The following is a 120,387-nucleotide window of genomic DNA, read 5'->3' on the forward strand; positions in this document are numbered from 1 at the left end:
TCTCTCTCTCTCTCTCTCTCTCTCTCTCTCTCTCTCTCTCTCTCTCTCTCTCTCTCTCTCTCTCTCTCTCTCTCTCACACAACTTTCCAAAATATCTGACACATTATTGTGGTTACTTAATTAGTTTAAATTAAAGCCTTGTGAACCAAGACCACTGCAGCAGGTGCGTGTCTGTTTGAGGGTTTGTGTGTTTTTATGCGTTTACTGTATATGTGTGCATAGGTTTGTATGTGGTGTGTTTACTGTGTGTTCTGTTCTTCCCCAGTAAGTGGACTGAGTGGATGAGAGATGTGGCTGTGGTCAGACAAGTCCATTCAGAGCGGGTTTTGGTTCCTCTGGGTGTGTACGAGGCCTGGTGTCTGATGGGCCTGCTCTATGACTGGATGCCTGAGGGCTCTCTACACTCTCTACTATACCAGGTCAGTGTTATATATGCGCGCTCAGTCTAACTCAAATATGAATATGCATGTATAGTGTGTGGCAGTAGGCTAATTGATTCATCTAAGTTGGTTCTACAGCTTCCCTGTGTTGCAGCATACAGTAGACACAGAGTACACCAAACATTAAAAAAAACGTCCTAATATTGAGTCGCTCTTTGCCCTCAGAACAGCCTCAATTTGTCAGGGCATGGACTCTACAAGGTGTCGAAAACGTTCCACAGGGATGCTGGCTCATGTTGACTTCAATGCTTCTCACAGTTGTGTCAAGTTGGCTGGATGTCCTTTGGGTGGTGGACCATTCTTGATGATCACGGGAAACTGTTGAGCATGAAAAACCAGCAGTGTTACAGTTCTTGACACAAACCGGTGCGCCTGGCACCTACTACCATAGCCCGTTCAAAGGCACTGAAATATTTTCTCTTGCCCATTCACCCTCTGAATGGCACACACACAATCCATGTATCAATTGCCTCAAAAAAAGAGAATCCTAAAAATCCTTCGTTAACCTGTCTCCTCCCCTTCATCCACACTGATTGAAGTGGATTTAACAAGTGACATCAATACGGGATCATACCTTTCACCTGGATTCACCTGGTCTGTCTGTCATGGAAAGAGCAGGTGTTCTTAAAGTTTTATACACTCAGTGTATCAACAAACTGGTGGTCGATAGATGCACATAAAGTTAGTCAAGTAATGTCCTTCTTTTGATTGCTTTATTTACAATTCCTGTGTCTTCATGGAGACCAGTGCTGTGCTTGTCATCCACATGCTGTGTCTGGAAAGCCCCTGGCTGCTGCAAAAAGAGATCTATCTTTCATCAGCACTGTCACTGCCTTATTTACACAAAGAGCTCTTCCTGTTTCAGGAGAAAGTTCAGACAGTAGACGTGACACTGCACATGATTTAGTCTATCTGTGGTTAAACTGTATTTACACACAGTAAGTTGTGTTGTGGTCATGTTGAATTCTATAGTATTTTCAGTTCACAATTTCAACTTCGTGTTGTCATGTGCTTTTCAGTTCCCTTTTATTTATTATCCATTATAATGAAGTGAATAGATTTGATACTGCATCTTTTGAATGATTGTAACATGTGTTATCCCTGTCAGACCCAGCTGTATCCAGGTCTACCCATGAGTTTCAGGCTAGGCATCCTATTAGATGTGGCAGAGGGGTTGTGCCACCTCCACTGCATACCACTCCCCCACCAGGCCCTGAAACCCACCAATGTTCTCCTGGACCAGCAGTACCGGGCCAAGGTAGAGAACAGTGACTGATAACTGACCCAGTCCTGTACTACAGAGACTCAAGTCTTCTCTCTGAGTGGTGAAACTAATGTGAGAAAGAACTCCCTTTGATTGATGGTATATTTTCCATGGGATATGGTGTATTGTGAACAGTTGCAGGTGTAAGCGTTACAGTGTACGTACGTGGGTTTGAGTCTGTTAGAGCAGGTGTTTTTTGTCGGTTTGTGTGTGGGTGTTAATGTTCATCTGTGGGGGGTGTTTATGTTTGTGTGTGTTGTCGTTTATGTTCATCTGTCTGGGTGTTCATGTTCCTACCTCCAGGTGAGTGACTGGGGCCTGCCCAGGGAGTGGAGGGTTGGCTCCTCTCTCTCTGCTGGAGGGGGGCCCTGCTTCAGGGACTTGGTGTACCTGTCTCCTGAGGCCCTGACTGGCACCACACCCACTGTGGAGGCAGACATGTACAGGTGAGGTCACCTTTCATGATCCTGCCACTTCAAACAGTCATATTCACCAATTCAATTTACCAGGTGGGGGAAGGATATGTTTACCACTTTTCTACAGATGCCTTTACTAATGAACATGCAGTTACCCAATGAGCATCTTCTCTCTTTAGCTTTGGTGTGCTGCTGTGGGAGACGTTGAACAGAAGACCACCATGTGAAGGTGTTTCTATTTCTTTCTGTCTATTCAAAGCACAACTCTGTTTCTATCAGCAGAGACTAGGTTATACCTGGCCGAATATCATACAGTCTCAATATTTTATTACATGTGTCATTTGTAACACATCATTGTCATTGTCCATGCCCAAGCAGATTTGCTCCAGCTGCTTTCAGGTGATGATGGGATTGGTTCAGGCCTGAAGGATGAGCTGCTACCCAAGCATGTACCCCACTGCCATACCCTCTCTCAGCTGATGACCAACTGCTGGAGCACTAACCCACACAGCCGTCCAACAGCAGAGGGTAAGTCTGTCTGTGAGGGTGAATCAGAGTGTAGATAGACAATGGTGAAGAGAGCAGCTGTGCCTGGTCTTTGTGATCTCTCCCTACAAGTCCCCCTTCCTTGACTGCTTACCTACCTGCCTGTTGAGGACGAGTGACAAGCAGAACCACTTGCAGGACCCACTTCCTCTCTGTTCCACACGCCGAGACTGAGAGATACAATCCCATACCCTACTTCTGCCAGTTAATCAATAAGACTCTTTGAGTCTTCTCATCTAAATTGTGTTCAATTGTTTATTTTCTGATGTTAGTTCATATCCATGTATTTCCTTGCCTATGACTGCCATGGGCGGCAGGGTAGCCTAGTGGTTAGAGCGTTGGACTAGTAACCGGAAGGTTGCGAGTTCAAACCCCCGAGCTGACATGGTACAAATCTGTCGTTCTGCCCCTGAACAGGCAGTTAACCCACTGTTCCCAGGCCGTCATTGAAAATAAGAATTTGTTCTTAACTGACTTGCCTGGTTAAATAAAGGTAAAAAAAAAAAAAAAAAAAAAAAAAATGTGGGTATATAAAAAACGGAAACTTTTGGTGCGTTTATGTTCAATGTGATGTTTACTTGGCAGGACATCTTTCTCATGTCCTCTTCTTTCTCTGGCTCTCTGTCCACAGACTGTGCACTGGAACTGAGGAGCGTCATAGCAACCTTTGATCCCGATGCCATGACAAGGGCTACCCTCAGGGTGAGGGAAAGCAAGGTACGGATCATCCTCATTTAATAAGTTCTATTACACTCTGAAGTCCGATATTCTCTGTTTCCACAAGCCTGATCTGCTATCAGTTTGTTTTGACTGAGGAAATCAGGATATGTTTCATGTGCTTTTAATCTCTCAACAGTTATTACTGAAAACAGTAAATAGACCCGTCACTAATCATGAGCAAACATGCGTATGTGTTTTCTGTCCCTTTACCAGGAGAGGGCGCTACATGACTCTAAAATACATCCTGTGAAGGACATTCCCATTGAGATAAACAATCTAGAAGTGAGCTTGGTTCACATTTTTTTGTGATATACTGATTGTATTTAATGCTTGTGATGTCTTACATTGAAAACAATATTTACTTATCTCATTACTAGGCCTGCGCTGGTTCCAGAGACACTAAATGTGTGGGCAACAAGACACTGCCCTTTCCACAGACTTCCTGTCCTAGTGAAACACTCCCTAGTCCCCCTACAGCCATATATACAGGGGAAGCATCCCAGAGGAGGCACTGTCAGGGTAAGAACTTCAAACTGATTGATAATGAGAGCAGTTTGTGAATATGCTCAGTTTGTTGTCAGTGAAACCACCCTGTTGTTTATCTTCTTTATTAAATAATAATTAATTGATATTGTATCTTGGAACAGTCTAACAGCAACGTGTCTCTCCCCAGACTGTGTGTCTGGCTCTGTGGTGTCTTCCACCAGTCCCAGATGTCCCAGCAGTGGACCGGGTCCTGAGCATTCCAGAGGGACAGGAGGCGTCTCCCAGGGACAGAGACTCAGCCCACCACCCCCACTCTCCTCCAGTCCCTCCAAAGCCCTCAGACAGAGCCCTCTCAACCAGCCCACTGCCAGCTCCCATGGTAGAAAATGTGTTTAAGCTTAGACATCCCACCTATTACCCAGTTTTGTCTGCAAACGTATGTACAGTGCCAGACTGTAGCTATCTAGAATTGACTTATCTTTCTCTAGCGTGTCTAAAATGTTGCTGAAAAAGGTGAAGACAAAGTAAAGCAATATGAAAATGAGTAGACGTTACAAACAGTGCCTCCATTTGTGTGTTTGTATGTGCACAGTAAGCAGTTTGGGGGATTGCTGGTTTCCTGCATGGCCATCCTTTCTTATCAGTGTCCAATGCGTTTCCTCCCTTGAGGATCTTTGTTTCTCTCTACAAGTTGTCTGTTGTCCCAGTAAATGCTCTGAGTCAAAAACATTTTGTCTTTTTAAAAAGCAATACATGGCTACTAGACATTTATGATTGTGACCAGTGTGTTGATTAAGAGGGTAACTTGTCTAGTAGGGCTATGAATCTACGGTACGTATTACTGTCTTTCATATCAGATAGCTACTGCTTGTCTCTTGTCCTCTTTCTCTGAGTTGTCCAGGTATTTTTCTCAAAGTCCTCTCTACACGATTTGTGTCTTATGAGTGTTTGAGAGAGATGTGATATTATAGTTCTTGTGTCATCCTTGAAACTTCACCCTACCTTCTTTGTCCGCAGCTGCCCGGTGTGTGTCTGCGACTCCGGTGGCGGTGAGCTATTGTCGTATGCTGCGCGAGAGACGTGAAGGCATCATTCGAGGCATGACGGAGGGACGACTCAACAACCTGCTGGATGTGCTCATCTCACGGCGAGCCCTTCCCCCGGAGGCCTTTGAGGTCATCTCTGCCTCTCTGACACTGACCTCTCGCATACGCTCCCTACTGGACACCTGTGCCTGTCAGGGGGAACATGCAGCTTCCCTGGTAGCTACCACCCTCGGTCTGATGTCCATTGCCACCAATCGTGGCCCTCCACACATGCCTCACTGAAGGTGGATGGATGGTTATTAGAATGGGGGGTTGTGTAGTGAAGGGCCCCTAACCAAATGTATCTGTTCACGGTTTATCATGTCATACTGTATCTCAGAGAGTGTCAATTGAGACTGGAGCCTTGGAATGAAGAGCTGAGGAACCCTAACCAAATCTATTCTATACTCACTCAGGTCTAATACAGACCACGGTCAGTCAGAGTGAATATCAATTGGAGAACCTGAGATTCCTAATTTCATCAGAACAGCTGCAATGACTCATCTATATCCATAGAGATCCATGTTGGGGACACACCTGTCCATGCCTTTGATAAGTCTGAGTATTCAATCAGAGTGGTGCTACCTCTGAAGTTGATGTCAATCAAACGTTTGATTAGAGGAAGCTTCTGTGACAGTCAAATGATAGAAACAATCGTGTTGGAGAGAAACCAATGAAAGTGAATAGCTGTGTGGATGATTCATCTGCTTTGATCATGTTTATGACCCATCACTAGCGATAATGAGTGTTAACTATGTGTTGAGGGACTACTGAGCTAGCACACAAAACACAGTTTGTTCTATATTATATGCTACATTTTCTGTGTTGTGTTGTGACTTTTGACCCTCTCTCTGCTCTGTGGGTTATTGTGTGGTGCCACAATGTTGCTCGTCTTTTGACAGCCTGTTTGTAAAGTACATATTGTACGAAACTATATGTTCAAAATAGTTTGGATTGTCCTGTTCAGCACTTTCTGACTTGGTATCTTGAAACAAGATTATTATTTGTTGGTTTATCAGATAAAATAACTGAACTTGAGTCTCATTTTATGCCACTTTTGTTGGTTATTTGTGTTTGTAAACCTGTTAAATCCTTGAACCTATAGGTCATTGTCACATTCCCCTCAGGGTACCCTTTGATTTTGTTGCCCATCTCGCGCAACACACCTTTTAACAGTACATGTCTAATTGCATGTCTGGTGTTCACACTGCACCACTGGCTTCACACAGTACCAATTGTCACACAAGTAGAGTCTAAAGACGTTTATGTACTAAAAGGGTAAAAAGGGGTCTTGTCAAATGAGAGGCCCAGTGAAGTATTGGCCATAGTGTACAGATTTTTGTGTTGTTGGCCTGTTTAACATCATGCTGAGAACAGAAGACAGTAATTTCCCCAAGCACTGTCTGTGTGAATAGCCTAGTGATTGGAATATTTGGAGTTGTATAATAAAGTAAATTAATATATAACGAAATGATTAGATCAAGACTCCTCCTTGACACTCAAGCAGCTCTTTTCTTGTTGGTTTTTGAGTTCATGCACTCAGAAACAAAGGCAGATGTTTAATAAAGGCTGTAATTTTCATCCAGTGGCTTAAAGTAGGTCTACTTCTAGAATTGTTGCCTATTACTGTTGCGCTCAAATATATAGCCCACTGGGCACACACTTGTTGTATCAATGTTTCCTCGTCATTTCAATGAAATTACGTTGAACCAATGTGGAATAGACGACTAATTGTCATCTGTGCCCAGTGGGTTTTTTCTTGCTTCAAAAGTGGTTGAATGGCTTTTTTTTCACCCCGAAAGCACCTGCAAATTTCCACAGATGAGAAATTACACAGTAAACGAGAATCACTTCACTTACCTCCAACCAAATTCATTTGATTTTAATTCTGAATAATTGATTCCAGGTAATTATTTTACTTTGAAGTGAAAAATCGGTTTCAATTTTGTTTCTTGGTCCAGTGCAGTTGTAAATCAAACAAATACACTGTGAACACAAAGTATATATATATATATATATATATAAGTAAATAGTGAATAAAGTAAATAGTGAATCATACAAGTGTTCCAATATACTGTATTTGAGAGACCGTATCCATTCGTGTGATCGTTTATTGCCGCTGTTACGTGACTATGATAATTGATCTCTGCTGTGTGCTCAGTGGGCATGCCGCAGCCACACATATTGGCAGGTCGTCAAGAGCGATAAACAGAAAACAAGAACAAGGTAAGACAAATAGCCGATACAAAATGTAGCGGTTACTACTAATTTCACTAGTTGGTGTAAATGCCTGATTCACAGCCTACCTGCCATGTAGGATAAAGGACGTTGTTATTTCCTGGAAAGAAGATGGAAAAAATGACTGGTCCCTTGCGTTTGCAAAGGGGTTTACTGTATGTTTTACTGAACATTACAGTAAACATAATGTCAATATTGTTTTAGAAACAGACCAAAATCAATCTAATTTAGGCTAAAAATTCAAATCCTCGATTTCCCTGTAGGGGAGAACGGGGTTGGTTGTCACAGTGCCTACTCAAAATCCATTGGGGGTTGTGTAATAATTTGCTGCTACTGTAGGCTGAATGATAGAACAGCTATTTCCATGTTAAAATGTTATGGGGTGCATTTTTCTCTATTGTTTTTGGTGGTTGGATGGTTGGTAGGCCTACGTTATGAACAAATAGCCACAGCAGTCTACTGTTAAAACTAACTTAAAGTGGATACATCCTCAGTGTTAACAGTAAATGCGCGGCAGAAGTTGCACTAAATTTTCACAATGTTCAAGTTTGTGCTCAGCAGACCAGAAATTTGCTCAGGTGCTAATTTCTTTTGAGGGAACATTGGTCAGATGCATGATTTATGTCTACGTGGTTTGAGAGATTTTGATAAGCCATACCCCAGAATGATCCTTTTACTGAAAACGAAAGGCTGGTAATTGAAAAGATTCATAGTCATAAGTCATTACTTTCCTTTGTGTAGAGACCTTGTGAGTATGGTGGTAAGGCTGGGCAATGTATAGTATTTTAATGTATACTGCTATGGATCCACGTACCGTTGTTAAAAAAAAAAATACAGTCTATGATACAGTGCTAAATAAATGAAAAGTTGGACAAATTGGACTACTTTACTGTCAGTTTTGTCCTAGTTTGGGGTTGAGTATAAAACAATCAGAATGGAGAAAGCCCATTTAAACCACTTAGAATTAATTGGTTGTCATCTAGGGATGCACGATATATCAGTGAACATATCGGAATCAGCCGATATTAGCTAAAAATGCAAACATCGGTATTGGTATCGGTGTCGATGTCTAGTTTAAAGCCGATGTTAAAAAACGATGTCAAAGGTACCGTGCATTCCTATGTGTAAAGTTTTGCGCTACACATAACCTCCATCGATAAGAGACATTACTGTGCAGCCGTATTCATCGACCTGGCTAAGGCTTTCTACTCTGTCAATTACAACATTCTTATTGGCAGACTCAACAGCCTTGGTTTCTCAAATGATTGCCTCGCTTGGTTCACCAACTACTTCTCCGATAGAGTTCAGTATGTCAAATCGGAGGGCCTGTTGTCCGGACCTCTGGCAGTCTCTATAGGGGTGCCACAGGGTTCAATTCTCTGGCCGACTCTTCTTCTCTGTATACATCAGTGATGTCGCTCTTGCTGCTGGTGATTCTTTGATCCACCTCTACTCAGACGACACCATTCTGTATACCTCTGGCCCTTCTTTGGACACTGTGTTAACTAACCTCCAGACAAGCTTCAATGCCATACAACTCTCCTTCCGTGGCCTCCAACTGCTCTTAAATGCAAGTAAAACTAAATGCATGCTCTTCAACCGATGGCTGCCCGCATCTGCCCGCCCGTCCAGCATCACTACTTTGGATGGTTCTGACTTAGAATATGTGGACGACTACAAATAACTAGGTGTCTGGTTAGACTGTAAACTCTCCTTCCAGACTCACATTAACTCACATTAAACATCTCCAATCCAAAATTACATCTAGAATCGGCTTCCTATTTCGCAACAAAGCATCCTTCCCTCGTAAAACTGACCATCCTACCGATCCTTGACTTCGGTGACGTAATTTACAAAATAGCCTCCAACACTCTACTCAACAAATTGGATGCAGTCTATCACAGTGCCATCCGTTTTCTCACCAAAGCCCCATATACTACCCACCACTGTGACCTGTACGCTCTCGCTTCATACTCGTCGCCAACCCCCAGGCCCCAGGTCATCTACAAGTCTCTGCTAGGTGAAGCCATACCTTATCTCAGCTCACTGGTCACCATAGCAGCACCCACCATAGCACGCGTTCCAGCAGGTATATCTCACTGGTTACCCCCAAAGCCAATTCTTCCTTTGGTCGCCTCTCCTTCCAGTTCTCTGCTGCCAATGACTGGAACGAACTGCAAAAATCTCTGAAGCTGGAGACTCTTACCTCCCTCACTAGCTTTAAGCACCAGCTGTCAGAGCAGCTCACACATCACTGCACCTGTACATAGCTCATCTGTAAATAGCCCATCCAATCTACCTCATCCCCATACTGTATTTATTTATTTATCTTGCTACTTTGCACCCCAGTATCTCTACTTGCACATGCATCTTCTGCACATCCTACCATTCCAGTATTTAATTGCTATATTGTAATTACTTCGCCACCATGGCCTATTTATTGCCTTACCTCTCTTATCCTACCTCATTTGTACATGCTGTATATAGATATTTCTACTGTATTATTGATTGTATGTTTGTTTATTCCATGTGTAACATCCATGTGTTGTATGTGTCGAACTGCTTTGCTGTATCTTGGCCAGGTCGCAGTTGCAAATGAGAACTTGTTCTCAACTAGCCTACATGGTTAAATAAAGGTGAAAAAAAACACAAAAAAATAGGGATTGTTTCATTATACAGACTATGCAGTCTAGCCCACTAGCTTATCTATAGCTACAGTCCCTTGCAAAAGTATTCACCCCCTTGGCATTTTTCCTATTTTGTTGCATTACAACCTGTAATTTAAATTGATTTTTATTTGGATTTCATTTAATGGACATACACAAAATAGTCCAAATTGGTGAAGTGAAATTAAAAAAATAACTTGTTTCAAACAATTCAAAACAAAATTCAAAATGGAAAATGTGGTGCGTGCATATGTATTCCCCCCCTTTGCTATGAAGACCCTAAATAAGATCTGGTGCAACCTATTACCTTCAGAAGTCACAGAATTTGTTAGATTGCACACAGGTAGACTTTATTTAAGTGTCACATGATCTCAGTATATACAACTGTTCAGAAAGGCCCCAGAGTCTGCAACACCACTAAGCAAGGGGCACCACCAAGCAAGCGGCACCATGAAGACCAAGGAGCTCTCCAAACAGGTCAGGGACAAAGTTGTGGAGAAGTACAGATCAGGGTTGGGTTATAAAATAATATCCAAAACTTTGAACATCCCACAGAGCACCATTCAATCCATTATTAAAGAATTGAAAGAATATGGCACCGCAACAAACCTGCCAAGAGAGGGCCGCCCACCAAAACTCACGGACCAGGCAAAGAGAGGAAACAAAGCGACCAAAGATAACCCTGAAGGAGCTGCAAAGCTCCACAGCGGAGATTGGAGTATCTGTCCATAGGACCACTTTAAGCCGTATACTCCAGAGCTGGGCTTTACGGAAGAGTGGTCAGAAAAAAAGCTATTGCTTAAAGTAGAAATACAAGCAAACACGTTTGGTGTTCGCCAAAAGGCATGTGGGAGACTCCCCAAACATATGGAAGAAGGTACTCTGGTCAGACTAAATACCATCCACAGTGAAGCATGGTGTTTGTAGCATCATGCTGCGGGTATGTTTTTCATTGGCAGGGACTGGGGAACCGGTCAGAATTGAAGGAATGATGGATGGTGCCAAATACAGGGAAATTCTTGAGGGAAACCTGTTTCAGTCTTCAAGAGATTTGAGACTGGAATGGAGGTTCACCTTCCAGCCGGACAGTGCATCTTCAAAGTGGTAGGTATGTTGTGTAAATCAAATTATAGAAACACCCCAAAAATAATTTTTATTTCCAATTTGTAAGGCTACCAAATAGGAAAAATGCCAATGGGGTGAATACTTTCGCAAGCCACTGGACATACAGTATTTAGCTGGTAGCCTATTTACATTACATATTGGAACTCGGACTTCACACTGTTGGGGCAATCCATCTCATCACTCGTAGGCTTATCAGTGTTCACAGAATACTCCTCCTGCTCTCATGAGCGCCACTGGGAGCCAGCTTGGTTTCCTGGGAGAGGAGGAGAAGGAGGGTCGGCACTCTCACTAGAGGAACTGTCACTATAGTAAAAGCCTTAAAGTATTTGGTTTTAAATATATTTAAGTATCAAAAGTAAATGTTATTGCTAATATATACTTAAGTATCAAAAGCATAAATAATTTCAAATTCTTTATATTAAGCAAACCAGCCGCCACAATTTTCTTATTGTTTTTAAATTGACGGATCGCTAGGGGCACACTCCAACACTCAGACTGTCACACCCTGATCTGTTTCACCTGTCTTTGTGCTTGTCTCCACCCCCCTCCAGGTGTCACCCATCTTCCCCATTATCCCCAGTGTATTTGTACCTGTGTTCTCTGTTTGTCTGTTGCCAGTTTGTTTTGTTTGTCAAGCCTACGACCGGTTCTCCCCTTGCTCCTGTCTTTTTCTTGTTCCTGTTTTCTAGTTTTCCCAGAAAGTTTTTTTGGGGGTGTTTTTGTGCACCACTTGGTCTTGCCTTTTGTTTGTCCATCTTCATAACCAATTAGGTGAGGAGGCCGAGGCCAGTCGCTGGTGCGGCTGAGAAATAGGCTAATTAGATGCATGAAAACTATATTGCAGGGTTCGCCCCAAAGAATGTACTTTATTTGTTATCATTTAAGGCAATTTTTTTGCTATAGATTGTAGATATATCAAGGACTCATTGCTAGGTCTAAACAGTGTTACACCTAGTTATTTTTTATCTAGTCTAGGCCGCATGACTTTCACATTGGTAGGGCTTAGTTTCTCTTGTCTTTAAAAGTACTCATATAAGCATAGCTGCAGGAAGGGGGTGGTGAGGGTGCTGAAGCACCAGATATAGTTTTGAACTAGGCCTTTATTACTCCTGTATGAAAAATACTCAAGAGCACAGTATTTACAAGTTCATCATCCTGCTGAGTTCGCCACTGGGTGAACATGCTGGTGTTCCATGCCAGAAACTTTTTATGCGGCCTAAGACATGGTAAAAAACAACTCAACCTAATGGTTCCTCATTGCACTTTTTTATTACATTTTAAATGTAGCCTATATTCAAATCCAGGTTCATCCTAATCGAGAGACATAGACCTTGAAAGACTTATTTGCACAGTTTTTTTGCACTAATTGAGTTTTTTTTCGTACTTATTTTGTTTAGGCTACTTTATTTATTTTGAAACTTGTAGCCCTATAGGATTTGTAGAGTTCGATAGGCAAAAGCCATATCCTAATAGGCTTATTCGTTTTTAGCATAAGCCAATGTTTTTAAAGGTTATAAGCCATTCGTTTTTAAAGGTTATAAATCACTTGTTTTATCTCATTGTATATTTATGATTTTTACAGTTCGATGGGCAAAAATAATAATAGGCCTATTTAGTTTGTAGCCTAAATCAATGTTCATTCAAGTGTTATAAAGATTGTTATAGGCTAAATAATAATTTATTTAATCTGATTGTTGTTGACTTTTATACAAATGCACAATTTGTAAGCCATATAAAACAGACATCATTCATTCATGCACTGACTCATCATTCATTTAGCCAATTTTTTTTTGTTTCTGCTTATTGAAAGTGTTGCTGCGAGAGCTTCTACCCCGATTTGCCGGTTGTGCAATTTAAGGGCATTAAAAGGCTTAACGCTTCAACAATATTATACATGTTGTCCGGTCCTCTGGCAGTCTCTATGGGGGTGCCACAGGGTTCAATTCTCGGGCAGACTCTTTTCTCTGAATATATCAATGATGTTGCTCTTGCTGCGGGCGATTCCCTGATCCACCTCTACGCAGACGACACCATTCTGTATACTTCCGGCCCTTCCTTGGACACTGTGCTATCTAACCTCCAAACGAGCTTCAATGCCATACAACACTCCTTCCGTGGCCTCCAACTGCTCTTAAACGCTAGTAAAACCAAATGCATGCTTTTCAACCGTTCGCTGCCTGCACCCGCACGCCCGACTAGCATCACCACCCTGGATGGTTCCGACCTAGAATATGTGGACATCTATAAGTACCTAGGTGTCTGGCTAGACTGCAAACTCTCCTTCCAGACTCATATCAAACATCTCCAATCTAAAATCAAATCTAGAGTCGGCTTTCTATTCCGCAACAACGCCTCCTTCACTCACGCCGCCAAACTTACCCTCGTAAAACTAACTATCATACCGATCCTCGACTTCGGCGATGTCATCTACAAAATAGCTTCCAATACTCTACTCAGCAAACTGGATGCAGTTTATCACAGTGCCATCCGTTTTGTTACTAAAGCACCTTATACCACCCACCACTGCGACCTGTATGCTCTAGTCTAGTATGCTCTAGTCGGCTGTATGCTCTAGTCGGCTGACATATTCGTCGCCAGACCCACTGGCTCCAGGTCATCTACAAGTCCATGCTAGGTAAAGCTCCGCCTTATCTCAGTTCACTGGTCACGATGGCAACACCCACCCGTAGCACGCGCTCCAGCAGGTGTATCTCACTGATCATCCCTAAAGCCAACACCTCATTTGGCCGCCTTTCATTCCAGTTCTCTGCGGCCTCTGACTGGAACGAATTGCAAAAATCGCTGAAGTTGGAGACTTTTATCTCCCTCACCAACTTCAAACATCTGCTATCTGAGCAGCTAACCGATCGCTGCAGCTGTACATAGTCTATCGGTAAATAGCCCACCCAATTTTACCTACCTCATCCCCATACTGTTTATATTTATTTACTTTTCTGCTCTTTTGCACACCAGTATCTCTACCTGTACATGACCATCTGATAATTTATCATTCCAGTGTTAATCTGCAAAATTGTAATTATTCGCCTACCTCCTCATGCCTTTTGCACACAATGTATATAGACTCTCTTTTTTTCTACTGTGTTATTGACTTGTTAATTGTTTACTCCATGTGTAACTCTGTGTTGTCTGTTCACACTGCTATGCTTTTATCTTGGCCAGGTCACAGTTGTAAATGAGAACTTGTTCTCAACTAGCCTACCTGGTTAAATAAAGGTGAAATAAATAAAAAACACATTTGTTTAAAAGTTTAACTTGTGAAAGTAACGTTTACTGCCATTTGTATTCACAGTAGCCTATGTGTAGGTCCCTTTTTCCCAAGCAACCAATGATATAGGCCTATCTGACATTTCGGGCTGTGGTGGTGCTCTCTGCTCTTTCTACAATCTACGTTGTTCTCTTGCATGATGTTATAGTCTAACTACCACATATGCATTGAAATGTATTAGGCCTATGGCAAATAGGGAACAGGCCATTTGGCATGTCGCCCTGCAGTCAAATTCAAATATACTACACCATTGTTTGTGACATCACAATGTCGTCACCGTCGACGATAGCTGTCAAACATTGTCATTAGACGATGCAACTGTAAAATTGCTTGCTACATGTGGAAATTAAAAAGGAGGGTTATTGTCAATTATTTCATTAAAACGTTCATACAGTTTAGACATGGGTGTGAGATGATGGGCAATGATGGGGCCTCCCAGAGCTACAGAGGTTTCCGCTGCACCGGTGAGTGGGCTTGAAGGAGAGGAGAGGGATTTGCTTCAGAGGCATTAGCCATGCTAGTTTTCTTTCTCTCTTTCAAATCTCTAATTCTCTGTCTTCTCCTTTCTTGTCTCTAGTCTTTTAGGGCAGATAGCACCTAGTCAGAGGGGACCCTTTTCCCAGAAGTAGCCAGCCAGCTAGGACCCCAGACAGACAATCCCAGCATGGGGAACCAGGATGAGACCAGGAAGCTGAACGGCAGCTCCTCGCACCCCGACGGCACATCAGCCGTGGCCCCCGAGCAGGCTAAAGAGAGCATGCAGATGAAGAAGGAGATCTCCCTGCTCAACGGAGTCAGCCTCATCGTGGGCAACATGATTGGCTCGGGCATCTTCGTGTCTCCCAAGGGCGTGCTCATCTACAGCGCCTCCTACGGCCTGTCGCTGGTCATCTGGGCCATCGGTGGAATATTCTCAGTGGTCGGCGCTCTGTGTTACTCAGAGCTGGGCACCACCATCACCAAGTCCGGGGCCAGCTATGCCTATATCCTGGAGTCCTTTGGTCCATTCATTGCCTTTATTCGCTTGTGGACATCACTGCTCATCATTGAGCCCACCAGTCAGGCGGTCATCGCCATAACGTTCGCTAACTACCTGGTGCAGCCACTGTTCCCCACGTGTGAGCCACCCTACTCAGCCTCGCGCCTCATCGCAGCCACCTGCATATGTGAGTAAACACTTATGACGCGCTTACGCCCTCTCTGCCTCACTTTTTCCTTTATCCTTCTCTCACAAGTGGCAAACAAAGTGTCAAAGGACACTCTCTGAAATGCAGACACTGTAAAAATAGAATATTAGCAGACTGTTTAATTTAAGTTGAGTCACTAAAAATGCTCTCAAATTGCTCTTAGTAGGACTTGCTCTCTAGGTTTTCCAGTACCTTCCTACCTCATACCCATTTTTAGTAACCCTTCGCTACTTCAGCAGAACGGTGTGCTAACATTTGGGCCAAGAAATAGTACATACTGTTCCTGCATTACAGGGTGTACATTTTAACTGATTCCAAATCTGTTTTCATGCATGTGTGTGCGTGCACTCACTGGACTGTGCATCTGTACAGACAGAAGCCCAATAGAGCAGGCAGAACTACTCTCAAAGTTAAGAAGCTTTGAGTCCTCTCATCATGTGACCTGTGAATTGTAACACATAACATGTAACGAATTGAAAGAGTACTGTGTGATTGAAAGTCTCACAGCACAGTAAAACAATTTGGCTCTGATCTTTGATCTTTACCAGTCTTCTGCTAAGTACTCGTCTGCTGATGTTGTGTGAACACTGTCTTCGGTTGGCCTAGGTTTGCTGACGTTCATCAACTCGGCCTACGTGAAGTGGGGCACCAGGGTGCAGGATGTCTTCACTTATGCCAAAGTTCTCGCCCTCGTCGTCATCATCATCACAGGCATAGTGAAACTATGCCAAGGTCAGTGACACTAACACTGCTGCCAACACACTATTGTTGATTCATTTTCATATCAGATTTTTATCCCATTTGCATGAGAGGTTGTATAGTAATTATTGTAATTAGTAATTATCCTCTCAGGATACACCGTGAACTTTGAGGCGTCGTTCCAGGGCTCTTCTACAGACCCAGGAGACATTGCCTTGGCCCTGTACTCTGCCCTGTTCTCCTACTCGGGCTGGGACACACTCAACTTTGTTACCGAGGAGATCAAGGACCCAGAGAGGTACTCATGACACCCTGACAAACACATACCAAACATACCGTTATTGACCTGTTTGATTTCCGCCTCTATAGTCAGTCATTAACTAGCCTGGCCACAGATCTGCTTGTGCTTTAGCCAACTCCTTTTGTCGTACATGACAGTTTGGCATGACAACGAATCCAACAGAGCGGTCGGCTGAAGCACAAACTGCTCCGCTCCCGTGCTAGAACAGTAACTGGGTTCTGTTACTAATTGGAGGAAGCTTTGGTAACAAGGATGTGTGAATGCAGTGGTAGATAATGGAGTGCCATAGTGATCGCTGGCTGCTGGCTGTTATTCCAAAGTAGAACCTACCGTATGTACGTTCACACATTAATGCCATTGACATGTAACCTTACCACCATGTTGCACTGTAGGTTAAAACAAGTAAACTCTGGTAAGAGTATATGCCAAGCAGAGAGAGAGAGAGACGTATACTGTATGAATGATAATGTTTGACCTCTTACCCTGTTTCCATAGGAACCTGCCCCTGTCCATTGCCATCTCCATGCCCATTGTCACGATCATATATATCATGACTAACGTGGCTTACTACGCCGTGCTGGACATGAGTGCCATCCTCGCCAGTGATGCCGTGGCTGTGGTGAGTTCAGAATTAAGAGCTCTCACTTTTATATCATGGAATAGAGCTGTTGAGGAGCAGATTATTGCTCTGATATCCGGGAATGTAGTTTGAGAGGTAAATTGCATGCAGCGCCGACCCACATGCCACATGTTGAAGTTATTACCAGGCGATTTAATGCCCTTGCTTTTTATTTATGTATACATTGAGTTGATGTTCTGTTTGTCTTTTGATTCTATAAGCGTCTGCTCACCCTCAGGCAACGCTGTCGGCTGGCCCGGCCCAGTGAGAGTCTGGATGTTTAATTGCAGTCCAACAGACTCCCATTTAGATATGGATCTTTCTTTATAAATGTGTAAAAGTGCCCCCTGGAAAAGTGTGTTTTTGAGATTCTGTGTTAAAATTCAAATAAAATAAAATCTTCTCTGTAGATGTTTGCCGACCACACTCTGGGAGTGATGAGCTGGACCATCCCCATCGCTGTGGCTCTGTCCTGTTACGGAGGGCTAAACGCATCTATTATCGCTGCATCCAGGTAAACCCTGTGACACACACATATACTCCCATACAATGCCCTAAACTTTATAGTCTTGCTGTACAGTCTAAGGCCTTGATTTCCATGTTCCATCTGGTTATGTTGAGCTATAGAGCTTTATAGTGATGTTCTATAATAAAACCCATCTGGAGTTACTTTCTGGTAATGGCTACGGAGGTGCACTAAATTGCCAAAAGTATGTGGACACCTGCTCGTCGAACGTGTCATTCCAAAATCATGGGCATTAATATGGAGTTTGTACCCCCTTTGCTGCTATAACAGCCTCCCCTCTTCTGGGAAGGCTTTCCACTAGATGTTGGAACATTGCTGCGGGGACTCGTACCCATTCAGCCACGAGCATTAGTGAGGTTGGGCACTGATGTTGGTCGATTATCCCTGGCTCGCAGTCAGTGTTTTAATTTGTCCCAAAGGTGTTGGGTGAGGTTGAGGTCAGAGCTCTGTGCAGGCCAGTCAAGTTCTTCAACACCGATCTCGACAAACCATTTCTGTATGGACCTCGCTTTGTGCACGGGGGCATTGTCATGCTGAAACAGGAAAGGGCCTTCCCCAAACTGTTGCCACAAAATTGGAAGCACAGAATCGTCTAGAATGTCATTGTATGCTGTAGCGTTAATATTTTCCTTCACTGAACTAAGGGGCCTAGCCCAAACCATGAAAGACCCAGACCATTAATTCCTCCTCCACCAAACTTTACAGTTGGCACTATGCATTCGGGTAGGTAGTGTTCTCCTAGCATCTGCCAAACCCAGATTCGTCAGATGGACTGTCAGAGAACGCGTTTCCGCTGCTCTAGAGTCCATTGGCGGCGAGCTTTAGACCACTACAGCCAACACTTGGCATTGTGTATGGTGATCTTAGGCTTGTGTGCGTACGGCTGCTCGGTCATGGAAATCCATTTCCTGAAGCTCCCGACGAACAGTTATTTTTGCTGACGTTGCTTCGAGGCAGTTTGGAACTCTTCAGCACTCGTGGTCCCGTTCTATGAGCTTGTGTGGCTTACCACTTCGCGGCTGAGCCGTTGCTGCTCATAGACTTTTCCACTTCACAATAACACCACTTACAGTTGACCGGGGCAGCTCTAGCACGGCAGAAATTTGACTAATTTACTTGTTGGAAAGATGGCATCCTATGACTGTGCCAATTTGAAAGTTACTGAGCTCTTCAGTAAGGCCATTCTACTGCCAATGTTTGTCTATGGAGATTGCATGACTGTGTGCTCGATTTTAAACACCTGTGAGCAAAGGATGTGGCTGAAATTGACTATTCCACTAATTTGAAGGGGTGTCCACATACTTTTGTATATATAGTATATGCTGTATGCCACAGATTTACCATTATGTTGTCCAGATACTCTAGGGGCCGCTAGTGCTGAGCGATTAACCGAAATGTATATTATTTTTGTAATTGACCGACATCTGTTAAATTATTTTAATTCAGTTTCGTTCTCTTTTTTTTGAGCTCTCAATGCACACGTTGGCTGCAGTTTCCCTCGTCATAAATCAGATCATGCCTGAACTGTGCGATGTAGCAGGGAGTTCTAGTTACCAATAGGCCAATTTTCTACGTAGTTTAGCGCAGAAAACGTGATTATTAACTACATTGACGATAATCCATTGCACGGCTATTTGTCTGGTTTGTGTGGGGCAGCCACCGAGAGGGAGAGAAGAGACAGAAGAGGCGCGATTGAGAGGGATAGAGGGCAGTTGCTTCGTGAGGTATCTCTATCTGAAAATACACGATCTAAGTGATGGACAGTTGGTATTCAGCAGTCATAAAAGTAGGCCTTATTTACTTTGAAGAACTATTGAAATAGTTTGGGCTCCCGAGTGGCGCAGCGGTCTAAGGCACTGTGTCTCAGTGCAAGAGGCATCACTACAGTTCGAATCCAGGCTGTATCACATCTGGCTGTGATTGGGAGTCCCATAGGGCAGCGCACAATTGGCCCAGCGTCGTCTAGGTTTGGCTGGGGTAGGTCGTGATTGTAAATAATAATTTATTCTTAACTGACTTACCTAAATAAAGGTTAAATATAAGAAAATATTATTTTGTCAGACAACATAGGCAGGAGCTCTATAGAGATGAGGTGATGAATTGGAATTAAATAATAAAGTCATCAAATGTAATTTATACAACAAAATGTGAATAACTGATGATTAATAAGTGATAAACAGTAATGGGCAGGCACTACCATAATGGGACTTTTATGATTTTTTAAATTCTGTGTTGTTCAACCCACATAATGCATAGTGCATTAAATAATGTAACCGAAACTGAACTGACCAAACAAAGCACTAATCGCTCAGCACGATCTCTAAGTGATACCTCTGCCGTTGGCAGGCTGTTCTTCGTGGGTGCTCGTGAAGGTCACCTCCCGGACGCCTTATCAATGATTCATGCGGAGAGGTATACACCTGTCCCTGCTCTGCTCTTCAACGTAAGCACCCCCTTTTCTTACATCACAAACTTTAGAACAATGTCATCAATTTCTATGCCAAACAAACGAAGTAGATTAATCTCCACTGTCCACATCAACGCAATCCTGCTGTCAGTGCTGACACCTGGTGGATGGACATGCCCAGTGCAGCTTCCTGACTCTCTGGAGTGGATGATGCTGATGAGCCATGTCTCCCCCTGTTGGCGAGTCACACATTCTGCCTCTGTTGACCAGTGTCTTTTTTTTGTGCCCACAGTGTGCCATGGCCTTGGTATACCTGACTGTGGAGGATGTCTTCCAGCTGATCAACTACTACAGCTTCAGCTACTGGTTCTTTATGGGCCTGTCTATCGCTGGGCAGATCTACCTGCGCTGGAAGGAACCAGACAGACCCAGACCACTCAAGGTGAGATGAGATAACTTGACTGTCTCACCCGTGAACCAGTATGTTCATACTTTACCAATTAATAGACTAAAGATAAGTAGTTACATGTAAGGCAACAATACATGTTATTTTCTTCTTTTTCCATGTCTGTCCTTGTGTTCCTGTGTGCAGTTGACCCTGTTGTACCCCATCATCTTCTGTTGTTGCACTGTGTTCCTCGTGGCAGTGCCACTCTACAGTGACACCCTCAACTCTCTCATTGGCATTGCCATTGCCATCTCAGGAGTGCCAATCTACTTCCTGGGCATCCACCTGCCCGAGACCAAACGCCCACCCTACATTACGAAGTTACTATGTGAGTTACCCTCTCGAAATAAGACCCTTTCCTCAGCCTGTTTTCAAATAAGAACTGATTTATATTCCTGTCTTGTATAATAGTTTAAAATAATTCCATTGAGAGATGTGGAATCAGTATTTTCTTTTAGTAATTTACGATTGCTCTTCTTTCTCTTGTGCCAGGTTCTTTCACACGCTTCACCCAGCTCACCTGTTTCTGTGTGCTTACCGAGATGGACATCAGTGGGTAAACCTCACTCCCAACCATGACACAAGGTTCTCACCATGTTACCCACCACCCTTTGCAATTCACAAACAGACTCATGGGACCAACTCATGGAAAATCATCTCTTTTGCAAAAACAAGGGAATATTTATACATTTTACCTGAATGTCTGACTACTACATTAGTCTGTAGTTTACAAGTTGGGACACTATACACACGTTTACACACACAGACAGGTATAGAGAGGTGACAGTGTGGGACTCCAGTTGCTTTTCACTGTCGCCAACCTGGTGCCTGATGGTTCATGTGAAGTTAAGCATTGGGCCAGGACAGATCCCAAAGAAAGCCATGGTCATCTGACCAGTACTCTAGGACATCCCCTCCTCCTTATGTCATTATACTACTCATAGTTTCACTTCTCCCCATCTCCTGACATAGCATTGTCCCCTGCCTGGTGTATGAGCTGAGGGGGTGAGATCCACATCAGAGCCTGTGGAGGTCTCTCCCTTCTCAGGGGCTGGAGATCCATGTAAGATGGCAATACATCTCGTATCTTGTGATGGAATTACCTAGAGAGGTTAGACAATTTTGTTTTATGATCTCAGAGTACACTTTCATTTTTAGAATTTGAATGTGCTGTGCCTGTCAAAAACATATACACCGAGTGTACGAAACATTAGGAACACCTGCTCTTTCCATGACAGACTGACTAGGTGAATCCAGGTGAAATCCACTTCAATCAGTGTAGATGAGGGGGGGGAAGACAGGCTAAAGAAGGATTTTTAAGCCTTGAGACAATTGAGACATGGATTGTGGATGTGTGCCATTTAGAGGGTGAATGGGCAAGACAAAATATTTAAATGCCCTTGAATGGGGTATGGTAGTAGCTGTCCTGGGCACCGGTTTGAGTGTGTCAAGAACTGCAACTCTACTGGGTTTTTCACGCTCAACAGTTTCCCGTGTATATCAAGAATGGTCCACCACCTAAACGACATCCATCCAACTTGACAACTGTGACAAGCATTGGAGTCAACATGGGCCAGCATCCCTGTGGAATGCTTTCAACATCTTGAGGCTGTTCTGAGGGCCAAAGGGGGTGCAACTCATCAGGAAGTCATTCCTAATGTTTTGTACACTGCATATTCCAAAGGGACATGCAAACAGACAGATTTTTATAAATATTAAAATGTATTTCTTAAAAGTGATGCTACGGTCTGTGTTTTCATGGAGCTTTTGAGTTAGGGATGATTTTTGGAAAAGTGGAACAAATGACTCCGTCTGCTGCCATGTGGTTCACCACAGCTCTACTACTGTCCTTTAGTTCAGTTTTTTTCCAGCCCTCTGGAAAACTTCAGTTATCACATGCTCATTTTTCTGTGAACTGCTGATTGACCTCTAAGGTTAATGTAGTATTCAATTATGTAAACTATTTGTCCATACGCACACATTTTCTGTAATGGGGCTGGACCTCTGTCAAAATTATACAATATTCATTAACCTGAAAAACCAATCCCACCCAGACATTCTGTATTGCTTTGGAAAATGTGCAACAGCCCCAACTAAATGCCATGCAATCTCAGCAATGGCAAATGTCAACATGGTCTTTGGAGGGTTACTCATAAGGTCATGTCAGCTTTACCAACAGTTTGGGATCACTTGATGGGCTTATTGGGGCAGCAGCAGTGAATTAAACACATGCAAAGGATCTCCTGGGCCAATACTCAATGAAGCCACTGAACTTCACTATATTTATTTCTGGGGAATGCCAACTAACTTCACAAAATGCCCCATGGGAGATTTGATGGTTATCTAATTTGTGTAGTTTTAGCAATAAAAATTCTTAACCAGTTTGCAGTATATTTTAATTCATTACAGCAATAAATGCACATTTATTTTGAAAGCTTTATTTTATACACATCTACATATTTACAAAAGGGATTCAGAGTTAATCTTTCAAACGTCACTCACACTTCAAGAGTACAATCTCCATGTGACAGGGAATGTAGACCCAAACATTAACACACAAAGATTCACTACCATACGCTTACATGTACATACTAACATGCACAAAAGGCAAACACGCAGTCCAAACCATCTCACCAACATACAAATTTAACAAGAAGCACACAAAGTATACCACGGTTGTGCGACACATCTCACAAATTCACACCAACACTTGCACAGTAAAAAAGGACACTCAAACACATCCACCAATACTCGAAGTTGGAGATCAGTCGGAGTCATCCTTGTCTCCATCGTCATCATCCAATTCTTGCATCACCTCGCTCTGGTACTGGTCCCAGGATCTCCGACTGTACGAGTGCTCCTCTTCCCAGTACCCTTCAGCATGAGAACGACAAAATTAGGTTCCGGAGAGAAACTAGTAACACAACTATCCTTAATACGGGAGCTTTGATAATCATTGCGTGAAACTTTTGTGAAGTTTGTACAATGAAAAAAAATGAAAAAGTACTAGCCTACCTCCATAGCGCTCCTCTCTGTCGCTGCCATCCTCACCGTCTTCATCTGGGTAGTCATTCCTCCAGTTCCCCTCTTCATTCTCATCATCCTCGTCCTCATACACTTCTTCCTCATTCACCACCAAGTCAGGCACCTGGAAAACCAAGACATCGAGGTTATCCCTCCTGCACCATTTTATGTTATTCAGATACTAACCTCATCCCAGGCTCAATTGCTACCGCATATAGAGCCTGGAAACACAGTGCAACAAAGTGGGCCTTGCATTTGAAAGAGGCATGGGTTAAAATCGAGGCGAGAGAGAGCCTGCTACATCTCTATTTGAATTTGTAAAAAGTTATAACCGCAACCATAGTTTTGGGAAGCCCAATTGAGTCTGAGTTTGGGCACAGTTTGAAAACATTCCCATTTCCCTTCCTTGTTTAGGCTAAAATCACTTTTACTGCTTGCGCTTTGAAATCCCTCAGAACCTCCCCTCTACATTGGGGTTCTGCTAGATGGTGACAGATCAGCTAAAAGCTCTGAAAAGCTCTGATGAAGGCCGCAAGGCCGATACGCTTAATAAATATCAGTGATACTACCAAGAGCAGTGTGCGGTTTCCTTTCTCCTTCATCTTGTTAAACTGTTGCCATGCACCTGCAAAAACATTGCTCAGATGTGCGAGTGCCTTTTGAATTTTGACAGATCAGCTAATGAAATCCAGCTGGACTTCTTCCCAATCCTGCCATAGGCTCCATTCAAGTCCCTTTCTGAGGCACTGTGAAACCAGACAGTTTGAAAGAGTCGGCTGGAAGACGAGATTAGTCAGATACCACAGCGGTTCACCAAACCAATTAGGAGGGTACAATTGAGATTGGTCTACGTGTTAGGCAAAGTTATCTGCATGGCTGTGAATGGTCATACTTGTATCATGAATGAGCATTGCATTTGAGTATTGTGTTCTGATCCTTACCAACTCTCCCTCGTCTGAGTAGGGCCTGACGGACAGGATGTCCTGGATCCAGCCTGCTGTGACTGTTTCCTGGTAGTAAAGGTCATACACGTAGTCGTCCTCCCGTTCACGATGCTCAACACCCACACCCTCTCCAGACACACTCAGCTTCTCACGGATCATCTTCATCGAGTTACACAGGATAGTCTCTGGGTCAGGGGTCAGCAACTGGGAAACACAGAGTGCAGTCACACAATAAGCATCATATTCAAGCCATCCAAATATTAGGCCTGTATGTCAGTGGCAGGTAGGCTAAAATCTGGATCAACTGAATTCATCATATGGGAACTGTTGGAACTGAGACGTTTACATAGGATATCCTGGTTTTAAGAATGTTTCCCCAGCTCTAGCTAAACATTAGGGAGCCCGGCTCACACTTACCTTGCTAGAAGCTTTGTCCTGGTCCCCATCTTCCTGGATAATGTCAAACACCTGAACTTCACCCAGGCTCCAGGCATTTTTGCCTGGCTCCTCCTCTGTGGGCTCTGGCTGCGTTGAGGGGGGCTGTTCTGCTGGCAGCCCTGCTCGATGGCTGGAGAGGATCCTGTATCGCTCCTCCCGCCTGGTGCTCCACTTAGCGCTCCGTAGATCTCCCACAATCCTCTGGGAGCTGCCTGCGGAGGGGCGCAGGGCGTGGGCCATGCGGGGGCGGGTCAGTGCTTCACGAACATGTGTCTGGACCGGGGCATCCTGAGAATAGTGACAAAGTTGGGAAACAGTTATCCTAACAAAGAGGGTTGAGAGACTAATAAGACTGGCAGTGCATTACATTAAAGATTCACTAAATTAACTTAGCTAACAGAACTGTTTGAGTGCTAAGAACACATTAAGATTGTTTTATTTTCAATGTAGAAGAAGTAGGTCATAGAAACTAGCTACCTAGCTATGACTGTCTTACTTTCAGGACCATGACCACACAAGTAATCTGCGAACAAAAGTTATTTCCTACCCAAACAACAGGTGTTGCGAAGGATTATTTCCTCATAGCTAGACAGCTATAAAAATTAATATTGTCCCATGGTCTTGAAATGGCATGAATACAAAAAGGCAGGTACACCAGATAACGTTAACTTCACAGCACCATTATCTAGAACGTAGGCTGGCTGGCTAGCTAGCTTGCTAACGATAGCTATCTGTGTTGTTAGCCAGCTAACGTTGGCTAGCTTGCTAATCAACACAAAGCGAGCTAGCCAGTTTGCTAAGTAAGGATGACTTGAGCTGGAGAGAAAATCTAATTTAGATACCTAACTAGTAATAAACATAACGTTCGTTAACCAGCTGATAAGCTAACCATAGTTAGTTAGCTAAACAGCAGACTCTATTGTCTTGCGCAACACCAGCAGACTGTCCAGCGCCCACGAGACACCGTGGTTTGAAAGCGGCCCATACCTGTGATGCAACGGTCGCCACGAGTTTGAAGACCGAATTCTCAACCTCTGTATCATCCGGCTCAGGCACAGATTCCCCAACGGTCTGGGATGTGGTCTCTGGTCGAATACGTTTACAGGCAAGTAGCAAAGCATCGGCAGGGTCAGTTCCTCTCTTTCTTTTCACCCGGAGAATAGTGGTGCTTGGATCCATGGCTACTGCTCCAGCTGTCGCTACCGTAACTAGCTAGCTATAGTCGCACTTGTGAAAGAGGAGGCAGGGTTCTTCTTATTTTTCCACTATTGTATCTTCTTCTATGAGGTTGAACGGCGGTTGGCATCCAATAAATGTTGCATTACCGCCACCTACTAGACTGGAGTATAATTTTTCTATCTTTACTTTTACTCAAGTATGACTTTTGGGTGACTTACTTTTTTCCACCACTGATTCAATCTGTTTGTCAGCTCCAGGTAGGCTACACAAGTGGCACAAATAGATTTGCAATGACTCCAGCAACATATTTATTATATAACATGGTATGCTACAGTAGGCTATAAGTCTTTGCTAGGTAAAGCCTCGCCCTATCTCAGCTCACTGGTCACCATAGCAGCACCCACCTGTAGCAAGCACTCCAGCAGGTATATTTCACTGGTCACCCCCAACGCCAATTCCTCCTTCGGCTGCCTTTCCTTCCAGTTCTCTGCTGCCAATGACTGGAATGAACTTCAAAAATCACTGAAGTTGGAGACTCATATTTCCCTCACTAGCATTAAGCACCAGCTGTCAGAGCAGCGCACAGATCACTGCACCTGTACATAGCCCATCTGTAAATAGCCCATCCAACTACCTCATCCCCATACTGTTATTTATTTGATTTATTTTGCTCCTTTGCACCCCAGTATCTCTACTTGCACACTCATCTTCTGCACATATATCACTCCAGTGTTTAATTGCTATATTGTAATTATTTTGCCACTATGGCCTATTTATTGCCTTACCTCCCTCATCCTACCTCATTTGCACACACTGTATATATACTTTTTCTTGTATTATTGACTGTATGTTTGTTTACTCCATGTGTAACTCTGTGTTGTTGTTTGTGTCATAATGCTTTGCTTTATCTTGGCAGGTCGCAGTTGTAAATGAGAATTTGTTCTCAACTAGCCTACCTAGTTAAATAAAGGTGAAATAAAAAATAATAATAAAAGAAGCACCCACTCTCTCTGGACAGAAGAAATACAGAAATGTCACTCCCACTTGGCCAGAATCATCCTTTGCATGACCATCGGGGCGAGGCCCGGGCTCGGAGGTCTTCAGCACACCTGCCACCACAGGTAATTCATTCTCACTCGCGTCAGGTTCCATTTCTGAGCCATCAGAGACAGCAGAATATGGTTTATACTTGGCGCCATTCTTCCTCAACACACATCTTTCCACTATACTCACCTCTTCTCCTTCTTCCTTGCTGTCCATAACCACATCTCTCCGTTCACCATGCTCTTGCTACAATAAATTACATTACATTAAAGTTCAAAGTGACATTCTATGTATCATTAAACCGTTGGGGAAAAGGCTGAATCATAGGTTAGATAGTGTTGGTAAATTATTTTAATGAAACCATAAGAAAACATTCAATTATTCAATTATCTGATTAACACCACAACACCATTTTATCCAGTAGATAGGCTGTGTGCTAATGGCTATTTGCTCCATGTGTCACACTTTATGTGTCATATCATAAATATCATGTTTACACCAGGGGTGAAAGTAAAGTGGTACGGTCTGGCGTCCACAAAATAAATGGTGGGGGTACGCTGTACAGGTAAAATATGAGCCTATCACAATCATTTAAATCAAAATGTTTAAAAAGAACTGTGGCCTATTATACTATGTTTTATCATTACCGCATGTCAGAGTCAGGAGCATTTTGCAAATGGACATGAAAACAGGTGGTAGGCATATGCTCCAAAATGTAATGTGTTTCGACGAAAAGAAACACTGAAATTATGCCAAGGCAGAGATGAGTGGCCGACACCGAGATACACGCAGACAGCAGTGGACGCATACATTCTGGCCTAATGCCAAATGCCAAATGTCATTACACTTTTTGGTGTTTTGTGTAACAGCTGTCTCTTTCCATTCACCACTGTTTGGAGGCTGGAAATATATTGCGAGTGAGTGAACGTGCGCGAGTAGCCTAGTAAAGGAGCCCTTGTTTGATAATCAGATGAAAACATCATGACGGGTTGTGTTTATGCCATAATAAAAGGTCATACATTTTATTTCTCGGTATAAGAGGTCTGCACCGGGAACAAATTAACTAGACTTTCACATCTGGTTTAAACTCATTGTATGCATGGGTAAAATGGGACTTGGTCTGCAAACACTACTAAAGGTATGCTGGAATGTGTTGCAGGTATCAGTTGAGGTTTGTCTCCATCATCTTTTGACTGGAAGAGTCTTTCACAGAGGAGCGCTCTGGGCGGCCCTTATGTAAAAGGGCAAGAAACCACAGGAACAAGAAGACACCTGTAGGAGGGATTGAAAAGTCACAAATCACTCAGCGATCACTCAGATTTAAAGCAGTCAATCATATATCTTTCCTTAGAGAGGTTGTGTGTGATAGGATACTGACCCTGGAAGCAGTTGAATATACTGAAGAGGTACAGTCCAGGGAGAGAAAGAGGGCCGTAGGTGCAGAACGCCAGCCCCCATGGTACTCCTAGCACACAGCTGAGCCCCAGGAACGTGGCCCAGTCCTTCCACATTCTACCCTTCCCTCTCTGCCCCCAAAGTTTCATCACCACCACACCTAGCATGGCTGTGTTGAAGAGGAAGACCAGGCCCAAGTATCCACTCACTGTGACGTAGCTGACTACCACTCCAGGGCTGTCTGTAGCACTGCTTATCCAACATCTGCAGTTAGACAAGAGTCCATTTGAACCTTTGTTTGTTTTCATGGCTATATATTTATTTAAATATTAACTTTCTGTCACAAAATACCGTGAATTGAACCTCACATGTCTGTTGATGAGCCATTATTGGCCCCCTTCATGTAGAAGCTATGTCTTCCGTAGACTCCTGAGAAACCACAGGCCACCACAGTCACAGTGGGTATGCCTGGAATCAAAGACTGCTTTTAGACTATACATTGTATGGTGCAGAATATCACTCAAATGTCAAAGAAGAAAAAAAAGACTTATGAGTGAAACTTGTGATCTCACCCCATCCAAACAGGCTCAGTTTGAGCAGGTATTTCCTGACATAGATGTTGAAGACGCGGACTAACAGCATGTAGAGATGGAATCCTTCAATGGCCAACCAGGTGAAGGTAGACAGGAGAGCCCAGTGCAGCATCAACCCAAAGGCCAGACAGACACGTCCCTCAGCCCCATCAGCCTCATGCCACACCCACCACTCGCTCAAGAGGTAGGAGAGGTGCAGAAACAGGAGCGCTCCTGTCAGATGCACATGAATACCTATTGACTGTTCAGAACTCCTCTTCCTATGGGGACAGAAAACAAGAGGCTCAGGCCCACAGAGATGTTTATATAATGTATACCATTTATGCTCTATTTCTGTGATCAGTCTGTGGACATATTAAAAGGGCTAAAGTGAGTTCTCTTGCTTACCTCTACTTTGAATTTTATTGCTTGATATTTTTGACACATACGTTTATGAATATCTACTATTGGTGGATGGTTTAACTACTCTGTTTATTTTTAAGGAAGAGAGAATACTTACCTAAGACATGTGTACATGACAAGGCTTACTGTTGTGAAAACCACAGAGAATGATGAACCAATGTAGGAGATGTAGCCTAGGTTGGCGGCATTCACAGAGTCTACCGACAACTTTGAGTTCTGTCAGTGGGAAAATAGGACAAGGAATCAAGAGTATGTTACCAGCTAGGACTGACCATACAAAAATTATGTCATTATTAAAGTGATAGTACACCCAAATTAACGTTTTGGCGTTGGTGGTACAAATCCAATGCAAGTCAATGGTACCTATTATCATTTTTCGCACTTCATGTCCAAATTATCCTAAAGTATCTACTATTGATTGCACAGCACAATTAACTTACTTATAGATGATTTGGACATGAAGTGCAAAATATGATAATATCTGTATCATTGCCTTGCATTGGATTTATGCCAAAAATGCTAAAACATGGCCAGGTTAACCAATCAAAGCATAGATTGCAGTCATACCTTGTCGAAGGACTGCTTATAGAGTAAGGAAATCATTATGACATTTTGTAATTTGGGTGAAGTATCCCTTTAAAGTGAGTGTTTTGAAGACTTCTATATCAGTCTTTGCATGTCTTACACAGCTATGCTTTGTATAGAGTCATTCAAATAATTAAAGTAAACATATATTTAAACAACTGTAGCACGTATTTACCACAAGCACAGCAAAGAAGCTGAGATGGTTGCAGCTGCACACAAACTCTCCGTGAATGAGGGTGGTGTTACAACCCTCTGAACTCCAATCCCCTGCAGACAGAAAAGCCACAAATGTCACAACCACACACACACACACACACACACACACACACACACACACACACAGGAAAATAACATGGTAGTCCACAGCAGTGTTTCAACCACTAAAAGATGAGTCAAGCCATAACCCTACCTTCGCCATTACTATTTTCTGAGTCCTTCCAGAAAACACAAGTCCCCCTCTCCGTCTGAAACAAAGGCAATGTAAAACACACAGTGTGTAAAATGTATGGTTACTTCATTGAAGTATAGACTAGATTAATATTTGTTTTAGAGATGCACAGTCACAGTCTTATTCGTCCAATTAGTGTCTAAAGTTCAAGTAGCCTCCATTCCACAGTTTGTCCATTCACCCACCACATTTGTGTTTCTGAAGGCGATTTTGACAGGCTGGTCAAGGTCACTCACACCGTGGTCCCCCACCCTCACAGCCAGCACAGACTGCCTTAGGACCTCCCCTGATCTATAGCCTCGAACTAGACCGAGCTGTTGGCGACATTGGAGGAAAGTGCAACAGAAAGCAGTAACAGAGGAGCAAATGTCATTCAGAGAGGTCAAATGTGCCTTGTACTTTCATAAAATCCTTCCTCAAGGGAAACATCTGTATTTAACGAATTCACGATACTAAATCATATATTCATTGTTTTACTGTAGTGATAAATTGCATACCTGATATGGTAGCAGTGATACGATTTTGTCCTTTACCATTGGTTGGTTTCAGCTAAAACTAAGAATGGCCTATGAGTCAGTTACCAACCTTGAATAGAGAGCTGTTGAGTACAGCCATAGTAATGTGCACATAGTCAGTGGTATGAGAGTCGCTCCTCTTGCTTCTCTGGAGGGCATGTGCAGGGAAGTGCACTCTGTGTCCAGAATCCGTGCCCGCTTCTGCCTATGGTGGAATTATTAACGGACATTTACATTTTGAGTGCAACACATCCATCGGAAATAGCAACAATTGCAATATGCAACAGTAAAGAGATAAGGCTGTGTCTGAAGTCTTTGTTGCTGCACCCCAGTACATATGACTGAACCAGAAGGTTGTGAGATCAACAGCAATGAATTCATGATCTCACCTGATTGGATGCGTTGACAGACCACCTGTAGAAGTTTGGGATGTGCAGTCTGCCCTTTTGAATGCATCTTGTAATTCTATCCTCATAACACCTACCAAAAACACAAATCATCTTACACGATTTGACCCCTTTCTTATATTCAACTTATTCAATCTAATACATGGCTATCAAATCCCGTGTGGCTCAGTTGGTAGAGCATGGTGCTTGCAACGCCAGGGTTGTGGGTTTGTTTCCCACAGGGGACCACCAGTATGTAAAAGTACAAATCTGTATGCACTCACTAGTTAGTGTAAGTTGCTCTGGATGAGAGCTCTAAATAACAAAAATGTTACCCTAATGGACATTCCCATATGGACTAGCTAGATGTTTAACTGTGTAGCTAAAATGATAAACAGGTACTGACTTTCTTTGTAATATCCATGGCACGTTAAAATCCCCTTACAATGGGGGATGATAGGTGCAGGGCTTTTATTGGAGTACCTGGTCCATGGCACTTCTTGGTGAAGGCAATCTTCAAGAGCATCTTTACAGTTTGGAAGATGGTCTGGAAACGTTATCGATAAGGTTAGCCATTATGGTGCATGTATCACTCTGAAAACGACTAAAATCCATACAAGGTACCAATGCTTCATTTCAAGACAACCACATCAAAACAACCAGATGAAAAACTACTGTAGGTACTCTAGCACTAAAGCCAATGCGGGTGACAAAAACTCAGTGGGGACCACATCAATCAGGGGTGGCAAACCCTGGTCCTTGAGAGCCGCTATGAGTGCAAGCTTTTTTTCAGCTCAGTTGAGACACACCTGGTTGAACTAATCATGTATATTTAACAGACCTTGATTAGGTATCTTATTTGAATATGACAGCTCTCCAGGCCAGGGTTGTCCACCCCAGATATAAGTAATGCACTTTAATATTTAACTGGTCAACTCATTTTCACTGATGCCCATGAATGTCCAAACATGTTTACATAACCTTGACCTATATTCATCCACACATGCCATCCATTTTAACACTTGATCAACACATAGAAACAAAACAGGAGCTTACCATTGGTACTCAGGGTTGCAGGGATGCATATAAATATGAGAATTAAATCACGGATCTTCATCACGCTCTCCCTTTTTCAGTCTGTGACCGCCGATGGGTTAATGGTCTGTCTTCTTTGTTGATCTTTGCTTGTGTGTTGATGTTTCCTGATTTCATATCATCCCCACAAATAGAGAGGGGGTTGGACATATTTATACATGCAGGAAGTTGATTTCTTATTCAAATTCGACATAGAGTATACTGTGTCATTTCAAAACAGGATGAATACAAGTAGGCTGTTGTAAACACAGCATGTAATGAATACAGCACTTTTATTAGTGGTTGATTCAATTTGTTAACATACAACATACACTTTAAGAAAAATCATCAAGAATAACACAATAAAGCTTAAAAGCATATTTCCTTTGTAGTCAATTTTTTTTTGGGGGGGGGGGGGTGTTTGAGGGGTTAATGTTAGGTAAATTAATATATTAAAATAATTTTAGTTAGAATCAGAAACAAATCCTAGATGGTGGCAATTCTCTGATACGGATTTCATCGTTACAACATCTCTAAGACTCATTCTGCCATTCCCCAGAAAGTTACTAGAAAAGAGGATGTCTCTGTTTCCCAATCATAAGGAAATGGTCAAATGTGAGTGTATTTGAGAACCTACTGCTCACAGTGAGACACTTTCTGCAGAAGTGATATTATTTCAAATGTAAAAAACATGACCAGATTGCAACACACTAACCATAGTTGGTTAGACTGTGGAAAAGCAAGGGATAGATTGCCAAACTAATAAGGACGAGGCTGTGTGAAAAGGTCTATCACATAAGAATGCTTTGTCTCAACATGTATTATGTGGGCTTTATCCTAAAATTCAGAAAAACCTAAGTCACAGTTTACGTTTTCTTGCACTATGTCAACAAGATCGCAAAAACTCACTTTGATGGTACATGGGCTTTCTTCTTGTAAAACATTACAGTAACTAATTTGAAACAGAATATTGACAGTATCATTTCTTTTCAATGTGTGTGCCTTATTATCAGTACAGTTGAGATTTCATTCTGCTTTACCACAGCAATCATAGAGAAACCTCATGGTATGCAGGAAACTAAATCCTTTGGTTTGTCACTGGCTAATTTATGTAACAGTCAGTTCAGCAACTTGAGATCGCATATTAATGAAGGTTGATAATCATAAACAGCATACACTTCAATGAAATCATTCTCTCAAAGCACTTTCCCAATAAATACATTGGAATGATACAGAAGAAAATACATCAACACAACTTTATTTTTTATTTTAAATTGATTTAACTAGTCAAGTCAGTTAAGAATACATTCTTATTTACAATGACGGCCTACCAAATGGCAAAAGGCCTCCTGCGCAGACGGGGGCCTGGCATTTTAAAAAGTGAATAAATATAAATATAGGACAAACACACACATCATGACAAGAGAGACAACACAACACTACATAAAGAGAGACCTAAGACAACAACATAGCAAGGCGGCAACACATGACAACACAGCGTGGTAGCAACACAACATGGTCGCAGCACAAAACATGGTACAAACATTATTGGGCACAGACAACAGTACAAAGGGGAAGAAGGTAGAGACAGCAATACATCACGCAAAGCAGCCACAACTGTCAGTAAGAGTGTCCATGATTGAGTCTTTGAATGAAGAGATTGAGACAAAACTGTCCAGTTTGAGTGTTTGTTGCAACTCGATCCAGTCGCCAGCTGCAGCGAACTGAAAAGACCCAGGGATGTTTGTCCTTTGGGGACCTTTAAGACCTTTAACAGAATGTGACTGGCAGAACGGCTGTTGTATGTGGAGGATGAGGGCTGCAGTAGATATCTCAAATAGGGGGGAATGAGGCCTAAGAGGGTTTTATAAATAAGCATCAACCAGTGGGTCTTGAGACAGGTATACAGAGATGACCAGTTTACAGAGGAGTATAGAGTGCAGTGATGTGTCCTGTAAGGAGCATCGGTGGCAAATCTGATGGCCGAATGGTAAAGAACATCTAGCCGCTTGAGAGAGCACCCTCACCTGCTGATCTATAAATGATGTCTCTGTAATCTAGCATGGGTAGGATGGTCATCTGAATCAGGGTTAGTTTGGCAGCTGGGGTGAAAGAGGAGCGATTACGATAGAGGAAACCAAGTCTAGATTTAACTTTAGCCTGCAGCTTTGATATGTGCTGAGAGAAGGACAGTGTACCGTCTAGCCATACTCCCAAGTACTTGTATGATGGCAAAGGGAATGATATTTGTGAAAGAGAAACAAAGAGACAATGCACATGCCATTAGACACAAAGCAAAAACTCCCCTTGCCATCTAAGTAGATATGAGTGATCTCCATTGTGGACAGACATTGTTTACTGGTCGGGGTTGTTGCCAGGATACATCTCCTCCTTGGGTTTGGCTGTAGAGGTGTGTATAGCTGCTGATGTGATCTTGTTTTTCGCCGCCTGCTCCCTGTCTTTCCTGGCAGTGCCACAGATCCATAGGAATATAAAGAAGCCTTAGAGAGAGAAACACAGACAGATCATCACCCAGACTCCACCCACATAGGTGCTAAATAATAGGTGCTTTCAAACTATGCAAGATCATGGGGCCAAGTTTCTCTACCTGTCACTCCTCTCCCTTTGTACATAACCTTATTTGATCTCCACTCTCTTCCCTTCCACACCCTAAACATCAGCTTTCCTATCTCTTTCTGTCCCTGTCTTTCGTGATGTTCCCTGGGTCACCTTGAAGGGAGTTGAAAATGCTGAACAGGTAGAGGATGGGAAGGTTGACATAGCCGTAGCTGAGGAAGGCCAGGCCCCAGGTGATGCCCAGCAGGCAGGTCAGACCCAGGACGGTGCAGATGTCCTTCCAGGCCAGGCTTGCCTTCCCAGGCATGCCCTTACTGCTATAGCACTGCAGCTGGCAGATCCGGGTGGTCACCGTTAACAGAATTCCAGAGTTAAAGACAAAGATGAGGGTGAAGTAGGCCACGTTCATACAGTAGAAGAAGGGGATGTCCATGATCCAGCAGCTGCAGTGACACAGTGATTAAACAGAGATTCTATTGGACAAACTGCACCTGGTCTTTACCAAACACATCATCACCTTGTCCTTAACGTTCACCTATTGATTAGGAGCATAACTACACGGTACATTGGGCCCCCCCTGAAATTGTATTGATATAAAGTGTACATTCAAAAAGAGAAAGATAACATTTACTCACATTGTATTTGTCTGGTTAGTGTCTGCCATAGTCATTTTTGTAGGTCCATATAATGGTTTGATATCCTTGACTGCCAATGAAACTCCCACAATGATACCAGGGACCCCTGAACAGTGCATACACAGGATGAGTGTATTCACATATCTGACCTCGGTTCCATGTCTTGTTCCACTGTATCTCTCACCTGAATGAGCATGTTTATAACTGATTCACTTACCCCAGCCAATGACAGACAGCTTGGCCATATAGTGTCGGTAGTAAGTGTTGAACACCTTGACCAGGAGGAGATACAGGTGGACAGCTTCAATGGCCATCCAGGTGAAACAGCTGAGGAGGCTGTAGTGAATGGCCGCCGCAATGAAGATGCACACGCCACTGATGTCCAGGCTGGCCCCCCACTCGTTGAGCAGGAAAGAGGTGTTGAGCAGGAACAAAGCCCCGCTCAGTGACACATGGATGCTGTTGGCATTGTCCCCCCTGGAGTTTCTAAAGTAAGGGCACAACAGTATCAGACAGCTGATAAAACAGGGTGGATAGATGACTAGTACGGGTGCAGTCCTCTATACAGACACGGGGATAACTACACGGGCCATGCTGAAATAGGCACGGGATACAATATACAGTGGAAGTGATCCAATTCCAAAATGGAGAACGAAGGGAAAAGTGGGCACGCAACATTTTGGTGAGGTGGGGTCACATACGTGGTGATGACGTAGGTGAGGAAGGATACGGCGGTGAAGAAGGCAGACAAGCCACAGCCAATATAGCTGATGTAAGACAAGATCTGCCAGTGCACACTGCCAACAGATAGGTCAGAGATCTGGAGGGGATAAGAACGGATAAGGCATGACGACGAACACCAGATGACATTTATGATAGAATGATGTAGATAGGTCAATGGATTGAATATAAATGGCTCACCAGCAGCACGGCAAACGGCGTGGTGTGGTTACAGATGCACTCCACCACGCTGTCGTTGATCTTAGTAACGCATCCATCCGTTTTCCAAAAGACAGTGTCTGGGAGGCTTATGTTCCCAGTGTGGAAGAGAGTACCTGTTTTTAGTCATTCACAAATGTGGTCAGTAGGTGTACAGCTTCTATTGCCATATGAGACAATAACAACATGTTATGCAAAGGACTGTGGTATGCAAAGGACTGTAGTTGTATGCAAACACTGTTACATACTGGAACAGAAATATACCCACCATATTCATTGAAATATTGACATGACAGGCTGTAATTCACCTGTAGAGAAAAACCACTGATACGGTAATGCAATAATAGAATCAGCTGTGAACTACAGTGAGAAACAAAAGTATTGGGATCAGTGACACATTTTTGTTGATGCTTTGGCTCTGTACTCCATATTTGATGACAATGAGGTTCAAGTGCAGACTGTCCGCTTTCATTTGAGGGTATTTTCATCCATATCGGTTGATAAATAATAATAATGACGAGTGAGAAAGTGACAGACGTACAAATATCAAAACAAACAAGAAATGCATAGATTCACAAGCTTGATGTAATCATTGCGTGCTAGGAATATGGGACCAAATACTAAACTTTTGACTACTTTAATACACATATAAATGACTTAAAATGGAGAGACTATGTACAAAAAGGGCTGTAATTTCTAAACAGTTCACCCGATATGGATACCCTAAAATTAAAGCTGGCAGTCTGCACTTTAACCTCATAGTAATTGGCTCTGTACTCATAGTCCTGGAGTACAGAGCCAAAACAACCAAAAATGTTGATTTGTACAGGAACATCCTAAATTGTATGATGACAATTTACTGGTATTATAGGGTCAAGCAATTTGAACTGCATCTTCAGTGGAGTGGTCAAGTTCTGAAGTGGTCTGCCGCCCTCCATCTCTATCCGCATGACCCTGGTTCTCACGAGTTCCTCTTTAAACTGGATAGAAGAGGGTGATAATGACATGGAGGATTATGAGGGTTCTGATTTCATGAAAGCCTCGTCCATCAAATCACAAAATGTTTAATTTATTTAAATTGATTGAATTGGAAGAATGATTTAATTGAATTATAGAATAGATGCACAATATGAGAAGTCCTACCATGAACTCATTGGGTGATTTATAGGTGACCAAGCCCACTTTCCTCTTTCCCTCTGGGATGTTCTGGAGTGCATCAATAGGGATCCATATTTCCGAAATGTAAGAGTTGTTCTCAGGGAAGAGCTAAATGATTTCAGCGAGAAAATAAGTACCAAGCTGAATACTATACTCATTCTCATTAGAGGGACCCTTCTGCAGTCAGAGTATTACAATATGTACATAAAATATACACAGACAACATATTTACTCAGGACATACACTACCGTTCAAAAGTTTGGGATCACTTAGAAATGTCCTTGTTTTTGAAAAAAAAGCACAGTTTTTGTCCATTAAATTAACATCAAATTGATCATAAATACAGTACAGACATTGCTACTGTTGTAAATCATTACCAGCGACTATTGTCGCTGGAAATTTATTATTTTTAATGGAATATCTACATAGGCGTACCGGGGCCCATTATCAGCAACCATCACTCCTGTGTTCCAATGGCACATTGTGCTAGCTAATCCAAGTTTATCATTTTAAAAGGATAATTTATCATTAGAAAACCCTTTTTGCAATTATGTTAGCACAGCTGAAAACTGTTGTTCGGATTAAAGAATCAATAAAACTGGCCTTCTTTAGACTAGTTGAGTATCTGAAGCATCAGCATTTGTGGGTTCGATTACAGGCTCAAAATGGCCAGAAACAAATAACTTTCTTCTGAAACACGTCAGTCTATTCTTCTTCTGAGAAATGAAGGCTATTCCATGCGAGAAACTGCCAAGAAACTGAAGATCTCGTTCAACGCTGTGTACTACTCCCTTCACAGAACAGCGCAAACTGGCTCTAACCAGAATAGAAAGAGGAGTGGAAGGCCCCGGTGCACAACTGAGCAAGAGGACAAGTACATTAGAGTGTCTAGTTTGAGAAACAGACAAGTCCTCAACTGGCAGCTTCCTTTTAGCTGTTCTAACATAATTGCAAAAGGGTTTTCTAATGGTCAATTTGCCTTTTAAAATGATAAACTTAGCTAACACAACGTGCCATTGGAACACAGGAGTGATGGTTGCTGATAATGGGCCTCTGTACGCCTATGTAGATATTCCATTAAAAATCATCCGTTTCCAGCTACAATAGTCATTTACAACATTAACAATGTCTACATTATATTTCTGATCAATTGAACGTTATTTTAATGGACAACATATTTGCTTTTCTTTCAAAAATAAGGACATGTCTAAGTGACCCCAAACTTTTGAACGGTAGTGTATACATTTGGCGTTTACACATGCTCTATAGGTTGGGTACCTCTCTGACCTCAATCTGAAACAAGATGCCCAAACACAAAACCCCAGATAAAAGCAGCCCTACCTCTGGAGCTTTTATGTGCACCATCTTGTCATTGGCACTGGTTAGGTTGGCCAGGTTGAACACAGTCAGAGCCAGATCCCTGAGGTTGTAGAGCACAGACTCTCCAGTGAATGAGATGTTCATGATGCTGTGTATGAGGCCCCGTTCAATGCTGCAAGTACAACACAGATACAGGGCAGGTTATCAAAGTTACGTCTCTGTCAGAAGTAAATGGAAATAGGTGGGCTGGTTACTTACTCAATAAACATCATGCCCATGGTGTGATTGTTATTAAACAGGTCTGCACACATACTTCGTATGTTCAAGATCTTTCTAAGTTTCTTTGGACCTGCACCGGGATGGTCTTGTATCTCTCTCAAAAGGGCATTGATTGCTGTCTCTGTACAATTGGTGACTTCACACGTGGACGAAGCTGAGGGACAGAAAAAAGAGCCTTTTGTACTGACATTACAGTTTAGGAGGGGTTATATCAAACCTATGACATTACAGAGGAATCACCGCCACAGTTTCACATTTCATCCACAATTTCTATATTGTGAATATGTATACAAAGAAAATAAGTTGATTTGCTCACATATGTTGAAGATGAACTTGCCGATTGAGTGACTGGCAAAAGAAATCTGCACCGTCCGACAGTCAGTTAGGTTCATTGAGGTCACATTTATCGAGGTGCAATCAACATAGCTTTCCCTGGACGCCCAATAGCATTTCAGAGCATCCTCAGCTTTATCGTTGATGGTGATATTCTCTTGTAGAATCTTCATTGAAATCACCCCAGTTGTGGTGTTGAAATAAAAGGTATTGTCTATGGAAATGAAATAGCATGCATTAAGTTATTATTATTTGGTTGATATCCCATAATTCAAATGAGGAGTTACAACAACCATGAATGGGGTTATTTACAACTTGTTGCCTAATTATTACAACAGTTGCCAATTGTTCCAATATCAAATCAAATCAAACTTTATTTGACACATGCGCCGAATACAACAAGTGTGGACCTTACCTTCAAATGCTTTCTTAACCAACAGTGCAGTTCAAAAAGAGTTAAGAAAATATTTACCAAATAAACTAAAGTAAAAAATTATAAAATAACAATAACGAGGCTATATACAGGGGGTACCGGTACCGAGTTAGTGTACGGGGGTACAGGTTAGAGGTAATTTGTACACGTTGGTAGGGGTGAAGTGACTATGCATAGATAATTAACAGGGAGTAGCAGCAGTGTACAAAACAAATGGAGAGGGGGGGGGGGGGGGTCCATTTGATTATTTGTTCAGCAGTCTTATGACTTGGGGGTAGAAGCTGTTAAGGAGCCTTTTGGTCCTAGACTTGGCGCTCCAGTACTGCTTGCCATGCGGTAGCAGAGAAAACACTCTATGACCTGGGTGACTGGAGTCTCTGACAGTTTTATGGGCTTTCCTCTGACACATATTATATAGGTCCTGGATGACAGGAAGCTTGGCCCCGGTGATGCACTGGGCCGTACTGGGCCGTACGCAGTGCTCTCTGTAGTGACTTACGGTCAGATGCCGAGCAGTTGCCATATCAGGCGGTGATGCAATGGGTCAGGATGCTCTCAATGGTGCAGCTGTACAACATTTTGAGGATCTGGGGACCCATGCCAAATCTTTTTAGTCTCCTGAGGGGGAATAGGTTTTGTCGTGCCCTCTTCACGACTGTCTTGGTGTGTTTGGACCATGATAGTTTGTTGGTGATGTGGACACCAAGGAACTTGAAACTCTAGACCCGCTCCACTACAACCCTTTGATGTTAAATGGGAGCCTGTTCGGCCCACCTTTTCCTGTAGTCCACGATCAGCTCCTTTATCTTCCTCACATTGAGGGAGATGTTGTTGTCCTGGCACTACACTGCCAGTTCTCTGACCTCCTTCCTATAGGCTGTCTCATCATTGTCAGTGATCAATATTAACACAAATCAAATGTACTTAAGTCCTCCCTATCAATACTTTATACTATATTTTGTCCACATGAGGTTGGTGGCACCTTAATTGGGGATGACGGGATCGTGGTAATGGCTGGAGCGGAATAGGTGGAATGGTAGCAAATACATCAAACACATAGGTTCCATTCCATTAGCTCTGTTCCACCCATTATTATGAGCCGTCCTCCCCTCAGCAGCCTCCACTGATTTGGTCCCACAGTGCATTAAAATGAAACACAGTTTGAGATCATTAGTGTGTTAGTACCTGAATTTGAGCAAATCATAGCCAGTGTTCCAGATATCAGCAGGAGTAGATGCAGAGGAAACATTGTGGCTGTTTTAAGGGTAGAACAGTACAAAATATGAATGACAAAAAACATACGTTACAAAGTAATCCTTATTTTCAACATACTGCCATAGCCCTTGCCACTCATTCAACATCACACTCAGTAAAGTGCACAATGCAGCCCGAGAATTACATTTCAGCTTGACACCTAGGCTAACACTACTTAATACCACAACAATATCCCTAACACATTCTGTTTGTTTTCAACAATGCGTCAGCACTAACAAAACCTAGCCATGCTTTCTGATTATCAACACAGTGATGTCTGCTTATTACCAGGCATATCATTTTGCCATCACTCAGGTAAGATAATGACACAACATTATCAAGTTAAATGAAAGTACTTTTCTGGAACAAAAAAATCAACTCAACAGCTGAACTTTACAATGACAAAATAGGATTGAATCATATTCCTCACACACGAACACATACACTTACTTACATGCTAGGAGTTGATTTCACTCACATTTGATGTTCTTTTGGGATGAGAAAATGGTCTGTCAAACCACTGTGTGCTTTGAAGAGAGAACACAGTAAAATCCCTTCTCTTCTAATGTTAGCTCATGTCATGATTGTTCATAGTCATATATCATTTTGTGACTGCAAAATGTACGTTTATGTTAGCTTTAGAGGAACCTGGTGGCATTGCATTTGTTTTATGCAAATCTAGTCCGAACTTCAGCTTGCTCGAGCCGAGCATCAATGAATGGGCTATAGTTCAGCTTACGTCAACATATTTATTTTCTGTTGCAGGTTTATCAACTAGTGAGGGATAGGATCTCACAGCATTACATCAGATCCTGTTGGCTCGCATGATTTATGATTGAACAAACCACACACAAAAACAGTTCTGATAAACACCTTCCTTCATTCCATAACTAAACAATGACATGCTATTGTATTGGTACAAAACAAGTGGGTGGTTTGTAGACACTTTCGAAGGTTCCACAGTTTAGGGCAAGAATTCTCAAAATAACAAAATCTCAATAAAGTTTGAAATGAACATTGATAACAACAGTGCTGGATTGGTTGACAACAGACTTTTGTTCTCAGGCAGATCAGATATTAGTACAGTGAGTGTCACTACCAGGTTGGCTGTCCTCAGTCTTCCATTTGAACACACAAAACCAGAGGAAGATGAATAAAATGTACAAAAGAAGATGACACATTTTACTCCTCGAAACAGAACTTCATTACAGTATTCAGTCGACCTCTCACAACCCACACAATATATTCCAAATGTCAACACTTATTCAAAGTTGTAATTTTCTGTAAAAGCTGTAAAAGCATTACAAACAACTTCCAGAAGGTTTAAAATGTGTTGCAAGTGTTGGTGAGTTCACACAAAACGTGGAAAAGTGGTTTATGGAACAGCAGGGTATGAACCTTTTTTGATGCTATTTGTACTATTTGTTTGTACTATTTGGTTGTTTGTATCAAATCAAATTGTATTTGTCACATGCGTCGAATACAACAGTTGTAGTCCTTACAGTGAAATGCTTACTTACAAGCCCTTAACCAACAATGTTGGTAATGAGGTAATATGATCTGATCTGTTTCACCTGTCTTTGTGTTTGTCTCCACCCCCCTCCAGGTGTCGCCCATCTTCCCCATTATCCCTACTACCTTAGTTCTCTGTCTGTTGCCAGTTTGTTTTGTTTGTCAAGCCTACCAGCGTTTTCCCCATTGCTTCTGTCTGTTTCTGTACATGTAGGTAGAGTTAAAGTGACCATGCATAGGTTATAAACAGAGAGTAGCAGCAGCGTTAAAGAGGGTTCTGGATAGCCCTTTGTTTAGCTGTTCAGGAGTCTTATGACTTGGGGGTAGAATCTGTTAAGAAGCCTTTTGGACCTGGACTTGGCACTCCAGAGGGCATAGCGTGATTTCTTATAAGCATCCGGGTGAGAGTCCCGCTCCTTGAAAGCAGCAGCTCTACCCTTTAGCTCACTGATGTGGTGTACTCCTCAATGCCATCAGAAGAATCCCGGAACATATTCCAGTCTGTGCTAGCAAAACAGTCCTATACACCACATCACCTGCTTCATCTGACCACTTCCACATTGACCGAGTCACTGGTGCTTCCTGCTTTAGTTTTTGTTTGTAAGCAGGAATCAGGAGGATAGAATTATGGTCAGATTTTCAAAATGGAGGGCAGGAGAGAGCTTTGTATGCGTCTCTGTGTGTGGAGTAAAGGTGGTCTAGATTTTTTTCCCCTCTGGTTGCACATTTAACATGCTGGTAGAAATGAGGTAAATTAGGTATTTGAGTTTCCCTGCATTAAAGTCCCCGGCCACTAGGAGCGCTGCCTCTGGATGAGCGTTTTCCTGTTTGCTTATGGCCGTATACAGCTCAAAAATACATAGACTGCTACCCATTGTCTTACCAGAGGCTGCTGTTCTATCCTGCTGAAGAAGCTAAAAACCCGCCAGCTGTATGTTATTCATGTCGTCGTTCAGCCACGACTCTGTGAAACATAAGATATTACAGTTTTTAATGTCCCATTGGTAGGGTATACGTGATCGTAGTTTGTCTACGATCACGTTCTATCCTGCTGGAGAAGCTTAAAACCCGCCAGCTGTATGTTGTTCATGTCGTCGTTCAGCCACGACTCAGTGAAACATAAGATATTACAGTTTTTAATGTCCCATTGGTAGGGTATACAGTGGGGCAAAAAAGTATTTAGTCAGCCACCAATTGTGCAAGTTCTCCCACTTAAAAAGAGATGAGAGAGGCCTGAATTTTCATCATAGGTACACTTCAACAATGACAGACAAAATGAGGGAAAAAAAAATTCTGGCTCTCACAGACCTGTAACTTCTTCTTTAAGAGGCTCCTCTGTCCTCCACTCGTTACCTGTATTAATGGCACCTGTTTGAACTTGTTATCAGTATAAAAGACACCTGTCCACAACCTCAAACAGTCACACTCCAAACTCCACTATGGCAAAGACCAAAGAGCTGTCAAAGGACACCAGAAACAAAATTGTAGACCTGCACCAGGCTGGGAAGACTGAATCTGCAATAGGTAAGCAGCTTGGTTTGAAGAAATCAACTATGGGTGCAATTATTAGGAAATTGAAGACATACAAGACCACTGATAATCTCCCTCGATCTGGGGCTCCACGCAAGATCTCACCCCGTGGGTCAAAATTATCACAAGAACGGTGAGCAAAAATCCCAGAACCACACGGGGGGACCTAGTGAATGACCTGCAGAGAGCTGGGACCAAAGTAACAAAGCCTACCATCAGTAACACACTACGCCGCCAGGGACTCAAATCCTGCAGTGCCAGACGTGTCCCCCTGCTTAAGCCAGTACATGTCCAGGCCCGTCTGAAGTTTGCTCGAGAGCATTTGGATGATCCAGAAGAAGATTGGGAGAATGTCATATGGTCAGATGAAACCAAAATATAACTTTTTGGTAAAAACTCAACTTGTCGTGTTTGGAGGACAAAGAATGCTGAGTTGCATCCAAAGAACACCATATCTACTGTGAAGCATGGGGGTGGAAACATCATGCTTTGGGGCTGTTTTTCTGCAAAGGGACCAGGACGACTGATCCGTGTAAAGGAAAGAATGAATTGGGCCATGTATCGTGAGATTTTGAGTGAAAACCTCCTTCCATCAGCAAGGGCATTGAAGATGAAACGTGGCTGGGTCTTTCAGCATGACAATGATCCCAAACACACCGCCCGGGCAACGAAGGAGTGGCTTTGTAAGAAGCATTTCAAGGTCCTGGAGTGGCCTAGCCAGTCTCCAGATCTCAACCCCATAGAAAAGCTTTGGAGGGAGTTGAAAGTCGTGTTGCCCAGGAACAGCCCCAAAACATCACTGCTCTAGAGGAGATATGCATGGAGGAATGGGCCAAAATACCAGCAACAGTGTGTGAAAATCTTGTGAAGACTTACAGAAAACGTTTGACCTCTGTCATTGCCAACAAAGGGTATATAACAAAGTATTGAGATAAACTTTTGTTATTGACCAAATACATAATTTGCAAATAAATTCATAAAAAATCCTACAATGTGATTTTCTGGATTTTTTTTCTCATTTTGTCTGTCATAGTTGAAGCGTACCTATGATGAAAATTACAGGCCTCTCTCATCTTTTTAAGTGGGAGAACTTGCACAATTGGTGGCTGACTAAATACTTTTTTGCCCCACTGTACGTGATCGTAGTTCGTCTATTTTATTATGGATTGATTGTACATTGGCTACTAGGACCGAAAGGAAAAGGTAGATTACCCTTTCGGCGACAGATCCTAACAAGGCACCCGGATCTTCACCCACGATACCTCCGTCTCTTTCTCCTGTGAATTACGAGGATAAGGGCCTTGTCGGGCGTCTGTAGTAAATCCTTCCCGCCTAACTCGCTGAAGAAAAACTATTCCTCCAGTACGGGGTGAGTAATCGCTTTCCTGATATCTAGAAGTTATTTTCGGTCATAAGACATGGTGGCAGAAACATTATGTACAAAATAACTTACAAATAATGTGAAAAAACATTCATTATAGCACAATTGGTTACGGGATCGTAAAACGACAGCCATCTCGTTCGCCACCGTTATTATTGCTTACTGTTTACAGTCATACAGCCAGTTTCAGGTTGTAAAGTGCAACCTCACACCATTCTACCAGGCTCAGTTTGAGCAGGTATCTCCTGACATTGATGTTGAAGACACGGACCAGCAACAGGTAAAGATGGAAGCCTTCGATTGCTGTCCATGTGAAGGTGGCCAGTAGAGAGTAATGCAAGAAGGACAGCAACATAGATACATGGCCCAGAGGAGGATAATGCTGCTACCTACTGGCTGGGCAGGAAGTGTAGGTTGAGGAGGATCAGGGCCACAGACAGGTTGATATGCACCTTCAGGGAGATGTCTGTGCATATACCTCTGAACAAAGGAATAGAGAGAGAGTATGGTGAAAACAAGGTCTGTTGCTTTAAAAATGTAATTTAATCAGCTCCCTCCAGTTCATGTACATCTTGGTGTCACTTTCTGATGACGTCAAACTTATGACAAACCAGGGGTTCCTGTGAGGAGCTGACCATGACACCCAGAGTGTGACATACCTTTGAGTGGCGCACAGAAAGATTGTGACCACCTGGAAGAACAGAGACAGACTGCAGCCAATCAGAGTGATGTAGCTTAGGATCTGCTGATCACTTTCAGAGATGGAGACACCTAAACGCAGGAAAATACAACTAATGCTACAGTGTATCTTAGTAGATGGGTATACTTCACTGACTTTTGTTTTTATTCTCTTCCATTTAAGAAGTGCTTATGCTGCGATAAGGAAACGAAGGAAGGACTGTGGTAGTTGTAAAGTTGTCTACCATCAGCACAGCAAAATATGAGGTGGTCACATGAGCACACCACACGGCCCTCGTCTCTCTTCCACTCTGTGGTGCAGTCATCCTGGTAGAACTCTAAACATTCATTTGTACAGAGGAAACACAGCCATGTGACATCACATGAACTGATACCTTAAAGGTATAAAAAGTTTCATAACAGTATTATAATGAGTATTATAACATTTCATATTGGCACCTACCGTTGGTTGATAAATTAAAGCATTGGCAAGATGGTTGTTTGTCAGCCTATGAACAACAACAGAAATGAGTCATCAAAGTTTATATTCTTGCCACTATCACAGTCATAGAACTGGTGTAGGTAGCTGAGAGTTGATATTGCACTCACCTGACTTTCCAATGTGGGGCGCTGTAGAGGCATGAAGTAGTTGATCTTGTCCTGCAGACCTAACACTGTCTTCATGCTCACAGCCAGATCTCCTACTTGGCCATCAAGAAGTCCCGATGGCTAGAGGAACATTTCAAAATATGGCTAAACTGAAATAATTAAGCATGGTACTAAAAACCCACACAGGCACACACATGCATACACGCACCATGCACACACACAAACACACATGCATACGCACGCACGCACACACACACACATACACACACACACCTACCCCATATTTTTCAGGTGAGGTAATCATGCAGAAGATGGTATCGTTCTCTTTGGCTATCAGGAGCTTTTTGGGTAGGTGGACCTTGACGGTAGTGTTGGCCACATGGTCACTGTCTGATGTTACCTAGGTAAAAGGGATGATAAAAAATATATGATTTAACCTTTATTTAACTAGGCAAGTCAGTTAAGAACACATTCTTATTTACAATGACAGCCTACTGGGGAACAGTGGGTTAACTGCCTTGTTCAGGGGCAGAACGACAGATTTTTACCCTGTCAGCTCGGGAATTTGATCTAACCACTCTCTAACCACTAGGATACCTGCCGCCCCGATCAGGCACAGAGTTCACTATTTCTGTAAAACTGAACTCTATCATGATGTCATCCCCATCTCAGATCATCCCCCCCGCCCCAAATGTCATACCTCAAATATTATATTAATATTTTCATTCAAATTATAAACAGTTGAAGTCAAAGTTTACATACAACTTAGACAAATACATTTAAACTATTCCTGACATTTAATCATAGTAAAAATTCCCTGTCTTAGGTCACCACTTTATTTTAAGAATGTGACATGTCTGAATAATAGTAGAGAGAATGATTTATTTCAGATATTATTTCACATTGCCAGTGGGTCAGAAGTTTACATACACTCAATTAGTATTTGGTAGCAGTGCCTTTAAATTGTTTAACTTGGGTCAAACGTTTCGGGTAGCCTTCCACAGGCTTCCCACAATAAGTTGGGTGAATTTTGGGCCAAGCTGTAACGGTCGTCGGTGGAAGAAGTTGAGGACCAAAGCGCAGCGTGGAACTTCTTCATGTTATTTATTTAAAACTGAACAAAATCTAACAAAGAAACAAAAAGCACAACCGAAACAGCTCCGTCAGGTGCAACAAAAACTAAACAGAAAGTATAATCACCCACCACTCAAGGGTGAAAGGCTGCCTAAGTATGGTCCTCAATCAGGGACAACGATTGACAGCTGCATCTGATTGAGAACCATACCAGCCCAAACACAGAAATACCAAATCATAGAAAAAAGAACACAGACTGCCCACCCAACTCACGCCCTGACCATATTAAAACAAAGACATAACAAAAGAACTAAGGTCAGAACGTGACATAAGCTTTAACTTCCTGACTGATGTTTTGAGATGGTGCCTCAATATAGCCACATCATTTTCCCTCCTCATGATGGCATCTATTTTGTGAAGTGCACCAGTCCCTCCTGCAACAAAGCACCCCCACAACATGATGCTGCCACCTCCGTGCTTCACGGTTGGGATGGTGTTCTTCGGCTTGCAAACCTCTCCGTTTTTCCTCCAAACATAACGATGGTCGTTATGCCCAAACAGTTATATTTTGGTTTCATCAGACCAGAGGACATTTCTCCAAAAAGTACGATCTTTGTCCCCATGTGCAGTTACAACCCGTAGTCTGGCTTTTATATGGCGGTTTTGGAGCAGTGGCTTCTTCCTTGCTGAGCGGCCTTTCAGGTTATATCGATATAGGACTTTTAGTGTGGATATACTTTTGTACCTGTTTCCTCCAGCATCTTCACAAGGTCCTTTGCTGTTGTTCTGGGATTGATTTTCGCACCAAAGTACGTTCATCTCTAGGAGACAGAACGCGTCTCCTTCCTGAGTGGTATGACGGCTGTGTGGTCCCATGGTGTTTATACTTGCGTACTATTGCTTGTACAGATGAACGTTGTGCCTTCAGGCGCTTGGAAATTGCTCCCAAGGATGAACCAGACTTGTGAAGGTCTACAATTGTTTGTCTGAGGTCTTGGCCAATTTCTTTTAATTTTCCCATGATGTCAAGCAAAGAGACACTGGGTTTGAAAGGTACGTCTTGAAATACATCCACAGGTACACCTCCATTTGACTTAAATGATGTCAATTAGCCTAACAGAAGCTTCTAAAGCCATGACATAATTTTCTGGAATTTTCCAAGCTGTTTAAAGGCACAGTCAACTTAGTGTATATAAACTTCTGACCCACTGGAATTGTGATACAGTAAATTATAAGTGAAATAATCTGTCTGTAAACAATTGTTGGAAAAATTACTTGTGTCATGCACAAAGTAGATATCCTAACCAACTTGCCAAAACTATAGTTTGATAACAAGACATTTGTGTTGTGGTTGAAAAACTAGTTTTAATGACTCCAACCTAAGTGTATGTAAACTTATGACTTCAACTGTATTTGTGACGCAGGTTTGAAGTTTATTGAGATGAATCTTGTCACTGAGGCCGAGCTGAGCGCTTTCCGCTAGATGGGCCAGCCGCAAAGTCAAATTGGCTATATCGTAAAATGTTTTATAAAAACTAATTTAAGGTTAGGGTTAGGCATACGGTTAGCAGTGTGGTTAAGGTTCGGGTTAATATTAGGGAGGCTTAAAGTCAGATTTTATGACTTTGTGTGGCTAAGGCAGCTAGTGACCACTCTGCAGAACTGCCTCCAGGACAACATTCATCCCATTCCCAATAAATGCCAAACTGCACGTGGTTTTCAAAAAACTGTGTCTAAACTTCCTCAAGCATTTCATTGTGGGTCACTGTCATCTTGCCCCTTCTTGAGTGGCAGATATATTAAGCCCAGTAAACTTGCCCTCGGCCCTGAATATGTGGGCCACAAGCCTCTCAACAATGAGAACAAGAACCCTTTCTCGTTTCTCCACAGATCTGTAAGCAAAGCACAGACAAAAATAATACATATTCCTTGAGGTTCAGCAAACATACAGATGTCAATACCAGATTTGGAGTGTATAAAATGTATGAGCTATATCATCTATATTATCGTGCAAAATCATTTGATGCATACTTAAAAATAGTGCTGAGGTTCTCCGTCTTAAACTGCTCATTGACAACTTCCATCCAGCATCTTACACCATCCACATCGACTACAGACAGAACTGTACAAACAATACGATTCATGAAAAATCTGAGTTCATTACATTTGTTTAAAATAAAATGTACATTTGATGCAAAATCAGGAAATCAAAGTGATAAAACTAGGCAACAGAATATCCGTAACATAATAATCAAGTTCATACAATTTAACTTCTTAAGTAAGCCGGTTAACTCATATTTGTAAGCTAACCTAAGTGTAGTTGGAGCACGAATAGTGAACAGAACCATGATGTAGAAAAACCTGGACTTCATCCTGTGTTGGTAAAAGTCAAACATGAGGTGCAAAGACATCCCCTACACCATTATTCTATTTATCTGATGTCACATATTGGTTGATTCAATCTTCCAGGTGTTGCAATGCCCAAATATTCTAACTTAACTTCACACTGTCTCTGTATTGCACCAATAGAGTAGCTAATGTGTTAAGGACCTATACTTGAATCCAGTGAAAATGGTCAGTCACAAAATATTTGTTTGCCTTTAATTCAGAAACAATCCATTTTAATAAAACCAAATTCAATCTCATCACCTACAGTGCCTTGCGAAAGTATTCGGCCCCCTTGAACTTTGCGACCTTTTGCCACATTTCAGGCTTCAAACATAAAGATATAAAACTGTATTTTTTTGTGAAGAATCAACAACAAGTTGGACACAATCATGAAGTGGAACGACATTTATTGGATATTTCAAACTTTTTTAACAAATCAAAACCTGAAAAATTGGGCGTGCAAAATTATTCAGCCCCGTTAAGTTAATACTTTGTAGCGCCACCTTTTGCTGCGATTACAGCTGTAAGTCGCTTGGGGTATGTCTCTATCAGTTTTGCACATCGAGAGACTGAATTTTTTTCCCATTCCTCCTTGCAAAACAGCTCGAGCTCAGTGAGGTTGGATGGAGAGCATTTGTGAACAGCAGTTTTCAGTTCTTTCCACAGATTCTCGATTGGATTCAGGTCTGGACTTTGACTTGGCCATTCTAACACCTGGATATGTTTATTTTTGAACCATTCCATTGTAGATTTTGCTTTATGTTTTGAATCATTGTCTTGTTGGAAGACAAATCTCCGTCCCAGTCTCAGATCTTTTGCAGACTCAATCAGGTTTTCTTCCAGAATGGTCCTGTATTTGGCTCCATCCATCTTCCCATCAATTTTAACCATCTTCCCTGTCCCTGCTGAAGAAAAGCAGGCCCAAACCATGATGCTGCCACCACCATGTTTGACAGTGGGGATGGTGTGTTCAGCTGTGTTGCTTTTACACCAAACATAACGTTTTGCATTGTTGCAAAAAAGTTCAATTTTGGTTTCATCTGACCAGAGCACCTTCTTCCACATGTTTGGTGTGTCTCCCAGGTGGCTTGTGGCAAACTTTAAACAACACTTTTTATGGATATCTTTAAGAAATGGCTTTCTTGCCACTCTTCCATAAAGGCCAGATTTGTGCAATATACGACTGATTGTTGTCCTATGGACAGAGTCTCCCACCTCAGCTGTAGATCTCTGCAGTTCATCCAGAGTGATCATGGGCCTCTTGGCTGCATCTCTGATCAGTCTTCTCCTTGTATGAGCTGAAAGTTTAGAGGGACGGCCAGGTCTTGGTAGATTTGCAGTGGTCTGATACTCCTTCCATTTCAATATTATCGCTTGCGCAGTGCTCCTTGGGATGTTTAAAGCTTGGGAAATATTTTTGTATCCAAATCCGGCTTTAAACTTCTTCACAACAGTATCTCGGACCTGCCTGGTGTGTTCCTTGTTCTTCATGCTTTTAACGGACCTCTGAGACTATCACAGTGCAGGTGCATTTATACGGAGACTTGATTACACACAGGTGGATTGTATTTATCATCATTAGTCATTTAGGTCAACATTGGATCATTCAGAGATCCTCACTGAACTTCTGGAGAGATTTTGCTGCACTGAAAGTAAAGGGGCTGAATAATTTTGCACGCCCAATTTTTCAGTTTTTGATTTGTTAAAAAAGTTTGAAATATCCAATAAATGTCGTTCCACTTCATGATTGTGTCCCACTTGTTGTTGATTCTTCACAAAAAAATACAGTTTTATATCTTTATGTTTGAAGCCTGAAATGTGGCAAAAGGTCGCAAAGTTCAAGGGGGCCGAATACTTTCGCAAGGCACTGTATGCATCTTTCATGTGACCTTACAGTAAAGGGCCCTAAAGCACAGTGAGAGGAAATGCTGCTATCATTTTGTAAATAACCCATCTTCTCACTTACAAGTCACCACTGAATACTGGTTGTAAATACTAAAATTGAATCAAGTTTATGCAATTATGATTATTGTAGCAATACATCTTTGGGTGTAGTAATAACCATGTGTCTCAAAGTCAAAGTAGAACTTACCTATCAACCTGGGAAGTCAAGGTTCAGGGTAAAAGTCTTGACGACAGCACTCAAAGAAGTGCAGAGGAAGAAGAGAGGTTTATATGCATTCTAAGGAAGTGATATGTGAGCAAATAGAATCAGAAAGGAAGTAGATACAGTATATGACAGATACTGTGTTACACAGTTTGTCTGTGTTGTTTCAACTTATACCCCTGCTGTACACTTACCTGAGCATTGACATTCTTTCATCACTGTCATGTGGTCTATGACAAACAAACTTAAATGCCAAACAAACTTAAACAGAGGTTGTTTGTTCTAGCTGCTGGGTTATAGCACTATTATAGGAGGTCTGTCATAATAGTAGACACTGCCCTAGAGAAGGTGTTTTCTTTGGACTGAGATTCCACAGCCAGTAATGATTAGAGGACTCTGGCTGGCTAAACCACTGGGGAGATATTATATTTTTCCAAGAAAAATCGTCTTTCCCCTTCCCCTTTCACTTTATTGAGGCTCAATACAAAATCCTGTAATGCGTTTTGGTTCGCATTGGTCATTGCATAAGGCTTTGGCTGACTTGTAAGTGTGAATGCTCACTTAGGAGCGTCAGGAAGAAAAACAAACATTTTCTGATGATTCATTTGATCATCGCTATCATCACCATCACAACCACAGTCTTCATTGTACACTGGTAACCGACCTCTCCAATGAATCACAGTCTATCTATGACACAAGACAGCCATGCCGATGATGCCGAGCCATCGTTCATGGCTACTACAGGTCACTTCTGACTGAGAGTCAATGCCAGTAGAGGGCGCCCAGAGATAACCAAATCTCTCTCAACTCTACTGAAGCCGTTTCAAGGTAAAGTTACATGGGCCCGTATTTACCAAGTGTCTCAGAGTAGGAGTGCTGATCTAGCATCAGGTGGTCTCTGTCCATAATAATCTAATTCATTATGATATAAAAGGCAAAACTGAACCTCTATCAGCACTTCTACTCTGAGAGACTTAATAAATACGGGCCCTATTAGTGACAGAAACACAGGTCCTAATCCTACCCAGTAGTCATACATACCCAGTGTACAGCTGTGGCCATTCATTCTACATACATTCCAGCCACATCTTTGTTTTGTCGCTTAGTCCACTCTGGACACTGCTTTATCAATCAGCATGTTTAGCGGCTGGCTGGACACATGGGACGGGAGGCCACATTCTCAGGTGGTGGTGCACATGCACACCGCAGACACAGAGGTCCTTGCTCTGCTCATGTTTAAAATGACTAACCTACTATGTTATTGCAAGAAATAACATATGTAGCTACATCAGTAGCGTACAGGGGCCCCTGCAAGGTATACGTTTTTTTTGGGGGGGGGGGGGGGGGGGGGTAACCGTGCCATGGGGTAAAGAGAAAAATGTACAGTTTCATAGCTAATCTCATGCTATTTTACACATTTTGCAATGAGGTTGAGAGAATTTAGCTTTTTTAAAGCTAATTTCCTGTAATTATACACATATTTCCATGGGGCAGAGAGAATGCAGGATGTGTGGTATGCCAGTGAGCTACATCCCGTGCATCAAATGTGATGACACTGCCTGTGTAGTCTGTGGTGAGACTGAGGCAATATCCAATAAAGGTGAACTTCCTGTTATTAGGTGAGGATATAACCAGAATGTGCCTCCTTTGTTGGAAAGCACCCTTACTCGTGGAGATGAGGTATTGGGCTGCTAACTGAGGTATGAATCCACTTTGGAGAGGACTGCTCCATTGACCCTCCAGACATGTCTGTCCCCAGCTGCCATTAGGCAGGAGTCAGGACAGGACATAGGTTAGTCAAAGGAGTTGGCTGAATGTTCCAGAACTAATAAGAGGCCTGCTATACACATACCTGTCTCTGTCCAGCTGTTGGCACACATTTCCTCAGCAACTGGCTTGTTGTTGATAACCATGAGTGCTCTGCCTGGCTGCTGCTAGTCCCTTCCTGAGAAATTCAATTTTGGTATAGACTACGAATAATATATTTAATAATAGAGGGACTCCAAAAAATCATAATGTAGGCCTACTAAGGCGTCCATGACACTTCTGTCAATGGTCAATTAGCCTAGAGAGATGAATTGAAGTTTTAGAGCTACCAGGCAGTAGGCCTACAGTATAATCATGTTTAGGGCAAGGCTAGTTGTTATTTCCAACCATGAAGATTAATGAATTCTGCTAATGACAATATATATATATATATATTTTTAAAAAAACGCCATCAAAATACAAATCCGTAACATATACGAGCTCGATAGTGTCCAAGGGGGTGGGGGGCTACATCCGCTAACGGATGGGGTGGGGGGCTACATCCGATAGCTGGAGGAACGACTTTGACCGCGACGCACAAGGTACAAAGTCACTGGTGAAGCAGCCAGTCCAGCTTTGAGCTGCCCCGCTCTATAAATCGCACTTAAACCCACCCTGGCGGTGGACTGAGTCCAGGAAAACTGGAAGAAAATTTTGGATTTTAACGGGCAGAGAATCATCATATTAAATCGTCACAAGACTCGCCGCAATTCAGCGCTAGATTTGCACGAGTGTTGGACAGCTGCAGCCGACTTCAACTTCTTTGTCAGGTTCCGTAAATAATGGTCAACAAACTTGGACCCGATATTTAACCTTCAACCGTCTTCCGTTGCTCTGAGCTCATCTGCACATTTGCAAGATTAATTCGTTTATTCTGTCAACATTAAGCGTGTTATACACAGCAGTTCAGTAAATGACTTTGTGAGCTGGCTTCTGTGCAGTGACACCAACATGTCACTTACCATAAAGCTAGTTGTTAGGAAATTAGTTTCTATCCGCACGTCCTGATATGGAATTGTGAGTAAAATTGGGACACGCCCGCAAGCAATAATAGGCTACCCAAGCTTTTTAGAAATCCTGGCAACAGTGCAATACTTCTCTGATCCCCCTCCTGGGATTGTGGTCTGTTCAAACAGAACTGTTGAGAATACTTGTAGTGTGGCAATCAAAAGGACAACCTTTCGAACAGCTGCAACACCTCTGGCAACTCGAGTGAACCTTGTTTTCTGGAAGCGATACTGGCTGGAGTTGATGAATGTCACTGTCCGTATTGGTGTCCTCGCCATAGCGAATGTAATATTTGTTCCTCTTAAAATTTACAGTATTTCAGAGGGACTCCTTGGAAGGTGACCAACATAAACTATTCTTAACAACTTTGAAGCGCGTTTTTGTGCACAGTGGACACTTGGACAAGGTATCAATTTCCTTGTCCGGGGTTTATGCAAGCCAAGAGTAGGCTATGGCATCTTCATGGGAAAACTGGGATTGGCTACTCTGGAGAAGGACTCTCCTCGTGCTTTGGGTCACCTGTCTCGGGACACACGGAGGAGAGGATGAAGCTTTTAATGCAGAGGTAATTGGATCATCTTCCCCGAAACTGTTAATGTTCAGAAAGTTCCCTGTGTTACAACACTGCTGTAGTGTTTATACAAAAACTAGTTTTAATGTATCATAATATGCTGCAAAACGCATACAAATTATTTTTTTAAAAGCTCTCACCAAATCCCAGTTAACTTTTGCTGACATTGCTATTTGACTGCCCATCTTTCAAGGGAGATGGCCGCGAATAACCTTGACAACCTTGCGCTCAAAATAACAATTGGTCCAAAATAACAATTATGTGTTATTTTCTGCAAGAAAACCTAAATATATGTTTGGTCAAGTTTGTTCCACTCTTGAAACAAAAAAGTCAGATCACTATTCATGAGACATTCATGATTGCAAATTGGGCACTTTTTTTGAACACACATTTTGAACTTAATGACCCAGCTCATTCTGTCTGAGGAACTCAATCCAGCACACCAAGCTGCATATCCTGCTCATGACTAGCTGTTCCAATATTAACAGGACGATCCCTTGTGCGCCGCCAACAGGGTCCTCCTGGGTTGGAACCTCTCCCCAAAAAGGCCATGCTGCTAGCCAAACTACACAAATCTTACTCATTCACTGACACACTGACACACTCTTGCAGTCTGCACCATATGTGGAAAGCTGCTGTTCTTAGAGGATCTCTGGGTCAGGTTAAGTAATCCCACTGTTATAACCACATTCTGTAAGCACATATCCATAGTATTGGTCCAGCACTTTACCTTCCTACAGGTAGGGTTGTTTTGCTTTCTTGAAATACTACAACAGTACCTGAAAATATATCTGCATCACTGACTGAGCCATGCTCATCTCACTAGTTGCCCCCTGCTTTGGACATAAAGTATGAATCAACTGAATGATTAAATGTTGGGGGGGAATAGGCAAATGCTTTCACGGTTCATTTCCAGACCGTCACTCTTTCTGTCTACAGCAACAGGCAGTGCTGATTCCCAACCTGCTCCAGATAGGTGAGAGTAAGCTGGGATTTAGGCTAATGTTTGGGGCGGAGAGCTTAGCAATTAACATGTGTGCCAGAGGGAATCAAATGTACCAACAAGTGTGTAGAGAAGAATAAACCCCTCTAGTTTTCCTTTACAACACACCAACTGAATGTGGAGGGCCAGTTTCAATCCAGCGGAACAGTGTTGAATGTTTGTAATACCCTTTCTCCTTTGTTATTGTATAGGTCTGTGTTTTTGTGGACTTTGTCCCAGCTGCACCCACTTAACCATGCTGTGTTGACTTTAGTGCTTAGCCTCTCCCGTCAGGTCAAGGCTTAATGAAGGGGTCAGTTATGCACACGTTGTTTCTTTCTCTCTCACGGGCCACTGCAGTTGAGGTCGGTTGTTGACTAATAAAAAATGTTAAGCCACTTTGAAGTCATAGTATTAACACGTAGCCACGTGAGGCAGTCTGAACCACCACAATCTGCCTGGATCCTTTGCCAGCACATGTGTATACACGTTTCTCACACCTGTGGGGCCTGTGGCAGATTTGACAGTTATACCGTAGCACCTTTGTGCTAGCTGGAAGGTTCCGGTGCTGTGAGAGATCAGGAGATGTTCTCCTGCATCATCATGGATGGGAAATGCAGTTTTTCTTTTTTTCAGACAGGCCAGATGAGGTCTACTTTTTATTGCCCCAACTTTCACAATGGACTTACCACTGTCAAATACATATTTTTTTTTAAAAAAGTGAATGTGATTTTATGTGACACTAGACTCTCAGAGCCCTGGTAACCGTGCCGATGGTGTTCTCACATGAAATGATGTGGCTGCCACCAGACCAGTGTGGCCGTGTTGTGGTGGTGCAGTGTGGGACTGGGTAAGTCTCTGGGGTGTTAGGGTGTGTGTGGTGAGGCCACAGTGGTCCACAGCCTCTCATTGTTGGCCTGGCTCTCAGTAGAACCTACAGCTGGTGTGAGAAACGGAGATGCGCTTTTATAAGGTATATTACCAATATTATAATGTAATAATAGCATTATAATACTATAATATGGAATATTTAGGAGAGACAATGTAAATGTAAGACAAACCCATAAAGGTGTATAGAACATTCTTGTCACATAATAAATCATTCACTAATGAATGTAGGACAGACTCTTAGATTGAAACACTGTGCTGAGGAAAATCCAATATTGTCATTAGTCAATATGGGTCGGGCCAATGCGTGCCACTGCATTCTTACCTGAGTTTTGGTTGAGTGCATTCTGAGTGAGGCAGATTGGTGACTAACTCGACTGAAGGATTACAATGAGGAATGAGGCTCATACACAGGTTGTTACTGCTGACCTGGCAGCCATTGTTTACCAGACATAAAGACCTGGGGGCCTTTCTTGTCCCAACGAGCCACATCCTGGCTGAGTATTAGCATTGTAGTGTTTAGGTGGTAATGGGGTCTTTACTTGTAGTCAGGGAGACCTGTTGTCTGAGGGATTGTTTGAAGAAGAAAAAAATCTGGCGCGGGGTGGAGACTGACGAGAACAGGCAGCCTGTTAGTCAACGCCTATCTGCCAACGTCTGTCCTTAAGGTGTGGGTTGGTGTTCACCTGAGAATTTCAAGCTTTGTGTGTGTCTTCGCTAAACTGTTACACTTAGCCTATAGCTGATATTCTCTCTCCATTCAATTCAATGTAAAGGGATTCATCGGCATGCAGGAATAATATGCATATGAGCTCAGCTGAGATCTGTCTTGAATGGATTCCCTCCTTTTGCATTTTTACTGAACTTTCTCACTGACGCTATGGTCATCAGCTCCCTCCCTGAGCCTACAGCTTGACCTATCAGAAGAGGCTGGACTCCTACACTGTCTGATGAACAGACATGGAGTGGGAGTGTTTGAGAGCAATAAATGATAGTGAGAGGGAGAGAAAGAAAGCGTGAACTAGGCGGCTTGCTCAGCTGTACTGCATGTGATGGGTAAGTGTGACAGCTGTTTTCCAAATGGGACACAAACAGAGGAGATACATTTAGGCCTGCAGGACTCCCAGGCAGCTGAGGAGCAACAATGAGAGCTCTTGTCTGGAGAGGACTGTTTCAGAGTGAAAAGAGGGAGCGAGAGGGAGAAAGAGAGACCAGCCTAGAGAAGAGGTGGAGAGGGGCTAGGGTTTATTAAATCTGCAGAACACAGGAGGACGACTATATTGCTTCCTGAAACCCTATCTTTATCCCCAGTTTAACCCTTAACGTTGGCAGAGCCAGCCTCACTCTATTTCTGCCTATTCATGGAATCTGAAGCATGCCTACTCTCTGTATTCCAACCAGTTCCTTTGTGTTCCCTTGAGGTTGCCCGTCGCCATGGGCAAAAGCAAGCTTTCATCGCCATGGCGAGAGGTAATGAGTAGCGATGAGAACGGGAAATGCCATTAACCTCTAATGGTGACTGTCTTCCCTCCGGATCTCTCTCAGTTTTTTCTCTCTCTGGATCTCTGTCTCTCTTTCTTTCTCTCTCTCTCTCTCTCTCTGTTTCCATCTCTCTCTCTACTTTCTCTGTCTCTCTCTCTGTCTGTTTCCATCTCTGTTTCGCTCTCTCTCACAAGACCTTACAGAGGAGGGCAGTGCCGGTGTGTGTTTTTTATTTCCTCCCCTTGTCTCTCTCTCCTTCATTTTACTCTCTCTCTCTGCTGGAGGTTAGGACCAGAAGATGGCAGGCTACCAAGTCCAGGGAATAAAAGCATTCTCCATTTGTTAGTGTCTTGGCTGACATTGTGTGGGACACAGACACAGACACACACACACACAACCACACACACCGAGTTAGGCTCGTTTTACAATTCCTTGTGAATTGCTGGATTCAGGGTGCCTTTTGGAGCTGAAGGAGCTGCTGACAGGGTGGCTGATTGGACTGAAGGAAGTCCAGCACTTCACTCCCCCCTGGAACCATAGCCGTGCTTTGTATTCATTACAGATGATTCTTAAAGGGTAGGGTACAAAGCATTTTACTTTTTAAAAGGGTTCTTTCATATATCTATAATGTGGTGTAGCCTATTTCTCTGCTTCCAACGCCCTTCAATAAATACTGTCCCGAACTATGCCAGAGAGAATAGAAACCTGGTTGTTGTGTATTTTACAAGCTGGGATAAAATATTTTCCGTCTTGTATGAACACACCCCTTCACCTCCTACAACCTCCAGAACCCCGGACTCAGATTGTGGGAATGTCTGTGTCCCACAGATAAGGGTTTATCTGGTAGATAAGGTGGATCCCACCTCAACCAACTATAAACCAGCCATTCTCCGCTTCCACCCATATCCAATGAAAATATAGGGAAAGTATCTGCCTGAATTTGTATGAAAGAGAGAGAGAGAAAAATATAGAATGAGGGAAGCAATAAAGAGCCAGCCAGTAGGGGGTTGAGAATGTGACAGGAAAGAGAGAGGAAGTTGATATGAGAGAGAGAATGAAGGGGAAGAAAGTAGGAGAGGCTGGAGAGAGTGTCTCTCTTCAAGGCTCTCTCGTCAGCCGTGTTTCCAGAAGCAGCAACAGCAGCATGGGATCTGGGGGCTCCAGTTGGTGCCCTGGAGAAAGAGGGGTTTACATTCAGCCTGTGCCCAGAAACAGGGCCGGCTATTCAGTCCTGGTCCACAGCAGAGGGAGGGGACCACAAAGGCCAGTGTCTTCTATAAGCAGGGGGGTTGGAAGGGGGAGGTCATGCCAGCCAGAAACCAGAGGGAGCCCCAGCTACCCAGGCCTGGTTCTTAGCTAGAAGTGAAGTGGGAATTATAGCACTCCTCCCCCTCCTCTCTGCTCAGTCCAGTGCCTGTATGGTTGGGATAGCTCCACTTCTAATCACCCCCCCCCCCCCCCCCCCCCCCCTGGTAATTCACGAATGTATTGCTCTGGGAGGAGGTGTGTCTTTCAGAGCTTCTCAAGATGTCCATGGTTGCTTGTGTGACAGGGTCAGAGATTGTTACTATTCTTGTGTAAATCACGTGGCCGCTTCGCACACGCAGTCTCACAAGGCAGGCTTACAAATATCAGAGGAGTGACATTCAACAAAAGTGTGGCCATTCACACATCTCCCTCCATGTGGCTTCTGATTTTTTACTAACAGATGGAAGTGGTGCAGAATGAGTCACGGCAGAGAGATAAAACATCTCACTGGATGTTCAATGGCTCTTTTGAAGATCAGGAAATGTATGCCACGTGTTGCCCGTGTCTCTTTTTACTCCCTGGTTCATGCACTGGGATTTATCATCTCTCGGACACAAACTGCTGTCAACGAAATGGTGTCTTAGCACAGCTGTTTTTAATCAAACTCAGAGATGCATAAAGTTAACCCGCTGTGTTAACCCTGCTCTCAATCACTAGCCCTCTTATTGCCTCCACATTGGTTACAGCAGGCAGGGCGATGATTCAGCAACCACAGTATAGGGTTAATTGTGCTTATTACAGTATATGTGTGGGGGGCCTTCTCATGTAATTAGCACTAATTACATAATTAAAGATCAGTAGCCTCCTATACAGTAGCGTGGGCTTCAGAGAAAAACCAACCCTGCCTCTCCTTATCCTTTAGCCTCTCAGGCATATCCCATCCGCTGAGGGTTTTGAGGGGTGGTCGTTTTGGTGCGCCTGATTAGTTCCTGATCGCTCTCTTTCACGATGGTTTAGCTGATAGAGTTCCTCGCCCACCCTGTTGAATGTCTCCATCTGTGGATATATCTGCCGTGACGCTCTGGCACAGCCTGTGGTGGTATTATATATCCCTTTAACAGGTGGAACGGTCAATCTGAAGTCTGTGATTGTATCAGGTTTCTCCCTTCATGTCTTCCTCCCCCACATGGCAGTTACGCTGTTCTGTATGCCTATTAAGCTGCGTTTAGACAGGCAGCCCAATTCAGATCTTTTTTTCCCCACTAATTGTCCTTTTGACGAATCAGATCAGCTCTGAAAAACATCTGATGTGATTGGTCATAAGACCAATTAGAATTGGGCTGCATGTGTAAACGAGTCCTTAGCAGTGTACACTCTGCATAGTGTTAAGTTTCTCTCTCTCTCTCTCAGTCATGGCTGCGGATGTATGGCTACCTACCTCAGGCCAGCAGACAGATGTCCACCATGCGGTCAGCTCACACCCTTTCCAATGCCGTCAGCGACATGCAGCGTTTCTACGGCCTGCAGGTCACCGGCGCGATGGACCACGGCACGGTGACGTATGTCACACTTCCTTCCCTGTTGTGCTCTGTCGTTACTCCCATTGCTGCCATCCTAATGCTCCCGAACCAGACCCCTCTCTCTCTGATGCCTATGGGGTCCAATCATGTCAATGGATTCATTTCCTAGTTTGTAATGGATCTGTGCAGTATGAGGGAGACGGAAGGATTTGAGCTTTGGAGTGATAAGTTAATAGGAGTGTGAGGTGGTCTGGTCTGGGGTGTAGATAGCAAAACCCCAACAGGGAGCAATGTCTTCCTATCTTTAGGGGCGGCCTATCTTGAACCCACAGATCAGTTACTGCACATAAAACGCATGAACTTTTCAATGGTACAGCACCTGGGCTGGTATCACGGGCAGTGTATCTCATAAAACCTCAGTGTGACACTGTATAGAGGAGTGGGGAGTGTAACCCTGACGTCCTCCCCTAGAGCCATGCGGAGGCCGCGCTGTGGAGTCCCAGACAAGTTTGGGGGTCAGATCAAGACCAACGTTCGGCGGAAACGTTATGCACTCACTGGCCACAAATGGAACAAGAGCCACCTCACCTACAGGTAAATAACAGGATTTACTTCATCTTGGTCAATCTTAATCTATAACCAAATTCCAAATGAGTTTTCATTTGGATTCCTCCTCTTCCCTTGCAGTATACAGAACTACACACCAAAGATCGGGGAGTACAACTCGTATGAGGCCATCCGTAGGGCCTTCAAGGTGTGGCAGAAGGTGACCCCGCTGACCTTCGATGAGATCCCCTACCAGGAGATCAAATATGGCCGCAGGAAGGAGCCTGACATCATGATCTTCTTTGCCTCGGGTTTCCATGGAGACAGCTCACCCTTCGATGGCGAGGGCGGGTTCCTGGCCCACGCCTACTTCCCTGGTCCTGGTATGGGTGGTGATACTCACTTTGACTCTGATGAGCCGTGGACCATCGGCAATGGGAACTTACAAGGTAGGTGATGGATGTGGATGGACACCAGTCTCTTGAGCTCTACACCAGAACCATTACATCTTGTACATTCATCTGAATTAAACGCAGTGTCCCTGCTTTCCTCTCTCCTCACCTACTTCAGCTGGTCTTTTCCTACCTTCCACTTGTTCAACCATAGTTGCCATGACAAACCACATCATCACTCATTTGTTGACATTTTTTGCAGTTTTACTCCGCCGTTACCTCCATTAAACTTCAAAGTTAGATGGATGACGTCATACTGCTCTTACAGCTCCCACCGGCTTCCAAAGCCGTGTTTTAAGGAATGGTAGTATTATTTTTTTCTAAATCCGACCTTTTTTATACTTTCAATCATTAACCAAACTGGTGTTTTGCCCAGAGGGATCTTGGTGAGTGACGGAGGGTTTTTCCTGCCTTGTGGAGGTGAACGTTGTCATTTCCTGAGCCAGTCAGAGCAGAGGCAGATGGCAGATGATTGGTAATGCTTGGTGAGGTCAGGAGAGTAGGAGGTGTTACTCAACAGATCACAGAGAAGTCTAACTGCCACAGTGAGGGTGTTGAGGTAATTCCACAGTGGGAGACCGGTTTTTAAGTTGACCCTGTCTTTAACACCGTTGCATCCTCATGTAGCCTGGTTCTTTTAAACTCTCTGACACATTACTTTTAACAGCCTTTTAAACCACGACAATTCTAAAAGTAAAGGTCAACTAAGTGTTCGTGGCACATTAAGGACATTGTTGGCAAAGATTAAACACACTTGACAAGTGTTGTGGTTATTACACACTGATAGCTAACAAACCTACAAGTCTAAACATAGACAGGGTTATGTGCTGCTGTGTTCATTTTAGTGAGGAGGAAGATAGATAAGTTTGCTCTTCTGTGAGCCACATGGTTGTCAGGGTTACCTTACAGAGCCTTCTTTCTTCCCCCCTCTCTCTCTCTCTCCCTCCCTCTCTCCCTCTCCCCCCCTCTCTCTCCCCCTTTCTTTCTCTGTATCCTGTCGTATATTTTTAGAGTCACATGAATGTGATGATTCCCCACTAAGTCACAGATTGTGGTTGGAGGAAAAGTTGGAGGGGGGGGGGGAGCATGAAGCTGACAAAAGGAGGAATGCTGAACATCTCAACTTCCTCAGATGACAGAAGCTATGACATAATGTAGTACCACACGATGCTGTCTGTCAGTATAATAGAGCGATCCCTACAGTCACCTCACCAACCACCCTCAGCCTTCATTTCAGACAAGATGGTCCACAGATCAGGTCAATTAAAACTGGAAAGGAATAATGTGTCATTTGCTGGGAAAGTACTATGCTAAAACTTAGAACCAACTTCAAAGGGGAACCTATAGGTTACAGTAGGTCAATTCAATTCAAGGCAATTTTTGTGTGAGTGTCCACAGGATGTTCTTTGTGGAGGGCGGTTGAAGTGGCGGTCACTATGTCTCTGTTGCAGTGACAATGCGTCACTGTCAGTCTGTCTGGTACAACGGCAGGCTTTGATTGGGGTAGGAGGAGTGCGTGTCTTGATGCTTATCAGAAGACATTAGACGTTAGATCAACCACTTTATCTACAGAGAGCACCATTAAAAACCCTCAACAAGCACATTTTTGTCCATTGACTTCATAACCCCAATGGGAGGATCTTACTGTCTGAACATGTGGACTACTGCCCCACCACCATGTAGTCTCAGTTAGAATGAGGTAACTGCGTTCCTCACTTGGCCAGCACTTGGGACCAATAACCAGGATCAAAATGGGAAAACCCCTTGACTTCCACCCCAGCCCCACCTCCAACCCCAGCCCCACCTCCAATCCCAGCCCCACCTCCAATCCCAGCCCCACCTCCAACCCCAGCCCCACCTTCAATCCCAGCCCCACCTCCAACCCCAGCCCCATCTACAACCCAAGGCCCAGCTTCAATCCAAGTCTCAGCTCTAACCCCCACCTCCAACCCCAGCCCCACCTCCAACCCAAGGCCCAGCTTCAATCCAAGTCTCAGCTCTAACCCCCACCTCCAACCCCAACCCCACCTCCAACCCCAGCCCCACCTCCAACCCAAGGCCCAGCTTCAATGCAAGTCCCAGCTCCAACCCCAGCCCCACCTCCAACCCTAGCCCCACCTCCAGCCCCAGCCGCACCTCCAACCCAAGGCCCAGCTTCAATCCAAGTCCCACCTCCAACCCCAGCCCCACCTCCAACCCAAGGCCCAGATCCAATCCAAGTCCCACCTCCAACCCCAGCCCCACCTCCAACCCCAGCCCCACCTCCAACCCAATCCCGAGCTCTAACCCCAGGTCCAGCTCCAACCCAATCCCCAGCTCCAACCCCAGGTTCAGCTCCAACCCAGCCCCAACCCCAGCCCCACCTCCAACCCAATCCCCAGGTCCAACCCCAGCCCCAGCCCCATCTCCAACCCAAACCCCAGCTCCAACCCCAGGTCCAGCTCCAACCCAACCCCAGCTCCAACCCCAGGTCCAGCTCCAACCCAGCCCCAGCTCCAACCCCAGGTCCAGCTCCAACCCACGCCCAGCTCCAACCCCAGTCCAGCTCCAACCCACGCCCAGCTCCAACCCCAGGTCCAGCTCCAACCCAACCCCAGCTCCCACCCCCAGCTCCAACCCACCCCCAGCTCCAACCCTAGCCCCAGCTCCAACCTAAGCTCAAGCCCCAACCCCAGGCCCAGCTCCAACCCACCCCAAGGTCCAGCTCCAACCCAACCCCAGTTCCAACTCATCCCCAGCTCCAACCTTAGCGCCAGCTCCAACCTAAGCTCAAGCCCCAACCCAACCCCAGGTCCAGCTCCAACCCAACCCCAGGTCCAGCTCCAACCCAACCCCAGGTCCAACCCCAGGTCCAGCTCCAACCCAACCCCAGGTCCAACCCCAGGTCCAGCTCCAACCCAACCCCAGGTCCAACCCCAGGTCCAGCTCCAACCCAACCCCAGGTCCAGCTCCAACCCAACCTCAGGTCCAACCCCAGGTCCAGCTCCAACCCAACCCCAGGTCCAACCCCAGGTCCAGCTCCAACCCAACCCCAGGTCCAGCTCCAACCCAACCCCAGGTCCAACCCCAGGTCCAACTCCAACCCAACCCCAGGTCAAACCCCAGCTCCAGCTCCAACCCAACCCCAGGTCCAACCCCAGGTCCAACTCCAACCCAACCCCAGGTCAAACCCCAGCTCCAGCTCCAACCCAACCCCAGGTCCAACCCCAGGTCCAACTCCAACCCAACCCCAGGTCAAACCCCAGCTCCAACCCAACCCCAGGTCCAACCCCAGGTCCAGCTCCAACCCAACCCCAGGTCCAACCTAGGTCCATCTCCAACCTAAGCTCAAGCCCCAACCCCAGGTCCAGCTCCAACCCAACCCCAGGTCCAACCCCAGGTCCAGCTCCAATCCAACCCCAGGTCCAACCCAGGTCCAGCTCCAACCTAAGCTCAAGCCCCAACCCCAGGTCCAGCTCCAACCCAACCCCAGGTCCAACCCCAGGTCCAGCTCCAACCTAAGCTCAAGCCCCAACCCACCCCCAGCTCCAACCCCAGGTCCAGCTCCAACCTAAGCTCAAGCCCCAACCCAACCCCAGGTCCAGCTCCAACCTAAGCTCAAGCCCCAACCCCAGGTCCAGCTCCAACCTAAGCTCAAGCCCCAACCCAACCCCAGGTCCGGCTCCAACCTAAGCTCAAGCCCCAACCCAACCCCAGGTCCAGCTCCAACCTAAGCTCAAGCCCCAACCCAACCCCAGGTCCAACTCCAACCTAAGCTCAAGCCCCAACCCACCCCCAGCTCCAACCCCAGGTCCAGCTCCAACCTAAGCTCAAGCCCCAACCCAACCCCAGGTCCAGCTCCAACCTAAGCTCAAGCCCCAACCCCAGGTCCAGCTCCAACCTAAGCTCAAGCCCCAACCCAACCCCCAGCTCCAACCCCAGGTCCAGCTCCAACCTAAGCTCAAGCCCCAACCCCAGGTCCAGCTCCAACCTAAGCTCAAGCCCCAACCCAACCCCAGGTCCAGCTCCAACCTAAGCTCAAGCCCCAACCCAACCCCAGCCCTGAGCTTTCTATTTTAGACACATTCTTTTGGAAGCCATGTACAGTACATGTCTGCCTTTCATTCGGTTACATAAGTCTACACTACTAGCTTGTCATGTTTCCAGTGCCTTTTGTAGCATTAATTAATGAAGTGTTCTGGCTCCTGAACCAACACACGGTTAGTTAGAGGATGAATAAAGACACATTGTGTGAGATGCTGCCTGAATGGCCTGTTCCACTCGTTGTCTGCCATTCCCCCCTTGAGGAAACCGTCTAACTCCATTAACACTTCCTGCTTGTGGTCACAGCTCAAGTGTCAGTGGTGTTACACAAAGGGACTTCTCACTTTATTCACTCACTGTCTATTTTAGGTTTAGTCGTGACGAGGTGTATACTTCTTAAGTGCCTTGAGTATGATAATGACTTTCCTCCTCTCTCTCTCTCTCTCTCTCTCTCTCTCTCTCTCTCTCTCTCTCTCTCTCGCTCTCTCTCTCTCTCGCTCTCTCTCTCTCGCTCTGTCTCTTTCTATATTCTATATCACTCTCTCTTCTCTCTCAGGTAATGATTTGTTCCTTGTTGCTGTACATGAGCTGGGCCATGCCCTGGGCCTGGAACACTCCAACAACCCAATGGCCATCATGGCTCCTTTCTACCAGTGGATGGAAACGGAAGACTTTCAACTGCCCGAGGATGACCTCAGAGGAATACAACAGATATATGGTGAGTTGGCCCTCCATAACAAAACTACTGGTGTATGGACCTGAAAATGTTGACTGTAAGAGCTTTGGTTTTCAGTGTTTTAGTCTGTTTGGGCACTGCAGTATAACTGTATAAGAGTGGGGGGGTTCCAGCCCAGGGCACCCCTGTGATTAGAACCCTGATTTGAGTTGGAGTAGTCGGAGGTCTGTGTTTCCACTCTACATTCCTCCTGGAAAATCAGCCTACTGACTCACATATCCACTTATCTAGCTTGGGCAAAACCAGGACACAGCTACCAATTATGAGATCAGTTGGAGGACAAATCTCTGAGCCCTTGATTTCCTTTTAGTATTTTTGAGTGGAGAGTAACCTCTAACTGCTTTTCTTTAATGCGTTTATCACTTTATTTTCTGCAGGTCAGCCAGACGGTACACCCACCCAGGCTCTTCCCACGGTCACTCCTCGCCGGCCAGCCCAGCCAGACCCCAAACCCCCCAACTCTCCACCCAACTCTCCCCCCAAGTCACCCCCCAACTCTCCACCCAACTCTCCCCCCAAGTCACCCCCCAACTCTCCACCCAACTCTCCCCCCAAGTCACCACCCAACTCTCCTCCCAACACTCCGCCCAGATCTCCCCCTAACTCTCCCCCCAACGCCCCACCCCGAAAGCCAGACAATCCCCACACGACTGACCGCCCGGACCACTACGGCCCAAACATCTGTGAAGGAAACTTCGACGCGGTCACCATGCTCAGGGGAGAGATGTTTGTGTTCAAGGTAAGGACCTCAGACTGCCCCCACACACACATTAGATGAGTTGATTCAGTCTCAATGCTGCTGGTTGGGACTGATGCTCTTGGATGGCTGCATGACCTACCTACTGTCACTAGCTGGCTACCACCTGGTTACTCTGCCATGCACCTTAGAGGCTGCTGCCCTATGTACATACTGAAGTCTTGGAATACGGGTCACTTTAATAATTATTGCATACTGTTTAATCCACTTCATATGTATATACTGTATTCTAGTCAAGGCCTATCCTATTTAACTATAGCTGTACATATACTATTCTTCAGATATACTACATATTCTATCCATATATTGTCTATATGATCTATACACCCTGTCATATATATATACAGTATATATATATTTATACTCCAGACTCCGACATCGCTCGTCCTAATATTTCTATATTTCTTAATTCCATTCTTTAACTTTTTAGATTTGTGTGTATTATTGTGTATTGTTGGATATTACTGCACTGTTGGAGCTAGGCACACAAGAATTTCGCTACAGCCGCAATAGCATCTGCTAAATATGTGACCAATAAAATGTGATTAGATTTGATCTAGTAGGTAATTTGATCAAAGGCTGCTCGTATTGCAGCCAGTGAGCGTGATAACCATGATGCTGTCTGTCTGTGTCTCTCACTAGTGCAGTAAAAGCTGCTATCCCCAGGTTAGGAGCATCTGGAGAGCCTTATATGAAGGTGGATCAGGGCCTGGGTTCAATTGGGCCCTAAGCAAGCTGTAAAACCCCAGAGCCGTTGTATTTTATGACATGGAGCCCCGTAAAGAGGAGAGGAGCAGCCCTCTCTAGGTCTCAGATGTGCCTGAACAACTGCAGGACCAACCAGTCCAGGGCTGTGGAGATGGCTCTCGTTTGAACCATTTGTTAGGCCATTTGCCAACAGCTGGAGAGAATTTCACTGTTTATGCTTCAGTTGAGGTGGTCAACACTTCGTATGAAAAGAGCCGGTGCTTGACTTGGGCAGGAGCTCGCCGGAGCTGAGTACCGGCACCTAAAATGTTCTACTGCTTGAACTCCTGCACTACTTATAGAATATTAGCTCAAAAGTACTGTGGCGCTCCTGCACTACTTATAGAATATTAGCTCAAAAGTACTGTGGCGCTCCTGCACTACTTATAGAATATTAGCTCAAAAGTACTGTGGAGCTCCTGCACTACTTATAGAATATTAGCTCAAAAGTATGGTGGAGCTCCTGCACTACTTATAGAATATTAGCTCAAAAGTACTGTGGAGCTCCTGCACTACTTATAGAATATTAGCTCAAAAGTACTGTGGAGCTCCTGCACTACTTATAGAATATTAGCTCAAAAGTATGGTGGAGCTCCTGCACTACTTATAGAATATTAGCTCAAAAGTACTGTGGAGCTCCTGCACTACTTATAGAATATTAGCTCAAAAGTACTGTGGAGCTGCTGCACTACTTATAGAATATTAGCTCAAAAGTACTGTGGAGCTCCTGCACTACTTATAGAATATTAGCTCAAAAGTACTGTGGAGCTCCTGCACTACTTATAGAATATTAGCTCAAAAGTACTGTGGAGCTCCTGCACTACTTATAGAATATTAGCTCAAAAGTACTGTGGAGCTGCTGCACTACTTATAGAATATTAGCTCAAAAGTACTGTGGAGCTCCTGCACTACTTATAGAATATTAGCTCAAAAGTACTGTGGAGCTCCTGCACTACTTATAGAATATTAGGTCAAAAGTACTGTGGAGCTCCTGCACTACTTATAGAATATTAGCTCAAAAGTACTGTGGAGCTCCTGCACTACTTATAGAATATTAGGTCAAAAGTACTGTGGAGCTCCTGCACCTACATGTAAATATAAACAATACCCAAAATGAGTGCCGGCACCTATTTCAGTCCAAGTCAAGCACTCTCACTCTACTGTACTTGGAGTTGGATGTCTCTTTTTCTCACAAACTGCCATTTGCCCTGACTTCAGTTATCTGTCTCTCACCAACTGTCTCTGTGGGAGAGGGCGGAGGGGGTGTACGCTACAGGCAGCATAGAGTTGAAGGGGTGTGACGAAAAGAGTCATCTTTGACTGTGCTGTGCTCTTTTGTCATCGGGCTTTATTTGAAGTACACATGCATTAGATTACGATTGACTGTAACGTCACAGAGCCATCTCCTGCTAATGCCCTCAGCCTATTGTAGGAAAGGTACCATCAAGCCCAGACTGTCTCTGACATTGAGCAGTGTTCATAGTAAATAATATCTGGTCAGTTCTCTTTTCTCTTGTCTGCCAGTGAGGCTCCACAGTCAGTACATTTGACTAGTGGGGGTGGGCTTTTTTCAGAATGGTAATTACACTTCTGTTATCCTCTTCTCTTCCTGCCTCTCCATGTTCACAGAAGATTGGAGTAGATTGGATGCAGGTCTGCTTTAAATTATGTTCTGTTCACTAACAGGCTGCGCTCCCCGCTTCAAGGACAAAGACAAGAGCTGGTGCCACGAAGATGCAACTCTTAGCTTTTACCATTAATGCTGACAGCCAATGCTATTAACTTACCACTAATGAATGAGCGTGCAGATCTGTGAGGTCATTTTTGGAAAGCACTCCTAGGCCTACACTGAGAGGGCGATTTCCCTCTTGAACCGTTTCAGACATGTTTTGTGCTGACTTAAAACAAACAGAGCAGTTCGACCAGTTTAACTACTTTATATAAGTCCTACTCGTAAAACGCTCCTCATGCAACATGCAGCAAGCCCATACCAGTTCCCACAGTAATTGGACATGTGATCTGCTCAGTGCTGTGGTCGTGGGTATTAATAGCCTTCAAGCATTAGTTATTTCATTGTCCGTTCTGGCAGGCTTGTCATGTAATGCAGGCATTCGGGTGCGCTTGGGATCCCGACCACCCAGCAGCAGGCTTCTCCTGAACCCCAAACGCTGCTGGAACAGAGCCTGTGTAGAAGTCGGGTGACAGAGAGAGTACGGGCTAGAAGCTGTTTCCCTCACCTTTTAAATGGAACTTGAATGTGCCCTCTCTTTCTATAGACGGGACCCTACCCTCTCTTTTAGACACCGCAGAGTGTGCCGTGGTGGTGATATGAAAAGGGGGGAGTGTGTGGCGTGGAGAAGGGTAGGGGGGTTAGTGGATGTAGAGGAGGGGGGCTGGGTGTTAGAGCAGACGGTTTCATTTTAGAGGCCCTTGGCTGCGTTCCTGGGTCTGGTTTAGATATTAGACATGCCTGAAGTCATCTCAAGGTCTGGGCCTGAGCCAAAGAGATGGAGGGAATATGATGGTCAAGCTCGGACGCCCACCGCACCATGTGACTAGGGACTTACTGAGGACACACTGAGTGAGAGAGAGAGAGAGTGAGTGCGTGTGTGCGGGGATGTTTATGTAGTGTATGCGTACGTTATGGAAGTATTTCTCCTATTGATTGATCCAAACTGTTGAACGTAACTGTGAAGACTTCCTCCTCCAGGCAATGTGCTGAACAGGCTCTGATAGAGAGGGGATGTTCAGGAACTACCAGGCACGTGGCCCATCATGTTTGGCACTCTCTGTTCCTCTCTCCCATACGGCTCTACAATTTATGGATTGCATGATGGTACTAAACTGCTGATACTCAGTGCTGTGTCCATATCTGGCATGCAGGCAGCAGCTCCCAGCTAGGTCTGGAGCTCCAGAGAGCCATGTCACAGGCAGGGTCACAGGTTAGAGGTCATGTTGAGCATTAGAGCTCCAGTGGATGTGCCATCTAACGGCTCTCCCCGCTCTTTTTCTGACAGGGTCGCTGGTTCTGGAGGGTGCGGAGGAACAGGGTGCTGGACAACTACCCAATGCCCATTGGTCACTTCTGGAGGGGACTGCCTGGGGACATCGATGCAGCCTACGAGAGACACGATGGGAAATTTGTCTTCTTTAAAGGTTTTTGTTCTCTCCTAATCGTTGTACCTCACGTGCACGCACACGTAAGACTATAGGCTAGCGCACGCACACATGCACACGCAGTCAGTCATTGTTGTTTTTTAAATGAGGGTTAAACAGAAGAGAAATAGTTCAACTCAGAGGACCGAAACTGTGTTTGTTTATGTGTTGAAGTAGCAGCAATCACAAAACAACTGAACGCTTTGGTTACACTGTAATGAAGCAATGTTGCTGATACTAAAATAGATTCACAAACATTGTTTCAGTCCTCTGTGTGTGTAGTGCGTGTATTTTATTTTCACGCCAGTGTGCCTTGGAGCCGAAACCTGAAGCTGTTAGTGTTTTCCACATTACAATTTAATTACAGTTGAGTAGTGAGTAAACATTGCTAGTTCCACATTAACACTTATTTTTGCAGACAATAAGTGTTCCTTGATCTCCACATTCACTTCAGCTTGGAGCCCCAAATGTATTGTAACCCCGGATAGTATATTATGGACAAACGGTCTTTGATAAAAGAGATGATGTTTTTTTCGAAATGGAAAAGATAATGACATCGTTAAGTTAAAATGGGAGGACTGGAGATCCCTAGAGTTTTGTGCTAAAATGCAATCGGATTGGGCTAGACAGGAGATCTCCATGGTGGCAGTGAATGCTCATTGGCTCGAGCTGTAATCCTCCCCAGACCTCCTCATTCGGTCACAACTACCTCTTTCCTCCCTGCACCGTTGCCATAGAAACCGTCCCATGTCCACTAACATTTAGGTTTTTCACTTAAATTTTGGATAATTTTCCCTCATTATATTGACATAAAAAGAGCTTTCGCTGCTATAAGGCTTTCTCCCAGAACTCATTGCAGCTTTCTATTGATTCTCCCACCCCCCCCACCCCACCTCCTCCCCAATTGATAAACCACACATAATAATATCCTTAGGAGAACCAACACAATATGATTTGTCAGTAGAGGTTATTATAGATCCCGCTGGCATCTCTTTGTTCCATGGGTTTTGTAACCAGAAACAGTGAAAGACAGATGGAGGTAGTGAAACCGCTTTTTGGGGATACATTTGAGGCTGTAGTTCTTTAAGACAGCTGGCTCGCCCTAAAGAAAGTCTCCAGGGCAAGTGATGTCATTGGCAAGGCCTTCTGAAATTTGGATGACAGCCATAGGAAAGAAACTAAGGGACAAAAAAGTTGGCCTGCCACATCTGGCAGATGTGAGTGAGAGAGTTGCATCAGCCGTTTGTTTCCAGATGCTGACTGCAAAGGTTTTTGTTTTCAATGAAAAGCTGGGCCAGGAGAACAGAAAGCAGGGCATGCAGATGGTGCCTCTGTGTCTAACATACTGTAAAACAATAAAAAACGACTCGCCATGTCCTCAACATTTCCACTCGAACCACTTCAAATGCATTATATCTAACCAAAGCTGTGCATAAGCGCAATTTCACTCTCTATAATGTCTGTTATTGGCGCATGCTAGCCAGCGAATAAACAAGACTGTAATGTAACGGCAGGTTAACAGTTTCCATAGCGATCTCTGGGTTGATGAGTGGTAGTTGTTGGAAAGGGAAAGTCCCTATGCATTGCTCCACAAAGGACCGTTAACCACGAATGCCTTTCTCCTTCCCTCCTGAATTATTATGTCCCACCCAATATCTGTCCTCCCTTTTCTGTCATCTCCTTGATGTATGTTCCCCCACATCACTGTACTTCTCCTCTCCTCCCCCTCCTCTCCTCCACCTGTAGGGAATAAGTACTGGTTGTTCAGGGAGGCAAACCTGGAGCCTGGTTACCCCCAGGAGCTGACAGACTACGGCAGGGACATCCCCTATGACAAGATAGAGACAGCCATCTGGTGGGAACCATCAGGTTTCACATACTTCTTCAAAGGAGACTGGTAAGGAAGGGACTCTCCCAGTTATCTGTTAATTGTTGCCCTTTTCCACGTTGACAGATGGTAGTTTCCATCATGTGTTCACTACTGTAAATGGTCTTCTATTGTTTTGGCTTTGGAATATGTTTTTGCACGATTACGATTGTGTGATCTCTTGGCATGTAAGGATGTGGCGTCATCTCTTTTGTGCTGACTGCTTTGGCTTAGAAGACACATATACTCTGAGTTCTATTTGAATGCCTGATTTAACATAAGCTCTGAATAGGGGTTTGACACACTGTTATTCTCTCCCTCTCGTCTCTAGGTACTGGCGCTTTAACGAACAGTCCCGTGCGGTAGACAAGGACTACCCCAAGCCAATCAGTGTGTGGGGCTCTGCGGTCCCGTCCTCTCCCAAGGGGGCTTTCCTCAGCGATGATGGAGGTGAGAGAGGCGAGAGGGTGGCCAGGAAAATGCCAGTAATGAACACTCTGAACAAAGGAGAAGGGTGGGTCTGGTCAATAAGAGAGAGAGGCGGGGCTTAGTGTAGGCAATAAAAAAAAGTGACATCTTGAAAGGATGAAGAAAAAGACAGCGTTTTTTTTGGCTGTCTTTCTTTTCCCCAGAACTGTACTCTATTTACTGTCTCACTCAATGCCGTGGATAAGTATTTGATTATCATAACAGCGTATTTAGTACTTAACATCTTGCCCCTGTCTTCCCCTCACAGCTTATACATATTTCTACAAGGGATCCAAATACTGGAAGTTTGACAACCACCGGATGAAGAGTGAGCCGGGCTACCCTAAATCCATCCTGAGGGACTTCATGGGCTGCAGTGTGGACCTGGACCCAGACAGAGACGGGGACACCGACGCAGGCCGCAAGGTCCCCGACGTGGATCGCCCGCCCTTCAACCCTGATGCAGGCCGGGACAAAGACAAGGAGAAGGACAAGGAGCGGGACAAGGATCGAGACCGCACCAACGATGTAGACTATAAGGACGAGAGAGAAGAGGAGACCAACGAGGTGGACGTGGTGCTGAAGATCGACGAGAGCGAGACGCGCACTATGAACATCATCATGGTGACAGTACCCCTGGTCCTGGTGCTGTGCATCCTGGGACTGATCTACGCCATCATCAACACACTGAAGAGGAAAGGAGCTCCCAAACTGCTGGTCCACTGCAAACGCTCCATGCAGGACTGGGTGTGACCTCTGACCCACTTAATAACCCCCCCCCCACCTGAATCCTATCCTCGTTCCTCCATCTTCTCATCCAAAACATGGTAGTAGAGACATAAGTGCAAATACGTACACACATATGCATACACACCCTCACACACACAGCAAACATAAACACATACTCCTAACTCGTCCCCCTCCCATGGTGCTCTCCCCAATGAGTTGTCTGTAGTCTATTTATATCAGAAAGTTTGCACATAGTTTTTTGTTTTTGTTTGGTTCATATTGTGTGTGAGTCTTTTTTTTTCTAAACCAGGAAGTGTCTGCATTATTCTCTCTCTCTCTCCGCCCCGTTACAGGGGGTTTCTCTGAGAAAACTTCCATCTGGTTCTTGGATTAACCTTTGAAAGGGAAACAGAGACAAAACAGAGCGATAGAGAGAGACGGCAGCGCAGAATGAAGGGAGTGAAGGAGGTTTGATTCTGTGAAAAGCAGAGACCCCCCTTCCACTCCTCCTCCCTCCCTCCCATCTCCTCCCTCACTCAGGACTCCTTCAGCTGAAGCAGGCCTACTGCAGGTCAGGTATCAACAGGAGAGAGAACAGTGTAAACAGTGTCACTTTTTGAACTGCAACTCACCCAATGCTTTTTATCACTACACCTTCCATGTTGAACAGCCACTAACTGAACTTTTGGTTTTCTCATCTGTTTTTAATTCAAGGGCACCATGGATGATATTGGAAATGTTGTCCATACTTTATAGACAACTTTCACAAACGTTTGGGTTATTCAACCAAACATGGTCCCGTGGTGCCTCTTTCATTGCGAACCTTGTTTCGGTCCTATTAAACCGTGGCAATGAGAGTTTGAGTTGTTATGATAGGGAAGGGTTGGAAAAGAAAGGCGCATCTTTCCCAAAAAATGTAAGACAAAGGCAATTCACTGTGAAATGACTTTGTGTGGGACTTGGGGGAGCAGTTGAGGTACTGAGGAAGGAGAGAGACGGGGTATTGAATGAATATCCACTGGGCAAAATCTGGTTGAATCAATGTTGTTTCCACGTCATTTCAATGTGATGATGTTGAATCAATGTTGTTTCCACGTCATCTCAATGTGATGATGTTGAATCAATGTGGAAAACTGATTGGATTTGCAAAAAGTTATCAACGTAAGGGAATCTAATTTTCTAATTTTCCCACCAAACTTTTAACCTAAATCCAATCCAGCTAGCACATTGGGAACGAAGCCATACGTTTTTTAAACGTTCTGAGAATGGAAGTGAACATTTTGCCTGTTTTGGGAACGTTCATTTTTAGGTTGCTGGGAGGTTGCGAGAACATTTTACTATGGTTCCCTGAAAGTTTTCCTGTGAGGTTTTGTTTATGTTCTGAGAATGGAAATGATAGGTTATTTGAAGGTAATTAAATAAACTTCTGGGAATAATACTTTTAATACCACTGCTAGCTTAGGTTAACTGTTTTGAACTCCAAGCACAGATAGGACACATGTTAATTCATCTTCTTATGATTAGGAACTTATGATCTTTTGCTTTCTATCCATGGAATTAGTCCTTTGATGCTGAGAACGTGTATATGTTTTTAAATAACATTCTTAGAACGTTCTTTGAACGTTACTAATGTTTTCTTGTGGTTTTTATGGAACCTTTTCTTAATGTTTCTGAGAACATGACTTTAAATAGAAACATGAGAAAACCTGTAGAAAAAGTCCTTCAGAAGTACCGAAATTCTCACAGAAGAACTTTGTTTCATAACGTTCTCTGATCGTTCTGAGAACATGGCTTTAAATAGAACCATGAGGAAACCTATAGGTACTGTTATGATGCAGTACTGAAATTCCAACCTAAGAAACATGGTCCTCAGAACGTTGTGTGCTAGCTGGGTACCCTGCACCATTCCCAGAACATTGTGAGAAGGTTTTATGCAAAAATAACCATAGGACAACCACGCTCTCACCAAGCTCCAAGAAACATATGATTCTCAGAACATTATGTGCTAGCTGGGAATGACATGCTGAAATGTTTTGTTGATTTCATGTTGAATTAAAGTTAGTTGACAACTCAACCAAAATTAAATCAAAACTAGAGTTTGAAATAACGTCTGTGCCCAGTTCATAAGAGATTGACTAATGCTTTTAATCTGAGAAATATTTCGAACAAATGATACTTCAGCCTCCACTGAAATGTATTAATAAATATAGTTCAAGTAATGTACCACACAATGAGCCCTCTCTCTGTAATACCCTCTCCCCTAGATTTAAATAGATTGGAGGGCCTCTCGCTGAGCTTGTTCTAGAGAGTTAGTCCTCTGAACATACAGCTAATCCTCTCATTTAAAAACAGCAGGTGTATTGTTCAACCCCAGCCTAAAGTCTTAAGCCTTCTCTGTACCAAAGCAGGCTTCTTTTCATTTTCTGAGAGGTCCAAACAGAGAGACAGACTTTACCAGAGAGGGAGAAGGGGGACAAGAGAGGGCGTGAGAGGCTAGAGATCTACTAAAGGAGCTCAAACACAGAAACCTTATCGGTTAAGTATTTGGGAAGGCTTACGGTCTGTTCCTGGATTGTGTTACCCAGATGTTGGTGATTGTTGGAAGGGGTTGGGAAGGCTGCAGGGCAGGCTGAGTGAGAGACCAGAGGTCCCTTCCTACAGCTGAGTAGGGCAGTAGGGGGAGTGAGGGAGAGGAGCTCACTGGGGACCCTTATTGGCACTGTGTCATACTGTATGACCCACATTCACTAGCTCCAGAGAAGGAACTGTGGAGTCTATTATGATACCAAAGGGAAATAGTAGCATGCAGTGTATGTGACCTCTTTATTTCTCACATTGTTATGTATTCCCTATGCTCTTCTCTTCGACCACTAAGGCCTATGTACAGTACACATATGTCAAGTAGATTTGCTAGCAGCCCTCTAAAGATACTGAGAAAGGTGTTGCTGTAAAGTAGAGATAGGTCATTTTATACTCATATACCTGACAGGTTTCACTGTTTACCATCTGTCAAACAGTAGTTGTGATGAGCATGTCTGTCTGAGGCATTGACGGAGGTAGGGGGGGGGGGGGTGTACAGAGGATGCCGTGAGATGCTCCCATAATACCACTGAGATGGCGGATGGCCAGTTAAAAGGGCTATTATAAATATTCTTGACAGCGGAGCGGAATCACAGTCATGAGACGTCCTGCGTGTGTCAGTGATGGATCCCGCTCGATGGGGTTGCTAGGAGACCCAACTCCGTCCCATTGCCCTCTCATTGTGCTGCGAGGTTGAGAGAGGAGTTAATCAGAGGTAAAAGCCTTCCCTCTCTCTTCAACCCCCTGCCTCCCCCACCCGTCCCCATCCACCCACCCATCCTGTCCAAATCAATGGGAACTCACCATCAGCAGGCCTAGAAGGTATCTGGACACACTCAAAAAATGCTCACTCATTGTCTGAGACACAGTCCATGCCTTACTCGCTCTCTCTTTATCTGGGATAGCTAGTATCTTTGTGCCTGTATGGAGTAGACTATCTCTGCGAGTTCCAGGCCGTAGTGGCCTATGTGGCTGTTTGTGTTCCTAGTATGTCTATCTCTTAGTGTGGATTTATTTTACAACTGTTTCCCGGTGTGTCTGAGACATCTCCCCAATAAGACACTGTAGTCCCCAACGATGCCTGCCTAAGAACTAGCTCGAGCAGATGCAACAGAAATGTGGGAAATTTCACAAAGGATATGCCTGCTTGAAGTAAACTAGAGCCTTTAAAAGAGCACTCTGGGATTGAGTCCAAGACTGCTTAGTTTTGTTTAACTTTTTTTTTTCTCATGCAATGCCAAATACAGCAATGAAAAATACAGTTATGAAATATTATGTCAGGGAATGATTGAGGTATCGACACTCTGTGTGTATGTGTTTTGTGTGAGTATGTATATTGTCTCCTTATAGCCTTATAGTAATAACTTCTTCCTCTCGCTCTCTCTCTGTTGAACACCACTCTACTCTTCTGTGCTGGTCTGGTCCTCTCTGAAGCCCGTCTAGGCCCAGCCTTGGCCCCAGGGGGACTGTAACAATGGGCTCTCTCACAAAGTGCAGCATTGTCCTCCATGCTGTCATTGCTCCAGCCCAGAAGGAAGGCAGGCTGAGCCCTAGGCCAGGATCAGGAAGCTTCCTTTCTTTCTTCCTTCCTTCCTTCCTACCACAATCCCACTCTCTCCCAACCCCACAGCTCTGTCCTGGTCAGGGAGGGAGCAGAGCAGCCAAGGCAGTCTGATGTTTTATATCCAAGATAGAGAGGAACACAGCAGACTATGTTCATTCTATATATTCCATTAGTTGTTGTTTGTGGCCAGTGCATTTCACAGGCATCCTGTACTGTTGCTTCATATCATGTCTCACAGTTAACCACTAGCTTGACAAAATTGTTTTGTTATTCATTGCAAACAACAACCACACAGGATGCCAAACTGATCTTTGTAGAGAGAAAGAGAGATATGTTAGAAAGATGACAGAAAGGGGTTCAGTTTGATCCTTGCTTTCAATTTCTCAATCCTCTGTTAGATGTTTGTCAGATCCAGAGGTTGGTGGGAAGATGATCGATGCGCTTTGACTGAGTCTCGATGCCTCAGCTCCAGACACACTCAGTGGGTGTGCATCCCTATCCCAGAGCGCATCTCACCTTACTCACTCAGCTGAGCCTGATCAACTGAAACCACATGCTATTAACTCTCAACTGACATACGGTAGACTGCTCCTCCCAGATCCTTGGAAACCCAGGCAACTAAAAGCCTACCAGGCTATGGCAGCGCAGCGTTACATCTCGCAAATGCTTTAAAAACGTGACAGAAATGTTGTGTGAAAGTTACTACCCGGGCAATGCTTCAGTGAGTTCGTTTTTTTTCAAATCTCACCATGCCTATTAACATTGATGGGATGAAAATAAAAAGTTAATTTGTCTGTATGATTATCATGATTATTTGTAATATTAATTTAGAATTTTTCTTTGAACTCCGTATGATTCTTTTTGTACTTTTAATAACATTCCGTATGTGTTTTTATTTTATTTTGCTGTAGAAAGTGAAGATTTTATACATTTGTGTTGAGTGTTCACCTCTTGTTGAGTGTGTTGACTATCCATGCTGGACATGTACACAATAAAATGCTCTAAAAACAAAGAAGTCTACTAGTCGAAAGCGATCCTGCATTTTCTGAACTATCCCAATTACCTACTCATGATGCGACTTTGTGTTTGATGCTTGGCACTGCACCAATACAGAAGCTGTGTGGGACCATGATTTATTTTGTCCACCATAATGTATGATTCCCAAATGAGGACTTCAGTAAACAAACAAACTGTATCCTGACAATGGTCCCACCCCTTCTTCAAACTCTCCCTGATCTAAGATCACAGTCTGTGGCCAGGGCCACACTTCCGCTTTCTCAAGAACCATGGACCATGGGAAACTGGGAGGGAGATTTGGCAGCAACAGCCCAAATACTACAGAGATGAGAGGAAGCAAGTACAGTAGTTTGGTCAGAGCAGGTGCCCTTCTATACAGTAGTAACCTACAGTTGAAGTCGGAAGTTTACACACACTTAGGTTGGAGTCATTAAAACTTGTTTTTTAACCACTCAACAAATTTCTTGTTAACAAACTATAGTTTTGGCAAGTCAGTTAGGACATCTACTTTGTGCATGACACAAGTAATTATTCCAACAAGTATTTTTCCAACTGTCTGTTTACAGACAGATTATTTCACTTATAATTCACTGTATCACAATTCCAGTGGGTCAGACGTTGACATACACTAAGTTGACTGTGCCTTTAAACAGCTTGGAAAATTCCAGAAAATGATGTCATAGCTTTAGAAGCTTCTGATAGGCTAATTGACATAATTTGAGTCAGTTGGAGGTGTACCTGTGGATGTATTTCAAGGTCTACCTTCAAACTCAGTGCCTCTTTGCTTGACATCATTGGAAAATTCAAATAAATCAGCCAAGACCTCAGAACAACAATTGTAGACCTCCACAAGTCTGGTTCATCCTTGGGAGCAATTTCCAAACGCTTGAAGGTACCATGTTCATCTGTACAAACAATAGTACGTGTCACGTCCTGACCTTAGTTCCTTTGTTATGTTTCTTGTTTAGGTTGGTCAGGGCGTGAGTTGGGGTGGGCATTCTATGTGTTGTTCTAGTTTTGGTTTTCTATGTGTTTGGCCTGGTATGGTTCTCAATCAGAGGCAGCTGTCAATCGTTGTCTCTGAGAATCATACTTAGGTAGCCTGTTTTTCCCAATTGATATGTGGGTAGTTGTTTTCTGTGTTTGCACCTTACAGGACTGTTTCGTTCACTCTCTTTGTTGTTTTGTTATTCAGTGTTCAGTTGATTTATTAAATATTAACATGGACACATACCACACTGCGTATTGGTCCGATCTTGACTACTCTTCCTCAGATGACGAGGAGAACCGTTACTATACGCAAGTATAAACACCATGGAACCACGCAGCCGTCATACTGCTCAGGAAGGAGACGCGTTCTGTCTCCTAGAAATGATGAGAAAAGTGCAAATCAATCACAGAACAACAGCAAAGGACCTTGTGAAGATGCTGGAGGAAACAGGTACAAAAGTATCTATATACACAGTAAAACGAGTCCTATATCGACATAACCTGAAAGGCCACTCAGCAAGGAAGAAGCCACTGCTCCAAAACCGCCATAAAAAAGCCAGACTACGGTTTGCAACTGCACATGGGGACAAAGATTGTACTTTTTGGAGAAATCTCCTCTGGTCTGATGAAACAAAAATGGAACTGTTTGGCCATAATGGCCATCGTTATGTTTGGAGGAAAAAGGGGGAGGCTTGCAAGCCAAAGAACACTATCCCAACCATGAATCATGGGGGTGGCAGCGTCATGTTGTGGGGGTTCTTTGCTGCAGGAGGGACTGGTGCACTTCACAAAATAGATGGCATCATGAGGTAGGGAAATTATGTGGATATATTGAGGCAACATCTCAAGACATCAGTCAGGAAGTTAAAACTTGGTCGCAAATGGGTCTTCCAAATGGACAATGACCCCAAGCAAACTTCCAAAGTTGGGGCAAAATGGCTTAAGAACAACAAAGTCAAGGCATTGGAGTGGCCATCACAAAGTCCTGACCTCAACCCTATAGAAAATTTGTATGCAGAACTATAAAAGCGTGTGCGAGGAAGGAGGCCTACAAACCTGACTCAGTTACACCAGCTCTGTCAGGAAAAATGGGCCAAAATTCAGCTTGTGGGAGGCTACCTGAAACGTTTGATCAAAGTTAAACCATTTAAAGGCAATGCTACTAAATACTAATTGAGTGTATGTGAACTTCTGACCCACTGGGAATGTGATGAAAGAAATAAAAGCTGAAATAAAAAATTCTCTCTACTATTATTCTGACATTTCCCATTCTTAAAATAAAGTGGTGATCCTAACTGACCTAAAACAGGGAATTTTTACTAGGATTAAATGTCAGGGATTGTGAAAAACTGAGTTTAAATGTATTTGGCTAAGGTGTATGTAAACTTCCGACTTCAACTGTATATCCAAATCATGACAGAGAATATATGGTAGATTGAATAAATCAGATTTATTTATAAAGCCCTTTTTACATCAGCCGACGTCACAAACTGCTATACAGAAACCCAGCCTAAAACCCCAAACAGCAAGTAATGCAGATGTGGAAGCAGATGCACATTCACAATAATTTTCACTTACATCTATATTCAAATATTTACAGTGCCTCCCGAAAGTATTTGCACCCCTTGTTTTTCCACATTTTCTTGTGTTATATCCTGAATTTAGAAGGGATAACATTTAGATTGTTTGTCACTGGCCTACACACAATACCCCATAACGTCAAAGTGGAATGAGGTTTTATAGAAATGTTTAGAAATTAATCAAACCTGAAAAGCTGAAATGTCAATAAGTATTCAACCCCTTTGTTATGGCAATCCTAAATAGGCTCATGAGTAGAAATGTGCTTAACAAGTCACATAAGTTGCATGGACACATTGTGTGCATTAATAGTGTTTAAAATATTGTTTTAATAGCTACCTCATCTCTGTACCCCACACATACTATTATCTTAAGGTCCCTCAGTCGAGTAGGGAATTTAAAACAGATTCAACCACAAAGACCAGAGAGGTTTTCCTATGCCTTGCAAAGAAGGGCACATGCAGTATTGGTACTGTAGATTGTTAAACAAAGCAGACATTGAATATCAGGTGTCCTTCCTAACTCAGTTGCTAGAATCTGCTCAGAGATATCACCATGTGGCCAATGGTGACTTTTAATCAGTGACAAAGTTGAATGGCTGTGATAGGAGAAAACTGAGGATGAATCAACATTGTAGTTAATCCACAATACTAACCTAATTTACAGAGTGAAATGAAGGAAACCTGTACATAATAAAATAAATATTCCATGCATCCTGTTTGCAACAAGACACTAAAGAAATATTCACTTTTTGTCCTGAATACAAAGTGTTGTGTTTGGGGCAAATCCAATACAGCACATTACTGAGTATCCCTTTCCATATGTTCAAGTATAGTGGTGGCTGCATCATGTTATGGGTATGCTAGTAATTGTTAAGGACTTGGGAGTTTTTTAGGATAACAAATAAACATAATGGAGCTAAGCACAGGCAAAATCCTTGAGGAAAACCTGATTCACTCTGCTTTCCACAAACACTGGGAGCTGAATCTACCTTTCGGCAGGACAATGGCCTAAAACACAATGTAATGAATACTCAGGTAGAAAAAGGTGTAGATTCACGCGCAGAGCGCGGCAGGTGTTTATTTCGCCTTCGCAGAAGGCAGGAAACGTGGTCACAGGCAGGCAATGGTCATACACAGGTAGGCAAACAGGAAGGTGAATCAAAACTAGGACTGAAGGATATAACCGGTTGTCACCAACGAGCTAGGAAAAGGCTTAGTAGAGTCAAAAGGAACAATACCTCACAAAGGCACAAACAGAATGAACTGAACTAAATAAGGAGCTGATGAGACCAGGTGGGTAAATAACACAGGTGAAATCAATGAACAAAAATGAAAGACAGGGCTACTTTTTTCACCTTTATTTAACCAGGTCGGCAAGTTGAGAACAAGTTCTCAATTACAATTGCGACCTGGCCAAGATAAAGCAAAGCAGTTCGACACATACAACAACACAGAGTTACACATGGAGTAAAACAAACATACAGTCAATAATACAGTAGAAAAATAAGTCTATATACAATGTGAGCAAATGAGATGAAATAAGGGACGTTCAAAAACACTAAGAAACAGAATACAAGGTTGACTAAGAAAATAAATACTGAACCTTACAAGGCCAAATCTACAGTACACTGAAATTGCTTACCAAGAAGACAGTAAATGTTCCTGAATGGCCCAGTTGCAGTTTTACTTTTATCGGCATGAACATCGATGGCAAGACTTGAAAATGGTTGTCTAGCAATGATCAACAACCAATTTGACAGAGCTCGAAGAATTTTGAAAAGAATAATGGTACAAATATTGAACAATCCAGGTGTGCAAAGCTCTTAGAGACTTACCCGGAACAAGGCACAGCTGTAGTCGCTGCAAAAGGTGTTTCTAACATGTATTGACGCGGGGTGTGAATACTTACACAACCATTCAAAAGTTTGGGGTCACTTAGAAATGTCCTTATTTTTGAAAGAAAGGCAATTTTTCTGTCCATTAAAGTAACATAATTGCCAAAAGGTTTTCTAATGATCAATTAGCCTTTTAAAATGATAAAATTGGATTAGCTAACACAACGTGCCATTGGAACACAGGAGTGATGGTTGCTGATAATGGGCCCCGGTACGCCTATGTAGATATTCCATTAAAAAAAACTGCCGTTTCCAACTACAATAGTCATTTACAACATTAATAATGTCTACACTGTATTTCTGTCAAAAAATTTGCTTTTCTTTCCAAAACAATGACATTTCTAAGTGATCCCAAACTTTTGAAGGGTGGTGTATGTAAATTAGATATTTCTGTATTTCATTTTCAATAAATTGGCAAAATATTGTGTGTATATGGGTGAGAAAAATATGTATTTAATCCATTTTGAATTCAGGCTGTGGAACAAAATGTAGAATAAGTCTGGGGTATGACCAGTGCTAAGCTACGCTTCATCTCTTCTCCGGCTTGAGTCTGGCCACGATACTTCGTCCACATCACAAGATAGATTCTCTTGCCAAACATCGAGGGAAGAATGTCCTAGCATGGCGTATCCAACCTTGGACAGAGGCAACCTCTATGTCCCCACATAGACCATATTTATAATTGCAGTCTCTTGTACATCTGTAAACAAGCGTCCTCATCCTCCATGATGTCTTTGCCTTTCCACTCTGTACAGAATTGAAACACAGTATGTGTTCGGCATAGGAACTGTAAACAATGTACAAAAAATGTAGTACAACATGATAACCAACCTCATTCATTCAATGCAGTGCAGTAAATGGATGGCTTAGAGTTACAAATGTTTATGCAATACTATGAAGTCATATGTATTTTACAGTACATTACTGTAATGCTAAAATAGTCATTAGATAGTTGCATACCTGTTCTCATTTCTGAAGGTTTGAATTATGGACGCCACTGTAAATCGACTGAAATTGGGCTGGACTCTCAGTCTCACTCTCTCATGGTCAAACCGTGGTTGATCACATGATCAACAAATTTTGCCCTAATCTCATTAGAGATGCCTCTCCTTCCTTCTCTTCTTTGCCCTCATACACTCTTCCTCTCCCTCCTACTCCTCTTGCTCTCTGTCCATTGTTGGCATCCATTGTTCAAAACAGGTAATCTGACCTTTGACCTATTTATAGGCCTATACTACAGTAAAGCAGTGATTGGTTAGTGATCAGTTAAGCTATTAGTGTTTGCACATGTGAGGAGTGTGTGTGTGATCTGGTGAATAAGTGTAGCATTTTGACTGGTTGTGTTTGGAAAAGGAAAGCAAGTCACTTCCTGTTAGATGTTTGTGTTTTAGGTAGAGAGTTGTGTGTAGTGTTTTGAAAAAAGTGTTTTATGCAATTGACAACTGAGTCAAAGGCTGAGAAATGGTTTGGATATTTGGTGTGTAGTTTTGCACTTTGAGTGAGAGGTTTCAGAAATCGTGTGACATGAAAAGATTTTGTGTGTAAGCAGTTGGAAAAAACTGTAATAAATAGGCAATTTTAAATACACGCGACAGCGCAAGATAACGAACCATAGGTCTACAAGGAATGCATTAGTGGTACCGTCGCAAAATGGCTACATATTTTTGCCCTGATGCGATTAGACCTCTTTGTAGCCATTTTGCAACAGCTCCGCTAATGCATTTCTCGTAGGCCTTGTCAGGGCTTTGAACCTGCTGAGCTCTAATCATTTCCCGACCTCTACCTAGAATTGAGCACCTGGCCTAGGCCTTGTTAAATTAGCTCACTTATACTGGCTGCTCCCCTGAGCAGTGGACTAATTATTACCAGAAATACCTAACCACAGCTAAACAAACCTTGTTATTAACCTCACATACACACCTGTTAGGCCTACATATTGCAGAAACCCACCTGTTACTGTACTACTGTACCTACCATATATAAAAATAGTAAGTTCACACGTAATATTCTGAAAAAAGTAGCTAATGGTGTGTCCTTACCCTGTCCCCTTAACCACCCTTTCTATTTCTTCATTTCTGTCTTTGTCCAACCGTATGGAAGCCCTTTCCTGCACAAAGAACATCAAATTTGACTACTAATTTGACTTATGAGACAGTAAGTCATAATTATGAGATAGAAAGTCATTACTATGAGACAGAAAGTCATATCTTTTAGAAATCTAGTCACAATAATGAGATCCCAAGCCATAATTATTAGATGGCAAGTCAGATACATTTAGGCAATCTGTATCACATAAATCATACATTGTGTGTGTGTGTGTGTGTGTGTGTGTGTGTGTGTGTGTGTGTGAGAGAGTGAGAGAGAGAGAGAGAATTTGTGGTGATATTGTTCCATATGAATGGATTGGATTGGAGAGTTTTGTTGATGTGAGTTGGTGCCTGTTTTATAACATCTGGTTGACATTCGATTTAATATCTGGGTGACATCCGATTGTTAAAGGGGCAATCTGGGATTAGTACATCCTGTCACGACTCCGACCGAAGGTGGCTTCCCTTCCCGTTCGAGTGGAGCTCGGCGGTCGGTCGTTGTCGCAGGCCTACTAGCTGCCACTGATTCTTTTCTCCCCCTCCTTATGTATTTATTGATTACACCTGTTTTGAGTTGGTTGTATTAGTTGGGCTTTATTAGTCAGCCGGCCCGCCCGTTTCTTTGTGGGGGATTGATTATTGTAACCCTGGTGTTTGCTACAGACGTACGTGTTCGTGTATCTAGTGCTAGACTGTTTTCGTTCCCTGTGTCTGGGGCATTTTGTTTGAGCACCCAAAAGTGGGGTGGCCGTGGTTCACCATGTGTGCATTAAAGGAGCACTTTAATGAACTCTCTGCTTTCCTGCGCCTGATTTCACCCTCACAACACCCAGGACCTTACACAACCATTTTTTTTTTACATTGAAATTATTCATATATAGACATTGATTCTTTAAGAATACAACTTAGAAATTCCCCATGAGCATCGGTCTTACCCCATCAGAACCCAAAATATATGCTTTTTATTCCATTGTTTGGAAACAATGTAATTCTGGCCAAACACTGTATAGCTTCAAAACATGGTAAAACTATCATTTTGATGTCATGGATGGTCCGCCATTGCATCCATATGTGAGAGTCCTTGCGTCTATGAATTTGAGAGTGGTTACCCTATTCCTCAGCTGTTTACCAAACAAAGTGGTGATGAGAACGATTTTTGACTGTTTGAATCACAGATTACCCCTTTAAAAAGCGTCGACTTGCAGGGCTATTCAATGTCCATGATCCAGACTTACTATCCCATAATAATGACTTACAAATTAATTATGACTTTTACATAAATATGACTTACTATCTCATAACTCCTAGTCAGAATTTGGGGTGTGGCGGGAATGGGCCGACCCTCTTAGTGTTAAAAAGTGAGGTAATGGTGTAATGTGCAGAACATCTGCTGTAGCATGATATGTTTGGGCACTTGGCAAAAACAAAGTAAAGGGAGAAATGCCTCAATTTGTAGCAGGACCAACCCATTACTCATTAACTACACATGCATATGGAGTGTGTGTTAGCCTTTGAGCAAACAGAGTGCACATATGGAATGGGAACATTAGATGTGTTTTGATCAGTTTGTGGCCTAAATGACAGCTCAATACACTTTCTCTGGAGTCCTATTTGCTTGTGTCTAGATTGCTTAATGAAATGGGTACATCGAGGGAAATTCACTTTGTTTAATGTACTGAAATTTGTGTCCCTCTTTGCTTTTTAGGCATCGTGGCTTTGCAAGCTGTGACATCTGGCCCATGCTTGCTCATGATTAGACTCCACCTGCTTTAGGGCAGAGAGGTAACCTTGTAAACAGTCTGAGTCTCAGTGGAGCACCAGCTCTGTTTCTGGCCCGCAGCAAAAACAGCCACCTCACCGCCATGCTTACTCAAGTCCTGCTGGCAACATTCAGGCATGCAGGCCGGCACGCACAGGAGAGAAGGACACTAGAAGGGTTCAAGGGAGGATGATGGATGATGATTATAGTCATGATGGTCAACAGTGATCCTCAGTACATCTGTAGCGTTTTCCTCATCAGAGAATTATTGTTCCCCACGCTTGCATGTTCGTATACAGTCCAGGGTCAGAGGAAGTGGCTCCGTTAGGGTCACATGATCCATCCGGGTCACTCTTTTTCCTGAGAGAAAGTTCTGTCCTTGTTGCCACGGCAACAGGGTCCTGTGGACCCTGAGTTCTAACTCTAGTTCCCGCAACCCCCCCAGCTGTTGTGACATTTGAGTGTGGAGGACTCAAGAGAGACACGGACCTCACAACTGTATTGGAAGTACACAGATAGCGACTGTAGCATGTTTCATATTACACAAATTGTTTGTCCCTAATATTACCAGAATATACCACATTTTTATGAAGTCCCAGATTAACTGGAAGGCCGCACGAACGTTGTCATCTGTCAGAGTAATTTACTGTTTACGCCTTTTAAAGTACAAAGGGCTCCAGATGAGGAAATAAATGGTAGACCTGATATGCGTGTTTTATGATGCAGGCCCCCTCTCCTCTGTATAGTAAAACCCTGTGGAACCCTGTTTAACCGGAGGTTTATGTTTAGGAGAGAGGAGGTAAGTCTTCCCTCTCAGAACTCCATGTCACATTAAACACAAGCCTCACAACCCTACCCCAGGGATCAGCCTGGAACACAGAGGGCAACGACCAAGCGTCTATTAAACACACCCTCTGATAGTGGAACCTGTAACACTGTGTGTGTGTGTGTGTGCGTGCGTGGTTGTGTGCGTGCGTGCGTGGTTATGTGCATGCTTGTGTAGTTATGTGCATGGGGGTGTGTGTTTAGTTATTGTGCACCTATGTGTGTGATGCACCCACTAAGCCTGTATATAGAACAGGTGTATGTTGGACCCCTGAGTGAATGAGTGAGCAGAACCAGACCGTGGTCTGACTGATGCTAAACCCATTACGGTAATGAGGAGGAAAGGCTATGAAATGACATGGTGTAATTGGGTTAAAGAGGAGAGCATCATGAGGGAATCTTACTGCTGACGTCATATGGTGGCAAGCACACGGCCTCTCCATAAAGAAGCTATCACAATATGCGTGTGACTGGGTCAGGGAAGTAATGTAGCATCTAGTGTTGTGAAGATTGCTTGGTGACCCGTCAAAACAACGGCCGAGCCACAAAATACCATTGGGCTTAGTAAAATGGGCATTTGTGGTGAAAATAATCCATTTGTTTTGTAGTTAATCTCGGCAACTGATGTTTTTCAATGCCTCAGTATAGGGGGCCATGGCAACAGATTCCACACTTGCTCACATGCCATTCACCATGTCCATGACAAAAGCCTTATTCAAATCAAATCAAATCATTTTTGGGGGTCACATACACCGTGTTCAACAGATGTTATTGTGAGTGTAGCGAAATGCTTGTGCTTTTAGATCTGGCAGTGCAGCAATATCTAACAAGTAATATCTAACAATTTCACCACAAATACCTAATACACACAAATCTAAGTAAAGGAATGGAATTAAGAATATATAAATATATGGATGAGCAATGTCAGAGCGGCATAGACTATGATAGAGTAGATAGTGTAGAATACAGTATATACGTATGAGATGAGTAATGCAGGATATGTAAACATTATTAAAGTGACTAGTGTCCCATTTATTAAAGTGGCCAATGATTTCAAGTCTGTCTATGTAGGCAGCAACCTCTCTGTGCTAGCGATGGCTATTTAACAACAGTCTGATGGCCATGATATGAAAGCTGTTTTTCAGTCTCTCGGTCCCAGCTTTGATGCACCTGTACTGACCTCACTTTCTGGATGATAGCGGGGTGAACAGGCAGTGGCTCGGGTGGTTGTTGTCCTTGGTGATCTTTATGGCCTTCCTGTGACATCAGGTGCTGTATGTGTCCTGGAGGGTTGATAGTTTGCCCCCAGTGATGTGTTGTGCAGAAAGCACCACCCTCTGGAGAGCCCTGCGTTTGTGGGCGGGGCAGTTGCCGTACCAGGCGGTGATATAGCTCGACAGGATGCTCTTAAGTGTGCATCTGTAAAGGTCTGTGAGGGTTTTAGGTGACAAGCCAAATTTCTTCAGCCTCCTGAGGTTGAAGAGGCGCTGTTGCGCCTTCTTCACCACACTGTCTGTGTGGGTGGACCATTTAAAAATCAAATCAAACTTTATTTGTCACATGCGCCCTGAATACAACATGTGTAGTAGACCTTACCGTGAAATGCATATTTACAAGCCCTTAACCAACCGTACAGTTCAAGAAGAGTTGTCACGCCCTGACCTTAGTTATCTATGTTTTTTGTATGATTTTGGTCAGGTCAGGGTGTGACGAGGGTGGGTATGTGTGTTTTTTTTGTCTTGTCTAGGGGTTTATCTATATCTATGGGTTTTTTGTATGTCTAGGTATTTGTAGGTCTATGGTGGTCTGAATTGGTTCCCAATCAGAGACAGCTGTTTACCGGTGTCTCTGATTGGGGATCCTATTTAGGTTGCCATTGTCCATTTTGGTTTTGTGGGTTATTGTCTATGTGTAGTTGCCTGTCAGCACGCGTGTGATACACTGTAGCGTCACGTTCCTTTTGTTAGTTTGTTTTGTGTTATTTCTTCATTTAAAGAGGAATGTATTCATATCACGCTGCACCTTGGTCTCATCGTTATGACGAGGAACTTGAAACTCTCGACCCGCTCCACTCCAGCCCATTGATGTTAATAAGGGCCTGTTTGGCCCGCCTTTTCCTGTAGTCCACAATCAGCTGCTTTGTCTTGCTCACATTGAGGGAGAGGCTGTTGTCCTGGCACCACACTGCTAGGTCTCTGACCTCCTCCCTATAGGCTGTCCCATTGTTGTCGGTGATCAGGCTGACCGCAGTTGTGTCGTCAGCAAACTTAATGATGGTGTTGGAGTCGTGTTTGTCCACGCAGTCATGGGTGAACAGGGAGAACATTTCAGTTTGCCAGTGATATGTACGCCGAGGAACTGACACGGACAAACTTTACTGCTGTAACCTCTCCCTTTATCTGTCTTTGTTTCTCTCTGTCTCTTCGTCTATCTGTTTTGTCTCTAGCTTTCTCTCTCTCTCTCCATCTCCCTCTCCCGCTCTCTCTCTCCAAGAGATGAAGCAGAAAACAACAGACAGCATCCAAAGCAAATAACTTTGATAGGTGTGTGTTTGCTTTCCCCTCCATGTGTGAGTGAAGGACTAGACCTGTTTGTTCATAGCGAGTCATTCAACAGACTCCGCAGCAGCACACTGTTTGTTCAGTGCCCTGAGAGGAGATTAGTGAGACATTCCCTGCCCATGATGTCTAGGGATCCTGCTGCAGCTGCTTGGGCACCAGCTCCGGAGACCCCCACCAGGGCAGCCAGGCAGCATCTGGAGGGCACACTGCCCAGAGAGAGGCTGTGTTTGTGGGTCGCCTAAGAGGGATGAGCCCTGAGAAGGTGGTGCTCTGTAGATGGAGTCATGTTTTCCCCCCAGATGAAGTAGAGTGCAGAAGGCCTCTTATAAAGCAGAGAGAGATGCACATGCTAAACGGGTGTATTAGACCTTAGAGTGAAACGTTTACTTTACAAGCCCTTAACCATCAATTCAGTTTTAAGAAAATACCAAAAAAAGTAAGAGATAAGAATAACAAATAATTAAAGAGCAGCAGTAAATAACAATAGTGAGGCTATATACAGCGGGTACTGGTACAGAGCCAATGTGCAGGGGCACCGGTGTCGAGGTAACTGAGGTAATAGGTACATGTAGGTAGAGGTTATTAAAGTGACTATGCATAGATCATAACAAAGAGTAGCAGCACCGTATAAGACGGGAGGACGGAGGGGGGCAATGCAAATAGTCTGGGTAGCGATTTTATTAGATGTTCAGGAGTCTTATAGCTCAGGGGTAGAAGCTGCTTAGAAGCCTCTTGGACCTAGACTTGGCACTCCGGTACTGCTTGCCGTGCGGTAGCAGAGAAAACAGTCTATGGACTAGGGTGGCTGGAGTCTTTGACAATTTTTAGGGCCTTTCTCTGACACTCCCTGGAATAGAGATCCTAGATGGCAGCTTGGCCCTGGTGATGTACTGGGCCGTACACACTACCCTCTGTAGTGCCTTGCGGGCAGAGGCCGAGCAGTTGCCATACCAGGCAGTGATGCAACCCGTCAGGATGCTTCGATGATGCAGCTTTAAAACCTTTTGAGGATCTGAGGACCCACGCCAAATCTTTTCAGTCTCCTAAGAGGGAATAGGTTTTGTTGTGCCCTCTTTACGACTGTCTTGGTGTGCTTGGACCATGTTAGTTTGTTGGTGATGTTGACACCAAGGAACTTGAAGCTCTCAACCTGCTCCACTACATCCCCGTCGATGAGAATGGGGGCGTGCTCGGTCCTCCTTTTCCTGTAGTCCACAATCATCTCCTTTGTCTTGATCACGCCACACGGTCAGGCCTCAGGTCTCATCGTTGTCGGTGATCAGGCTTACCACTGTTGTGTCACGTCCCAGGCTTTGTTTACAATGGCTGCACGCTCACAGCAATGAAGGTAATTGAGGTTTCAGCCCTGTCAGGGGCTTTTCAATGCCTGCCACCCTCTCATTTCATGTCAGCATCTACTTCTCTCTTTATCTCCTCAGTGTTCCTCGCTATCTCCTCAGTGTTCCTCCCTATCTCTCAGTGTTCCTCCCTATCTCCTCAGTGTTCCTCCCTATCTCCTCAGTGTTCCTCCCTATCTCCTCAGTGTTCCTCCCTATCTCCTCAAAGTTCCTCCCTATCTCCTCAGTGTTCCTCCCTATCTCCTCAGTGTTCCTCCCTATCTCTCCCTGCCGTATGTTTTTCTGTCATGCTCTTTCACTCCCTCCCTCTACATTGCATCTCATCTGTTCCTTTAGAGCCCCTGATCTGATACCTGATCATTCTATGACCCAGGACAGTATTGGACACGCATATCCCTGCCTTCACCCAGCTGGCTCTTTTAAATGGTGCCATTGAAGTCAGCAGTAATGCAGTAAAGGTCTGCAGCTGAGAGCCACCATACACCCTCAGAAGAATCCAGTCCCCTCAGATCTGATCCAGGTGGGACACTGTAAAATGTATTGTAAAGGAGATGTACCACAGATGGAGGAAGTGTAATATAGAGACTATCCCTCTTTTCCTCAAATGCCTGTCATTTCATTTATGGCATGCAGATGCTTGCATTGTCACTCCTCCCCTCCCTTCCTCTCCTTGGTTTTAATAAGTACTTTTTTTTCACATGGCCATTCCATAATAAAGGAGCCTTTGCAGGGTGAGAGAGTCTGGTCCAGTTCTCGCCTCAACATGCATTCCTGCCCACATTCCATACCAGAGCACTTGTTAATTGAATAGTTTCATTGTGCTCTGACTGTGCCATGGGATCTGTATCTGGAAGGTAGGACAGTTACATTGTCTGAGTGAGCGGGGATTCCATCTGCGGAACTTGTAGTACGGACAGAACGTAGATAAACTAAGGCAATGTGTAATTATTATTGACTGGACAATATCTCTATTGACTGGCATCATAGAGAATTAGCAGGATGGATTAGCTGTGTATAAACAAGTATCCAAGTCTGTTCCCCACAAGAAAAGACGAGTCAGAGTATCTCTAGCAGCAGCACTCCTCAAAAAGCACTATATCAGCAGAGACACAGAGGGGATTAGAGGGAGGGAGAGGGAGAGAGGTTGGATGAAAGGACTTCTGAAGGCCAGATAAGCCAGACAAATGACAGAGTTGCACCATGTCTCCCCTATAGGCCAGCATTGGAAGGGAGGAGAGAAGAGTGGAAGACTGAGTTCATAGAACTACTATATCTACTTCAGCAGGGTGGTACTGAGAACCTCAGGGGAACGGTGGTTGAAGTGAGAGCAACACTGTGTGAATCAGTGAGTGAGTGAGGGAATCTGCACAATAATGTTTCACACACAGTGTTGTTGCTAGAATGGAACTGATGGACAAACAGGGCACAAGACGGAGAGAGAGAAAATGAGAGAATGCATGCTTGAGGACAGTTAAAAGACATTCCTCTGGGAGAGCATGGTGCCGTCTTTGGCACCCCTCTGCCAGTCACTCTCCTGTCTGATTCCCCTGCCTTGTGGGCTGGCATGGTATGTGTTGATTGTGTTGTTGTGTGCCACTCTGGAATGCAAACAGATAGCTATCTCCCCCCATCCCTCCCCCTACCTGCCACAGGAGGCAGCATGGGTATTTATTCTATCCACTCTTGTCATGCACCCTTTGAGCTAGGTGGAGATAAAAACCCATTCATGCATACAACCCACCGTGCACTGCATTCTCCGCTAATGACAGGCTAGTTTGGGCTAGGCGTGTTTCCTTGAAACATCAGGGACACACAACCATGTTCTGTCTGTGTGTACTGGACATGCCCTGTTGGGGGGCTCTCTGAGGGCATTCTGAGTCTCTTTCTGCCCTAATAGGACTATCTAACCTATGTGTCACCATGACAGTGAGAGCAGACCTGCAGATACAGGAGCTCTACTTTGGCAGGATGACTGGTGCCCTGTTCAGTGTCAGATAGGACAGAAGCCCTGGTACTGACCTCTGACAACCTAAAGGTGTTAGGCGGTCTGGCCCCATGGACTGGACCACACAGAGACCCCCAACATCCCTTATATCTGTGTGTTGGTGGACTTTCCCTCTCACTGGAACAGGGATATGGATCATACCTTTGGAATGGGAACTCCCAGGCACCCCTCTGTCTCTCTGCTCTATGTCATAGTCCAGGAGACAAGCCACGGATTCCTCACTAAGGCTTTCTAAGACAAGTTCTGGGAAACACTCTGGAGATCCCGTCAGGAGACTGTCTCTGAGTTAAAAGGGCAATCTGCAGTTCAAACAACAACAAAACAGACACCCCGCCACTGTTTTTGTTAAACGTTCTACCACAGCGACCATGTTATTTTTGTGAAGCCAATTTGATTCGGAGTTCAGATAGAAGTAGTTTGTATGTAAAAACTACTTCAAAGATGAATACTCAAAAGTTTTTCCCGAAATCACTTCACTTGCCCAAAAGAAAGAAGCCTGTGCTTTTAACTCTGATTAAGGTGTTTATATGTCCTAATATTTCAGAATATTGCTCAGAACACCAGGTGTTTTAATCAGCTTGTACGTCCTTTAAGATAAACAGATTAAGGTGTTTAAATTAATAATTCTCTACTCTGCAGTTTAATATTAAATTATTAGTATGCATGTAAATGTACTCACTGAGGGTGAAACTTGTTACTATGACCTCATGAAGTCACACCTCCAGCTGGAAGTTGACTCTGCATCTGTGTCTTTAAATCATCTACTGCATTAAAAACTTGGAACTGTCACCCGCAGTCCCAGACTGTCACCTGACCACCCAACTGACCTGGAGCCCCACACGCACGCACAGACCTGGTCTTCGTCACTGTGCCTCTCCCAGGATGACCACACACCCAGTTTAAGACCAGGGTCAGGTTGCAAGACAGACAGAGATACCGCTTTACCCCCTTTTTCCCTGAATGTCTGGTCAGTCATTCATCCCGGAGATATGTCAACAGGTGCTCACATCAAAAAGCTCTTCATAATAGCCTCCGTCCATCATGTTTGATGTAAAAATGTAACCCGTATCTGCTGGCTTTGGCAATTGCTCCCCTCTCGTATATGCTCTGCTATCTGTGTCGTTTGGCCAGAGTAAAGATATGGTGGGAGTGAGGCTGATACTCTGTCAGAGCCCCTGGTCTGTCTATGTGTCTTCTAAACCCGCCTAACCTCCAGGTCACCCTGTGTCTGTCTGTCTGCTGCTTCATGTTCACAAAGAAGTAGACGCAGCACTCTCACAGCTGCCATGCCTCTACAATCAGCCCCCCCCACCCCCCCCCCCACCTCCGGCAGATCTGCCTCCCTGACCCAAAGGAATTGGCCACATCTGCCATGACCTCAACCTGTGGCAGTAGACATAGAGCTTTTAATAAAGACACACTACCCCCCGCCAGCCAGCATCTCTCTAATGCTCCACAGATATACAGAGCAGTGATCAGACACACACACGTCCCTCATATCCGCCTGTTAAAGCCAGACACCCCCTCTTCGCCTCACCCTGCCGCCAGCACCCCTGTCTACACTGTGTTCTCCTATAAAACTGTCAAGCGTGCGCTGAACCAGCAGAGCCAGACAATGCGATACTCCCAGCGTAGGAGACTTTCGAAAACCCTGGGGAGACAGTGAGGACAGGTATGCACAAACAAGTACACACGCATAAGTACACTGATAAACACACACACACACGGCAGGGACACATGGAGGAGGAATAGACTACAGTAACCCCTCCATTAGGTGCCTTGTTAACCCCGGGTAATTTGGTATAATTTAGCACTAGCTGCTGGCTCCTCTCTGGGTGGGGGAGTGTTTCAGTCCCGCTGACCGCTGGCTCCATCAAGTTCAAACTCCCACGTAATGTGAGTCCACCAGAAGTTCAGCCAACACGACTGGCACAGTGCATTGTGGGAGCTGGGCCAGAACGTCTTCTCTCAGTCCTAATATCAGTTAATATGAACACATGCGCGGTTACTGCATATAAATGCATACACTAATGCAGTATCAAATATAAACATTTGCTGCATGGGAAAACATCTTCTTTACAGAACCATTCTCCCTATCCCATAACATCCGAGAGTAGAGTACATTGTATGACTGTGGGAACTTGGGGATAGAGATGTGGTTGGAAGAGTACATGGCTGTGGGCCTACAGTATGTGGATAAAATAGTCTTCCTGTCTCTAAGCCTCTGTCTCCTACATCCACCAGGCAAGGTCTCTAATGATTGGCTGGCCAGTGATCCCGATAGTGGGCTATAACGCATGAGGTCATTTACATCTGCCAAAGAGAGCAAGGTATTGACCTGTACTGCTCTTTTATATACTGTGAAAAGGGAAAACCAGACAGAGTTAGGTCACCCCCAATTGCAGCAGGACTTTCCCCCCCAGCCTCTCTGGGATCTCGGCGCCATTGTTTGGTGTCCCCGGTGCAGGTTAGTGTTAGTGTTTTTGGCAGGTTATTACTTTAACCTATGATGTCATCCACCTCATTGAGGGGCAAGGGCTCATGGGGGAAGTTGAAGTGAACACATGTCCAAAACAGGACCATGCTAGAAGACTAGGCACCAAAAAATGACCTCAATGGACCAGCACAGCAAATAATGACGCCATTCCATGGCACCAACAGGTCCCATGGCAGTGGTGCTACATCATGCAACTGGAACTACATCATATCCCAGCCAAATGTACCCTACCTGAGAGCTGTGCCCATGCACATGTAACAGTACTCTTCCTGCGCTGTAGTACATCGACACAGACTCCTACTTGTAGCACCAGTCATAGATTTTGTACTGTATATACAGCATGTGGTCGTGGTGGAGTAGGGGCCTGAGGGCACCCAGTCTGTGAATGTACTGTAATGTTTTTAAAATTGTATAAACTGCTTTCATTTTGCTGGACCCCAGGAAGACTAATAGGGATCCATACTAAATACAAAATAGATGTTTCTGAACAGCACAGCACATCATGCAATGCACGGTTCACCATCCAACTCTGCACTCATGCACGCTGGTTTGGTGCTTGTTCACTGGGGCAACGTAGTTACCAAAATTATACAAGAAGCACAATACATAATATAATATTTTTAACAAAATTGCAAGTCATGCATTGCACGGCTTACCATCAAACTCCGCACTCACGCACTGTACAAAATATACGAAACTCCCCCACCAGACACAGTAAGTTGCTAGCTAGCATTAGCTGGAATTCTCTACAACAAAATGCACAACAAAAGAAACCGCTGCGTCTTATGTGTGATGTTCTAATAACATTTACAAATACATTTATATAAATTGTACATTCAAATCATCACTTGGGAGTTTAAAAATCACGTTTGATGTACAGTACAGTGCTTTGCACCAACAATTTACCACTAGTTTGGTGCTTGTTCACTGGGACGATTCTAACTTAAAAATCCTCCCTCGTAAACAAGCCACGCAAATCCAGCCAATAAGATGCCATGTTGAGTAGATGAAGGCAAGACAAAACTAAAACCAAAAACCCATTGGCTTAACAATAAAGTGGCAAGGAGAATCATCAATATAACCCTTTTACACATAGTCAGTTCCCCCTGCTGGGATTGCTATAATGAAATGATTTCACTTCATTTCTCTAATCCTTGTAAGCAGGAAATGAGTCCGTGTCACCACGGAGACCAGGGACAGAGTGGGAGGGGGGGGGGGGGCAGTAACGTCAGAAGTGAGGGATCACTGGAACACATGCACACACATTACGCACCAGCACACATCTGGTTATAGTGGAAACGGAGCAGAGGATGCTGACTAAACTGAACTCCATCATACTCATCAAACTCAACCTCATCATCAATGTTGCTATGATAGTTGTCATTATAATAATTTGACCACAATAAACTGAGGATTGGGCATTACGTCACTGAGGATTGGGCATTACGAGAAGAGCTCTGGGTAACAGACAGTCTATGACTGAAATACTGGCAGTTCTGATGCTTCTCTCTGTCATCTGTGAGCTGTCTTCCTCTTTCGGAACCCCCCCCTCCCCCCCAGCGTGGCTTATGCTTCCTGCAGGTATTCTCAATCCCCCCCCTTAGATCCAGCAATCTGGAGGAGATGACGAGAAGCAAAAGACATTCATATTCTTTTTCAAATCCCCAATTATGTAAATTACAGCATACAAAAAATCTGCACAAAGCTGGCTCTCTAAACATGTCTTTGATTGCAGTGGCTAAAGTCTGTTGTTGTCTCCAGTAAACAAATGAGGTCAGCAATTACGCCTGTTAGTTGGCCTACGCTGGGGAAAATTCATTTATACAGCTGCCATCTGTACTGCCAGTACAGAATCAGTAGAGTTCAGATAAAGGTCAAGTCGAGGCCAGCATTCTCCCTTCATCTAGTGTAAATTAATACTTTTGTATGTAATAGTAATAGTTTGATGGGAATTGATCAATGCAGTGGTGGCAGTTATTGCCCAGTGAACCCCCATTATTGTTTGTGACCTTGTGTTTTAAGATAATGGGCATTTCCCGATACTGATCGATAAGTAGACGGGATCCTGTGACAATATACCTGTCACTAGACTAGCGGGGCTCTGATTGTATCTGGATTTCACTGGCGTCACACTGACCCACTCCAATGACATAAGGAGAAGGACTGTAGTGGAATTGATGTAATGCTCTTATATGTGGTCTGACTGTGCACACTAGGCTGAACACATATCGTACAGTATGTGGCATAGTAATTCAACATGGACAGCTTAACCACTGAAAACAACAGGGTAGCCTCAGACTGGCGCGGTGTGTTTGCTTGCGTAGGGGGTCAATTGCAGGGGAACAGAATTACGTAGATCTTAATGGGAACGGGAGACGGCATGGTAAAAAATAACATGATTATGGAACAGCAAACAAATGTAAGGACGGTTCCGCCACCTACGAAATCCACATCTAAGGCAGGTATGTGTGTTGTTGACTGGAGCTTTGATGCACCTCAGTGGAAAGGGGAGTGAATGTGGTGAGTCTTGTCTGTCTACTGTGAGGGCATCGCTGACTTAGCTCGCTAGTAATGGATTGGGTGGGAGGATTGGTTTGGAGGGATTAAAGTGTGGTTCAAATCAGTGGAGTTTGTCTCTATGTGGAGGCGGGGGGGTTTCTATCCCCACACCACAATGACCACTCGTCCCTCTCAGACAGCACCAGGCCAAAGAGCACCAGACGTGATTGACAAAAGTAAAAATGGATAGAGGGGGGCAGGAGGTTGACACAGGCTCACCCGTCTCCAGTCCCTGGGGCTGTTTGTAAATACAGTCATCTGAGTGCCAAGGCACGAGCATGACATCACTCAATGTCAACGATCCAATGAGAGAGAGATGATTGGGATGAATTTCCTATGGGATTTTATTTCACGCTGTTTGACTGGTAGGGCCATGTGCTGGAATCTGCCTTGTCATGAGCATATGGTCTCTCAATGACCTTTCAGATTGTGCATTGTGAATTTGGTCTGCTGGAATCCATATTGGTCTTGATGACAGTTAGGATTTTAGTCTATTCTATATAAAATCATATCTTTGATACACACAAAATCCCTTTCCCTAATGACGTTCCAACTCATATCTCACCCAATGCCAAGCAACTCATCATTGCAGTTCAGGGATCAACAGTTCATACCACTCAGTCCTTATGAGTTCAGATAATGCGTAAATGAAACAATATGCTCAGCTCAAATCCACAAATTCTCAATTTTATAACGTTATAAAACCTGCCACTTTTTCCCCTATGATACATTTTCTCTGCAAAGTCCTTTTAGCTAAATACTTTTCTTGGTACTGATGCACAAAGACACAAACCACCATGCATAATTCCAATGTGTATAATGAATTTGGTCATGCCTATTCATCATAATTCAGGGTCCATCCCTCACTGATGCTGGTTGGACAGCCTTGGCCTTTGGAAATCTGTAATCCCCCTGTACATTTACTGAACACAAATATAAATGCAACATGCAAAGTGTTGGTCCCATGTTTCATGAGCTGAAATAAAAGATCCGAAAAATGTTCTATACTCACAACAACAACAAGAATTATCTCAAATTCTGTGCAGAAAGTGTTTACATCCCTGTTAGTGAGCATTTCTTCTTTGACAAGATAATCCATCCACTTGACAGGTGTGGCATATCAAGAAGCTGATTAAACATCATGATCATTACACAGGTGCACCTTGTGCTGGGGACAATAAAAGTTTTGTCACTACACAATGCCACTGATGTCTCAGGTTTTGTGTGCAATTGGCATGCTGATTGCAGGAATGTCCACCAGAGCTTTTGCCAGAGAATGTCATGTTAATCCAACTGACCTCACACTCGCAGACCAGCCACCCGGAATTTTCACCTGAGACCAGCCACCCGGACAGCTGATGAAACAATCAGTTTTCACAAGAGAAGAATTTGGTGACAGACAGACAGACAGACAGACAGACAGACAGACAGACAGACAGACAGACAGACAGACAGACAGACAGACAGACAGACAGACAGACAGACAGACAGACAGACAGACAGACAGACAGACAGACAGACAGACAGACAGACAGACAGACAGACAGACAGACAGACAGACAGACAGACAGACAGACAGACAGACAGACAGACAGACAGACAGACAGACAGACAGACAGACAGACAGACAGACAGACAGACAGACAGACAGAGATTTGGTTGTATTAACTTTCACTTAGCTAGAGAATGGAGCTAGCTAGTTTAGCCTTTTGAAACACCCGTCTCGAACAGAGAGGGATTCTATGTGAGCTAAATGGCTATGGCTATCCAAAACTGGAACTCTTCCAAGTCAAAGTAAGCTTCTGTTTAATTAATTAATTTGCCTCCGTGTCCTGCTGGTGTAACTGCTGAACTGCTTTCTGACTGTACACTGTACTGCATGATTGTAGCGGGTTTACTAAGGCATTCGTTTTAGTAACTAGTTATGTTGACATTGATGTGACAACAATGTAGGCTGTGTGTAGGTTTAAAAAAAAAAAAAAAAAAAAGTTGCCTGGTCACAGACAGCTGATGGGTTGTGACCTGAAGTCCACAAGAGAAACAAAAAGATGAGAAGAGGAGAGCACGTGATCAGGATTGTATTCATTCTACCAATTCTGTTGGAAACATTTCTTAAACGGAAGCAAACGGAACGAAACTGGGAAAACCATACCTGAATTTGTCTAATAGAAACTCTCATTTGCGACTGTTGGACTAATGATTACACCCTAGTTCAGGTAGATGCAGGCAAGAGTGTGCAAGGCGATATTGAATGTATCACTGTCTGTCACCTTGATTGCTCTAATCTAATTCCCACATTTTTAATGGGTTAGGGTTAGGGTGGTTGGTCTAGACCCGGGGCTGGCAGGGAGACAGAGCTACTGCACACCAAGGGCACCTGGAACAATGAACTTCCTGTCTGTTAAAGAATGGACACTTGTTTCATGCTCTGAATAAGGATATCAAAAAGGAAGGGAGAGAGAGAGAGAGAAGAAGGGGTACGTCCCAATTGAGAAATCCACATTTCCTGAAGGAAGAGATTCAGGTGATATCACTTCCTGTTTCCGTTTCCGCTGTGTACGTGCAGGTGGTTCAGCACCATGGAAAGGGTGGGCCGTGAAATGCTTTTTTTGTAATATACTTAGTCACATCCCTCTTTCGCCCCTTTCTCACACCTGAAAGATCAAGTGGTGCATGCTTAATGTTCTTACAGAGCTAATATCCAGTAAAGACCCACACCCACGTACACCCAGAGAGCCACCTTTGCCGAGAATGTCTGTCATCAAAGGGCCAGGATGGCCCAAAATGACCAGTAATAAATGTTGCATTAACCCTTGAACTGTGACACAACATGCACTTTTGTCATTTTTAGATCAATCAGTCTGTTACCCTCCCCCCGAAATCAGCCTCAAAGAAATCTGTGGGGGAAACGTGGCTTTTGATAGGATCACATTTGACCCAAGACCTCTAGGCAGTAAAGGTTTGCACGTGAGGCCCAACACTCAGACTCCACTCCACAGTTAGAGCTATGAGGTCATGGCCAATGTAACGGAGTTTGATACTTAATGTCAAAGCTGTTTCTGATATGGCCTTCAAAGAGAAGCCAGTACTCAGAGATCTCTATCACTAATGCTGCCGTAAAAAGACAGCAGGACCTGGAGAGAGGAGAGGGGAGGTGAGTCCCACCTGGAGTTTGATTATTTCCCCTGAGCCCTGTGACCGTCTGTCTGTCCTGCTCCCCTGCTATTTACACAGTGTGGTTACTGGTTCCCTGTGTGTCCCCAGCTGTGTTTACTCTCCAGTACACTCAGCACCAGGGGACAGTGTGACCCTGAGGGGGACAGGTTCCTGGCTCCACCATTGTGTACAGAATGGATACCGTTAAAACAGAAAGATTAAAAATGTGGGAATTAGATTAGGGAAGGAAAGCTCTTAAAAGTATTTTCCACATAAATTATACTGATGGGTAAAAAAAAAGTTCACATTAACAAACCTGTGAATGAGACAAGCAATGACCACTTTAGGCCCAGGTCTCGCTGGTGCCGTGAGAGGATAGGGTCTATTCTGTGCTGGAGTGTGTGAGTCTGTGGGCAACATGCGAGAGACGATACTGTATGAGTGAACAATACGGTATCTGGTGACACTACTAGAAGTAGCAGTGAGGCATACTAGTTAGAATTCCAGGTTTGTTACAGTCTGCAGGTTAAATCAAATCAAATCAAAGTTGATTTGTAACGTGCACCAAATACAACAAACTTACAGTAAAATGCTTACTGACAGGCCCTAACCAACAGTGAAATGCTTACTGACAGGCCCTAACCAACAGTGAAATGCTTACTGACAGGCCCTAACCAACAGTGAAATGCTTACTGACAGGCCCTAACCAACAGTGAAATGTTTACTGACAGGCCCTAACCAACAGTGAAATGCTTACTGACAGGCCCTAACCAACAGTGAAATGCTTACTGACAGGCCCTAACCAACAGTGAAATGCTTACTGACAGGCCCTAACCAACAGTGAAATGCTTACTGACAGGCCCTAACCAACAGTGAAATGCTTACTGACAGGCCCTAACCAACAGTGAAATGCTTACTGACAGGCCCTAACCAACAGTGAAATGCTTACTGACAGGCCCTAACCAACAGTGAAATGCTTACTGACAGGCCCTAACCAACAGTGAAATGCTTACTGACAGGCCCTAACCAACAGTGAAATGCTTACTGACAGGCCCTAACCAACAGTGAAATGTTTACTGACAGGCCCTAACCAACAGTGAAATGTTTACTGACAGGCCCTAACCAACAGTGTGATTATTAAGTAAAAAATAGATAGATAAGCAAAGAAATAAAAACAACAGTAAAAAGACAATGAAAAATAACAGTAAAGAGGCTATATACATTAGCAAGGCTATATACAGGCATCGGATAGTCGGGCTAATTGAGGTAGTATGTACATGTAGATATGGTTAAAGTGACTATGAATATATGATGAACAGAGAGTAGCAGTAGCGTAAACAAGGGGTTGGCGGGTGGTGGGTGGCGGGACACAATGCAGATAGCCAGGTTAGCCAATGTGCGGGACACTGATTAGTCAGGCTATTTGAGCCAGTACGTTAATGTTTAGTTTAAGTGACTATGCATATATGATAACAGCGTTAAAGAGGGGTTGGGGGTCCGAGTAGCCATTTGATTACCTGTTCAGGAGTCTTATGGCTTGGGGGTAAAAACTGTTGAGAAGCCTTTTTGTCCTAGACTTGGCACTCCGGTACCGCTTGCCATGCGGTAGCAGAGGGAAAAGTCTATGACTGGGGTGGCTGGGGTCTTTGACAATTTTTAGGATCTTCCTCTGACACCGCCTGGTTTAGAGGTCCTGGATGGCTGGCAGCTTAGCCCCAGTGATGTACTGGGCCGTACGCACTACCCTCTGTAGGCAGTGATGCAACCAGTCAGGATGCTCTCAATGTTGCAGCTGTAAAACCCTTTGATTATCTGAGGACCCATGACAAATCTTTTTAGTCACCTGAGGGGGAATAGGCTTTGTCGTGCCTTCTTCACGACTGTCTTGGTGTATTTGGACCATGATAGTTTGTTGGTGACACCAAGGAACTTGATGCTCTCAACCTGCTCCACTACAGCCCCGTCGATGAGAATGGGGACGTGCTCGGTGCTCCTTTTCCTGTAGTCTACAATAATCTCCTTTGTCTTGATTATGTTGAGGATTAGGTTGTTACTCTGGCACCACCCGGCCAGGTCTCTGACCTCCTCCCTATAGGCTGTCTCGTCATTGTCGGTGATCAGGCCTACCACTGTTGGGTCGTCTGCAAACTAAATGATGGTGTTGGAGTCGTGCCTGGCCACGCAGTCATGGGTGAACAGGGAGTACAGGAGGGGACTGAGCAGGCACCCCTGAGGGGCTCCAGTGTTGAGGATCAGCTTGGTGGATGTGTTGTTACCTACCCTTACCACCTGGGGGCGGTCCGTCCGGAAGTCCAGGATCCAGTTGCAGAGGGAGGTGTTTAGTCCCAGGATCCTTAGCTTAGTGATGAGCTTTGAGGGCACTATGGTGTTGAACGCTGAGCTGTAGTCAGTGAATAGAATTCTCACGTAGGTGTTCCTTTTGTCCAGGTGGGAAAGGGCAGTGTGGAGTGCAATAGAGATTGTATCATCTGTGGATATGTTTGGGCGGTATGCAAATTGGAGTGGGTCTAGGGTTTCTGGGATAATGGTGTTGATGTGAGCCATTACCAGCTTTTCAAAGCACTTCATGGCTACGGACGTGAGTGCTACGGGTCTGTAGTCATTTAGGCAGGTTGCCTTAGTGTTTTTGGGCACAGGGACTATGGTGGTCTGCTTGAAACATGTTGGTATTACAGACTCAATCAGGGACATGTTGAAAATCCTTGCTGAATGGAACCTAACGTATTATTCTAAACTCATTTGAATGGTAATTTGGACATTACAACTGTGTTTGGCCCATTTAGAGCTACTTTGGACTCAATGACCTGAACCACTAAAATAAAATAAATTACACTGTGTCACCCTCTATCCTTACCCTGGAATGCATCCTCTCAGACGTGCCGTTGGTCAGTGTCGCCCACTCAGCCTGTGAGTCTAATTGGTCAGTGTCGCCCACTCAGCCTGTGAGTCTAATTGGTCAGTGTCGCCCACTCAGCCTGTGAGTCTAATTGGTCAGTGTCGCCCACTCAGCCCGTGAGTCTAATTGGTCAGTGTCGCCCACTCAGCCTGTGAGTCTAATTGGTCAGTGTCGCCCACTCAGCCTGTGAGTCTAATTGGTCAGTGTCGCCCACTCAGCCTGTGAGTCTAACTGGTCAGTGTCGCCCACTCAGCCTGTGAGTCTAACTGGTCAGTGTCGCCCACTCAGCCTGTGAGTCTAACTGGTCAGTGTCGCCCACTCAGCCTGTGAGTCTAACTGGTCAGTGTCGCCCACTCAGCCTGTGAGTCTAATTGGTCAGTGTCGCCCACTCAGCCTGTGAGTCTAATTGGTCAGTGTCGCCCACTCAGCCTGTGAGTCTAAGTGCTCCTTTTCTTCTGTTTTTACTCCTCAAACATATAAACACACACTTGCTGACAACCGTACAGCGTAAAAGGACATGGCCAATTTAGAAATTCCTGTTGGAGGAGGGTGGCTGTGTAACACGCTGTCACTCCCTAATGTAGTGACAAATACTGCCCCCCCCCCTCCCACTCCACTCCAATCCCATCTCCTCTGTACTGCCTGTCTATTTATGAGGCCTTGTCTTTTGCTGCCGATATAGGATCATAACTCCCCCCGGCTCCCTCTGCAAATGAGGTAAGAGCCGTAATGTGATTGAGTGGGACTCTCTCACAGCATAGGGCAGAGAGAGAGAGAGAGAGCCTGGGACTGAGTGAGCATCCAGAGAGAGAAAGAGAGAGACAGAGAGAGAGCCCTACAGGCTAATTTAATAAACAAAAACATCAGCCTAATGGAACCTGGGCCTGTAGGTCTCACGAACCACCCACCCTCCTTCCTCCTCCCACTCTCCTCCACCCCAATTCCGCGGCATGGGAACCCATTGGCATTCGTCAAGATGCGCTCAGATGTCCAACATGTGCCAGATGAGAGACGGAGAGAGGGAGGAGGAGAAATAGGGGGAATGTGGACGACAGGGACATTGGGGGGATGAAAGACAGAGGAGGAGAGGGGCACAGAAGCCGAGTCTAGTAATAAAGGATAATAGGATTTAGAGGACAATAGGCTATCATACAGAAAGGGTTGGGGGACTCAAGGGGACTCAACAATGCAGCACCGTGCCTTTCATGAAAGTCAGAACTTCTGCAAAGGATGATCCTCTCATGGCCAGGTACCCATTTCAGCAGGTCCACAGTCTTTGCGTTAATAGAAGTACATTCAAAGAAAAGTGAGAGGGGAACTTTCTACACAGTAAGGTTTGTGTATTTTAGTGTCTCCTTTGTTATCTGTGCTTTATTTCCACTTGCTTAACCAAGTGAGGAAATTTGGACCGGCGTCAAGAAGTCAGAAGAGGACGTGTCCCTGAGCAGTTCAACCTTTCCTCTTCTCTCTCTATCCAAACTTCCTCCAATCTCGCTCACACTGTGAGAATGACTGTCCTCTATGTATTCCTCCTTCCCAAAATGCACTTTTATCTCTTCATTTATTTCCTTCCCGCCTGCCTTGCTTGCTATCTATCGCTATCTTTCCCCCTGGGGGGTGTACAGAGATCACAGTTTATGGACGGTGTTATGAATGTGACATGCTTAGAACTGCAATGATACAGAACATTACACTTTGATTGACGGGTGGGCTCAATGTTTAGAGTGGTCTGTGTTACATGACGGACAGGATGAGATGAGTGATGGAAGGTAGGTGCGAGGCGCTCCATTAATGCTCTGCTCTACTCTGGACGTGTGTGTCTGCATGCCTGGCCCTGGGCGGAGGGGCCACTCACTTTCCTACGGGATTGGGAAAGGAGGAAGAGGTTAATCTCTTCACTTTTACATGGGATATTTTTTTTTCCTTTGTGCTTTTCTTGGCTTGGAGCTGTAAAGGCAGATAAGCATGCATGGCTGGTCCAGAGCCTACAGAAGAAGAGGCAGGGGACTGTCATTAACAACGAGGATAGAGCGGCACTAAGGGATTTTCTGAAAAGTTGAGAAGTTTAGGCCGTCCCATGTTCTCCCCCAGAGAAGACAGAGTACGAGAGAAAGGCTAAACAGAGCTACATAAAAGCAGAACATTGAATTAAGCACATCATAAAACGCAATGATGAGGGATCATGGGTAAAGCTAATGGTTTGGCTTCGCTGAGTGGAGAGACTGAGAGAGTGACGGCAGTGGAGATTCCCTCCAGCCACACACCCACAGCCACACCCTGCTGCTGTGTTCCATGACCCTCACAGGGATCCACACTACAATACACTACAGATGAGTCCAGTCCAAACACCAGGAGACAGAGGTCTGGGGTGGAACACGTCGCTATGGTAATCCCAGCCTCTGAGGCGTCACACCCTTAATGCTAAACTAGGCAGTGTGTGATGTGTTTCCATGGCTGTCCCCATCATCGCAGCTCTGAGATGGGCCCATGCAGAGCTAATTATGGCACAGTCTTGTTTGTTAGGCAGAGGGTGGCCCTGGTAACAAACCATACTGTAGCTCTCTCCATGCATCAGGAATTCCACCGAGCTAGCAGCCAAGTTATATAAAAAGGGATTCAGAAACACAGCGGGCAAACATTCATGTACTTATAGATGTTATTGGGGGATAATGTTGCTCGGCCAAGCACCTGCATATAGTAACAAACACATATGTCAATGCCACACTAGCATCTAGTATTACTGCTTTGAAATAATGATTTCTTTAATACTATACAAAGATAGACAACATCTCTCACAGACCAGTAATGCTGCCTGTCGAGAGAGAGAGAGAGAGAGAGAGAGAGAGAGAGAGAGAGAGAGAGAGAGAGAGAGAGAGAGAGAGAGAGAGAGAGAGAGAGAGAGAGAGAGAGAGAGAGAGAGAGAGAGAGAGAGAGAGAGAGAGAGAGAGAGAGAGAGAGAGAGAGAGAGAGAGAGAGAGAGGTGTTTAAGTCTTGGAGAAAGCAAGTGAATAACAAGAAAATACCCTCACATCAGTTCACTGTGCCTTGAAGCAGAGGTTCCCACAATGTTTAGAGCTCCTGCAGCTCATAGAGTCAGTCAGTTAATCTAATACCCAGTGAGGACTCTGCCTAGTCTGGCTGTGAGCCGTAGCCAGCAGCATCTCTGGCTTGTGATTGGATAAGAAGAGGTTCTGGACTCAGTCAGGCCGCCAGGCTCTCCTTCTATTTTACTGTCAGCAGTTCACTTTTCCTATACAGTGCATTCGGAAAGAATTCAGACCCGTTCACTTTTTCCAAATGTTGTTACGTTAAAGCATTGTTATGAAATTGATTAAATAAAGCATGTTCCTCATCAATCTACACACAATACTCCATAATGACAAAGCAAAAACAAGTTTTTTGAAAATTTAGCAAATTTATTCAAAATAAAAAACAGAAATATCTTATTGACATAAGTATTCAGAACCTTTGACTTGGAAAGGCACACACCTGTCTATATAAGGTCCCACAGTTGACAGTGCATGTCGGAGCAAAAACCAAGCGATGAGGTCGAAGGAGTTGTCCATAGAGCTCCGAGACAGGATTGTGTCGAGGCACAGCTCTGGAGAAGGGTACCAAAAATGAATGTGGCATTGAAGGTCCCCAAGAACACAGTGGCCACCATCATTCTTAAATGGAAGAAGTTTGGAACCACCAAGACTCTTCCTAGAGCTGCCTGCCCGGCCAAACTGAGCAATTGGGGGAGAAGGGCTTTAGTCACAGAGGTGACCAAAAACTCAATGGTCACTCTGACAGAGCTCCAGAGTTCCTTTGTGGAGCTGTGAGTACCTTCCAGAAGGACAACCATCTCTGCAGCACCAGATGGAAGCCACTGCTCAGTAAAAGGCTCATGACAGCCCGCTTGGAGTATGCCAAAAGGCAACTAAAGTACTCTCAGACCATGAGAAACAAGATTCTCTGGTCTGATGAAACCAGGACTGAACTCTTTGACCTGACAGCCAAGCGTCAAGTCTGGAGCAAACCAGGCACTGCTCATCACCTGGCCAATACCATCCCTAAGGTGAAGCATGGTGGTGGCAGCATCATGCTGTGGGGATGTTTTTCAGCGGCATGGACTGGGAGACTAGTAAGGCCCTGAAAATAGCTGTGCAGCGACGCTCCCCATCCAATTTGACAGAGATTGAGAGGATCTGTAGAGAAGAATAGGCTAAACTCCCCAAATACAGGTGTCAAGCTTGTAGCGTCATACCCAAGAAGACTCAAGGCTGTAATCGCAACCAAAGTTGCTTCAACAAAGTACCTGGTAAAGAGTCTGAATACTTAGGTAAATGTGATATTAAAAAAAAATAATTAGGGGAAAAAAAACAATTTAATCAATTTTAGAATAAGGCTGCAACGTAACAAAATGTGGAAAAAGTCAAATGGTCTGAATACTTTCTGAATGTACTGTACACGCACACTTTAACACACACTTATCCACACACATGGTCAATGCAGTGTGTACAGTATCCAGCCTCACAGCAGGGCACCAGGAGAAGCTTGGACGGAGAATGTGTGGTCGTGAAATTACCCAGAATACTGTCAGCCATCCGTTAAAAGAGAGGCCCAGAGAGCACTCTCTGAGGCACTTAGAAAAACACACATAAACCCACACATCCATGCACGTTCCACCAATTAGGTGCCTTTTGAGTAGTGCAACTTGGTGATTTAAATACATTCACCAAGTGTAACTTGGTGAATGTATTTCACCAAGTTTTAACATTCTGTCATAAAGAGCACATGTACAACTTAATAAAAAACATGTTTTCCCATCTCAAGAGGTACAAAAAAAAATACTATAGTAAATGCCTATTAAGTGCAAAATACAGTGGGGCAAAAAAGTATTTAGTCAGCCACCAATTGTGCAAGTTCTCCCACTTAAAAAGATGAGAGAGGCCTGTAATTTTCATCATAGGTACACTTCAACTATGACAGACAAAATGAGAAAAAAAATCCAGAAAATCACATTGTAGGATTTTTAATTTATTTATTTGCAAATTATGGTGGAAAACAAGTATTTGGTCACCTACAAACAAGCAAGATTTCTGGCTCTCACAGACCTGTAACTTCTTCAAAATACCAGCAACAGTGTGTGAAAACCTTGTGAAGACTTACAGAAAACATTTGACCTCTGTCTTTGCCAACAAAGGGTATATAACAAAGTATTGAGATAAACTTTTGTTATTGACCAAATACTTATTTTCCACCATAATTTGCAAATAAATTCATAAAAAATCCTACAATGTGATTTTCAGGATTTTTTTTCTCATTTTGTCTGTCATAGTTGAAGTGTACCTATGATGAAAATTACAGGCCTCTCTCATATTTTTAAGTGGAAGAACTTGCACAATTGTTGGCTGACTAAATACTTTTTGCCCCACTGTAAGGTAACAGGGTTGACCGTAACAAGGTTGACCGTAACAAGGTTGACCGTAACAAGGTTGACGACTTCATCTCAAATCATCAATAAATCCCCTTGTGACAAGGGGAATGGAAGCTTGTGTGTGCAAAAGGGAAGCGCAATTGAATGCAAGCTTCCCAAAAACGTTGAAATTGTTAAAAAATGTCTAGCCTATCTATCTATGTGTGACAGGTTTGACGTGATATGCTTGACCCACTCAGTTTCCCATCACAAAACACCAGAAAATGGCTAGAGAGAGTAGAAGCGGCACACCTCCCTTTACACTAGGATTTGACAATTAGATATTATCAATGTTTCTTTTGAAAAAGAAATGGGGTAAAAATGAATCGTTTCACCATGTTAAAATGAGAGTTCAGTTCACGTGACAGGGTTTTCCTTAAAATAAGGGCCATTTCTATCTTAAAATGAATCACTAATCACATTAAATAAACAATAATCTTCAAAAATGGCTTTATCAAAGCAACTAAATAACAAGGGTGATGAAAATGAGGATAGATGTTGGGGTTAAGTGGGTTAAAGTGTTCCTTGAAGTCAAACAGAATGCATAGAGGGACAGAATTTAGTCACTTTAGCAAGTCTTTGTTGATATAAAAAATCTGCTTTAATGAATTTTCAATGTGGTCTATATTAAAGGGCACTTCATTTAATATACAGTAACACACTTCTAAAATTCTATATTTGTTCAACATTTCTACTTAAAATATCAAAGGGCTTATTTTCAAAAGGCACACACACACACACACACACACACACACACACACACACACACACACACATCCCATTCTTAATGCTGGTCTCATTAGGGATAGCTTTGCTTGGCTTTTCTCTCTGATGGACTTCAGACCCATCAATTATCCTTATTGGATTTGCCTCATCACAGAACTGATATCCTTATCTGAAGAACAACAAGCCTTTATTATCATTGTCAGAGCGTTGTTACACAATTCATGGCTAAATCAGAAACATACTTTGTTAGAAATCCGCCAAATCCAATTTTTTTACACACTAAGCAGGAAAGCTGAAGGCAGATGTCCCACCCTGTTAGTGAGGCTTAATAATATTTGTACAAACCTGAGGATATATTGCGGATCTATACAGTACCACATGCATGCAAAGCCAAAGCACACAAAATGCTGTCATAAAATGTCTGGATGCAGATTAGTCCATGAGTCAGATGTACCATGTACAGGATAGGATGGCGTAGGACTGTAGAACAATAGAGTAGAGTGGCCCACAGAGAGGGAGAGATGGGGGAGGGGGGGGGGGGGGGGGGGGGGGTTTATGTACGTTTCGGGACCTTTCACAGGAAAGCCCTGTCTGTGTCTCTGTCTGGGAGACGAGAGAGCAGTCGGGCACAGGCCTCAGAGTGGGACCTCTGGCACAAAGCCAAGGTGGAAACGAGGGGAGAGGTCTTTCCAGGCACATACAGTTGAAGTCGGAAGTTTACATACACTTAGGTTGGAGTCATTAAAACTCATTTTTCAACCACTCCACAAATGTCTTGTAAACAAACTACAGTTTTGGCAAGTCGGTTAGGACATCTATTTTGTGCATGACACAAGTCATTTTTCCCAACAATTGTTTACAGACAGATTATTTCACTTATAATTCACTGTATCACAATTCCAGTGGGTCAGAAGTTTACATACACTAAGTTGACTGTGCCTCTAAACAGCTTGGAAAATTCCAGAAAATTATGTCATGGCTTTAGAACTTTCTGATAGGCTAATTGACTTCATTTGAGTCAATTGGAGGTGTACCTGTGGATGTATTTCAAGGCCTACCTTCAAACTCAGTACCTATTTGCTTGACATCATGGGAACATCAAAATAAATCAAGACCTCCTAAAAAAAAATTGTAGACCTCCTCAAGTCTGGTTCATCCTTGGGAGCAATTTCCAAACGCCTGAAGGTACCACATTCATCTGTATGAACAATGGTACGCTAGTCCTATATCAACATAACCTGAAAGGCCGCTCAGCAAGGAAGAAGCCACTGCTCCAAAACCATCATAAAAAAAGCCAGACTATGGTTTGCAACTGCACATGGGGACAAAGATCATACCTTTTGGAGAAATGTCCTCTGGTCTGATGTAACAAAATATAACTGTTTGGCCATAATGACCATCGTTATGTTTGGAGGGAAAAGGGGGAGGGTTGCAAGCCGAAGAACACCATTCCAACCGTGAAGCACGGGGGTGGCAGCATCATGTTGTGGGGGTGCTTTGCTGCAGGATGGACTGGTGCACTTCACAAAATAGATGCATCATGAGGAAGGAAAATGATGTGGATATATTGAAGCAACATCTCAAGACATCAGGCAGGAAGTTAAAGCTTGGTCGCAAATGGGTCTTCCAAATGGACAATGACCCCAAGCATACTTCCAAAGTTGTGGCAAAATGGCTTAAGGACAACAAAGTCAAGGTATTGGAGTGGCCATCACAAAGCCCTGACTTCAACCTTATAGAAAATATGTGGGCAAAACTGAAAAAGAGTGTGCGAGCAAGGAGGCCTACAAACCTGACTCAGTTACACCAATTCTGTCAGGAAGAATGGTACAAAATTCACCCAACTTATTGTGAGAAGCTTGTGGAAGGTTACTCGAAACATTTCACCCAAGTTAAACAATTTAAAGGCAATGCTACCAAATACTAATTGAGTGTATGTAAACTTCTGACCCACTGGGAATGTGATGAAAGAAATTAAATCTGAAATAAATCACTCTCTCTACTATTATTCGGACATTTCACATTTTTAAAATAAAGTGGTGATTCTAACTGACCTAAAACAGGGAATTTTTACTAGGATTAAATGTCAGGAATTGTGAAAAACTGAGTTTAAATGTATTTGGCTAAGGTGTATGTGAACTACGGACTTCAACTGTATCTTGACCACTAAGAGTCTGCTACTGGGGTGGGTGACTTGGATGTTGTGTGTTCAGTATTTCAGTGTTTTGTGTTTGTGTGTGTGATTGTACATTGTCTGAATGTTTTTCACCCTGTATGTGTGTGCTTAAAGGGGTAAGTAGGGGGCTTTTGACTGGAGTGTATTGAAAGCTCCAGTTGCTTTGGTATCAGTCACAAACCCAATGACATTCAGTACGGCTAAAAACAGCTCCCGTATAAAGTGAATATATCACATGTCACATTGACTGATGATATTTAAGAATGGGCTTTGCTCTGCCTAGAATGCCAACCGCCTTGCCCACCGGGGCTAAATTACACATACAGATTTTGTCCCTGATAGATTGATGGGCAGTCGTGGCATCACTAGCCAGAAGGAAGTCTTTTTTAAGTCTGACAATTAGTAAATATTTGATAAGAGTCCCTGTTGTATGTGTCCTTCAAAGTATCCTCTAACATGGTGAGTAATCAGAAAACCAATATATATTTTAGTGCACACATAGCAGGACACTCCTTTTCTACTCCCTCAATCATTTCCCTCATCCTTCTGCCTTGTTGTTTTCTCCATCCAAAATTGTATCAATCAGTTTTAGATAGTTTACTCTTTTTTCATTCAGCACATTCCCCCCCCCCCCCCCACATTTTTCTGTCAACCACGTTGCGTAAAAGCAGCGTTCCCCGTTGGACCTGGAAAACATTCACATCACAGCTTAGTCAGAAGTGGGTCACATCAGCACTGGGAAGGGGAACAGACGTAAACAATCAATGGACCTTTTCCTGGAGATCACAAATACACCAAAAACTCTGCATGTCATTGAAAGCTTACAAAGCAGCACTGCTACGGCCGATGCCCAAAGGAAGCAGGAACTGCTGCTGCTGATGACAATAGTAATGGCATTGAGTGTGCGTGTGTGTTTTAGGTGTGTGTGTTTTGGGGGAGGGGGTTGGCATCAGGGTTGGCTGTGTTATGCCCTAGTAATGGGCTTTTAGCATGTAAGCTGCAATGGTTTGGATAAAACAACTGGGACGTAGCAGCGGGGGGACGAGCGTGACGGAGCGAGCAACATATGTGATTGTTCTAATGACCTTAGATGGAAATATGTCACATTTTGTGGCATGCTGACAATTGGACATGCTGATGATGATTCAACAGTCTGTGTGAGTGAGCATTGAACCTCTTCCCTTACCAGTAAAACAGCACAATGATGAACACCATGTCAACATAAGTCAAATAATGCTGACGAGGCAGAATCTCTCACATCCGGCTCAGGCTCCACCACATCTCATAATAAATAGATGGAGAAGAAGAGAACATGTAGGGGACTGACAGAGAATGGAAAATAATGAGGTTTAGAGTAAGGGAGCCTGGAAGAGAAAGAGTGGGAGACAAACAGAAGGTAGAGAGCTGAAGAAAGAGAGGGGTAGAAATAGATGGATGATAGAGTATAAAAGAGTGAGCGACCGGCTAGGTTGGTGGAGAGGTTGGGAGGTTACATGGTTATGGAGTCTCTGTGGATCAGTTTTAGACTCTTTAAGTAGATATATCCACTCTAAATTCACATATGTTTGCTTTTTATTTCCAGCACTGATTCTGGCTCTACATCAAGCCTGAAACGGTCACCTAAAGGTCACTATCGATAATATGGCAAGTCAAGAGGTTTTCTAAACCTAAGCCGTCATAATCTGTGTATAGTGTGTAGTATAATCGTCTGTATTCATTTCATGCGTGACTGAGTCTAATGGAAGAATGATCACCCACAATGATTTATTAAAGACAGGCCATTAAAGTTGTGCGCTCTGAGAAGCACTTTACTCTGTGGCTTGTTTGATAATGAGATCCGGTACAGACCAGACCATTTAACCACTGGAATGGGCTGAGCACTGCATGCGGTTCACTGGCCAGGTCTCTCTGCCCTGGGTATGGCTCAGTCCTGTCTGCCAGGGAGAACTGGATGACGGGGTGACCTTGCTGCCTGGTCTCTGCCAAGTTTGGCGATGGATCCGTGGGCTGTATTACCACCCAGCCCCCTGGACAACTGGCCACTGCCTCCACACCTGCCCCACCCTTTCACACCCATTCCAGGCCAAACGTCCGCTAGACTCCTAGATAACCAAACGTGTCGACCTCCTCCCACAGGAAACTCCCCCGCCTGTTCCCTGCTGGGTGGAGAGTTATTCGTTACGGGGTTAATGCTGCTGGACCTAGGGAGAGAATGGAGAAAAAACATCTGAGATATAAATGAAGTATAGTAGCATTGCATGTGAATGCAACACATGCTGACCACAAGAATGCCAAGTAAGCCTCCCATGGAAGAAACCCATCCCTTGCACCCTCCATCAGAATTTAATGGACTATTTCAGACTGCAGGCCTCCCCAGAGAGGGATTTGGGTAAGGTCAGGGTCAGGGTGTGTGCGTGCGTGCATACGTACATGAACATGCTTGTGTATACTGGTGTCTGCATACTGTCAGGGTGGGAATGTCCAGGGAGAAATACATTTCAAATCAAATCAAACTTTATTTGTCACATGCACCGAATACAACAAGTGTAGACTTAAAATGCTTACTTACAAGCCCTTAACCAACAGTGCGGTTCAGGAAGCGTTTGCCACTCCTGTTGGGTTTCTTCATAATAGTAGAGATTCAGGAAATCTGTCCATCTGATTATGATTTTCCACAGTAATGTCCTGCCTATAACTCCCAGACCACATGGGAACGTTCTAATTACAGTACAGCATGTATAGTTCTACAGCACTGTCATATCCTGTCAGTATCAAATACTTCTCAACTACACTGAGCACCTTATCACAACGAGTTCATCTCCACACCTCCATCTTCCTGGCTCACCCAGCAGTCTTCTCCATGGATTATTAACACTATCAGTGGTTAAGGGGATACAGCTGGTTCTATGGTTAGGGTCAGAGAGACAGGTGTTGAACAGGGGTTGGAGATACAGTTGGTGCTAGGGTTAGACATGGGATAGGAGTAGGAGACAAGGCTGGGCCTGGGTGTGTGTGTGTGTGTGTGGTTCTGTTGAACGGGAAGAGACTGAGGTCAGTGTCACTATAAGGCTAGGTGTGTTTACTCTACTTTTTCTCTGGTCATCTCATCACTCCTCATGCTGGCAGGGAAGGGCAGGAGAGGGCAGGGAAGGGGTCAGAAGGGTAGAAGAGTCCTTAGCTCTTGTCTGTGACAAAGAGATGATCTCAGGCTGAGGGGGACGGGGGGGTGAGAGAGTAGAATCTCAGTTGCATACTCCTCGTGTCCTCTCTTCTCGCCTCCTTTTCAAAACCAATTGGAGGAAAAGGTCAGAAGGGAGGGACCTCTGGCTTTCTCATCCAAAGGGTTTTGAGGAGATGAGGAGAGAGGACGCGAGACGTATGCATTTGAGATTCTCCCACACACTGTGAGACATAGAGAAAGTACATTAGCACTAAATACACCATAGTTCCTTCCCAAGAGAAATATAGAAGCCCACTACTCAACATGTCTGCTCCATTAGCTCCTTCCCACCAGATCAGCCAGTCAACCAACCCCAATGACCACAATCTGACATCCTCTGTTCAGATCACTGCTTTTCTCTGCTGACACCCCACATCAAGCCCACATCCACCCTCTGCCTCCAAACTCCACTATAAAAACTAATTTGGCCTCTTGGGAAATCATCCAGATTTTATTCATAACTGGCACTGAGTCCAAATATTTAATTGTACTTTTTGTATATCTTATTTAGTTCCACTCGCTCTCACTCTCTTGCTCTTTCTCTTTGTCTGGCTTATCCTCAGTGCTTTGCAGATAAAACCATATTGTCTTTAAAGTCAGAATGAAAAACAGATAAAGAGGAAGTCAAAAGAAGTCAACATGTTAAGGCTGTTTGCATTTGGAAGTCATGTGTGGGGTGATATTTGGTCTAATTCTCACAAAACTTTCCCTCAGTTTTTTCTACTCCGTTTTGTAATGAGAATCAATAATGTATACTAGGACATTAGTAATAATGTCATATTCAATCCGCTGTCATGGCTTTGTCTCTTCTTCTTCAGTTCAGTCATCCTCTAAGTGGCATTCATTTAAAAAAGAAAAGCAATTTTATTCTATGTTAGACAATGTAATGAATTTGCTGTACATTGGGTTCACTCTGAATAAAGACACGGGAAATCGATGCATATTCCATTACCTTAACTGACTTACGTCCATTATTGTTCTTGTGGAGCATCTTATCAGTGGTGTGGTACAGTCTCTGGGCAAGTGCTTACATTGTGTAATGGACCGTTTATTTGAATGAGAAATACCCCCTTCTCCCCCTTGGTTATCACCATTGGTCATTGGTGTGTGAATGTCTCTGTATGTTGTGTAGTTTGAGGATTGGGAGTAGTCGTGTAGTGTTTCTGTGGATAGGACGTTAGGGTCCAGTGTTTGTTTATTTGTGTCGGTGTGAAAAGCGATGGGAGAGGTGATTGAGTATGTGTGTATGTGAACGACTGAACAGGGAGTAGAAGAGCGCTCTGTGTTTATTTGTCTAAGTCTGTGTGAATAATGAGTAAAGATACGTGTGTCTGGGTGAATCATTTGGATCTTTTGTGTTGTCTTTAAAGTTCATGTTGAGGAGATGTTCATCATTAGGTGTGCTTGCTGAAGCTCTTGATTTCTTACATACTCCTATTATTATAATTTGATGACTTTAGCCCGCTCTAAAGCCTAAGCGATTTTCTCTATGAACACGAAACCAATTTCCAAAACGTACAGACGGCCCCAACTTAGATTGTCTGAGAAAACGTTTTTGATAGCATTTCTACTTTTGAAAATGAGCTCCCAATACATTTCAATGGGGGGAAAAAAAGGGGCCATAGACTTCAATGGTAAAAATAAATAAATAATTCTCTATGTTCAGGCTATTCTAACATCAAATTCTTTAAGATCTTTATCAACTATAAATATATAAAATGTACTTACAATGACTCACCAACGCTCTTTGATTGTTTTATATCCCCTAGAACCGG

General features: G+C 43.9%; 7 protein-coding genes across 11 annotated transcripts in view; 3 read left to right on the forward strand and 4 right to left on the reverse strand.

Moving 5' to 3' along the window:
• Positions 1-6,001, forward strand: part of LOC110506391 (receptor-interacting serine/threonine-protein kinase 2) — a 7,622-nt gene extending 1,621 nt beyond the window's left edge. For all 3 annotated transcript variants that reach the window (XM_021585978.3, XM_090222139.1, XM_090222138.1), the window contains 10 exons: positions 266-419; positions 1,549-1,698; positions 2,008-2,150; positions 2,300-2,349; positions 2,499-2,648; positions 3,298-3,383; positions 3,600-3,668; positions 3,764-3,905; positions 4,060-4,251; positions 4,890-6,001. In XM_021585978.3, coding sequence (XP_021441653.3) covers positions 266-419; positions 1,549-1,698; positions 2,008-2,150; positions 2,300-2,349; positions 2,499-2,648; positions 3,298-3,383; positions 3,600-3,668; positions 3,764-3,905; positions 4,060-4,251; positions 4,890-5,200 — 1,447 coding nt within the window. In that variant the 3' untranslated portion in view covers positions 5,201-6,001. The remainder of the gene's footprint in view (positions 1-265; positions 420-1,548; positions 1,699-2,007; positions 2,151-2,299; positions 2,350-2,498; positions 2,649-3,297; positions 3,384-3,599; positions 3,669-3,763; positions 3,906-4,059; positions 4,252-4,889) is intronic.
• A 1,052-nt stretch (positions 6,002-7,053) lies between these two features.
• Positions 7,054-22,194, forward strand: LOC110506393 (Y+L amino acid transporter 2-like). Its single transcript, XM_090222141.1, has 10 exons — positions 7,054-7,183; positions 14,850-15,438; positions 16,066-16,191; positions 16,312-16,456; positions 16,955-17,078; positions 17,489-17,592; positions 19,951-20,047; positions 20,304-20,453; positions 20,604-20,787; positions 20,952-22,194. The coding sequence occupies exons 2-10, from the start codon at positions 14,937-14,939 to the stop codon at positions 21,017-21,019; spliced, it is 1,500 nt and encodes a 499-aa protein (XP_090078267.1). The 5' UTR covers positions 7,054-7,183; positions 14,850-14,936; the 3' UTR covers positions 21,020-22,194.
• A 687-nt stretch (positions 22,195-22,881) lies between these two features.
• On the reverse strand, positions 22,882-26,316 carry slc7a6os (solute carrier family 7 member 6 opposite strand). Its single transcript, XM_021585983.3, has 5 exons — positions 25,853-26,316; positions 24,845-25,153; positions 24,425-24,631; positions 23,475-23,607; positions 22,882-23,333 (listed from the first exon to the last, which is right to left on the reverse strand). The coding sequence occupies exons 1-5, from the start codon at positions 26,042-26,044 to the stop codon at positions 23,224-23,226; spliced, it is 951 nt and encodes a 316-aa protein (XP_021441658.3). The 5' UTR covers positions 26,045-26,316; the 3' UTR covers positions 22,882-23,223.
• A 1,105-nt stretch (positions 26,317-27,421) lies between these two features.
• Positions 27,422-32,639, reverse strand: LOC110506394 (adhesion G protein-coupled receptor G3). 3 transcript variants are annotated; one of them, XM_021585981.3, is made up of 12 exons: positions 32,469-32,639; positions 31,896-31,959; positions 31,416-31,506; positions 31,097-31,231; positions 30,697-30,825; positions 30,473-30,527; positions 30,239-30,330; positions 29,576-29,694; positions 29,056-29,336; positions 28,852-28,951; positions 28,467-28,747; positions 27,422-28,360 (listed from the first exon to the last, which is right to left on the reverse strand). In XM_021585981.3, the coding sequence occupies exons 1-12, from the start codon at positions 32,527-32,529 to the stop codon at positions 28,251-28,253; spliced, it is 1,518 nt and encodes a 505-aa protein (XP_021441656.3). In that variant the 5' UTR covers positions 32,530-32,639; the 3' UTR covers positions 27,422-28,250. The 3 variants fall into 3 exon arrangements, with proteins under 3 accessions (XP_021441656.3, XP_090078266.1, XP_036819586.2); XM_090222140.1 differs by having other exon boundaries at positions 31,819-31,959; positions 32,469-32,636; XM_036963691.2 differs by lacking the exon at positions 32,469-32,639 and having other exon boundaries at positions 31,819-32,016.
• A 110-nt stretch (positions 32,640-32,749) lies between these two features.
• LOC110506396 (adhesion G protein-coupled receptor G5) lies at positions 32,750-42,000 on the reverse strand. The gene is made up of 14 exons (XM_021585984.3): positions 41,869-42,000; positions 41,346-41,414; positions 39,711-39,941; positions 39,374-39,548; positions 39,137-39,287; positions 37,781-37,903; positions 37,498-37,617; positions 36,906-36,945; positions 36,620-36,753; positions 36,400-36,518; positions 35,916-36,184; positions 35,699-35,804; positions 35,217-35,506; positions 32,750-34,987 (listed from the first exon to the last, which is right to left on the reverse strand). The coding sequence occupies exons 2-14, from the start codon at positions 41,407-41,409 to the stop codon at positions 34,842-34,844; spliced, it is 1,968 nt and encodes a 655-aa protein (XP_021441659.3). The 5' UTR covers positions 41,410-41,414; positions 41,869-42,000; the 3' UTR covers positions 32,750-34,841.
• Positions 42,001-46,581: 4,581 nt separating this feature from the next.
• LOC110506227 (uncharacterized) lies at positions 46,582-52,777 on the reverse strand. The gene is made up of 5 exons (XM_090222142.1): positions 52,679-52,777; positions 47,402-47,524; positions 47,125-47,244; positions 46,979-47,024; positions 46,582-46,853 (listed from the first exon to the last, which is right to left on the reverse strand). The coding sequence occupies exons 2-5, from the start codon at positions 47,426-47,428 to the stop codon at positions 46,681-46,683; spliced, it is 366 nt and encodes a 121-aa protein (XP_090078268.1). The 5' UTR covers positions 47,429-47,524; positions 52,679-52,777; the 3' UTR covers positions 46,582-46,680.
• Positions 52,778-54,981: 2,204 nt separating this feature from the next.
• On the forward strand, positions 54,982-80,838 carry mmp15b (matrix metallopeptidase 15b). Its single transcript, XM_036963332.2, has 10 exons — positions 54,982-56,072; positions 62,089-62,237; positions 62,670-62,792; positions 62,886-63,193; positions 67,776-67,937; positions 68,333-68,694; positions 72,477-72,615; positions 74,362-74,512; positions 74,814-74,932; positions 75,219-80,838. Exons 1-10 carry the CDS (start codon positions 55,959-55,961, stop codon positions 75,701-75,703), a joined length of 2,112 nt encoding a protein of 703 aa, XP_036819227.1. The 5' UTR covers positions 54,982-55,958; the 3' UTR covers positions 75,704-80,838.
• Positions 80,839-120,387: the final 39,549 nt, after the last annotated feature.

The sequence above is a fragment of the Oncorhynchus mykiss genome, chromosome 26 (assembly GCF_057628025.1).
Source record: "Oncorhynchus mykiss isolate SJ-2025 chromosome 26, ASM5762802v1, whole genome shotgun sequence".
NCBI lineage: Eukaryota > Metazoa > Chordata > Actinopteri > Salmoniformes > Salmonidae > Oncorhynchus > Oncorhynchus mykiss.

Coding starts and splice junctions, on each gene's coding strand:
- LOC110506393 (XM_090222141.1), top strand. CDS start 14,937: ATGGGGAACCAGGATGAGACCAGGAAGCTGAACGGCAGCTCCTCGCAC. Junction 16,457..16,954: donor GAGATCAAGGACCCAGAGAG/GTACTCATGACA, acceptor CTGTTTCCATAG/GAACCTGCCCCTGTCCATTG. Junction 20,788..20,951: donor CTACATTACGAAGTTACTAT/GTGAGTTACCCT, acceptor CTCTTGTGCCAG/GTTCTTTCACACGCTTCACC.
- slc7a6os (XM_021585983.3), bottom strand. CDS start 26,044: ATGGATCCAAGCACCACTATTCTCCGGGTGAAAAGAAAGAGAGGAACT. Junction 25,154..25,852: donor TGGCGACCGTTGCATCACAG/GTATGGGCCGCT, acceptor CACTATTCTCAG/GATGCCCCGGTCCAGACACA. Junction 23,608..24,424: donor ACTCAGACGAGGGAGAGTTG/GTAAGGATCAGA, acceptor TTGGTTTTCCAG/GTGCCTGACTTGGTGGTGAA.
- LOC110506394 (XM_021585981.3), bottom strand. CDS start 32,529: ATGAAGATCCGTGATTTAATTCTCATATTTATATGCATCCCTGCAACC. Junction 30,528..30,696: donor CCTTCAGAAACACAAATGTG/GTGGGTGAATGG, acceptor CCTTTGTTTCAG/ACGGAGAGGGGGACTTGTGT. Junction 30,331..30,472: donor AGAAAATAGTAATGGCGAAG/GTAGGGTTATGG, acceptor TTCTGTCTGCAG/GGGATTGGAGTTCAGAGGGT.
- LOC110506396 (XM_021585984.3), bottom strand. CDS start 41,409: ATGTTTCCTCTGCATCTACTCCTGCTGATATCTGGAACACTGGCTATG. Junction 36,946..37,497: donor TGCTTGACCCTATAATACCA/GTAAATTGTCAT, acceptor TTTTCTCTACAG/GTGAATTACAGCCTGTCATG. Junction 34,988..35,216: donor CATTTTCAACTCCCTTCAAG/GTGACCCAGGGA, acceptor TCTCTCTCTAAG/GCTTCTTTATATTCCTATGG.
- LOC110506227 (XM_090222142.1), bottom strand. CDS start 47,428: ATGATTACCTCACCTGAAAAATATGGG. Junction 47,025..47,124: donor GCCCCACATTGGAAAGTCAG/GTGAGTGCAATA, acceptor TGTTGTTCATAG/GCTGACAAACAACCATCTTG. Junction 46,854..46,978: donor CTTTAATTTATCAACCAACG/GTAGGTGCCAAT, acceptor ATGAATGTTTAG/AGTTCTACCAGGATGACTGC.
- mmp15b (XM_036963332.2), top strand. CDS start 55,959: ATGGCATCTTCATGGGAAAACTGGGATTGGCTACTCTGGAGAAGGACT. Junction 56,073..62,088: donor ATGAAGCTTTTAATGCAGAG/GTAATTGGATCA, acceptor TCTCTCTCTCAG/TCATGGCTGCGGATGTATGG. Junction 68,695..72,476: donor GAGAGATGTTTGTGTTCAAG/GTAAGGACCTCA, acceptor TTTTTCTGACAG/GGTCGCTGGTTCTGGAGGGT.